This window comes from Sorghum bicolor, chromosome 1 (assembly GCF_000003195.3).
Source record: "Sorghum bicolor cultivar BTx623 chromosome 1, Sorghum_bicolor_NCBIv3, whole genome shotgun sequence".
Lineage (NCBI taxonomy): Eukaryota > Viridiplantae > Streptophyta > Magnoliopsida > Poales > Poaceae > Sorghum > Sorghum bicolor.
In genome coordinates, this window is record NC_012870.2 from 15,821,017 (window position 1) to 15,965,195 (window position 144,179).

Below are 144,179 nucleotides of genomic sequence, written 5' to 3' on the forward strand. Positions count from 1 at the left end.
TTTTTTCTATGGATAGAAGCTCACACCCATGCGAATTGTCACAAGCTACTCTGGTGGTGCATAACGACGATGAAAGCAAAGGAAGTAGAAGATGGGAGAAAAAAAATAAAAAAAGTTATTTGACTGACAAGTGGTTCCTAGAAAAGCAAAGGTTCTAATTTAGGGGTCATTGTTGTAGATGCGCTTAATTATACAAGTCTATATAAACCTCTGAGGTTTTTAGACTAAAGCTCTGAAGCTATGAGATGCCCAATTATCAAAACCGGCCATCTAAATAGTCTTAGATGATGTTAGAGGGAGGTTTGATTAATATGGAGATCACATAGACTTTGTCAGAGCCACTCCAAGAGTCTGGATAAATACATCCGGGAAACTATTTATAGCTATTCTGCCCTAAAAAATAGTCCAATAATTTGCGCATATATATTGTTTTTCTTTTTCCCAATTGAATATCCCAGCATTCTCGCTGCTGAGTTTTTCCTAGCGGGTCCTGCTTGCTATATGTGTAGGCTATCCAAACTATTCCCGCGTGCTAATTGGACACTTTTTTTTTTGAAAAATAAGCACTGTAATACTTTTATTTGAATGTGACAACTATATATTGTCCAATCATAGATTAAATAGGCTCAAAAGATTCATCTCGTAAATTATAAGTAAACTATATAACTAGTTATTTTTTATCTATATTTAATAATTTATATATGTGTCCTAAGATTTAATGTGACGGAGAATATAAAAAATTTTGTAAAATTTTAAAGAAGGCCCAAGTGTTGCGGCCAGCCTACCACTGACCAAAGCTGACCACCACTGCACCACAGTTCCTGCAGCTGGCTTGGGCGTTCCTGGCAGCAGCACGTATATGCTAGGGGACGGGCGGTGTTGGCCAAAGAAGAAGGAATGGACCTTCCTGGCAGTAACGCACGATGGTTGCCCGGCTGCCGCTGCGTATATGTGGCCATGCGGCCCATGGGCCGGCGACACGGTCCACGGTATGGCCTTTTGGCACGGCCCACAGGTGGCACGGCACGGTAGCGATGCTCCGTGTAGTGCATGGGCCGCCGGCCTGGCCCATGACATGGCACGGGCACGACACGGCCAAAAGGCCGGCACGGCGGCCGGCATGGCTCCTCGCCCACGCCCAGCCGGCCCAGCGCCCCAGCCCACTGCCCACACAGCCGGCTGGGAGTATATAAGCCCCCGCCCCATCCGGACGCGGCCACCCTAACTCTAATTCAATTCCAATCCTCCCACCCTGCCGTCGTAGTCGTAGTCGTAGCTCGCCTCGCTCGTCTTCGACTCTTCGTCTTCGTCTCGCTCTGATCCGATCCGCCGTCGTACTCCTCCGATCCCTCTCCTACCTCTCCTTTCACTAGTTCTCTTCCCTACTCCTCTGGTGTACCATGTGAGTCGTTGTCCTGTCTATTCTTCCGCCGCCGCTCGTCGTCGGTCTAACGGTGCTCTCTCGTTCGTTTTCTCGTACGCTCCTCCGGTGTACCATGCTCGCTCCCTATCCTCTTCTCCGGCACTGGGCTCCGGTGGCGTAGGTCAGTAAACCCAAACCCTAACGCTAAACCCTAACCCTAACCCTCTGATCTGACCCCTGCCTGTTCTTCTTCGCATTCACAGGTTGCCGTTGGTGGTGCCTGACGCTGCGTTGTCCTCCTCTGGAGGCGCCATGGCAAGGCCGCCAAAGCGCCCATGTTCACCGTCGAGGGACGGTGCTGGAGGTGCTGGTAGGGGGCGGATCCGGCCTTCCCTCAATCCATCGGGTCGTGGGCCGACACGGCACAACGCAATTGGTCATGGCCCATGGGCGGCACGGCACGAAAAAACAGTCCATGTGTCGTGCCGCGGGCCGCAGGCCGCAGGCCATAGCACGGCCAGGCACGGCACGGCCGGCACGGCAGCACGGCGCAGCACGAGTGCACGACGGAGTCCCGTGTCGGCACGGCACGACCGTGCCGCGTGCGGTGTCAGCACGACACGGTGGCCAACTATACCGCTGCGCGGCCACGCACGCAGTGGCACGCATTAGCTGCTAGCTGTCTCTTTGTGGATCTCCCTCTCAAAACTCTATCTAGCCGTGCGAAGTACTAGGCTTCAGGCGGTGGACGAAGGCACCGAAGTCAATCAGATCTTTATAAAAAAATCAAATGATGTGGCAGTTTTAAATATGGACAAAGAAAAGTTTACCTAGACTGTTGTAGAACTCTATTTTTTAGATAAATTTTTTATTTTACATAATGGCTAAATTCTACAATTTCGAATCTAACTTTACCTCGACTCTTGGAGTTGCTCTCATGACAGGTGGCAGTGGCAGCTATACTTGATGAATGACACACATGGGCATCATCCTCTGTATTGCTCGGTTTTCCTTGATGTGGTGATTATCATGATTAGGGGAGATAGAGAGATGAAGGGAGTAGAGAATAGAGGTATATGTAAATAGAAAGACGTTGCAGTTTTAGAGTGACGTGGCATTCCTATGTGGAAATGTTTATCCAATATAATGTCAGCATGCTATGGGATCAACAAGACAACAAACTTCCAAACAACTTTAGGGATTATTATTTAGATGGTTTTGATTACTTTTGGGTACTAAATATTTTGAGGTTATATAAGTAGACGAATTGAACTTGGACACTTGAAGGTTTTTCTGAACTTATTATTATTCCTTTTATGAAACAAAAATTCAAAGGAAAATCTACAGAAATCTTTTTTTTTTCAAATGGACAAGTTGGCAACAACACTTAAATACTGTCGGCATCGGTGACAGAATCTTATAGATTCTAACCCCCAGTCAGCTCTTACGTACAAAACAAACACATGACATATATAGCATGCAGGCGTGTGGATCTGATTGGGTCCTGTACAGTGTCAATCAGACGTCCCCATATATAGGCCGGCCACCACACCGCCTCTCTTCTACCCCGCGACAACCCGAAAACTACGGCGCCGCGCGCATCTAAGGTGACCTGTAGCACTTGTGGACATGGAAGACGACGAGCTGAAACCTTGGCTCCTCCTGCTGGCTGCTGCCATGACGAGGTGATGTACACCCGGCAACGGGCAGCCGACGAACTGGACAAGCGCGTGCATCGCTTTCAGATATCTGCCGATCGAGCCCCGGCTGGAACCCAGAAAGACCCTAGCTTCTTCGATGTTATCACCATCCTTGCCGCTTATACCTCGAACATCTTTGGATCGACATGGGCGCCATGACATATTTATAACCACTCGCAGCTCGTCACAGCAAAGCAGTTGTGCCAGCAAAGCTAGCTTGCTAGTTGCTACACACTTGCCACCCATTAGCTAGTAGGTACTGAAGATTGGCGTGCGTGTGTATGTGTCAACCGGCTGCGCGCGGCGGCCATGAGCAAGTCGCCACGGGAGCTGCAGGAGCTGATCACGGCAGTGGACGCCGCCGGCCATGGAGTCCACGTCAACGTCGACAGCGCGTCGTCGTGGGATAGTAGTAAGCGCCTGGGGCACCGCCGGCGCTCCACCTACAACAACGGCCGCGCGGTGGTGGAGGCCTCCACGGAGGCGAGCTTCGAGTTCAGCGCCGCCGTCGTCAGCTACAGCTCGGCGTCGCCGGCCAGCATGGTGTTCTCCGACGGCCAGCTCCGCGCGCACCAGTTCCCCGCCGTGCGCTCCTCCTCCGCCTCCGCGGGCAGCAGGCAGCTGGCGGCGGCGACGTCGCCGGTGCGGAGCTCGTCCACCGGAAGCTACAGCACCAAGCAGCAGGCAGGGCCAGGGGTGACCGGGAGCACGAAGCGCGTCAGCTTCGCGACGGACGGCCCGAACAAGGCCGGCGGAGGGCAGGGGAAGAAGATGAGCGGCGGCCTGCTGGGGTGCATGGGGTCGCCCTGCGGGCCGTCGTCGCGCAACGAAGCGGTGGTGGAGCCGGTCGCCAGGAACGATAACCGCAAGGTGGTGGCTTTTTGATTGATTGGTGAATTATTTGGATCTATTCGTCTATAGTGCATACTGCACAGTACTTACCATTCAATGAAAATTTCAGCTCATTAATTGTTTATTATATATCAGGCGTGTTTTCCATAGAAACTTTTTCTATGGAAGCTTTTATTGGTTTGAAAAGAATTACGTCAATATGTTACAACCAACTCGAGATCACTTTCGTAGATCTAGGTCAATCTTGTAGCTGTATTAATGCTGCACTATGCCAAAACACATCAAATAATTTAGTGACGTGGAAACAAAACATGTTTGTGATAAAGAAAACGAGCCGCGGGGGAATGACGTCCCCCACCGGTTTTCATTAAGAAAGTATTATGATGGCTGTAAGCTGGCTAAATACTGATGTGAAGAAGAGAAAAGGGAGGAGAGAGAGGAGAAGCAGACTGTAAGCTTACAGCCAGCTTAGACACAATAACCAAGAAATTTTGTGAGAGAGATAAGTGGACCATGTACTAATAGTGAATAGCTAACTATTGTATGGGTGGGCTGGGAGAAGCTTGTAAGAAACCTTATAGACAACAAATAGGATGTATTATTAAACTTGCTCTAAGAAGAACTTGTCACGCAGCTCGAAAAAACCTCCAAACTCCGGCCCCATCCATATACAGCGGCACCTGCATCCTCGTGAGACGGGACGGCCACAGACCTGTACTTTGGAGTGGGATAAGCGAGTAGATTTTTACTCTGAATCCTGGCCCCACCCATATACAGCGGCACCTGCATTCCCGTGAGACGGGACGTGGAGTGGGACAAGCGAGGGGATTTTTACCCCGAACCCCGGCTCCACCCATATATAGCGGCACCTACATCCCCGTAAGACGGGACGACCACAGACCTGTACTTTGGAGTGGGACAAGCGAGGGGTTTTTTATTACCCCAGGCCTGAAAATTCGCCCCCAAGGGAAACCGAACTCAGGACCTGAGAGGTGCCGACGGAATCCTCTAATCGTACAGACACATCTAGTCGAAATGCAATTGTCAGATGTGGATCAAGAAAACGCATTTGTGATAATGAATGAGATGCATCTGTGATATTGGTCTTATATCAGCGACACATATTTGTTGCATCCATTCTTTGTCTGTGTGTTTGTTACGGACCTGTTCGAAATAGATATGAAGCCTAATTAATTAGAATCTTGCGTCTGTCAGCCCCTCCGATCCTATCCACCTCCACATCCCCCGAGCAGTCGAGTCCCCATTCTCTAGTACTCTCATCTCTAGCTAGAGTAAGCCACTTTTGCCGTCGCCATTGCCATGACATCATCTTCTCCACACTCCTCACTCACTACCGGAGACACGGCCTATGCCGAGTGCCAAACGCTTTGCCTAGTGTTTTATATCGGGCACTCGGTAAAGAAGTAGTTTGCCGAGTGTCACCCTGGGTAAAGGGCTGCACACGGCAAATCTACGGTTTGCCTAGTGTCGACACTAGGCAAAACCGAACACTCGGCAAACTACCTCTTTGCCTAGTCTCAGACACTAGGCAAAACCGAACACTCGGCAAACTACCTCTTTGCCTAGTGTCCGGCACTAGGCAAAGTAAGACACTCAGTAAAGTTTCCGTGACGCCAGATGCCATCCAACCCACCGTTAGGCTTTGCCGAGTGTCTCGTTAAACACTCCGCAAAGTTTTGTTTTGCCTAGTGTCTGACGCTGACACTAGGCAAAGTTAATAGTTTGCCTAGTGTTTTATGCTGGTACTAGGCAAAGTTACTATTTTGCCTAGTGTTTTGCATGGACACTCGGCAAACGTTTTTGTTTTTTTTTTTTTAATTTCTAGCCTCCAAACTTTTTCTGCTAACTTCATTAGGTAACCTTAACTCTATGTGAAAGTCTCATACCATTTCTAATCTATTTGCCATATTTAATTAATTTACCTGATTTAATTGAATTTTCGGGGATAACTCAAATTTTAACTGTAGGTGGTTCAAATAATTGAAAAAATAAATGGAAAAATGGTATTCATGTTATTTAAATCAAGTAAAGTTCAAATATAAGAAGTTACATCAAATTTCAAACATGTTGCTCATGAAGCATGAGCAAGACGTTGTGGCCTAGTAATTTAAAAATTCTATAAAAACCAAACAAATTTTAAAAATCATGAGATTTTTCAAAATGTCATGATATCATATGTGGAGGCTGTGATAAAATTTTGACAAGATTTTACAAAAGTTGTCACGTACGATGTTTACAAATCGGAACATCTCCAAAGAAGTTGCATATAGTTTAGAAGAATCCGATAAGATCTGATGTCAACTTTAGTGTCTAGTTGAAGTTTCACTTTATAACTTTTTGTATAGTGAATACACGACAAAGATTGTGTCTTGTAAAAATTATGGTGCTAAAAAAATATTTTTATAAAAATGGTTTGCACTGGACACCTGGAGAAAATGGTTTGCCGAGTGTCTAGGCCAGGACACTAGGCAAACCTGATGGCTTTGCCGAGTGTCCAGGCTAGGACACTAGGCAAACCTGATGGCTTTGCCTAGTGTCGTGTCCAAGGCACTAGGCAAACTGGGTACTTTGCCTAGTGTCCTAAGAAAGACACTCGACAAACCAAAAAATTATTTTTTTTTTAAAAATGTCTTTGCCGAGTGTCAAACCGTGATCTTCCGTTAGGTTGGCCGTGACGGCTAGTTTTGTTTGCCGAGTGTCAAACGGGCACTCGGCAAAGCCTTTGCCGAGTGCCCGAAAAAGGACACTCGGCAAAGCCTGCTTTGCCGTTACTCTTTTTGCCGTCTCCGTTTTGCTGAGTGTGGCACTCGGCAAACTGTTTGCCGAGTGTGTTTGGCCGTTTGCCGAGTGTCCTGGACACTAGACAAAGCGTGCGATTCCAGTAGTAGTGACTGCACTCAATCAGCACACCTCCTTTAGCTCTTATTCGCCCCATGATGGCCTCCGATGGCAGGTACAATGAGGGACACGGGCGGATCCAGATTTACAAGCCACATGATGCGTCACATCTAGTTGTGCCCCATCCGTGGCATCTCCCTCAGTTGAATTGTGCCTCATATAGAATGAATTCAAACATGGATGAAACACTCGCTATCAATAGAAAGTTTCATTTTATAGTTTATAGACTTTTAATTTCATGACCCATGAAGATTTGATAATCGTGGCAAGAGAGTTACATCCCATGAAACTCGTTTCTTCTATCTTTGAAACTCGTTTCTTCTCTCTTTTCTTAAAAATATTGCCACACCATCGAAAATGCATATTTGGTAGCTTATTGATCACAAATAAAACTCTCATAAAACTCACACCGAGGACCTTACAGAAGAAATTTCTGAGGTAATTAAATATATATAAAAAATTATTTCATATGAATATTGTTTTTGCATTCAGTTAACTACTTATCACTAACATTTTGTGTATGTATGTATATATAGTAGCAAAGAGTAGTAGTAGTAGTATTATCACGTTTATATAGAAAAGCCTAAAATTTATTTTCTCTGGACATCTTCTGTATTGCTCAGTATACCTTGATTGTGGTGATTATTGGTGATTGAGAGATGGAGAGGTCAAGGGAGTAGAGAGAGAGAGAGAGATGTCAAGAGTCATCCCATGTGGAAATGTTTACCCGTGTGAGCATTGCCACATCAACGAGACAACAGTTTCGGACAACTTAAGAATTATTTTTAGACGGTTTTGAACAGCCTAGGGTACTAAATATTTGGTTTTAAGTAGACGAATTTCAATACTCAATGTGTTTTTCTGAACTTATTCCGCCTTCTATGAAATAATATTTCCAGGCATATCTACTGAAATCATTTTCAAATATCAAAAGTTCCTAAATTGAACATTGAAATGACGCAATCCAAACTAATTAATTAAACCATCACATGTCAACTGGAGGGGTGTATATATCATAGCACAGAGGTGGCTTAAGTTGTGAATAAGCATTCTAGAGGGGAAAAAACGTTGGCTTTGGTGACTATAAGCTTATTACAGCATTTCCACCAAATTGAGAATTAATAAGCGATACTCTTTCTCTATTACCAGAGATAATGAGGTTAAAGGTAAAAAAACAAGCTCCAATATATCTTCTTTCTAATTTTATTTTTCCATTTTTTTCTCAGGGGTGTTTACTTTCCCTTTCATGCCAAAAAAATTCTAGGTTTTAGGCTATCATTTTGTATAATGAAACTAAACATCATGTAAACTTTTTAGTAAAAAAGTGGTTGTTCTCCATTTTAAATTTTTCCCTTGAGAGGCCAAAAAAGCCTAAAAGAACCTGGGAGGTCGTGCCGCCCACCCCCACCTGCACCAGAAAAAAGACAGTGGCATTTTATATTTAATTATTCTAAAATACTTAGTATTTTGTATTTTGTATTTTCTATTTCATAGAAACTAAACACACTCTCAATTGAGAAAATCACTCAATCCCTCAAAGAAAAAGGAGCATCCAGGAGTTTTTTCGATCCCTTTTCTTCTTTCCTCTCCCAACTTTTTACTCGGTACATATCAAGTCCCACGTGCATTCTTCAGCACCTGTCCGATCGCGCCTGCTTTGTTGAGAGGGACATGGAGAGACAAGAAAGAAGAAAGAGATATTTTATTATTGATTTTTTTTGGATCGGGTATAATATTTTATTGTTGATGATATATGGATTCCACGTACTCATATATACACTATTTCCTCTTTTTCTAGAGTTATTTTAAGTGAAACTTTTTAAACTTTGATCGAATTTCTAGAAAAAACACTAAGATTTACAGTACCAAATTAGTACCATTAGATTTATCATAGAACATATTTTTATAATATACTCATTTTATGTCATAGATATTGATACTTTTTTCTATAAAGTTGATTAAACTTTAAAAAGTTTGAATGGCACAGATTCTAGGAATTAAAAGTGTAACACTCTGGTGTTAAACAAACTAAAACGTGACATATCATCATATGCACTGGCATTACATCTGAGTTGATAACCTGGATATGCATTCAATAAAAACAAGTTTAAATTTTTATGCTTGTGCTTAGTGGATAAGGTATGTTTAGGTTTAAAACCCTAGGGTGAAAGGTTTCCGAGAGCTTAAGGGGGAAACCCTGATTTTCAACCCAGTTTTTGCCCCCTTTTGTGCAATTCAAAAACCAAGCAAAATTTGAAGTTGTGTTCAAAAGCAAAGATGAAGATCTTGTCAAGATGTACAACTTTGGTGTTTTGAGTTTTTGAAGTTTCAATGCAAAATTCAAAGTAATTTTGAAAATGCAGTTTTCCAGAAAGTGTCCCCTTTTCTAACTTGAATCTCCAATTCAAAATCTGTTTGGAATTTTGAAAGATGGTCAACATGAAAGTTGTAGGGATCAAATAGTTGAACAACTTTCATGTTGGGATTTTTTCAAATTGTTATGCAAAATCAAAAGTAATTTTGGAAATTCTGATTTGCCCAAATTCAAAAATTTGAATTTCTTTGATTTGAGTTTGAATTTCAAAACTGTTTGGCCAAATTAGCTACTTTCCACTCAGAATCAGCTCTGGCCACCAAAAGATGGTTTGTAGCTTACAAATTTTTGCACCACTTTCTTTTTGGTGAAAATTTGGCTCCAGTTCAATTTTGGGCGAATTTCACATAAAACAAAGGAGAGGGGATAAGGGAGGGCTACAGTGATCCAATGGGGATCACGAGCTCGTCCACTGCGGCCGCAGGGCGGGCAGGCGCCGCTCTCACGCGTGCTGCCACGCACCCGGCCACGCAGCTGCTTGGCTGCGCGAGCCCGCCGTGAAGTGGACAAGGCCCCGACGTGCTCATCCATTCCCCTCGGTGATCCCCCTGAGCGGCCGCCTTGTTTTTCTCCTTTTCGCCCAACGCCGACGACCCCTCTACGCCACCAAATTCACCGTTGTCATAGCTTTTTAATCCCCGAGCTCTCGCTCCCAGCTCCGCCAGGAACCCCACAACCGTTTGCGCCTCTGAGTTCAAGCTCTACCCTGCTATAGCGCCCACCCGAGCCGTTCTTCTCCAACCCCGGCCGAAACGCCGCCATGGACGCTCCACCGTGACCAGCGTCACTCAGAGCCTCTCCACTACCGCTTCTTGCTCCATTGGAATCGCGGTGAGCCACCGATGCTTTTGCGCTGCTCAATTCGCGCTCTACTCAAGCGTAGTGGCCGGTGTTTGTCCGGCCGAGGCGGCCGTCCGCCGTGTCCGTGGTCGCGGGGGCTAGGGAAGGAGAAGGGGTGTGCAAAGGGTGTCCAGAGATGCGCCTTGGGATGGAGAACACGACCAGGGAATCGCGAGAGGCAGAGGTGGCGCGGATGGCTCGGTCGCGCCGTCGATTCGGCCGGCCGGAGCTTGAAGACGAAGCTGACAGCGGGGGCCCGCTGTCAGCGATGTCCTGAGAGGAGGCGAGGGCGCGGGCGCACGCAGCGCGGGTGCGGGCCGGAAGCGCGTGGGCCGGCCTGCGGCCCAATTTCCAGGCCGTCCACTGTGCAGTATCTTTTTCTTTTTCTTTTTGTGCAGTTTTTGTTGTATGTTTGACTTTGAATAGAAAATCTTGTACTGATCCAAAAATTATGAAAATTTTTGTGTAGGTTCTATAAATTTATTAGAACACCGGAAAAATATTAGATTTTATTTTCTGATAGTTTGCAGGTATATATAAATTGCCTCTGTTTATTAATAAATAAATTTTCCATGATTTTTAATAATTTATGGGTATATCCAAAAATCATGAAATTTGACATGTGAACTTGTGTTACTGTTATCTAGCTTCATGATTAATTTCAGATCGGTTTAATAAAGTATGATCTGTTTCATAATAATGGTTATTTAAAAATGATATATAAAATAAATAGAAAACCTAATCATTTTAGGTTTTGTTTGATCTTTGGGATTGATTGACAACCAGTGGTTACTTAGCATGATATGCTCCCTGGTTATGGATTATTTCATATAAATGATCTTTGTTGTCTGATAGCTACACAACCTTGCCTAATGAAGATGATAAAACTTGCTTAGTAGTAATCTATGTTTTGATAACTAAGTTAGTTTGTTTCTATACCGTGAAGGTAAGTTGTACTCGAGGTAGTTATGTTTGTTGTTATTATCCAAGAACATGTAACCTGTCTTTATCATGTCATGAGCATCTAATTGATCATGCATATGCACCTTTAGGTGTAGACTACGCTTCGGAGGAATCTAATCCTCAGTGGGTTGCTTCCGAGTTTGAGGATCCATCTGGTTTTGCTGAGTTGTCGGACTTCCCTTCCGGCCAAGGCAAGCCCCGGACATTAAACCCTATCCTTGTATTTTCATAAAGTTATTTATATCACTTGAGTTAATATGATGCATTAGGTGAATAGGAGTTGAGTGAATCCTATTTGCTGCATTATCTACCTTGATGATTTCCATATTAACCTTGATACTTGTTTTATGAAAATACTTAGTATGCTTAGCCCTGCTTATTAGATAGGTTTTCAAATGAGAAAGTTTGAAGGGTTGTTGTGGAATACTTTTATGGTCAATAATGTTTAAACTTGAGACCGGTCGGTGGACTTGCTTTAAGAATGGAGTCTTAAAGTAGTGTCTCCAACTGTGTCGATTAAGGACCGTTCCGTTGATGGCCTGCTGTGTTTGAGACCTTTGAGTACAGCCCACATGCGATGGTAAGCCTTACCTATAGCTATTCCGATACTTGAGAACGGCTAACCGCGTACTGGGAGTGGAGAGATGACGAGAGTAGCGTGTACCCACCTTACAGATCTGAGATGACCGGGAAACATCTAGATTGGCTGTAGGATGGTGGAGTACTGTACTTTCGGGTGACGTTGGACCCGTTCTTGTATGGGAGGATCTATAGAAAAGGTTGACATATGCAAGATTAAGTTCTACATATGTCGTGTGGTACTGAATCCCCAGCTGGGTTTAATCGATTCGAATCGCCGTGTTTCCTCGGATATGGAACCTCAATCCTCACCCCATCATCGTAGTAATAAACGGAACTTTGGTATAAGAAAGAGGTGGTATGCTTATGAAAGTTTGATAATAATTTTGGTTAGTTATAAATGATGATCTTAAGTTAAAACTTGAAAGTAGGTTTTACTCTTAGTAAGCTTTTATGCAAAAGAAATGTTTTGATCTTGCTAAAGCTTTACCTTGAATCCCTATAACATGCATACCTGAGTCTTCACCTCTTTTCTAGTCGGTTAAGTCTTGTTGAGTACTTTTGTACTCAGGGTTTATTTAACCCATGTTGCAGGTGAACCTTTTGATCAACCTTTTGATGGTCGTTGTTTCTTCACTCTTGTGGAGGAGAGTGATGATGATGAATCTGTTGTGTAACCTTGTGCAAGTAAAACTTGTTGTGTGGCTTATGGTTTATGTAATATAAAGTTCCGAACCTTTTATGTACTAAATACTTATGGTTTGTAACCGTTGGACTTAAGTTTCAATCTATATTATGTAACCTTTCCGCTTTTACTCTGATTTATCTTATCTATGAAAATGTTGTAATACTGTAATGCTTAATGAGGGAATTCTTAGAAAGAATGTAACGTGGATGATTCGGGTTTCCCGAGGACACCCGACAGACTCCTTGAGTCATTTGGGACTCGTGCACGCCGATCAGAAGTCTTTGAGACAATGATGGGTGCAGGTGGGCCACTTAACTCAGGAGGTTCTGCCACAAAAAGTTTCAAAGATAAAGGGAGTACTATAAAATGTATTTATAGCAGCATCTCATTTTTAAAGGCAATTCAATTAAACCGCCTTTAAAATAATGGTTCCTAGAACGAGCCGTCTCTAAAACTAGTTCTCTTCATTTGTAGAGATGATTGTATCTAGAGCCACCCTACAAATGGGGCCAAACATTAGAATTACATATTAATTTTTTTTTTCAAATAATCTCGGATGGAGACATGGCCAAAACGAAAGCTGTAGATCTCGAAAGGCTATAGAACTTCGTAGACGACAACTTCTTTATTTGAAATCATCTATCGATGGAAAATTATGTTTGAAGTTCCCACATTGAAAATTTGAATTCTTTAAATGACTTCAGATGAAGAAACGACAAAAATAAAAGTTGTAGATCTAAAATAGTTATAGAACTTTGTAGTTGACAACTTTTTTATTTGAAATCAGCTGTGTATGTAAAATAATGTTTGAAGTTTTCATATTTGAAATTTTATTTTTTCAAACGATCTTAGATGGAAAAACGACCAAAGCTTTGCAGATCTCAACCAGTTATACAACTTTGTAGTGAGAAATTTATTTCATTTGAAATCATCTATCAAAGAAAGATTATGCTCGAAGTTGAAACATTTTGAAATTCAAAATTTCAAATGACTTCAGATGGAGAAATTATTAAAATAAAAGTTATAGATCTCAAAAAGTTATACAACTTTATAGTTGACAACCTCTTCATCTGAATTCGTTTAGGAATCCTAACACATCAAAATCGAATTAGTATAAGGGCATAAGTGACTCCATGGTGGAGTGGAGATAATGTAATTTCTGAAAAATGATTTGTCGGAGCTAGCCGCCTCTACAGACCGTCCCCAACCACACGGAGCCTAGTGGTAGGTCCGCGGTTCAATCCCCAATAATTTGTGATTTCCAAAAAATGAATTGGGACAACACATGTGTTGAGACCACCCGGTGAGCTGAGGTCTTCTTTTTTTAAGGAAAGAAGGGACTTGCGCCCTTACTGAAATTTAGGCTCTGTTTGGTTTCTCCAATTAAATTTGAGCTAGCTAAACTTTAGTCACTTTAGTAGCTAAAGTTCCAAAATCATTGACTAAAAGGAGCTAAAATAGTTTAGTTTCATTAGTCATTTAAGAGTAACTAAAATAATTTTAGCTAGCTAAAATTTAGCAAGGGGAACTAAACAGGCTCTAAAAGGGAAGAAAAAAGTATACGAGAAGTTCAAAGCAAAAACAAACAGCTTACAGCTAACAAAGAGCAGAACAGGAAAAAAAACTAAGAAACAAAGAAAGAGACGAAGAAGATGAGCTCAATTACACAAATTGCTCTAACCATACAGAAATGAGAGGAAAGTATTTCTTCTTCACACAAAGCGTAACTAAGCCGAAGGTCTTCTTGAAGATAAGCTTGCATTTCTGAACTGAAGGTTCATCACCTTTGAAAATGAGATCATTTCTCACTATGCAAATGCTCCAACGCATGATAATGATGATTTCCATAAAATAAGGAGACATTGAGTTGGGCTTTGAAGGTTTCCAAGATTTGAAAGGGTCCTTGACTTCTTGTGTCCAGGACACTGAAAGACCAAGCAGGTTCCAGCGAGCTTTTGCAAATACACTGTACAGGAAAAGGTGTGGGGTCTTTCGTGAATTTAAAAAGGCATTTTTTATCAAATTTGTAATTTCTAAAAAACGATTTATATGGAGCCGCCTCGAGAAAGCCTCTCCGGCCTAGTGATAAGGGTGAGGTTTTCTTAATCTGCTGGAGTACCCTGGATATGGTTTTCTTAACCTGCTATACTTCTAAAAGTTTTTTAATTTCGATATCGTAGCACTCTCATTTTTATTTGACAAATATTATCTTGTTTTCATCTATATTTAATGCTTTATGTATGTGTCGTAAGATTCGATATGACGAAAAATCTTAAAAAGTTTTAAATTTTTGGGTAAAGGCCCAGATTTTAAGGAAAGGAAGATACGACGAAGATGCTCTAAGATTCTAACCAAGTCAACTTATTACACATTTACACTCAAAACAAAACACATGACATAGCTGGTGTGTCTAAGGACCCGGCCGCGACAAAAAAAAAAAAAAAAAAAAAAAAAAAAAACATAGCAGGCGTGTGGATCTGATTGCGTCCGGTACCCTCAATGTTAATCAGACGTCCGGCCACCACCGCCTCACCTCTTCTCCCCGCGCGCGACAACCCGGAAACTACGGCGCCGCGCATCCAAGGCGCGCGGCATGTAGCGCTTGTGTGGATATGGAAGACGACGAGCTGGAACCTTTGGCTGCCTGCTCCTGCTGCCGGGACGAGCGAGGTGATGTACACCCCTGCAGCGGGACAAGCGCGCGCATCGCTTTCGGATATGCCGATCCCATTCCCAGCCCCCGCCACCGGCCCAGACCTTCTTCGATGTTATCACCAAGCTTGCCGCTTATACCACGCACATCTTTGGATCTACATGGGCACCATGACATATATATTTATGACCACTGCAGTTGTGCAGCGAAGCTAGCTAGCTACACATCACTTGCCACTAGCTAGCTAGCAGCTAGGTGCTGAAGACGTGTCAAATTAACCATGAGTAAGTCGCCACGGGCGCTGCAGGAGTTGATGACGGCCGTGGACGCCGGCGGCCATGCTGTCGACGGCAACATGGACAGCGCGTCGTCGGATAGTAGTAAGCTGCTGGGGCTGGGGCCCCGCAGCCGCAGGCGCCACACCTACAACGGCCGCGGCGGCGCCCGGAGGAGCGCGCCGGCGGTGGCGGTGGTGGAGGCCTCTTCCACTGACGCGAGCTTCGAGTTCAGCACCGCCGTCGTCAGCTACAGCTCGGCGTCGCCAGCCAGCATGGTGTTCTCCGACGGCCAGCTCCGCGCGCACCAGTTCCCCGCCGTGCGGTCCGCGGGCAGCAGCCACAGCCAGGAGGCGACGACGTCGCCGGTGCGTGTGCGTAGCTCATCCGTTCGAAGCAGCTATAGTAGCACCAAGCAGCAGGCAGGGGTGACGACGGGGAGCAAGAAGCGCGTCAGCTTCGCGACGGAAGGCGCCGGCGGCGGGCTGGGGAAGAAGAGCGGCGGCCTGCTGGGGTGCATGGGGTCGGTCTGCGGGCCGTCGTCGCGCAACGAAGCGGTGGAGCCGGTCGCCAGGAACGATAACCTTAACCGCAAGGTCGTGGCATTTTGATCGGTGATGAATTATTTGGAATTTATTTAGTAGGGGATAAATAAATCTATATACCATGATGTGCACGCACGGTCGTCGATCATGCCAGGATCAAAGCATGCGTGCTTGTGTTGTTATATATTATTACTTCCTCATGTGCTATGGCGGACTATGGTGTGATTAATCACACATAGTATCATTTTACATCTTCTAAAACAAGTATGGTGTACTAGCCTTTTTATCCACTTTATCGATATAGGTGTTGGAGAGCTTGCCTGATTCGTTTATTATTTTTCTCTTTCTTCTTTTCTTTCCCAATATTTTTCACCATATACTCATAGAACCTGTGGCCTTCCTTATGACACACGTAGAGTTGCTCCCTCATCAAGCTTCTTGACTCCCTTAATCTCCCTTAATGGTGTTATCTTGACGAGGTTGGGCTTGCTCCGTCTTGCCTTTTGCATGAATCAGACGAGTCACTTTTTGCTTAAACTGCTCATTCTCTAATCTCTATTGTAATCTCTCGTGTGCATATTTCTACAATAATATTTTTTAAACAAACTTGATCTGTGATCTCTTATGTGCATATTTCTACAATAATATTTTAAAAACAAACTAGATTGTAAAGTGATGAGTCCAATTTAAATAAATCATTGCAAGAATTAGAGGTATCCTTTTTAGTAGTTTCAAAAAAATGACTTTTCATTTGTAAGTACCTCGAGGGTACTACTGATAGCTTCAAGTTTAGCAACATTTTTAGTTAGCTTATCAATATGTTTATAAAGGGTTTCCATTTTAGCAAGCAAACTTTCATAAGCTTCTTGTAAGCTAGCTAACTTTGCTTTTGCATAATTTATTATTTTAATTTGTCGTGCATCAGTACTGTTGTCACAATTCTTTGCATTTGATTTTAAGTTTGCATACTTAGTTTTAAGTTCACTTGAGCATTTTCTTGGTGCAAACTTCATTAAATAATTGAATGGATTGAACAAGTTCTTCATAGAAAGGTTTTTTTCATCATCATCACTATCAGCCCACTAGAGCTTGTGTCGATGTTACCTCGTGACATAAGGCACATGTGAGAAGAGCTTGATGATGAATGCTTGTGGCCACGCCTCTTGTGTTGAGCTTCATCTTCATTTGATAATCATCCCAGGTCTTGATTGTTATGAGGGCTTTGGCCTTACATGTCTTTTTTTTGTCCTTGGGTGTGGGCTTGGTTAGACATTCTTCCATAAAGTGCTCATTTTTACCATAACCATAGCAACCTTTCTTTCTTTGCTCTCTTCTTTGGTTGGTAAATAGGCAATCTTAAATTTGGATGGGCTCACCTCGGACATTCAACTTGCTTTTTTTCACCACCTTCTCTATTAATTTGATAGTTTCTTCATCAACATTGGAGGAGGAGGTGGAGGCTTGATCATCATCATCATCATCATCATCATCATCATCATCATCATCATCATCATCATCATCATCATCATCATCATCATCATCATTATCATCCTCATCGTCGTCGCCGTCGTCGTCGTCATCGTCATCACCATCGCCATCGTCATCGTCATCGTCATCGTCATCGTCGTCGTCATCGTCGTCGTCATCATCGTCATCATCATCGTCCTCACCATCGCCGTCATCATCGTCATCATCGTCGTCATCGTCATCGTCATTGAGGAGCTTGAGCTTATTTCTTCCTTTTTGTTACCCTTCATCCTCTTGAGCTCATCACACGTGAGAGCTATGTTTTTGCTTAATGAAGTGAGCTTGACTATGCTTTGAGAGCGTATTGAGCTTGTAAGTGACAATACTTATTCTTTTATATAATAATTTGTTGTTGACTCCAATTTTCTTACATTGCTTACAAGATGTACATCAAGAATCCCGAATCCAAAGGTTTGAGAAGTGATAAGAACAAGAAAAGGTATGGCAACAGAATAGTCATCAGGCTCAACTTCCTGGTACTTATAAAGTCTTATAAGGTATTATGTCGTGCATGCCCTCTATATGTTTTAATCAGTTGTGTATTATATTGTGCATGCTCTCTATCGCCTTGTTCGTTTGGGCTTATCAGCCGAATCTATCAGCCATTCAGCAATGTTTTTCTCTCACAATAAATTAGCCAACAGTTCTAGAGTTTAATTGATTGTGTATTATGTCATTCAGTGCGCCAAGCAACCTCGAGGGACACCATTGTGTGGATTCTACATTTCTTAGTACCTCAAATAGTCTTCTAAGAAATTCAACATCATTTATAAGATTTATGCTAGTGAATAATGAGGGAAACTGGGAAAGGAGAAATGTAGACTCAAGTCCATCACGAGAACCATAGGGGACATATGTGGATTCTTCATGCACCACCGCGTGCATCCAAAAGGAAAGTACTAGAACCACGACAACAGCTTCACATGGGATGTACAATAAGATTAGAAACTAGGAGTAGCTAGATTTAGGGAATCACAAGATGACTGAGGTTTTTGATGAATAGAAGTGATAATATATAACTTGTTGTTTGTGCTACGATGATAATGAGACACGAATATGATATGTATTTATATGTGCATTCTCTGCATGTATTTCTGGGTTCTCCATATATACTGTTTGTGTTTAAATCATGAAAACATAATTTCAAATTCAAATAAAATGGCAAAAAATTACTTTTTATTCTAGAAAAATGATTAACTAAGGCGGCCATATTAACGGAGATGGATATCTTAGCATAGCTACCACCGTGGGCGTCTTATAATGACCACCTTGTGTTAATATGATTAATGGAGGCGGCTAGAGCGCCCACCTCTATAAAACACCATTAACGTAGGTGCTGAATTGGAGGCGGATGCCTTGCCCCCTTGTGTAAACCCAAAGTGGTTGCATGTGAGAATTTAAGCAGTGCTAGTGGTAAGCTTAGAGCATTTCTACTAAACTAAGAATAAGTGGTTCTCTTTCCTTATTACCACGCATAAAGAGGATTGTTTATAAAAAAACAAGCTCTAGTAGATCTTCTTCCAATTGTAATTTTCTATTTTTCTCGATTGAGAAAATCACCCCCCTTAATCTCTCAAAGAAAGGGGAGTTTCCACAGTTTTTTCCCAATCCCCTTTCTTCTTTCCTTTTGCACTGACATATCAAGTCCTAGTCCATGCTTGCCACCATAGGAAGCATGCGGGCCAGTGAGCCACCGCGCCCCACTGCCCGGCAAGCCCTATCGCACGTGTGCAAACTTACAAGCTGTTGTGCCTCACTGTCGGGACCCGCAGGCCACTGTGCCCCACTAGTCGGCGAGCCTTGCCACGCCCCACATTGTGCACTACGCCAGGCAGCCGTGACCCATCCCATGTGGCCATGCCTACTTTGATGAGAGGGAGACAAGGAGAGAAAAAAAAGGAAGAGAGATTTTACTATTGGCATATGGACCCCATGTATGTAGGGGAGGAGGTTTTATTAGTCTGCTGGAGTAGACATCCCCTGTACACTGTAATTTGGTTTTCTCAATCTCCTATATTGTTCCTCATCTCAAATTATAAGATGTTTTTGCTCTTCTAGATATATAACTTCTGCTATGTATTTAGATATACATTATGTTTAGATACATATAGTAAAAACAATGTATTTAAAAAAGTCAAAACGTCTTTTAATACTCCCTCTGTACCCAAAATACTCGACTGGCGCCCGACTGAGTATTAATTGCACAACGCATGAAAACGTTCGTTCAGCTAGCCAACTGCCTGAGCATTAATTGCACAACGCATGCAAACACGAGCGCTTCAAAGTGGCTGCGGGAGCCCGAACCGTGGGCGTCCAGCCTCTGGCGTAGTGTGCTTGCCAATCTAGCTACGAAACATTGTTGTCTAGGTAACACCCTCACCTCTATTTAATAGGGGCAAGGATGGAAAAATAACCACTAATTAATTACTCCTTGGTTACCACAATCATGTCCTAAACATCAGGTATTTCGGGTATGGAGGGCGTATGGAATAGAGGGAGTAGATTTTAAGTGAAAAAGGAGAAAGAAAATCTGGTGGCGACGCTCTCAGATTCTAACAAGTCAGCTTATTTATACATTTACACTCAAAACAAACACATGGCATAGCACATAGCAGGCGCGTGTGGATCTGATTGGGTCCAGAACCCTCAATAATGTCAATCGACGTCCGCATAGACGATCAACGACCCGGAAACCACGGCGCCGAGGCGCGGCATGTAGCGCTTGTGGATATGGGAAAACGACGACCTGAAACCTTGGCTGCCCCTGCTGGCTGCTGCCGTGACCCCCGGCCGTGACGAGGACGAGGTGATGTACACCCGGCGCGGCCCACCAACTGGACAAGAGCCTGCATCGCTTTCGGATATGCCGATGGAGCCCCCGCCCCGCCCCGCCCGGCATGGCGCGCGGCACCCTGATCTTCTTTGATTTTATCACCACCCTTGGCGCTTTTATACCTCGCACACCTTTTTTAGTTAAGATTAAGGAACATCTTTGGATCTAGTACATAGGCGCCATGCCGTATTTATAACGTATTTATAACCACTCACATCTTTGCCACTAGGTACTGATCAAGGCGTGCGTAGTGACAACACCGGCTGCGTGCGACACCATGAGCAAGTCGCCATCGCCACGGGCGCTGCAGGAGCTGATGATGGCCGTGGACGCCGGCCATGCAGTCGACGACGTCAACGTCGACGACAGCGCGTCTTCGGATAGTCGAAAGCTCCTCGACCCCCGCCGCCGGCGCTCCACCTCCACCTACTACGGCCGGAAGAGCGCGCCGGCGGGGGCAGTGGTGGTGGAGGCGTCATCCGAAGCGAGCTTCGAGTTCAGCACCGCCGTCGTCAGCTACAGCTCGGCGTCGCCGGCCAGCATGGTGTTCTCCGACGGCCAGCTCCGCGCGCACCAGTTCCCCGCCGTGCGCTCCTCCGCCGCCTCCAGGGGCGGCAGCCGCAGCCAGGCGACGTCGCCGTTGCAGCAGAGCTCGTCCGTTAGAAGCCGCTATAATAATAGCACCAACAAGCAGCGGGCAGGGGTCACGGGGAGCAAGAAGCGCGTCAGCTTCGCGACGGACGGCGCGGACAGGGCGGCGGCGGCGGCGGCGGCGACGGGCAAGGCCGGCGGTGGGCTGGGAAAGAAGAGCGGCGGCCTGCTGGGGTGCATGGGGTCGGCCTGCCGGACGTCGTCGCGCAACGAAGCCGTGGAGCCGGTCGCCAGGAATAATAATAACCTCAAGGTGGTGGCGTTTTAATTTGATCACTGAATTATTTGGATTTGGTAGATATATTAGGGGATAAATATATATTACCATGATGTGTGCACTCACGATGGATCATGGGACGATCAGAGCATGCGTGCTTGTGTTGTTATATTACTTCATCATGTGCTATATGTGGCGGGTAAAGTTTATTTTGCTCTTGAGGGCATGTGCCCTTACTCTCCTACCCATTAGTACACACTTCTCAAAGCGAATCCAATGGATGAGAGAGTGAGGGCATATGCCCTTAAGGGCGGCCTATGTTGTGATTAATCATGCCTACTATTATAATTTCTTTTGGAATTGTTGTTTATGTTTTAACATCGCTTGAGATTATCTGTCAAATTTTTCAGTCATTTAGCAATATTTTTCTCTCATAACAAATTAAAGAATAGTACTTTTATCTATGGCTTATCAGTTAAGTAAATAGGCTAATTTTTTTTTTAAAAAAAAATGTCAGATATTTAACCGTTAGATTTTAAATCTATGGTCTATCGCCAATACATGACTCCTGAAGGGCAAAACCGTGGTTAGTGATGTTGTAGTCCAAAGAGCTGAGGCGGTGGCGCCACTGAAAGTATCGATCCCATCACCTCGTGAATTATCAATGTAGTCTACTAGTTTATCTTCTCGCATCTAACGCCAACGCAACGTCACGTCTGCCAAAACCGAGGTTGAAATTATTCATGGAGCAAAATCGGACAATTTCAAATGACATGAGTAGGAAATAAAAACAATCTCCGATTATTGGAGACGAATTGGACTTTTGATAAAAATCAAGAAGGTTAAATAAACTTTTTCCCCAAAAGATTTTATGCCGTTTGAGCTGCTGGGCCCGTTCAAAACTTCAAAGACAAGACAAGAAGCCAGCCCACTTACGGAACGGGTACATTCCTGCATTCAGATCTTTTCCGCCCACTGAACGAACGTCACGAATTCACGACACGAAGTATAACCTCCGTAATTTCAAAAAAAAAAAAAAAGTATAACCTCCGTTTACCTTTTCCCACTCACTCGTGAATCTCCGGTTGACCGAGTTTTTTTGCCAAAGATATATAGATACTTTTATCTATGAAAAATACAATTACAAACAATCATATGTATATCCTGCCCTTATAAACCGGTATATTTTGATATGGATGAAATCAACATGAGCATCTCGTTCTTAAGAGTTCGTAACTTACTCCCTGCAGATTGAGTTTTTTTTAACTTAACATTAAAAATAAAAAAAATAATTAGCTGGTAAAAAAGCTAAGGAATCCATCTAGGTCCCAAGTAAGAGACTTCCATTTATATGATCTGGTTTTATCACATCGAGTCTAACTAGCTAGTCAATCTATGTTTAATTTACAGCTTTGTAAATACTCATATTTGTTATATATTTATATTAGCAAATATACTCGTGTGTTTCTAAGGCTGAGGCATATCGATATCTTATAATGTGCAAATATTGCTAAACATGAGTTTGTTTTCCTTACAATTTAACTAACTAAACTCATTCTCAACTTTGGAATATTTTAATGATAAAAAAAATTAAAAAAACCAGAATTTTACTGTATTTTTCCTATTTTGTTTTTTAGTTCCTTTAAACAAATATATACCCTAAATAGTCGAATGCCCTTTCCCTCGTTTATAAAACTTGATTTAAAACCTTCCTCAACTTTTAAAACCGACCCTAAATGTTTTTTTTTTGAAATACCCTGAATGGTTTTGGATGGCAATTTTGTGTGATGTGGCGACATGCTAGCTGCATGAGAGTAAATCAGACTTTGTTGCTAGTTTAGGGTTTAAATTGAACTATAAATATTTTTAAAAATATGTAAAAATATTTTTTGTAAAAAAGTTGTGCAATTAAAAATTTTGAAATCTATTATAATCTTAGAAAAATCATAGAAAAATCCTACAGCTCACAAAACTATCAAACTAGTTTTAGAATTATTTTTCAAAATTATTTCAATATTCTACGGACTCTTTTTAAGTTTATTTTGCTAGCAGATCTTCTCATTACCTTTTTCTCCCTCCGCTCAGAAATATAAGGAATCTCGTTTTGTCCTAACTCCTAAGTCAAACTATAGTAATTTTGACCAAATCAATAGAGAAGAATATTAACAACTACCACATCAAATAGGTTGTTATAAAAATATATTATATAATGTATCTATTAGGATAATTTCAAGTCCTACATATTTAGCTTATTTTCTATAAACTTGATGAAAGTTACTATAGTTCACTTAAGACAAACTAAATTCCTTATATTTTAGGAAGGAAGGATTACAATTAGTTTCTGTTGACCAACAAAAGCAAGTATATAGCTAAGTGACACCAGCTACTCTCACCAGCATATGTTCCGAATCAAACTAGCTTATTTTAGCCATGCCTCCCCTCCATTTGTGCATCTTCTCAGGAAAGTGCTTCTTCCCCGTAGTATGATATGATTACATTATTACATGACACTTGGGTTGTCGCCAAAGTCGCTTGAACTTTTCATGGTCCAGATTATCAACGTAGACTAATTATAACAGATATGAGAGTATCTAGTAGCAAATAAAAAGCAAAGAGTCCACATAGAATACTCAAATAGTTTTAGTTTAGGAACCTAAGATAGAGCAAATTTTTACAAAAAACTATGCAACCGGTTTCATAATTTTCTCATCTAAAATGAACATTCTATGATTTTTTAAAATTAAATCAGATTTTAGGATTAATTCCAATCTTTTTGGGAAATATTGAAAATGATAGTTGTTATCTGATTGAATTCCATAAACTATAAAATAAGTCCAATTTATCCCTTTCATGGCCGATGTGGCACCATATTAGACAAAACTACCATCTAAAATCGCGCAGGGCTAGGGCTTGTTTGGATATTGAACTCAGTCTATGTATAGTGGAGGAGTTTGGTGTGGAATTCCAATACTCCCTCTATCCCAAAATGTTGGTCGTCATGTTTTACGTGCTAACAACTTTGACTCGATTTATAAAAAATACGTGCAATATTTTTATCTTTAAATAAATTTATTAAAAAACTAGATTTATATATTTTTTAATATATATTTAGTCAAAGTTATTTTTCAGAAAGTGAAAAACGACAGACATTTAGGGACGGAGGGAGTATGTGTTTAAGGGCTTAAAATCCAGCTTAATGAGAGGAGAGAACCAGACTATTACGATAGTTTTTACACAATACAACACAGATGCTTACAATACACGAACACTCAACTATATGAATGCATGCATGCAAACCTGATTTTTTTTATTTAGACTATTATTATAGGCCCATAGAACCAAGCACACGGGAGACGGAAGGAGATGTATGACAACGTGGGCTTGGGTCATGTAGTCGGCCCAACACTAGCACATGTCTAACACTAGGCTCTTCGGTGAGCACCAAAGACCACCGGCCGGAAGCCCTCTCTCTCTCAAAAAAAAAAAAAAAAAGAGAAGTTGACGGGTCTAATATTTTGCCGATTTTCCCCTTTCAATAACCTTCAAGCCTTCGACACATCCCTTTCTGGGGAGTCGTGCTCCACCAGACCACAACGCAGGATGATCCATGGTGCGAGCTGGGTGAGCGACATCGTGGGTTGGTGCCTTGGTGGTTCAGGCCTTGTTTAGTTCAAAAAAATTTCAAGATTCCCCGTCACATCGAATCTTATAACACATGCATGGAGTATTAAATTTAGACGAAAACCAAAACTAATTACACAGTTTATTTGTAAATCACGAGATGAATCTTTTGACTCTAATTAGTCTATGATTGGACAATATTTGACACAAACAAACGAAAGTGCTACAGTGCCCAAAACCAAAAATTTTTGCCAACTAAACAAGGCCTCGGTGTCTTCATCCTCCCCGAAAAGTGTGATGGACTCGCGCGTACATAACATTGCGTTTGAGAGCTTTCAAAAAAAAACATTGCATTTGGGAAAGTGGCGGGATCGAGGGACCGAAGAGCGCGAACACACCACAAAAGACTCACTGAACTCACATATCTTGACATTGATCAAGTCTCATCATTAAGTCCTAAAATAATCCAAGAAAACAGAGGTATTTGTGTTAACTCAAGAACTTAAATTTACATGGACAACTTCCACCACAAGTAACTTTATATTATTTTCTGAGTATCTTACTGACCTTAAATGACAACAACAAAACAAAACTAGGAATCTCTATATGATATAATTTTCATATACAAAATATCTTTATCCGACACCATAACAAAGATAATATTTTTTAGGTGACAAGCTCTAGTACACGATTAATATGTTGTAAAAATATTATATTCTTTTAGGAGCATCTTAATGACTTCAAATGACAAAACTCAAAACTATAAATTTGTAGATCTCATTGAGAGCTTTAGTTTTCATATACAAAGTATCTTTATTCAACACCATACAAGAAAATTATGATTTTTGTAAGACGATAAGTCTGAGTAAGCGATCAATATGTTATTGGAACTTTAGCATCTTATAACAATCTAAAATGAAAAAAAAATGATCTAGAAAGTTGTAAATCCTATCAAGAACTACAACTTTTATATAAAAAATCTTCTTCATATGAGATCATATAGAAAATATATGATTTCTTTAAAGTAGATCCTTGCTGCTGATATGTGGATCCCATATATCAGATCCATGCTATATAAGATAGCAGGTTGGGTAACATCTGTTTGGATCTAAATGAGACCCGTTACAACTTTAGAAAGCTAATAAAAATGAAGTTTGAGCTTTGGAGATCTAGATGACATGTCACGACAACTTTTGAGATCGCTGTTTATTTGACTTTTTTTACAATAAAACTATATTGATTAACAACAACTTGCTGTTAAAACCATTATAGAGTTAATGGTTATATTTTGGAGTGCCAAAACCAACGGACACTCTTGGTCATGAGCAAAATGACAGCAAGTACATTGAAAGTGCTTTGATTGTAAACTTATTCCCTAAGTGTCTGTCTAGCTTGCTGATCAGCCATTTGATTCTGATCTCTACTAATCTTGTGTGTGGCTATAGTTGCACCATGCATCTTGGAGCTGATAATTTGAGTGTAAGGTTTGATTCTCCAATCAGATGATGATCAAGCTGAGATCCATTCAAGAAGTGCACCAGCTATATAGTGGACTCAAACATGTGTAATGCTTCCAGCACCGTGGCTGCAAGAGCAAGTGCAAGTGATTCTGCCATCAGCACTGAAGAGGAGTCCTTCATTATTGCCACTTTGATGAATATGCTCTGAGGAGGGTGCTGTGTGTTGACGACGAACATGCCAAGTCCAGTGTCTCTGGGAGTAGAGACAGCTTGGTCCGCCTAAGTTGAAGCATCTATATAACATCGGGTCCCTTGAAGTAAGGTAGGAAAAGAGACCAGAAACCTGTTTGTTGTTGTTGTTGTGCAGTGTATGCTCTCCTGATATGTGGTTAGATTGGTATACCTACGTGTAAAGAACTCATACCTTGATTTGCAGCCGTGACACTTGCAAAATGAGTGGCTGTACCTTGGTCATTGGATCCAGGCTCCATGCGTGTAGCCTCAATGCTTCTCTGTCGTCATGCTGACAGAGTACTGTTCTAGAAGCCGCAGTGCAATATACTCCATTTGCATCTGTCCTCTATCAGATATCTACGTAAGGTGTGTGTGTGTGTGTGTGTGTATATATATATATATATATGAGTATGCCAGCCTGAGGTCACTGCGGGCGTCTTTGGTTTGGCAGCGTGCAGTGAGTGCACACTTGTTGAATTTTTCAACTGTTCATGTCCATAAAAACTTGGAGGAATGAGCTAATATATAGTACTAGCCTGATTCGCGTGCTCCGCTGCGTGCACGTAGAGGACGAAAAGATTGAACAACACCAAACAGCGGTCGAAGCCTGGTGGAGAAAATTTGCACAATTTTACCCCTCCAGATATTTATAGGTTGGGTATTTTATATAATGGCAACTTTGGGAAATAGCCAAGTGCCTATATATATTAAAGATGTCTGGTTCTGAGGACAAACCCGCACAGCTTGGAGTAATCCAAAGATCAATTTCTCGTACTTAATTTGTTCCCCTCTTCCAAATCTGAAAATTTCCCTTTTGGTGATTTTTGAGCCATTTCTTGTGTTTTTGGATCTACTGCTTTGGATGAGTTGTAGGATCAATTTTGGAGTATTTTGGGACCCAAACTTGTCCAAACCATGGCATGAAGCCCGGCTCTTATGGCCAAGTTTCAATCTCCAAAACTCTTGCTTTCAAGCCTCTTTTGATAATCTTGGGAAGATCTTTGTGATGATGTTTCTAGGACATACTTAAATGATCTTTAGGTGCTATGAGGGCTTGAGATACACATAGCCACTACCTTTGGCATTCCCTATGAGCACCTAAAAATACACATTTGGAGGAAAACTGACAAAACCCTATTTTGAGAGAGAGATTTTAAAATTCCTGTTCAGGATTTGACATTTTTTTACTTGATATATCAAGGATAGATTCTAAATAGGTTAGTCAAGATGTTTGCAAAGTTTCAAATTTTTTGGATCTTTGAATTGGTTTTATTTTTTTTTCTAGATAGAATTCCACTAAAACAGCAAAAATCAGCCCAATCCGATTTTTAAACTTGCTCCAATTGAGGTGTTTTTTGATGGAAATGTTCTCAGTGATGCTATAAACCCTCCACCAAATTTAACAAATTTTGAATGTAGTTCGACTAGATTTTGAAATTTATTCTTCCTATAGTCAAAATTTGAAAATCAGCCCATGCTAGTTTTCAAAACTAGCCCAGGTCAGTTCGAACCCAGCCAAAGACAATTTCAAAACTAGCTCAGGTCAGTTTTTGCTGAGGGTCTAATCTTAGACGTTTAATCCTCACTTGTTTCTGTATCTTTTTAATCTAGTAGTTTCTAAGGTCTGTGCATTCGTTATGACTAAGTAACTTTGACTAGTTGTATTTGAGGAGGTCATGGGTGGTACCAAAATATAGGTCTCTATCATTCTTATGAGGAAAATTTCAAGACTTTCGTTCATCTCCCCTCTAGTAGCGGTTTTGATGCTTCAGTTTACCATCTGCATTAGTGCGTGAGAGAACTTGAACCATGTAACAGTGTTTTTTTAGGGAAAACCACATAACAGTGTTATTTTAAACCATAATAAAGAGCTTGTTTTAGGTCTGTTTTCCTATCTTCTGTGATACATTATGGGTAAACTCTTGGTCCTTTCCGTTAAGGTCCCATTCCGATTGTTCGTGCGTTTTAAAAAAAAAACCTTTCCTCTGGTCACCGCCCGTACGGTACTGATGTTCCGTTCGTTCGTACTCCACTTCTGTTTTCTGCCCACGTTTTCTCCGTTTTCTTTTTGCTGGTCGCGCTCCGATTTCCCGTTCGATACGGTACTCCCTTCGGACGCGTACCTCCCAATTCTTTTTTATTTTTATATGCAATAAATGTTAAAAACAATAAATTGCAACGTTATGGGCCTTTGAAGTTTTGATCTGTCTTTATCTAGAAAAATAAAGATCTCACTTGGTGTAGTTTTCATCAGAAACAAAATTCATTTTTTATTAGAACAACACTGATGAGCTTATTATTGTCCAACTAATCAAACTATAAATTAAAATATTGAGTAGTTTGTTATCAAACCGGTTTAGATAAGTCCCAGTTTGACAGGGCTTCTCCAACAGGTTGAGGAGCCGTTTTTTGCCAAACGAGGTAAAATGGAATGGCTCCACCAATGAAGTCTCTAAAAATATGTTTTCACAGAGCTTTGAGGCGCGAAAGAGCCAAAATAGTGGCTTCTCTCGGCTTCACGTTATTCTAGTGGCGTTGTGTGAGAGCATATTTTAAGGAATGAACTGTTTTGCCAAACGATTTACCAAAACGGCTCTAACTCCACCGATAGAGTTCATGGAGCTGAAGCCCCCCAAAAACAGCTTCACTGGTGGAGTGGAGCCATGCTAAACAGGACCACTTATTCGTTTGTCTAAAAGTCATGGTTGAAAGAACTATTCGCTGATTTATTGTGAGAGAAAATACTACTGACTGACACAAAAAGAACGGATTATAAGACAAGCTAACAGATTCCTAAATGTGTCTTCAAGTTGTTCACGTGTACCAATTAGAGGTTTTCATCATTATTGTCCGCAACCAAATCAGTCCTCAACATGTCCATAACAAATACTTTTATCATAGATAGATTAAAATTACACCACTGAAATCTATATTAAATGTACACAACATATAAATAAAAAAATAAAGTTATGATATATTTTTGAGATACCCTAAATATTTCTATGCTTCACAGCAAGAAAAAAAATCTATGAAAGTTGTATTTTAATCCAATACAGGTTTAGTAGGACATCATCAAATTATTGCCAACTCTAACTTGCATTGTGGATGTAAAATAAACTATATGTTTTAAATTTTGTAAAAAAAAAGAAATGTACATAGAGTTGTACTCCTTGCATTTGAAATTATAAGACATTAGCTCTTCTAGATTCATAGCTTTTGTTATGTAGGAGTACTAAGATCTACTTTATTTGTGTCTAGATACATAGCAAAAATAGCACTATATTAAAGATATAGTTTAAATGGAGAAAATATATACCTAACAGATATAGGATCTATAAAATGAAACGTCTTTTAATATAGTTTTGGCTTCTAGACTATTGAAAAAAACAGATATTCCCATGTGTGCGTAACTTATGAATGTTGAGTGGTTTTTTCAAGCAGGATGAATCATTAACATATAGTTTTGGCTTCTAGATTGATCTCAATATTCAAGCAAGACAATAAACATATAGTTGGGCTTCTAGATTGATCTCAATATTCAAGCAAGATATATATAAATTGAAATATTGAGTAGTTTGTTTTTCAAACCAGTTTTAGTTTAACTAATAAGCCATGCTAGAAAGTATTGTTGGTTGATTTATTGTGAGAAAAAAATACTACTAAATAGTTGAGAGATTTACAATCCTCAACTGGCCTTTGTCATATTCGTCAGCGGACAGATGAATCATTGACATGTTGGGCAAGCTATATACCTAACAGATATGGATAGTAAATAAGGAACAATAAAGTGATTTCGATAATGACATTGTTTTCTATTATCAACATTGCCATCATATTATCGATATTACTTATAAAAATAGATTATAACTTTTAGCACGTACGTACGTCTTTGTTTTCATAATGGCAATGATCAAATGTCATTATTATTATGGTCGACGATGAATTCTAGAATTCCCTAGATCGTTGGAATATTTTTTTGCGTTTTCTTATCCAATCGTACAGTATGGTGTGGGGGGTAGAATGTTCTAGTCACAGTGGCACACGAGAGACGCATATATAGCAGGGGCGATAGATAAATTATCAGCCTCGCCCGCCCTTTGGAAGAATCGATCACAGACAGGCTTTGCCTGCCCGCCTTGGTTTGTTGGTTCCATCGTCCCAAGCAAGCAAGACGCCCGGCCGGCGACCCCGCGTACGTGGTGGCGCGGCGCGCTAGAGGTAGACACATAACCTAGGCTGCGGAGAGCATGGCCGGCGGCGACGAGGCGCACGGCGGCGCGTCGGGGCGGCTGGAGAGCATCCTGACGGCGGAGGCGGATGCGTCGTCCCCGTGGCCGTGGGCGCGGCGCGCGTGGGCGGCGGCGTCCATCGAGCTGCGGCTGCTGACGCGGCTGGCGGCGCCGGCGGTGGTGATGTACATGATCAACTACCTCATGTCCATGTCGACGCAGATCTTCTCGGGCCACCTCGGCAACCTGGAGCTCGCCGCGGCGTCGCTCGGCAACACCGGCATCCAGATCTTCGCCTACGGCCTCATGGTACGCACCGCACCGCACAATCTGCCTGTCCCCTCTCCACCAGTCCCGATTATCCGGCCGGCCGGTGCTCCCTCGAACCTCGATTAGACTGGTTCAGTTAGTTAGTTATACCGTCCATCGATTATCCGGGCGTGCATGCAGATGCAGATGCAGGGCATCAAGAGAGAGAGAGAGAATCGATTATCCGGTGTTATTAGTTAGTTTGGTAGATAGATAGGGATGATGGCGTTCCATCTCCATATACAACTGATCCGCCATTAATTAATTTACTCTTGACGAACCAATTGATGAACAGATATAGTAGTAAAAGAACAGTAAGATGGAACTCGTTTTCCTGAGTCGGGTTCATATGTCAGCGTTACGATGACAGTATAAATACTAGGATCAGGAGTAGAGTATATATATATCTACGTCGACGACCTGTGTGCGCGGCCACTGCCAGCTCTTGCGGCCAGCTAGTGCAGCAGACCCACATTAATTAGAATTGTAGGTAGGTTTTGACAAAAATCACTACAAGTTAAGTTAGTTGTGTACGTATTATAGTATGTTTAAAGTTGTTTTGAGGGATGTTTTAATATGGGAGCACGACACGACCGACCTGCACGAGGAGAGAGGGAGCTTCTTTGTCTATAGTCCATCTAGTCTAGGCCAGGGGCGAAAAGAACAAGATGGGCGAGAGGCTGGCAATGGCAAATTGGCAAGGCAATCCGGCCGGCTGGGGCACTCATCCTGAGCTCAGCAAGAGCGACCTTACGTCTCCGGGACGCTCGTGACGAAATTAAAGGAGACGAGCAACCCGCAAGCAAAGCCGACGAAAATCCAGCTGTTCGGCCGGCCGGCGATCGAGCCGCTGCTCATCAAGTGCTCATCGCCATCGATCTTTGGCCTTGTTAAAAATTTTCAAAATTTCTCGTCACATCAAATCTTACGATACATGCATAGAGCATTAATTATAGATAAAAAAATAATTAATTGTATAGTTTATCTCTAGTTTATGAGACGAAAGTGGCATAATAACTAAATTTAAAATTTTAAACGAACTAAACAGGGTCTTTATTCGTAACTCCTGCAGTGGTCGTCTCGTGTTTCTAGAAGGGTGTCCCCGGGCCGTTGGTTTTGCCTGCCTGATAGGAGTAGCTAGAAGGCCTCATCACGTCGGTCGGGGCACCTGTGTCATGACGAAGGCTTTGTTTAATTTTACATTTTTCGTCATATTAAATTTTATGGCAAATACATGGAGTAATTTATATATAATTTATAAAATAAATCTTTTAAATCTAATTAGTCTATAATTAAATAATATTTGTCAAATACAATAAAAATAATATAATATCTGAAATCGCAAAATTTTGCTAACTGGACAAGGCCGAAATTGACGATACATATAGATAGTACATACACGCATGGACAAAACGGTCGCTATCGATCGTGTCGATGCTTCCGGCTTTAATTTTGGTTTCTTGGTGGCCCTCGTAGTCTACAGAAGCTCCAAATGTTATAGCTTCTGGTCCTTTCCTTTTGACTCTTTCCAACATGCATAAATAAGCCAAACCGCAAGATCGATCGATGGCCAAATGGCCTGGGTAGATTATATCATTCACAGTGCCACACCCACCCCCGGATTTCGGTGGATTTTTTTTGTGTCTGTGGATCCAAAGTATTTCTAGATTAATGATTAGCTCACCCTGCACTTAGTTGCGTGGATAAAAAATCTTTTATACCGTTTTATATGTACATACGCTCTCTATTAGATCTGGTTATATGTTTCTGCTGAAACTATTATTTGACCTTTTTTAAGTAACAAACTGCAATTAAGTGTGCACGGTGCAGAAATCCTGACCACTGTTAAATTCTAGAATAAATCGAGAGCACCAATGTTAAAAAAATACTTAATTTTAGATGAACGTATTTTCCATAATAATAAACCTAACCAAGTAAGCTACGCTAAGTTTACATCGAATCATATAAACATGTGAAGACGTTCCATAAACTTAAGGTTTAATAATGCCACCTTAAATTAGTATGGCTGTCTTTTAGGCCTTTTACTTAATTTGATTGTATCTTGTGCTTAAACTTTAAGTTGTTGGTGATATATGACCGTCGCCACCATAATTCAAGAAGAGAGTGGCCCACATTTTAACAATTTGTTAAAAAAAACATATTGTCCATATGACCAAGAATACGGATACATCTGACCCTTTTTTTTTGTTAAAATTATGTACGTTAGTGCTGAATTATTTGAAAAACAATAATGCTCAAATATGTATTTTTATATCTGTAAATTTATATAGATTATTTCAACACCAATATGGCTGTACACAAAATAACGGTGCGCTCTATGTAAAGTTATAGATTTCATTCACCTCTACAGCTGTCACATAAATTTTGCCTTGAGTTGAGCTCATATAAAAGAGTGGTGATTTTTAAGATACTGCAATTTAGATAATGGAAAAAAATCGTCCAATATATGGAAATTTATTTGTCAGCCGGAGCAAGACGACGACATGAGCCTATACTTGCTAACCAGCGAATTATTTTTTTTACAAATAAAGTTTCTTTTAATAAGTTACGAAAACAAAAGATTTTTCGGGCCGTTGCAATGCATAGATAGGCCTTTTGCTCAGGTAAGCCGTTCGCCTATATGGGCCTTATTCGCAATATCCTGAAATCGGCCCAAGTCTGTTTAAATTAATTTGCTGCGATTCACGGTCCCGCCAAAATGAAGAACCATTTGATTGATTGGGTTGTTGCAGCTGGGCATGGGCAGCGCGGTGGAGACGCTCTGCGGGCAAGCCTACGGCGCCCAGAAGTACGACATGCTGGGCATCTACCTGCAACGCTCGGCGGTGCTCCTGTGCGCCACGGGGGTGCCGCTGGCCGTGGTCTACGCCTTCTCGGAGCCGATCCTGGTGTTCCTGGGGCAGTCGCCGGAGATCGCCCGCGCCGCCTCCATCTTCGTCTACGGCCTGATCCCGCAGATCTTCGCGTACGCCATCAACTTCCCGATCCAGAAGTTCATGCAGGCGCAGAGCATCGTGCTCCCGAGCGCCTACATCTCCACCGCCACGCTGGCGCTGCACCTGCTGCTCAGCTGGGTCGTCGTCTACAAGGCCGGCCTCGGCCTGCTGGGGGCCTCCCTCGTGCTCAGCCTCAGCTGGTGGCTCATCGTCGCCGCGCAGTTCGCCTACATCGTCGTCAGCCCCAAGTGCCGCCACACCTGGACGGGATTCACCTTCCAGGCCTTCTCCGGCCTGTGGGACTTCCTCAAGCTCTCCGCCGCGTCCGCCGTTATGCTCTGCCTTGAGACCTGGTACTTTCAGGTCCTGGTGCTCATTGCCGGCTTGCTCCCCAACCCTGAACTTGCATTGGATGCCCTGTCTGTATGGTGAGTGTTAGTACCATTATATTCATGCATCCTTCACTATCGTCTATCCCTAGCTACGGTCTATTTACACTGATATGCAGCTACAAAATCAGGAATATTAATCTTGTTCATGTTATCTGATCTGCAGCATGACTATTTCTGGGTGGGTGTTCATGATCTCAGTAGGGTTCAATGCTGCTGCCAGGTAGGTTCGCAACTCAGCTACAAACTACAGCTGCCAGGTTTAATTTTCTTACTGGTTTAATTTGTGCATTCTAACTGACTTCTGAATGATTGGTTTCCAGCGTGAGAGTGAGCAATGAGCTCGGTGCAGGCCACCCAAAATCTGCCTACTTCTCAGTGTGGGTAGTGACTGCGGTCTCTACACTGATATCTGTCATGCTTAGCATTGTGATCCTATGCCTGCGCAACTACATCAGCTACTTGTTCACAGAGGGTGAGGTGGTGTCGAACGCGGTGGCGGATCTCTGCCCACTGCTTGCCATCACGCTCATTCTCAACGGCATCCAACCTGTTCTGTCAGGTTAGATTTCAGAGACCTTCTCTCAATCTCTCGTGTGAATATACTATCAAATATTAGTAAACAGAGCATCCAAAACCTGCTTTATTTGCCAACTGTGTTTTTGTTACTCATTTAGAAGCGCCAAGCTTTTCTAGTCATACCTATTGAGCTGCATGCATTGAGTCATACTGCGACAATTAGGTCAGTAAGAATAATTTTATCCTCCAACTGACTGAGCAATCATTCAGTATGAGGAACTTTAGATGTTGCACTAAAATTGTTATTAGGTAATCAGTCGACTTACCAGTTACCACATACTAAAATTATATAATGGTTACCAATTCTCTGATGCAATGATGCAACATTGCAACCAATGAAAATGCCTATATGTCCTCTGGAAAATGAATGATCTGTTCACATTTTACACTATATATTAGCATATAATCAGACTCGGTAAGCACTCCGATCAACTTTGGTGTGTCATGTCAATACTCCATGCAGGACGGGCAATGATGATTCTCCTAAAAATCATGTGGTGGTGGACAAGTGCTTCCCATCTCTTTCCTTCTTATTTGAACTTTAAGTGCTGAATGGGGAGAGCACAGTAAACTTACATCATGATCAGAAAATAAATGGATGATAGCTCGACTGATTATTTCTGATCATGATGTGTACGAGTACTTCAATGTGTGATTTGAACATTTCTAACAAGCAGATATTTCACATAAATAGGTGTCGCTGTTGGGTGTGGGTGGCAACAATTCGTAGCCTACGTGAACATTGGCTGTTACTACATAGTTGGTGTTCCCCTCGGCGCCATCCTAGGGTTCGTCTTCAAGCTCGGTGTGAAGGTAATGAACTCAAATGTTCTTTTAATTTTTTTGAATACCGAGAATGATCAACTCTAATGACGTACTCATGTCTCTCCTGACAGGGTATTTGGGGTGGTATGATTGGAGGAACTTGCATGCAGACGGCTATTTTGTTGTGGGTCACCTTGAGAACTGATTGGAACAAAGAGGTAGGGATAAATTCCTAAAATTTGCAGAATAAAAGATAAAATTTTCAATTTTACTTTTGGATTTAGGTTCGATAAGATTCTGTATTGTACTGTAGCAATCATGAATGCTAAGCTCTGTCGCGCAGCTAGCTAGCTAACTGTGTTGTTGCTACTTGCTTACGGACATCCGTGTTTGGATAATTATGTTTCAGGTAGAGGAAGCACAGAAAAGGTTACACAAATGGGAGGATAAGAAGACGACGGAGCCCCTTCTTGCGGGGGTCGGCAATGGCAATTAATTAATTTACTGGATGGATGGTTATCCACGTCAATGTCCGGCCGGTTTCACCGCACCACCGTCACCATCAAGATATGGACCCTGGCCTGCAAGTGTTTCTCCAGAGTTTTTAGATTTTCTTTACCGTAACAGTAACAGTGATATCGATCAAGCCGTGGGGAAAATTTGTATACGTTGATTTGAGGCATCTCACGACGTTAGATGAATTGTATACTCGTTCGTATCTCACAAATTTTGCAAAACATAAAAGGAAGATTTTGGTTACAGAACTGACGTGTGTCTTCTTAGTTAGAGAATTCGGAGCATACACAAGTGGAGTATTTTGAACAATTTTTTTTTTTAAAAAAAAGTGGCTGCTTCACCGAGACCTGGGATTTCGCGTGATTTTCCACAGCCGAAGCCATCCAGAAACGCGAAAGGCCGTGTCGTCCGCCTCCGCGCTCCGCCATCAGCTCGCGGGGGTGAAATTTCGTTTGCATGTCTAAGCAACAAAGTCAGATATATAGGGGGTGTTTAGGACTGCTCTGCTCCACGTTTTTCAGCTCCGCTTCCACGCACTCAGTTCAAGAAAAAAGGATGGAGTTTTTTTAGAGCTGCTCTATGATAATGTTTATGGAGCAGAGTTTTTTTTTTGACAAAGTTTATGAAGCAGAGTTTACGGGGCAGTGCCAAACACTCCCATAATTTTGCTTTAATATGAGCAGAACAAACTAATTATGTGCCCTGCAAACATCAAAACATGGTTGCTATTTTTCTTAAAAAGACGCCAGGGTAAATATTTATAGTGGCGGTTCTTTAGAAGATGCTTGTGAAGTTTGTGATTTCAAATGACCTTTCACAGTGGCGGAAGCATGTAAAATAAAAATAGGTTTAGATGCCAATACTAATATTAATATTACGTATAGTAGCAAGTATACGCCGTCCATCCAAATATACAGCATGCAAAGGCTCTAAAAATAACAGAAATAAATATCCATCAAAATTAGCCCCAAGAACGATCAGCCCATGCGTTTTCTCAGAGCTTAGCTAAGGGGTGGTCGATGGTTTCCTGGAGCCTGGCTTAAGCCTCTAAACAAACAACCAAACAGCATGAAAGTGGCTTATTGAAGCCTGATTGGGACGACTTAGCCACCCAACCAAACAGAGCTATAGAGTTCAAGTTACTCCCTCCGTCTCAAAAAGAGTGTCGTTTTAGGTTTTTATGCCAAAAGTTTGACTCGATTTGTAGAAAATATATGCAATATTTATATCTCTAAATATATGCAATATTTATATCTCTAAATAAATTTGTTAAAAAACTAGACTTAAAGATCTTTCCAATGATACTAATTATGTACTATAAATACTAATATTTTTTACTATATATTTAGTTAAAGTTATTTCTCGAAAAACGAAAACGACACTTATTTTGGAACGGAGGGAGTATATATTGAATTGAAGATACAAAATATGACGATGCAGACTATGGCATATGCCACACCAACAGGTCTCTTATAATATTTCTTGTACATCCAGAGGTAGGCCCTAATCGTTGTAGGTAGAATGAGCGATGGGCCTAGGTACTGTCAATGGCCAGAGATAGCACGATGACAGGATGGCAGGCCCGTTATTAAGTCTATCTACCACAACGAAGTATGTCCTCTGTAAAAAAAAATACATATCTAGATCTGGTTAATTAAATTTTATAAACAATAATATCAACCATTATAATTATATATACTACGAAAGTATATTCCACAATAAAATCAACTAATATTTGTATGTTCTTTTGTAAAAAGTTGGTGAAATGAAGATTGTTTGACCTAAAAATACTGCTAAAGTGGTGCTAAAGAACAGTACATCACGTCCTCCGCCTAGGGCCCCTCTATTTCTTTCTATCTGGTGCATTTCCAGAGAGAAGAAGGGGAGGAGATGGACCCATCTTTTCCAATATCTTAGAGTTGAGTCCTAATAAATTTGCGGTGAAATCAGATGATTTTCGGTCATGGTTGTTGTCTTGAGATGACTTTGGTAGTTGTCACAATGAGATCATCATTGTAGGCATCGATTTCATTGGCAAACGACCAATTTGCGGGCCTTATCGACAAGGGGAGGGGTGCTTCAGGGAGCCCCTTATGAGGACAACGGCTCTCGGTCATTAATCTCATCGTCAATGGTCGTGGAGAGAAAATCAAGGTCTTGAGGTGATGAATCTTATCATATGTCATACCTAACAATGCAGTTGCCGATATTTTTTCAGCGATTTAGATGTGTTTTGGATTGGTTCTTGAGCGTTGGATCTTGTGGCATGTCCAATGTTTTGAGGTTGGTCATTGGATTCAGCATAAGGACTGCACTTTAGCTTTGGCGTTTAAGAAAATCCATTTGGGAAGAAGACGATGAAAGAAACTTAATAGATATTATATACTTGTTATTTCAGATTTTGTTTTTAGTGTAGTTTTGAGATGATACTATGCCAATATTTAATCTAAGTCCTTCCCTTAAAAAAAGAAGATTATATCATTGGACTTGAAAAATCTAGAATATGATTTGCATAAGAAAAATGAAGTGAACTAAGGACGTCCTAATAACTAGCTAGTATTTGGTTAGCTATTAAGACGTGGATAGAGAAAAAGTAGGAGAGAGAATAGTCACTAGCGACGAACAAATAGTTCATCTATTTTTACGTAGTTCAAGAATCTGTCATAGGAGTATATGGGTCTGAAGCGAGTCTCAGTGGAGGTTTCATGACTCAGTTTCCAAAACACTTGTATTAAACTATCTATGTTCCCATGAAACTGTCATCATCTCTCTCTCTTCATCAATATAGGATCACATCAGCATATTTAATGTGCATGAAACCTCTATTGAGACTGACCTAATAGTACATAAAAATAGTCTTTTATTTTGTCTCTCACCTCCACATAAGCTAACTACGTAGATAACACTATTTGTGGATGCCATAACAAGGAGCAGATCCTGATAAGACATAATAAATATTACTATTATTCATTATAAGGTAGTTGGACTTTGCACGGATTTTATAGTTATTATTTATTTATTTGTTTGTTTATTTGGTATGGAGTAGTTATGTGTGTGGTGGCTTGCTTTTCTGACTTCAGATTAACTGAAAACACCCAGGGATGTAGTATAATCTGCGGCAGGTCTTAGCCGCCGTGCTAGGCTGCTAGCTGGTCATCAGGCCGGTACTATATATACAATACAAAAAGAACGAGTGTGCGTGCGCGCAGGACATGGTATGCTATAAAAAAGGGCCATTACAAATTAAAAAGACTAAATATATGGAAACTATTTTGTGGGACGAATTTATTAAGCCTAATTAGTTTGTCATTGACACATGTTTACTATAGCCTTACATTATCAAATCATGAACTAACTAGGCTGAGGAGATTTGTCTCATAAATTAGCCTCATCCCTACAATTAGTTTTATAATTAGTCTATATTTAATATTCTAAATTAGTGTAAAAAAAGATGTTCATAGGGACTAAATTTTAGTCAGGGCTATCTAAACACCCCCTCATTCGCGGAGTACTACTGTATTTGACAGTGCACAGCACCAGAAAGAAATATATAAGGCAATTAAGGACGCGATTAGTGCAAAACATATGCATGTCGATCGATTTGATGCCCTGCCAAATGAATTGTATCCTGCATGCATGCATCAGCGGATGCTAGTCAAATAAGGATCTGGGATTCGACAGAAATACTCCGAATTTCAGCGAATTTTGTCCAATTCGGTTAGGTCCGAAACAAAATTTGTGATTCATTCCGAAAATTCACCGAATTGAGCCCGAAATTGGACCGAATTTTCCAAATGAATCCCAGAACAATCTCAATCAGGCTGCTCTCCATACACTCCATGTGTACAATAATAAGCCGATCGATGTGTCATCATCGTCGTCTGGCGTAAGATAGTAGGAGAGGAGGAGAAAACAATGGCAAACAGGCAAAGACTTTGCCATCTCCTGATGTCGATTTGTCGAGCATCGGATTGGGACGTCGCCCGGCTTCAATTTGAAGACGCGCCGTGCGCCGCCGGGCGGGTGCGCAATTGCAAGCAGCCTCCCCCCCTCATTGTCCGCAAGCGGCGGCCTAGCTCGTCGCCTGAATTCATCATCAGAAAAAGTTAAAAGCTAAAAAGCGTGCGGCGGGTAGAGGCGCGCGGCTGCGCTACGTATTATAAAAAAAATAAACAAACAAAAATTTGAAAACAACCCACACCCAGCTAGCGTAGCATGTATGATTGCCGGCAGGGGGCGGAGTGATGAACTGATGATCGCGAGTTATAGTACCCCCGGCCCACGTCGTAGTAGGCGCGGCGTGAATGCAGACTTCGACAGGCGGTAGGGCGTCTCTCTCTCTCCTTTTCTTTGCGTCATCACTGACGAAACCGGCCGGCCGCGCGCTCGGTTCTTCACTCCGATCCGGCTTCGTGTGTTCCTGACAGCTCAACATCGTGGTGGCGATCGACAGTGTAGAGTGTACGCCGTCGGGTCCAGGGTTCCAAACTTCCAACCTATCCGTCCCTTCTATAAGAGTTTCACTCTCACAAGGCGCTGCCGTTTCTGATCAATAGCGTAATATAATAGTTGTAGGAGAGAGTTTACTTGTATGGCCCTCAAAAAAATGTTTCTACCTTGTATAACCTCTTTTTTTAACTTTCTTCTATGGCTCTCAAACGAACTTTCATTTCTTCTATGACCTTTCGTCCGTTTTCTGGATGGTAAAAAGGCCATAATGCCCCTGTCATCAATTTTTTTTAAGTTTGGTTTGTTTCTTGTATATTTTGAGTAATATTAAACAAACAAATTGATAATTTAGACATTATAACAGTACATATTTGGATCACAATAAATCTTTGGACAACATCACAGTACAGTATAGTATGTGCTCAAAAATTTCATTTATAGAATAAACAAACCAAACTTTGTGAAAAAAAAAAATTCATGTTAGGGGTATTATGGTCTTTTTGCCCTTCACTTAACACCGTTGAGTGCTGAAAACAGACGCAAGGCCATAGAAGAAATAAAAATTCGTTTGAGGGCCATAGAAGGAGGTTAAAAAAAAAGAGGTCATACAAGGAAGAGACATTTTTTTAGGGCCACTCAAGTAAATCTCTCTAGTTGTATCCTTCTTTTTTTAAGGAGTCACAATTTAAAACTTGCCAGATAAGCTAAAATATAGTTCTTTATTTTTGGGGTGTTTGCCAATTTAAAATTTGATCAAAGTTATATAAAAATGCTAATGTTTACAATACAAAATAAGTATTATTAAATAAATTATGAAATATATTTTTTATACTAAATCTAGTTGGAGACATAAATACCATTTAAAGGACTGAGTAGGCAACCAGACGAGAGGGTGAGTGAGAAACACAATTCAAATTTCTTAACTAAAAACTAGCCTCCGTCCCTAACAATCCACAAAGTTCTCTCGAAAGCCTAGAATCATAAACCGAAGTCATGCAATCCAACTGGTGACTGGATGACTCCTAACTCACTAAAAAAAGATAGCAGAAAGGTACAACAAACAACATAGCAGAAGATGTAGTCAGAAGATTTTCCTAAACATGCCGGCATGGCTGGGTTTTCTGAACTGGCCTGGCCGGTTTTTCTACATAAACTGGCCTAGCTAGTTTCAAGAACCAGCCTATAGCCGGTTTTTCTATATCGCAACTCAAGACAATCTCCAAAAAGGTGATTCTTGCTCAAACCGACTCACAACAAAATTTGCACACAACTTTCTTAACGAGTTGTGAAACTATTCCCAAAATTCCAACTCCAAAAAACTTCACGAATAAAATTGGATCTAAAAAACTATCTCAGGAGTGCACTTTTCTCAATGTTCCTCAAAAACTCAGATCTTCGTCCTCATGAGGAATCTACCTAGACTAATGTCTAGAGACATTCCTTACATGTCTCTCCAGACGCTCAAGTGATTAGATGAAGATTTCACAAGAACCAACAAAACAGAGACAAAATAAGAAATGGAGCGGATCAATTCTCAAAAGACCAGTGGTCAACTCTATTAAATTTAGCAATAACAAGTTTACAAAGACACGGTCTATCCTCCTCCCTTCATCCTGTCCCTCTTATAGATTAGTGATTAGGCACTCAAGGCAGTCACCCCTCTCTACAACTAATTTCCTTTAAGCAGTGAAAAGTTGGCTAGCCTATGCTAATGACTTAGATGGGAGATATGCTTGACTTAGGCAGCCTTTATCCTTATTTATAGGGCTATTAAATATTCCATGTAGATATTTTCCCTAAAACAATTAACCATAGGGCGAAATGGTCCAAGTCAAGTTTTGCACATTGGGCGACCATGATTCCTTCATGAAGAAGGTTCGCCTTAACGACATCGAGCGCTCCGTGTTCCCTCTAGTCTGGCTCCCTGTTCCTAGCGGCTCAACATCATTTTATATTTAGGCCTTGTTTAGTTCGTAAAAATTTTCAATATTCTCCGTCACATCGAATCTTTAGTCGCATGCATGGAACATTAAATATAGATAAAAATAAAAACTAATTGTACAGTTTACCTGTAATTTGTGAGATGAATCTTTTGAGTCTAGTTACTCCATGTTTGGACAATGTTTGTCAAATAAAAATAAAAGTGCTACAGTAGCCAAAAACCAAAGTTTTTGCCAACTAAACAAGGCCTTATATTCGTGTCATGCTGATGGGGCCTATGCCACTGGTGGTGACAGTGTAGAGCGTACACCATCGCGACCAGCTCCGCAAGTGGAGTAGTGATCTTAGTCAAGTTTGGTAGTTTAGAAAATAAACTCCCTCACCTAATACTTGGCAGGGATTTGGAAATATGAAACGATGGTGGTAGGATTAGTTGGATCGGAGGCTTAGTTATATATGGTGGTGTAACGACCCCGCCTCCACGAGACCGGGCCCGCTTACATGTGGCAACTTTTTTTAAGACATAGACTGCCCTCATAGACCAACATCAGTGCACTTTGTCCTTACTCGTACGCACCCGAGAAGAACTTCCCAGTTGGTCACCCATTTCTGAATTTCTTTAGGTCAAGCACGTTTAACTTTAGAGTTCTTTGGAGATGGGCTTCCGGAAAAAAGTTACAACTTGTTGGTACGAGTATCCTATTAATCCTATTAAGCCCTCGACGGGGATGTTACAGGTGGTACTTAATTAGGTTCTATCATCTATTCTGTACCATTAGTAGTTGCATGTCCCTTATATGTTTAGATTGGTGTTGCATGTGTAGTGTTGGTGCGCTAGTGTAATGGTCCTCATTTGTTTATAGGTGTTGAAGTTAAGTTATGATATATTGACTTAGAATTATTGACATAGAATTAATGTAGATGGAGAGCTTAGTATGTTAGAGAATAATAAAAATATGGAAGGTCATAACAAGAGTCAAAGATAGCCTTAGCTAGTGAGCTTGGATGCCATGCAAGGGATAAGTTTCATAGTGAGTTTACTATTAAGGGGAGGTTTGATTTCGGGAAGGATAGAAAACGTTGTGTGTCGGTGAGCATGTCAACGGAGTGTCACACCCATATTTTAAGAACAAAATAGGATGCATAAAAGACTCATATGTGCCCCAGGAATAGTCGCACACATAAGTAGACAAATCTCAAATGTACCATTGCAGTGTTCATTACATAGCGAAACATAGAAATCACATAGTCTCATATAAAAATGATAGCATAAAGTAAACAACGCTCTCGACGGAAGCTCCACACAGGGACACTGTTGACTGGTTGACTCCAAACCTAGTACTCATTACGGTAATCCTCATTCCAGTCATCTTCAATATCATATCCTGAGGTGTTGGGAAATTGCAAGAGTGAGCACATAATATGATAATTTAGAGCATTAAAAAATTAGATTATGCTCATAGAAAAGTAGAAACGAGTTTCAGAAAAATGCTGAAATAATTTCCGGTAAGTTTTTAGAGCAAGGAGTTTGATCGTAGAAAAGAGAAAGATATGCCGAACAAGGAGTAAATTTCTTTTTCCTATATTTTCATGAGCACTCAAATACAAAACTAGATCAATTTTCATCTATTTTGAAAGGAGTAAATTTTAGGGTGTTACACGGAGACACATTGGAGGCAAATACAAAGACGTTTGTGAAAAGTGCTAGCTAATCGAGTTGTTTTGACGTGGTGGTACTGGTAGACACAAATGTTCTAGAAAAACCATGCATGTACAAACAACAAGTCCTGATTTGGAGTTGAAAGGCATGTGACGTGAGCCACAATTAATAATTGGAGAACCTAACTCATCAAGACGCTAACATGTTGGAGGACCCCAGCGAACTTTCAACTACTAGTCCTTAATCATGAAGATTTGACTATGTCTAATCATGAAGATTTGACTATGTCATGAGAAAAGGGCGGCATGGTAAAAAACTACACCCTCTCTCTCTATCCATTTCACTTGTCAAGGAGTTTCACTTGTCACGGAGCTAAAACGATATTAGTTACCCAAAAATTTTACAAAATTTTTCAGATTCTTCGTTACATCGAATCTTTAGACGTATGCATGAAGTATTAAATATAAATGAAAATAAAAACTAATTGTACAGTTTGGTCGGAATTGACGAGACGAATCTTTTGAGCCTAGTTAGTCCATAATTGGATAATATTTATCAAATACAAACGAAAGTGCTACTATTCATATTTTGCAAAAATTTTTGAAAGTAAACAAGGCCTGTACAAATTTGAAACGGACAGCGTACTCTGTGTGGCCTGTGTTGGTAGGTAGCGTGATTAGATTGGAGATATGGCCGAAACAAGAGGACGCTCATCATCATCAGTGACGCAAAGGCTCCTCCGTATAGCATTACGCCGTTTTATTTTATTTTATTTTATTTGTCCCACGTGCCGCTCGCGGCTACTCTACTCCTAGCGGGCAGCTGGCGCAGTATCGATGGGCTAGGCGGAGGGGCAGGCGAGCGTTACGTGTCGTGTAACAGCCGCTGCGAGATGCGGCTGTATTGTACTCCCTCCATCCCAATAATTAATTTACAAGTCATTCTAAAAATATTAACTCAGAGAATTAAAACATCTCAAGTTTAACTAATATTATACAAAAATTTTAAAAAAAAAATCTATGACATCAAATAGATATTAATATTGAAATAATAACTAATAAAGAACCCAATAATACTTAGTTGATATCATAAATGTTATTACGTTATCATATAAATTTAGTCAAATTTGAGATGTTTTAACTCTCCAAGATTCTTAAAATGATTTATAATTTAGGATGGAGAGAGTATGTAGCAGGGCCTTGTTTAGTTAAAAAAAAATTACAAAATAAACACTGTAATATTTTTATTTGTATTGAACAAATATTATCTAATTACGACCTAACTAGACTTAAAAAAATTATCTAGTAAATCATAAGTAAACTATACAATTAGTTACTTTTTAATATATATTTAATGCTCCATAAATATGCTATAAAATCTTATAAATTTAAAAGATTTTATAAAATTTCTCACGAACTAAACAGGGCACGGTTATTGATTGCTACTCCCTACAGCAGACGAATATCTCGTTCATGTGCTGCAGTGCACACACAGCGGTAGCTTGCTCAACCGATCACCACAACTACTCACACTCCCTATACTGTGCACCGATTGCATGTGTGTACACCTGTGCCTGCATTGACCGACGCTCAGATCGAGTGAGTGTGTGTGTGGTCCGTCGACAGTGTTTGGTTGGATGTATGGCTGAGCAGCCGCCAGCGCCAGCTGCCGCGTCGTGCCGCCGTGTGCGCGCACACACACCCCTGACACAAGACTCTCCCCACGCGTAACCCAACGGTGCATGCATTGCACGTTTCCGTTCCGTTCCGTTCCAGGAACCAAACCCGCTGCACCCCTACAGCTTCCATTTCCATGCAATCCAATTTGTGCTTCTTCTCCCCCGGCCCGCCCGTCCCCTTTATATAGAGATCGAGCCGCCCGCACACACACGCACGCGCACGCGTCACACGCCGCGATCCATCCAGCTGAGGACTCATCATCATCACCACCGTCATCCCAGCTACTACCTACTAGGCTACTAGCTCGCCGCCAGCACCACCGACGACGGCCAGCAGCAGCGGGATCGATACGACGACGATGGGGGAGAGCAAGCTGGAGAGCCCGCTGCTGGGTCTGTCGGCGGCGGCGTCGGGCGGGCCATCGCCGGGCAGCGGGCACGGGCACGGCGGCGAGGCGGCGAGCGGGCAGCTGGAGAGCATCCTGAGCGACACCTCCCTGCCGTGGGGCCGGCGGATGGCGGCGGCGTCGGTGGTGGAGATGCGCCTGCTCGTGCGCCTCGCGGCCCCCGCCGTGCTCGTCTACATGATCAACTACCTCATGTCCATGTCCACGCAGATCTTCTCGGGACACCTCGGCACGCTCGAGCTCGCCGCCGCCTCACTCGGCAACACCGGCATCCAGGTCTTCGCTTACGGCCTCATGGTATGTACTACGCTCGCCACCCCCCGCCCGCCGCCGGTGGCGGCGCTTTTGTTTGTATTTTTGTGATGATTGCTTCATTTTATTTATTTACTAATACTCGTACTGCTATATATATATATATATATATATATATATATATATATATATATATATATATATATATATATATATATATATATATATATATATATATATATTCAACGGATGAACGGAGTAGTAGTGGTTTTGGTTTTGGTTTTTTGTTGTCGTCCTCTTCCGAACTGTGCATGCATGCCCTGCGTCGTCCTGTCCTGCTGCTGCTGCTGGTCTCCAGCATATTCATCAGTGATGGTAGTATCACATAGAAATGTTTGTAGCGATAATTGTTAATTAGATTAATCATAGAATAGTTCGAACGGAGTCCATGGATATATATGGAGTATCCAACTTGTCTTACCTGTCCGACCGGTTTTCCCCTTTCCACGCATATATATGCGAATCTAATCGATCGATCTGCTGCCTCCGATGCGTGCCCCATGGTCCATGGATCACTTTGTATTTTTTTTTTTTTTTTGAACACCTCATGGATCATTTGAGCGCCAAGTAGGCAGGCATGCATGGTAGCTGAGCTGGTAAAAATGAAAAATAATATAAGTTGTCATCGTTTTCCATGCTGTCCATGGCGGGGCCCGCCACAAGTTACATGGATGAAAAATGTGATTAGCTTTGTTTTCCCTTTGACAAACAAAGTCCTCATTACATGATGACGCGCACACAGAAGTTACTACTGTCTCTGAAAGTTATTGTTTATAAGCCATTGTTATGTACTGTATCGAACCGCCTTGCTTATTTGGTTTATAAGCTATAGCAGAAGCTAATGTTAGGTGATTTATTGGGAGGAAAAACCAGATTCGGCTGAAAGACTTGAGCCGATAAAGTCACGGTCCCACAGATGATGCCTGGCTTGTTTTTTCTTACACGTACCCTATATATGAAGTACTCCTACATACTTCTTCGATACAGTACATAACGAATCCAGAAAAAAAGAAACCAACTGTAGCGACCGATGCTAACCAATCACTGTGTCATATGACTAAGGCCTCGTTCAGTTGGTAATATTTTTTGGATTTTAGTATTGTAACACTTTCATTTATATTCGGTAATTATTGTCCAATTATAGACTAACTAGGCTCAAAAGATTTGTCTTGTAAATTACAGATAAACTATGTAATTAGTTTTTGTTTTCTTCTATATTTAATACTTCATGTATGTTCCAAAAGATTCGATGTGATGATAAATCTAGCTTAAAATTTTCATCTAGCTGTATAGATATATAGGTGTGTGGCCATTCATGACCACACACATACTCCTGCTAGCTTCTAGAGAGTAGAGACTACTACTATGTGTCTATGTCATCACGTCTGCGACCATCTCAAGACCAAAGGCTATATATATATATAGTACAGTATTTGTATATATTCGACGCACACTCCACAGGAATGGAATAGAATACTCATATGATGGGATTGGAGTAGATAGATAGATTCGATTCAATGCCCGGCCCGACACAGCCACATGTCGTTGTGAAGCTGGGAATTGTTCCCATTTCACAACCACACTTTTTCTTCACTGATAACTAGTCCTACGCGGAACGCCCGGTCGAAATGATATATGGTAGGCTGGTAGCTACCGCGCAACGTACGCCACCCACACGTCAATAGAGAGAGCAGCTGCATTGCACGTTGCACCTGGCGGGCGAACAAGATGGCCTTTGCTTCCTCATCCCTCCTCCTCCTCTTCCTTTCCTGCCCGCTACCGCTTTGCACATTTATACGTGTCATCACGGCGTCCGTTTCTCTGATGCCGACGTAGTCATGTACGAGTACACGAGTACGTACCTCGATAATCTTGGTTGCATGGACGACAACACTAGCTTTCATCATCTACGTAACGTGTTCGTATCAATCACTAGCTCTTCGTACGACCTGTGATCCATCAAACACCTACTACTAGTCCAATTTCTTTTATTAATAATAATAACATCTCAAAAGTGCCATTTTTCTCAATTTGGAATGACGAAATACTACTACAGTCATCGATCGAGAGGTAGCTAATAAGCTAGCTAGTTATTAACTGTGTTCAACTATACATATATAACTGCATTGAATTGAACGAACAAAGCAAACAACTGATCAGAACTGACGAGGTGCTCGTCGCCGGTGCGATGCAATTGCAATTTGCAAATGTGCACAGCTGGGCATGGGGAGCGCGGTGGAGACGCTCTGCGGGCAAGCCTACGGGGCGCACAAGTACGACATGCTGGGCATCTACCTGCAGCGCTCCACGATCCTCCTCATGGCGACCGGCGTCCCACTCGCCGTCATCTACGCCTTCTCCCGCCCGATCCTCGTCCTCCTCGGCGAGTCCCCGGCGATCGCGTCCGCCGCCGCCGTCTTCGTGTACGGCCTGATCCCGCAGATCTTCGCGTACGCGGCCAACTTCCCGATCCAGAAGTTCATGCAGGCGCAGAGCATCATGGCGCCCAGCGCCTACATCTCCGCCGCCACGCTCGCCGTCCACGTCGCGCTCAGCTACCTCGCCGTCTACCGGTGGGGGATGGGCCTGCTCGGGGCGTCGCTGATACTCAGCCTCAGCTGGTGGGTCATCGTCGTCGCGCAGTTCGTCTACATCGTCACCAGCGAGAGGTGCCGCCTCACGTGGACGGGCTTCTCGTGGGAGGCCTTCTCGGGCCTGCCTAGCTTCTTCAAGCTCTCGGTGGCGTCGGCTGTTATGCTCTGCCTTGAGACATGGTACTTTCAGATACTTGTGCTCATTGCTGGACTCCTCAAGGATCCTGAGCTTGCCTTGTCATCACTCTCTGTCTGGTACGCAATCACAATTAATACTTGCATTGTTGTGAACTGTTATAGAGATCGCCTATGTTATTAATTGCTGACAGTAACACTGACTGCTTGCATTGTTTTTTTTTTTTTTGATTCTCTGACTTGCAGCATGACAATTACAGGGTGGGTGTTCATGATATCAGTTGGGTTCAATGCAGCAGCCAGGTAATTAAACAAAATCATAAAACAAAGAGAGATCCCTTTTTCTATTCTGAATTTCTGATGAAAGGAAAAGAAAAAACCTTGCGTTTCCATTTCCAACAAGTGAACTGATGAATTTGTTGTATCTGTTTCTTCGTTCTTCAGTGTACGAGTGAGCAATGAGCTTGGTGCCGGCAACCCAAAGGCGGCGTCGTTCTCTGTGGTCGTAGTGACACTGCTCTCCTTCGTCCTGTCGGTGCTAATCTCCATCGTCATCCTGCTGTGCCGGGACTACATCAGCTACATCTTCACCGAGGGCGAGGACGTGTCGCGGGCGGTCTCCAAGCTCACTCCGCTGCTGGCGGTCACCCTCATCCTCAACGGCATCCAGCCCGTCCTCTCTGGTCAGTCACTACTCTGTACATATATACTCCAGTAGTATACAGCAGCACACTGACACTGCATTGCTCATAGCCATGACACTCAGTCATGGCACATTAATTTGGATGAGAGAAGCCTCCATTCTATATACGACTGTATATGTATGACACACTGATACAAGTAAATAAATCTTCTCTCTGAATATATATATAATACAGGGGTTGCTGTGGGGTGTGGATGGCAAGCGTTCGTCGCATACGTCAATGTTGGTTGCTACTACATCGTCGGCATCCCCCTTGGGTGTCTCCTAGGATTCTATTTTGACCTCGGAGCAGCGGTATGTACTCACAATACAAACTTTGTGCATGGTTCTTCATCACTTCATCTTGATGTAATGTAATGTAATGACGACTGCATATATGACTGCAGGGTATTTGGAGTGGTATGATCGGGGGCACCTTCATGCAGACCTTGATCCTGGTGTGGGTTACATACAGGACCAACTGGACCAAAGAGGTACAGATTGCAACTACTTAATCCAATTTGGTTTCGTGTGTATACTGTAAATTGAAGTTTGCAACATTATTTGTTCACCAATAACAATCTTCATAGCGAGATAACTATGTTAATGAAAGCCATTACAAATAGGAAGCACAATTTTGTAAGAAATGGCAATTCATCCAGTTTTTGAGTTCTTGCCTCGTATCCATTATTTCTACATGTATTGGCATGAATTCATTCCGAATTTCTCCTGGAATGCAGGTTCAAGAAGCACAGAAAAGATTAAACAAATGGAATGATGGCAAGGCTCCTCTATTGTCAGCCCAAGAATGAAATAAGTCTTCCATGTTGCCAAAAAGCCAAGAATGAGACATGCATGGATATGAGCTTTACTGATGCCCCTCGCTCGGCAGGCTCAGCTAGCAGAGGCGGAATTCGATGTCAAGTAGCAATTCCATATCCTGAAATGTGTAGAAGGAGATGGCTGAAATTATTCTTGCATCGCTCAATTTGATCAATTTTATGTTCCATTATCGTTCACTGATGCGACTGCATGGTAGTCGTCAGTGATAATTTTTGTTGGAACTCCTGAAACAAAAGTGGGTTGCTCTCTATTGATGACATTGGAAAATTCGCTAGTAGGACTATGTGTAGTTTTGTCCCCAAAGCTAGCATTACATTACATTGTCATGCACGAGTACGTTGAGATAGATATTCGAGACAATATTGATGCAATTCAAATTTGGAACAAAAACAAATTAGGTGACCGATCGGCAGGTACAAGTGCTAGAAGTCATCTATATCCAAGAACAGAGTAGGTGCTAAGAGCATACGACAATTCTATGGAGCAATACTATGAGGAAATGAATAAAAATGACAGACTTTTTCCTCTCTCTCAAGACATTCAAGATCACATCCAAGGCCAGTATGGACATTAATACATTATATATAGCTAATCTTTGTGAAGTTTAGACCTTAAAGCTTGAGGGGTTTGAGAGAATGGGATATCAAGCCCTTGTATCTTAGCCATCTGAAGTACTCCCTCCATCCCAGCACCGACACGAGGCCTCTAGCGAGAGCGAGGCTGCTGGCGCTAGGAGACGCCCTCATGCCAGGAGAGGCCACCGACGGGCAAAGCCCCCTGCCCCAGATCTGGATGGGTTGTACAGGAGACGGGAGAGGAGAGAGACTATAGGGGTATAAATGTTTTTCTTCCTGCTCCTTGATCGGCGTGCTGAAGGGTCGAGATGGCGGACTAGAGGGGGGTGAATAGTCCTTTCTAAAACTTATTGCGTCGGCTAACCGAAACAAATGCGGAATTAAAACTATCGGTCTAGCCAAGACTACAACCCTCTATCTAAGTTCTCTAGCACCTTGAAAAGATCCTAAACAAGCAAGCAAGGTGCTACCTTAGCAAGAGCTCACCTAACCAAAACTAGAGGCAAGGTCACACAAGCCTATGCAACTAGTACTTTGCAAACCGGGGGAGCTTCTACACAAACTAGTGAGGCAAAGCGCACAAAGCCTAAGCTCACTAGCAAGCTCAATAACAAGGCAACTAATGCCAAATTAGAGAGCGCAACTTACTTAGCTACACAAACTAAGTAATGTGACTAACAAGGTTACACAAACCAAATTAGTCACGCAAGGGAACTACTTCTAGCTACACAAGCAAGAAGGTAACTAGAAAGCTACACAAGCTAACTAATTACAAGAGCAACTACACAAGCACAATTATATGAATGTAAGAACAAGCTTATGTTAGGGATTTGCAAACCAACGGGAAGAACAAATGTTGACACGATGATTTTCTCCCGAGGTTCACTTGGTTGCGACCAAGCTACGTCCCCGTTGTGTCGACCAACACTTGGTGGTTCGGCGGCTAAGAGGTGTTACACGAACCTCGTCCCCACTAGGACACCACAAGAACCTACCCACAAGTGAGGTAGCTCAATGACACGCACGATCCAATAGAGTTGCTCTTCGCGATCCCCGCGGGGTGAGCACCATACCCCTCACAATCTCTTCTCCGGAGCACCGCACAATCTCCTTGCGTGCTTCGACGGAGTCACAAGCCACCAAGCCGTCTAGGAGGTGGCAACCTCCAAGAGTAACAAGCACCACCGGCTTGCAACACGAACACCTAGTGCCACTCGATGCAATCTCTCAATGCAACGCACTAGAATCACTCACTCGCTATTGATTCACACTCTTGCAAGCACAAGTGAGTTAGAGGCTTTTCTAGCACTCCCCAAGCATGGACACTAAGTCCCAAGGGTGCTCAGCACCAGCCAAGGCCGGCCACCACTCCTATTTATAGCCCCAAGGGCTAAACTAGCCGTTACCCCTTCATTGGGCAAAACACGTGGGCACCGGACGCTCACAGGGAGCCACCGGACGCTCAACTCCCAGCGTCCGGTGCTCAGGCGTCGGCCACGTGTCACTAGCCGTTTGAAAACGACCGTTGTGGCCAACGGCTACCTCGCGCTCGCGCCTGACACAGCACCACCGGACGCTCAACTAGTCCACACCGGACGCGTCCGGTGCACACCGGACTCGTGCGTAGAGAGCTCCGCAAACTCGCACGGTCACCGGACGCGAGCCACCGGACGCACCCTGAGCGTCCGGTGCTCACCGGACTCATGCGCAGAGAGGGTCGCCAAACCACGCGCACACCGGACGCTGAGCACCGGACTCTCTCCGGTGCGTCCGGTGCACTCTGCTGCACCCGACAGCACACCAGACGCTTAAGGCCAGCGTCCGGTGCCTCCACGCAGAGCGTCCGGTGAGTGTTTCCTACTGAGAAACACTCCCGCGACTTCTCCAAATTTCCCACCGGCGCAATAGAAAATATACACTTATTTTTCTCAAAAGCGCCGAATCCCGCCTCGCAAGCTCGGCGGGAGGGAGAGAGGAACCCACACGCTTCTCAACCCTAGGAACTCTACCTCCTTTGTAAGTGTGCCAACACCACCAAGTGTACACCACCATGTGCAAGTGTGTTAGCATTTTCACAAACAATTTTCCCAAAGGAGTTAGCCTCTCAACTTGCCACGCCACTCGATCCTAACACGTATGCAAAGTTAGATCGCTCAAGTGGCACTAGATGACCGATATGCAAACAAGTTTGCCCCTCTTGATAGTACGGGCATCTATCCTAAATCCGGTCATAAACTTCTCTACACACCTATGACCGGTGAAATGGAAATGCCCTAGGTTATACCTTTGCCTTGCGCTTTCCATTTCATCTCCTCCAATGTTGATGCAACACATGCACCAACCAATCACCAAATGATATGATCCACTTCATATCATCACGTGACCGTATTGGTTCATCGATCTTGACCTCACTTGCTCTTCACCGTTGCCTCGGTCCATCGGCGCCAAGTCTTGCTCAAGCTTCACCGTCACACGGGGTCCCTCGCTTCAAAGCCTCCGACTTGCCCTTCACTCTTGCAACCGGTCCATCAAGCCAAGCCTCATCTTGATCTTCTCCACCTTGGTCACATGACTCCATGTCATGTCTCATATGCAATGAGCTCCTCCATCATCACATCATCACCTGTGGACTAATCTCCTGTGTATCTCACATAAACACTATTAGTCCACCTAAGTTGTCACTCAATTACCAAAACCAAACAAGGACCTTTCACGTGCCTAGTTCTAAAACATTACTTTTAATAGGACAGAGAGAGTATACAAGAAGTTTACTTTAACATCTGTGCAAAAAAAAAGTTTTAGAGACAGTTGTGTTAGCACCAACTAGTAGGTAGGTCATCTTTGGTAATGGCTTTATCGGCTTAAACTTCTTCAGAAATGTACAATGTAGCGTCGTTGTTTTGTAATGATGCAAAAGCTATTTTTCTCTCTCCAGCCCAAACTACACTAGAATGATAAAACCGATGAAGCCAAGATTTGGGGGGCTTCACTAAATTCTGCTATAGTAGTACGCTATAGTGCAATCATAGTAGTGAAGCTAAAGCTGGTATGACTTAGCACTCGAGGACTCAGAAATTATTCTGGTTTGGGCGACTGCCCTACATCCTATTCAGATAGGGAGTTCATGTTCCTGAGCTCAAGTGCTTGAAGTTCATGGTAGGAGTTACAAATGAGGATTGTGAGAGCATCTGGAGTCTAGCTAGTTATGAGATGATTCCCGATCTTCATGGGAGACCAGGTTTAAAAAATGGGGCCCTCCTTTAGGTCAACTACTCTAGGTACCATCGTGGTTGTTGGCATCATTATCTATCCATCCCACTACATACTGTTGTGTGCGTACTTAGGGTGGAGAACATGCAGAGGCTGCCTCCCCACACCTGGCGTTGTCCATCATCAGCTAAGAGGGACAATCTCCCACAATGGCAGGTAAGACATGTCTCTATCTCCTATGTAGCATGGGGGTTAGGCTGTGCTATTTATAGGTACTATGCCCACACGTGTGTTTCACGTCTAGGTGACTATTTCTATAATAGAATTTGACTCTTCCGACGGAAAGAAACTTAGCTAAGTTGTCCTAGGTTCCTCTCGATAGGTGCCTAGAGGAGCTCCCGAGTGGTGTGGGTTCCTTCCCTTGATGATCACCATCCATTATTGGTTCGGACAGTCCTTATAGAATGAATTCTTTGCCGCCTTTATCTCTTTGAAATTCTCAAGCCACCTTGGGCTCCCAAACTAAAGGTTGTTGTTGTCGAGATGGTTAATTAATTGCTCAAAAAGCTCCTCATCCTTGGGGTCCACCAAGGCCGGTTCACCAAGATCCTCATCATTATCATTGTTACCCCCGCCGTTGACCATGTCTTGGACAAAGTCATCCATCATGATAAAATCAGCATTCTCGCTAGCAACGTCATGCCCGAACAATGATGATGAGGGTCCTCCTCCATGATCTACATTCACCATCGATGACGACGAGTTTCTTCCAGATGCACTACCACTCATATCTCCTTCACCATGAAACCTCCAGACCGTGTATCTCTCAACAAAACCCCATTTGGTCAAGTGAGATTGCACCTCGTCGCCTTCTAAGACACACTTGCTCTTGCAATGAGAACACAAACATTTGATTCCTTGCCATTCACACTTAGAGCATGCTTTCAAGGAGTGTCAACAAACTTTTTCACCTAATCTATGAAGGGCTATGATAGCCTCGATATCTAGTACATCCATTCTGACCTTTCCATGTCAGTTAACCTTGTACATGTAGCAAACAAAATATAAGTTTAGCAACATTACAAAGAAATTTAAGCAATTGAAGAACCAGATCTATCTTCTCTCTCACCCCACATATACATATGAAGTTTTAGATCTAGATCTAGATCACCGAAAACATGAAAAAGAGAGCAGAATAAGGGTGTGGGAGTGCATAGCAACTGCCTACAATGTCCTCCTTCAAACAATCTAAAGCAAAACTCCTTCCCGGAAAAATTATTTTATGACATTTTCGAAGTTCTAGAGCTCAAACCCTAAGCTTATGGAGGAATAAGATGGGGTTGGTGGGGGCTACCTTTATATGCAAGGATTAGCAAAGACAAACATATATCCTAAGGACGGCCACCTCCATTAATAGGTTATTAATGGAGATGGTCATCATAGAAGCATCACCTTTGTTAATCTATTAATCGAGACGGGTAGCTCCAACAAAGGCAGTTATCATAAGGTGTCTGACTCCATTAATGGAGTATTAACGGAGACGGTTGTCTTACGGTGACCGCCTGCATTAACGATTAACAGAGGTAGGCACTCAATTGTGGGGCCTGCTGGCGATTAACGGAGGCAGCACCTTATTGTGCTTGTCTCGGTTAATCCCGATCATTGTCTCATAAAATCATTTGTGTAGTGGTGGGGTATCCCTCTAGCATGGGTACTTATGAATGGATAGCAGAAGCCAATTCTCTATTGTAGTGGTGCTGCATTCTTTTTGTCGCGAGAATCATGACACACAATTGAGGAAGAAAAGAACTTCGTGCAAGAGAGCCATTAGTCTCTTCTTGTTCGAATTTCAGTTTCACCATTTCAATGCTAAACAAGCTAACTACTTATTAGTTTTCAATCATCAGCACCATGCATAACATATGCATTGACCGCGTGCACCATCCTTATAATTTTTCAATCTTCCGCCAAAAGGGGCTTCTTTTTGTCTTCCCATTTATTTAGCCTCATGCGCGCTTGTTCAACCTATAAAACAATATAAAGTTAAATGTGTACATGCAAAGTTAACAGTAAAATAGTCTTTCTTTCTCCGAATAACTCTAAATCATTGACTCGACCCATTAATATATATAAAAAACATATAGGTTAATTGTTAGCACACGATTGATGATACTAGATTCATCATGGAAAATCTTCTCAATATATGCTACATATATTCCAAAAAAAGTTGCAAGTCAAAGCCAGTTTCATACAGAAACGGGTTATGTGGCTAATGTATCAAATGACTTTATATTCGGAAATAAAAGGGTGTACAGAATATGTTCCATGCATGTCCTTTTAAAAGTAGATGCATAAGGTTATGGAAACTTTACAATACCTCTTTATTCCAATCGGTGCGAAGTGTGACCCAGATAAGAACAAGCGTCTGAACAATCAATCCACCTATCATTCCACCCCATATTCCCTGCATATATATATATATGTACATGTAGGTTGCCGTTATCTCCTTGAACAAAACACACACAGCCACACAGGATAATTAAAAGAGTGTGATTTCTAATAGAGGAAGTTAATCTATACCATGGCACCTAGATCAAAGTAGAATCCCAAAACACAGCCAAGCGGGATCCCGATGCCGTAGTAGCATGCGATGTTCACATATGCCACGAAGGCCTGCCAACCGCAGCCGACGGCCACACCTGCAAAGACAAAATAAATAAATGAAAGATCAGCGTGTCATCTTCTCAACCACTCAAAGCCACCAGCCGATTAAAGCTAGTAAAGACAAACCCAGCAGTACCAAGTACTAACTGCTAAAGAACACCCACCATGGAGAAAATGATTGACGATGTATGGTCCAATGGAGAAAATAAAGTTAAATACTTTCTTCGTTCCAAACTATAACTCATTTTTGGTTTTTTTCTAGATTTAGACTTCCTCTGGCCTCTATCTTATAATAGACTTACTTATAGCATTCAAATTTTATGACGATAGTTAACACTATATATAGCCTAACATGCAGGTTTCACCCAACCATATATCATTAGTCCATCCTTCTCGTTGTTGATTCCGGTCTAAGGTGAATAAACAAAAGGAAAAAGTTCTTGTGATGGGAGGAGCTTTCTATCTTCCATTGTGATTTCCTCGCACGCCATGATCGCACCCTCCATCACGATTTCTCCCCAACGCAAGGGTGGGAGGATCCACTTCCCTCCCATTCTATGTCACCCTCTTAGCAGCCAATGCAAAGGGGTCACGAATGCAAAGGGGTTGCACCCGCGATGCAAAGGGGTCACGAATGGGCTGGGGGTTATGATTCCTTTGTAGGAGCATTGAGATCTTTTGCCTTCGGCATTGCTTACTGTGACAGATTCTACAACATCATCTATTATGAAACGGAGTAGTAGTTTTTACTATGTATTATTATGATATAGTGTATATCTAGATACACAGCTATATATGTACCGAAAAGCCAAAATGATTCTCAATTGAGAAACGTAGTGGTAGGAGTATATATTGTGTACTACATACCAGATAGGACGGGCTGAATGCCGTTGAGCACGATGGTGACGGCGAGCAGCGGGGTCATGGTGGACACGGCGCGCGCGACGTCATCCCCTTTGGTGAACACGTAGCTGATGTAGTCGCGGAGGCACATGACGATGACAGCTATAATGGACGCCACCATCAGAGACAGCGTGGTCACGACCTTGACAGAGAAAGATGTCGCCATGGGATGCCCGGCTCCGAGCTCGTTGCTCACTCTCACGCTGCAAATTAACGTCGTCGTATACGTTCATATATACGATATCATATATACGATTTTGTTTAATTAGTTGTGCTCATTAATTCTCTGATCATCTAGTTGAGTGATGCTGTGTGAGCAGCATAGTGTGCGCTATACAGTTAGAGGTACGTACCTAGCAGCAGCGTTGAAGCCTACCGATACCATGAACACCCATCCTGATATGGACATGCTGATCAAGTCGACACATGACATTGTGAATGGAGCAATTAAAAGGTGTTAGCTCGTGTCCATCCAAGAAACAGAGTGAAGCACTGATCTGAAGCAGAACATACCAGACAGCAAGCGAATCAAGGGCGATCTCCGGGTCCTTGAGCAAGCCCGCTACAAGCACGGTGATCTGCGTGTACCACGTCTCGAGGCAAAGCATGACCGCCGACGCGAACGAGAGCTTGAGGAACTCCGGCAAGCCGGAGAACGCCCTGCAGGAGAATCCCGTCCACGTCCGGCGGCGGCACCTCTGGGACCTGACGATGTACACGAACTGGGCGACGACGATGACCCACCAGCTGAGGCTGAGGATCAGCGACGCGCCCAGCAGGCCCAGCCCCATCCTGTAGACGGCGAGCCAGCTGAGGACCAGGTGCCCGGCCAGCGCCGCCGTGGAGATGTAGGCGCTGGGCGCCACGATGCTCTGCGCCTGCAGGAACTTCTGGATCGGGAAGTTGAAGGCGTAGGCGAAGATCTGCGGGATGAGGCCCAGCACGAACACCCACGCCGCCTCCGCGATCCGCTCCGACTCCCCCAGGAGCAGCAGGATCTGCTTCGAGAACACGTAGACGACGGCGAGCGGGACGCCGGTGGCCGTGAGCAGGACGATGGAGCGCTGCATGTAGATGCCCAGCATGTCGTACTTGTGCGCGCCGTAGGCCTGCCCGCACAGCGTCTCCACCGCGCTGCCCATGCCCAGCTGCATGCAATGCAAAGTTGCAAACAACCAAATGTTCAGTAGCAAGAACATTTGCTGGCAGCCATGAATGGAGAAATCAAAAGGCAGGTCGTTATAGTACGTATATTACCATGAGGCCGTACGCGAAGACCTGGATGCCGACGTTGCCGAGGGAGGCGGCGGCGAGCTCGAGCGTGCCGAGCTGCCCGCAGAAGATCCTCGTGGACAGGGACATGGAGTAGTTGATCATGTAGACGGCCACGGCGGGGGCGGCCAGCGCCACGAGCAGGCGGAGCTCCACACGCGCCGCGCGCGCCAGCCGCCGCGCACGGGGCACCGACTCGTCGGCGAGGATACGCTCCAGCTGCGCGCTCACCCCGCCGTGCCCGCCACCGGCGCCGCCAGCTGCTTCGCCCGGCAGCACCGCCACGCCTTCGCCGTCATCGTTGCCGCCATCTGCCGGGAGGAGCGGCGTGTTCTGATCGCTCGCCGTGCCCATCGCTAGCTGGTGACACGCGCCGCGCCGGCGACGGAACAAGCTGTCGTCGAGTCTCTGTGCTTTGCATGCAGGATGCAGCTATCAGCTCAGCTTTGCAGAAATGCGTGTGATAGCTAGCTGTTGGTTGCTGTAGTTTATGCCATTCGTTCTGTCTGTGCATCTGATCCGTCCGCGGTGCATTGCGAACTGTGACCGCCTGTAGTGTACGCATACGCTTGACGTGAAATTAGCGAGAGGCTCTGTCTGTATCTGTAATTCTGTATAGAGATATTTTCCCGGTGTTGGAACTTGTGATTCTGATTTTTGTGCGATGGAGTAGGTCGTGCAGATGTAAATACTGTATATATACTAATCAGAGATAATATTTGAAGTAAGATAATAGAATTAAACAATATAAAATATGACGATGTAAATGAAATTATTTCACATCATATCATTGTGAAAAGTGAAGTGAAAATAATATATAAATATATAGCAATATATGAGGAACGGATAGTGGCTTTCGCAAACAGTCATGGGAAACCTATTGATGAAATAAACTCAAGAAAAATGAGTGACTTTGCAACAATTTGTTAGAAAATTCAATAAAGCGCTTTAAATATGGTATCTACATGATTGATCGAGTAAATATTTTGCACTTTGCGTGAAAGGCCATCTCCAAAAGAGAATTGCAACTGAACAAAGATATTATTATGGACTAATTCTTCGGCGCATAGGGGGTGCAATCCACAAAATGATTCTTCAACGATGTAGTCCAGTTGCACACATTGTTGTTTGATTCGCTAGCCTGCAACCACGTGTCCATTAGATTAGAGAGAAAAATAAGGAGTTGAAATTCAAGAATAGCACACACCAATTTAAAGAAGTAAGTGGTGGGAACGTATCTAAAAAAGCAAAACTACGATTGATTTAGTGATTAACAATATGATTTTGCCACATGCTCGCAAAAAAAATATACTATATGATTTTACCACAGCTGGTGTCTCTACAAATAATAAGAATGGAGACATATATAGGCACCAAGGGCCATTTAGCCAAACTGAGGTGTGTTTGGATCAGGGGGCTTTTTATTAATAAGGAAACCAAAGTTTCAACCTCTACCATTCTAAGGCCCCATTTGGTACTGCTCCACTTCACCAGTGAAGCTGTTTTAGCTCTATGAACAACTCTATTAGTGGAGTTGGAGCCATTTTGGTAAATCGTTTGGAAAAACAGCTTCTTCCTTAAAATGTGCTCTTCCAGACCGCCACGTAGGATGAGATGAAGCGGGGAGAAGCCACTATTTTTAGCTCCTTCGCAACCTAAAGCTCTGTGAGAGCATGTTTTTAGTGGCTTCATTGGTAGAGTCATTTCATTTTACCCTATTTAATAGAAAACGACTCCAAACGAAGCCGTTGGAGAAGCCCTGCCAAACGAGGCCTAAAATGGCACACAGCTGAATCAGGGAGCTAATAATTAGCTCCTCACGTTTAATAGGTGGAATGAAGCATACTCTGTATAGGATGCATGCTCGGACTGGACGTACTGAAGGCGGCAGGACAGGACGCAGCATGCAGTGGTGAGTGGATGGACTTGGAGCTCATGATCAGATGGTCTGAAACTGTCGTCGCCTGCAACACAAGCGGCGCGGCTGGCCATTTTCAGTGACGAGCTAGCGAGCTATAGACCACACTGACGAGTGACGAGCTCCAGCCGTCCAGGAGGACCAGGACAAGGGGGTCGCGTCATCCTTGCAGGCTTCGCAGTCCTGAGATCGATCGCCAACGCCAAAAGTGGTTGGTTAATTGTTGCCGCGGCAAGCAAAGAAGCGGTGGCGACTGGATGGTAGTGACGACGACTGACGAGGAGGTTGATTGCACCATACGGGGGGAGAGTAGGAGTAGCTGTGTGGGGCTCTGTTTGCAATTGCTGATGTATGATTATTGTTGGTGCCTTTGGCTTCCGATCCATTCTGTCCCTGGTGTAGGCGATGTGTGTTGTTTTAATTTCCTTCTGTAATTTTAGTTCCATTTAATAACTAGCACATATATAGGACACCGTGCGTGGGTTAGGATAAAACAAATAAAGGATTAATCCTATATACAAAAATTGAGATTGACTCGGCTGAAATGAGTGCCTGATGTGTGTACACATGCTGTGAGGTTGAGAAAGGAGGAGTTTGAGACACACACACACACAACCGTTGAATCGTGCTAAGTTACAACATACAAGCTCGGCCAGCCCCTTTCACCGTGCCTTCATGTAGATCCACTTTGCATAGAAGCCACGTGTCCCAAAAAGCCTATCACATGATTAGGAGAGGTTGGCTCAAGCTTAAACTTCGACGAGCCAACTTTGGTAGAACTCTTGGCAACTAAAAACTCTACCACCCTTGACCGTGTGATGACTTTTTGGGACACATGGCTTCCATCCAAAGTAGATCTCCACAGAGGCATAGTGTAGGGAGTTTGCACCTTTTTTTCTTCTAAAACCACCCCAAAAATGGAGCCACTTCTAAAAGTTGATTTATAGCTATGGTTTTTGTTTCCGATCACCTATAGAAATGTCCTATATTTTTAAAGGTGGTTCATAAAACCACCCACCCATTCTAGGAACATTTAGACCGTCTCTAAAAGTAGAGCCATTATTAACAGTGATCGAAAATACCAAGCATAACAAGCTAAAATTTGATCGATTTCGAGATGCTTTTGGTAATGTGACCAGTGTCTAAAAATAGGTGCATCACAAAAGTTTGCAAATGAAGTCGGATGAATACAAACTTTACATCAAATTTGTTAAGTTCGATGAGATCTAAAAACTTTGAAGTTAACAACTCCTCATTTGAAATTGTTTAGTGTCCCAAATATATATGTTTTAAGTTCTCAAATTTTAAAATTCGTGTTTTGAATTTTTTGAACGACCTTGGATGGAGACGTGTCCTATACCAATGTTGTAGGGCTTTACGAGATCTAAAACATTGCGGTTGAGATTTTTTTTTATTTGAAATCATTGAGGTACCAAAACAATCAATATAAGACTCGTAAAAGTTAATCCAAAAGAATAGCATCCTACTCTAGTTATAAGTGAGAGTGTGTGGTAAGTGGCCTTGTGTAATGCAAGATGTTAGCCGTTTGATTTGAATCCTAGGAAGCACATGCATGAGTATTTCGTGCGAAAATTCACATGACTTGTAACAAATGGCATCGATGCTTAGTTGGGTGGGCTTCTTCTAGCATTTTTAAAAAATATATATTTTCTATTTTTATGGCAGATTTTCAATTTCAAAAAACTTTCTAGAGTCAAGCCATATATGTTTTCAATCACCCCTTTATTTCTTGGGGCTTCTTAGAGTCTGTGCAGTGGTCATAAGGTTAGCTCGAATTTTGGGGGTTATATTCTGGGATGCAATGTTACACCCAATGCAAGACAAAGCAACTAATGCAGTGGCATCTGTGCATAAATGTGTTTCCAATTCCACGTTATAACTCCATCTCCATCAAGCAACACTCCCTGCCAGCAAGCCCCCCACCCCACCCCACCCACCCCCCGGGTCATAGTGTTTGGCTCAACATCAAGGCTCCTGCCAACCAAGGCAAGTGCCATAAGCCCAGCTATGGATGGCACCCTCCATCATCAACCATGCAAAAAACTTACTATTTGGCATGAGAATTTTGCATTCATCATTGGCCATGAGCCAACATTGTTAAGGAACCAAAATGTTGCGGCGTGAAATACATTCATCATTGGCAAATAACAAATAGAACAAAATGGAGGATAATCTAAGTTCACGAAGTAACACATACAAAAGGGCAAGAAGCCTACCACTGTCTTACCACACTTCGGACACATCTACTTGGAGAACTAGTCAACTACAAATCCTAATTCCACAAAATTAACATTATTTGTAAAATTATACTTCGCACCAAGATAATAATTACCACACTTGGGACGGAGACAGTACTTGTAGGCATGTAAATTATTCGTCGGGGATGACTGGTTGTTGCTATTGCTAGATAACTGCCCAGTGGAGCAGAGAGCTTTCATTCTGCTGTTGATGTGGAGAGCATGGTCTGTACATAATAACATCACGCACAACTCAGGTCATCCATCAGTAGAAGAATCGGTCGGCTTTCTTCTAAGTTATCGTGATAGCATCATGCACTGCAAGGATATTGATATTGAAGACCCGAAGGGGAAGAAGCCACTGACAATGAGCCGAAACCATGCAACAAAAGCAATCACTAGGCAAGCTAATCGAATATGGGAGCCCCCTCCACTAGGTTGGGTGAAGATAAACGTTGATGGTTCCTTCATCAAACAGTCTGGAGAGGCAGGTGCGGCAGCCGTGGCGAGGGACGACAGTGGGAAGGTAATCTTCGCAGCATGGCGTTCCTTCGAACATTGTGATAGCGCCCTAGGTATAGAAGCTCTCGCGAGCGTTGAGGGCCTGTGTTTGGCAATCCACTGGAGACTCTCAAAAGTCATCCTAGAGTTGGATGTGCTTAGGTGGCAGCAAGGATATGTAACCATGTGGTGGACAGATCAGAAGAAGGCCCGGTGATAGAGGAAATGAGAAGCCTGTCTTGTCTCGTAGAAGAGTTTAAGGTTTTCCAAGTAAAGAGAGAATGTAATCAAGTTGCAAATGTTATAGCTAGTTTAGCTAGACGCACGAAACATTCTGTGGCATGGTGGGGTCAGGCACCTGCGTGTGCCAAAGACCATCTAATTGCCGATTGTATTAACGCTGGTATCTAGCTAATAAAGCTCTCTCTTTATTCGCAAAAAAAACTACTAGATCTAGCCAATGGCAGTGGTTCCGAGCTACTCCACTGTCGGAATTTAGTTTCCAAAGAGATACTGGTCGAGAGTAGGCCAATCTCTGACGCACAACGCAGCAAGAGGACAATAATGGTACTAGTTTGAACTAATCACACCAGACTAAGCATATGCTGAAGGAAATATATAGAAAAACAATTTACAGATGACGGATTCACCATACCATCTCATCAAGCACAAAAAACAAAAACACGAAATAGTAAAATGCTCAGAGCTGATAATAAGTGTGTCCGTCGTGTGTCCTATATTCATTAGCTATAGCTATCTGTTGCGCTCTCGCTCTCTCTCTCTCTCTCTGTGTGTGTGTGTGTGTGTCCATTTATTTTGTGAGTGAGTTCTAGCTAGATAATATAAGCAGAAGAAATATGGCCGGCGGCGGCGATGGTCGTCAAGGCGGGACGTCGTCGTCGTCCTCCCATGAGCTGAGCGGGCAGCTGGAGGGCATCCTCGCCGACCGTGAGGCGCCATGGGCGCGCCGGGCGTCCAAGGCAGCCATGATCGAGCTCCGGCTGCTGGCGCCAATCGCGGCGCCGGCGGTGGTGGTGTACGTGCTCAACAACGTGCTGTCCATCTCGACGCAGATCTTCTCGGGGCACCTCGGCAACCTCGAGCTCGCTGCCTCGTCGCTCGGGAACAACGGCATCCAGGTCTTCGCCTACGGCCTCATGGTATGCATGTGTTCATCGATCTTTTCGGCACAGAATCATCTTCTCGACACATCTCATCACAAAGAAGCTGCATCATTTTCATACATTGCTCGTCCTTTATTTTATTTTATTTTTAAACACAGTACAACCACAAATGCTTTGCATCAAGGTATGTAATAAATTCATCCCTATAAATACATGCACACATATGTAATCTAATTAAAACTCTACGAACGCATTCAAGAGAGTGAAGTGACACATTTTAGAATTATGAAGCAAACATAGATGTCTCACTATCGATAGAAACTGTGCACCTATCATTTGGTTCATGGCTAGCAATCGGCCACGCATATATATGCACGTGGAATGAGTTTGAAAATTTGGAATACAACACGTATATGCTACAAAAGGAAAACGATTATTTATTTTATATCAAGTATTGGTCTGCATGCATATCCTATATCTAGGAGTATAGGCGTATAGCAAAAGCTATGTATCTAAAAAAGCTAAAGTGATGTATAAATTGGCTGGATTAATTATAAGCTGGTGAAACTGGCCAGTTGTGCGCTCGATCGGACATCGTACTGGACAACTGCACAAACTTTCCATGCGTTAGGTAGACACATTATTATCTTCTAATAAAGTGAAACTGATGTCCTAGTATCTCTGGTCCAGCTGAAATCTATATTACACAGGTTTTTATATTGAAGCGTTGGGTTTAAATATATATATGAGGTAATCTGAAAAGGATGTACGGAGTACCAGCTGCTGATCAATGTTGTTGGATGGATGTGATTGTTATAGAGATACTGTATATTTGTGAAACGTAAGTTATTTTGTTTTACTCGACCACGGTGATAGGGTTGTGTACACACCAAGACAATTTCTCGAAAACGATTGAGAGTAGATGGGGCATACTTTACTATCAAAATATTGCTGACATGCCTGAATAAGAATATTGAATAAAAAATTTGGCGGCGGAGTGAGTTCCTTGGTTTCCCACCTTTCCTTTTCTTTTGATAAATTCAATCTTCTTCACGTAGATATATTTGTGAAAGCTGAACAAAGATTCAGTAACTTTGCTTCGTCAAGTCTCACGGTCTCACCACGCGTAACTTTATGTCTACGATCCACCGGCTAGTGAAGATCGAACATATTCTAGGTCTGTAGCTTAATTTTTTGACAGAACACAGCTTGCTCTTTCTTTTACAGTAATGTTGTAACGCGTAACATGGGCATCTGTCTGTCCCGACGCAACCACAAGCGCTGGTGGAGGACGGGCCTGCGTGCCGCCGCAGCAGCCAATACCCAGCGGCCTTAGAAAGGGTGGGTCCCGGGGGCTCGGTGGCTAGAAGCTGGTGGCGAAGGTTCGACCGATGGCCAGCTTAGTGGCGGTGGCACCGCTGAGTGGGCAGACCGGACAACCGGTGTGCGGTGCCAGCAGCAGGGGACGGCAGCAGCTCACTGAGGCCTTGTTCGTTTTAGCCGGAACGGCCCGAAATCTGGCCCGTTTCACCCGGATTGAATAGGTTCGGTTCCAAGTCAGGCCAGATCAAGAATTGTTGTTCGGTTAGATTTGACCCGTATCGAAAACTGGTCAATCTGGACCATTTTCCTCTCAATTCGGTCCGGAATGAAATCGGAACCTCATAGGTCCGGAACAAAACCTGACCGACGGCCCGGTTCTAGTGGCCACTTAATCTGGGCCTGGATAGGATATGGGCCTGGCACCAATACAGGTGCTGCCGAACAAGGCCTAAGGGTTTAGGATTAGGAGGGACGGGGAAGGAGTGATAGGGGACAACCGGTGTGCGGTGCCAGCGGCTGGGGTGGCTAGCGGTGAGGTCGTCGGCAAGGTAGCCGGTGGCCAAGACAGGAGAGGAGGTGGCGGCAAGTAGAGAGGAGGAGGCAAGTCATCCGGATTGGGATTGGAAAGGGTGGAGAAGGACTAGCGGGGGTGGGCGGTCGGCGGTGAGGTCACCGGCAAGGTAGCTGCCGGGTAGGACAGGGTCGGAGGTGGCGGCAGGCAAGGATGAGAAAGATAAACAACGTCATGATGTTGCGTCCATCCAGACTCTCGAGCGCTAGCTGCAAATTTTTTTTTTTTAACATTTGTGGGAACGCTCTAGTATTGTGCAGGACGTTGCCGCAGTGCCGGATGACCCACACGCAGCATCAGCAATCCTGTGCACCACCTCACCTACTATTGTGCCACCACTCCGGTCATCTTTGCCCATCATCCCTAACACAAACAGGAGCCCAGGTCGTTGTGCATGCCAAGAACGCCACTAGGCACCTATATGTGACTATGTAAAGGCATCAATTATTATGCAGCAAGATGTGTGTGAATGGTGGTTCAGAGAAGATTTGAGTGGACTAAGACCAGTTTCGTAGGTATGAAATAAGCTAACATAGTATAATATAAATGAAGAAAAAAATTACACAAGGTTTTATGATAAAACGAGTTCTATGGAGGATGAAACTTATTTACACTATTTTCAACATACGAGAGTCTTAAAAATTGAGATATGGAACTCTCATTGAGACTAAGCTAAAAACGGAGTCTACTAGAAAGGTAGAGATGTGGACCTCAACTAGACATAGATGTATGCAAAGTTACCTAGAGATACGAAGCAAAGTCACCCAATTTTATGTCTGTGACAAGCGCCCATGGTGTCTATGCATAGAACTATTAACAAGAGTCTACATAGGGGTGTCTTAACTCCCTGGTTATGGGCATGACAGTCCGGTTACTGCTGCTCCCCTCATCGACTGATTTTCCAAAGGAGCTAGGGGCTCGGGGGCTACATCCTCATGTATGGTTGCGCGTACACTCTGAGCCATCTGCAATAAGTCCTAATCAAGGAGAGCCCTGCTCGAGCCAAGACCCCCATAGTCGTCCCCAACCTTGGCTCAGGGCGACCATTCGTCCTAGCGGAACCCGAAAGCTAGCTCCAGAATCTATCAAGCACGTAATTCCTAACTGATATAGAAGTACCACACTATCGTCCCGCTCCCACGAGGCATTGCCAACCACCCCCTTGGCAGGGTCATGGCCAGGCATGACGCGTCAAGACAAGGAACTCCCTAAGCCCACAAAGCAGGGGGCTTTGGGCCCACTTAGTAGCCCCTCCGTGCAGTGGGAGGAGCCTAGCACGCTAAAAGAAGCTAGGAGAAGGCTCGCCCAGGGAATGCGCCATTGCGGTAGACAACACCTAGCGGTCAGCACTAGGCTATAGCAGTGCGTCAGGGAGTATTTGTGGCTTTGTTAACTCCCAGCTACAAGACAAACAAGGACCCAACGACGCCAAGACAAAGAAGAAAACTAAAGCCCAAGGTGAGAAACCCTAGGACAAAGCATCCATTTTTGTATTCCCATCGCCCTCCTAGTATATAAGGTAATACATGGGCTCATAAAGAAAGAGGATCGAACCCAATAAGATGGGACCCGATCAAAATCCTAGATTAGCATAGCGCTTCATCCTACACCCTACTCTCGATTTACTCCTTTGTAAGAACTCACAATTGAGCATTCCTGACATATAGAACCTCATTATTGGACGTAAGACGTATAGGTGTGAACTGAGATAAATCTCTTGTGTTTTTAAATTTTTTGAGTGCTCGAGAACATAATGACACACACACAGTACATCGACCCACGTCGAACAATCTGATGACTGTTGTGGTTACGAACCCACGACAATTGTCCTTAAAGGTTTTTTTTCCTCTTTTTATCATCACTGTTGAAAATGTCAATCACAGTGCTCGCAAAACCATGTGAAAGTAGCAATTTTTAAGGATCCCTTCAACAAAAAGGTTTTCGAGATGCCACCTTTTATTTTCAGATGCGGTATAAAAGGGTCCCGCCCCTCTACTGCAGCCCCCTTCTTTAAAACATTTTCCTATTCCTTAGGTCACCAATGTGTCTAGTTTTCATGTAAACATGGCTTTTTTTTCCCTGAAATATAATACAACTGTGCAGCTTGGCATGGGGAGTGCCGTGGAAACCCTGTGCGGCCAAGCCTACGGCGCACACAGGTACGAAATGCTGGGCATCTACCTGCAGCGCTCGACCATCCTGCTCGTCGCCGTGGGCGTGCCGCTCAGTGTCATCTACGCCTTCTCCGAGCCCATCCTCGTCTTCCTCGGCGAGTCGCCGGAGATCGCCAAGGCCGCGGCCGTCTTCGTCTACGGCCTCATCCCGCAGGTCTTCGCGTACGCGGCCAACTTCCCGATCCAGAAGTTCCTTCAGGCGCAGAGCATCGTGTCGCCCAGCGCCTACATCTCCGCGGCGACGCTGGCCGTGCACCTGGTGCTGGGGTGGCTGGTGGTGTACAGGTTCGGCATGGGCCTCCTGGGCGCGTCGCTCGTGCTGAGCCTGAGCTGGTGGATCATCGTCGCCGCCCAGTTCCTGTACATCGTCACCAGCGAGCGGTGCCGGCGGACGTGGACGGGGCTCTCCTGCCGTGCCTTCTCGGGCTTGCCGGAGTTCCTCAAGCTGTCGACGGCGTCGGCTGTCATGCTGTGCCTTGAGACGTGGTACTTCCAGGTCCTCGTCCTCATCGCCGGCCTCCTCGACAACCCTCAGCTCGCCCTCGATTCTCTAACAGTCTGGTAAAATACACGGTGATCATAAAATTAAAATACACGGTGGAATGGAATCGATCAATTAATTGGCTTGATTTTGTTTTGCTGGGCGCAGCATGACGCTCGCCGGATGGGTGTTCATGATCTCCATTGGGTTCAACGCTGCTGCTAGTGTGAGAGTTGGGAATGAGCTGGGAGCCGGGCACCCGCGGGCGGCGGCGTTCTCTGTGGTGGTGGTGACGGCTCTGTCGTTCGTGATCACTCTGGCCATGGCGGTGGTGTTCCTCGTCTTCCGCGACTACCTCAGCTACATCTTCACGGAGGGGGAGACGGTGGCCCGCGCCGTCTCCGACCTCTGCCCTCTGCTCGCCGCCACGCTCATCCTCAACGGCATCCAGCCCGTCCTCTCAGGTAGATCGATCGATCGATGGGCGTCGGCGAGAAGAAGGTGTTGTTCTGCTCTGCGTCCGTCCAAATAAACTCTTTGGTCGTCTATGGTCACCAGGTGTGGCTGTCGGGTGGCAGAAACTGGTCGCGTATATAAATGTCGGTTGCTACTACTTCGTGGGCATCCCACTCGGAATTCTTCTCGGCTTCAAATTCCATCTTGGAGCAAAGGTGTCATACTTCAGTTTCTAGTGACTAACCATATGCATATGAGCATATCTACAGTATGATGCATTGCAAATTTACCTGCTCCGGTCCTTTGCAGGGAATATGGACTGGGATGCTCGGTGGTACATGCATGCAGACGCTTATCTTGTTCTGGATCACTTTTAGGACAGATTGGGACAAAGAGGTATGTATGTACATATATAAGCCTAAAATCCGAGAAATAAGGATAGCATATGCGCTCAAAACTATTCAAAACCTAACCTGGGCGATGGCAGTGCAGAGATACCGACGAGCAATACAGCTGATCAGTTTACCTCAAAAAAAAAAAAGAACTGGTCAGCATGAGGGAATTAGATAGACATCTTGTAGGTTTTTGTGTTCACGTCTTACGTTTTTTTTTATGCAGGTTGAGGAAGCCAGGAAGAGACTGAACCAATGGGAGGACAACAAGCAGCCTCTTCTGCTAGTTCCCTCGGATTAACCCACGAGAATCAATTGCTTGTGGTTTGTGTGTGAGAGGGTGGTGGTTATTGTAATGCAAACATTTCAATTGATTGATTTCGGCGGTCCGTACTCCCTCCCTACTCACAAAATAAGTCACTTTGGATAAGATTTGAGTCAAACATTCAGAATATAAATCATGAATAACTTTTATGTTGCTAATTTTGGAAATATGAAAATCATATGAAAAAAAGCTTTTATAAAAATATACATACTTTGTGATAAATATTTTTATAAAAACAAGAGTCAAAGTTAGGCTTTGGAGACCATGTCACTGTCCTAAACGACTTCCTTTGTGAATATAGAGGGAGTACAGAGTGCCAGTGATGTGCGAAAACAACACTGTGTTTTCTAAATCAGGCAATGGAATAGGTTTAAAGTTTTTTCCATAAAGGCCACCAGAACATTATGAAACAAGAATAAAGCATCTGTATAAAAGTTGCCTCCATAAAAGACCTCATAGAAGATTGTGTGATCTGCTGCATGCATAGTAAGCTCAGGTGGTTCTTGGCCCTTAAATGTAATACATTAGTCCACTCAGCCTACTATATAATACTTGGCCATGATACTCGTGTCGTTGCGTTGCGGTAATACCACATTGGAAGTTTTAGGACGGCGAAATCCAACTTATAATCCTTATTATTTCAAAGCACCTTCGAACTAACCATTTTGAGAATAAAAATATAATAAATTATATCTGATCTCAACGTGAGTTTGTTCCACGTAAAGATAAAGAATTGGGCTGTTCAGATCCTTCAGTTTCTATTTGTCTTTTGAATTTGAATTTGAATAGTACACCATGAGAGATATGTACGTAGGATTTTGTCCTATGTTTGAATCAGTTTTTTTTGTAAACTAGAATTCCGTGGGTGTGATTTGCATGATATTAAGGGCATGTTTGGCACAACTATGAGCTAATTTTTTTGGCCAAACACTGTTTTCTAAAATAGCTTTATAGGTGAAGCTATTTTTCTTCTCATCTCACAAAGACACGAGTTAGAATGAAGCTAAAAAATAGTTCATTCTAACTCTCTTTCCCATTTCTTTCTTTTATCCATGCGTAAAGCTACTGGTAATGAAGCTGTTTTGCCAAACAACTTTTTCAAAATAGCTCAACTTTACTTAAAAAATTGCTTATGAACCTCTTTTTCAAAAAAAAAACAACTTCAATTGTGAAGCTGAGCCAAACAAGGCCTAAATAGGTGTGGGAGTAAAGTCAGTCTCAGTGGGGATTTCACCATGATGTCATACACATTATTAGAGCGCCATGTCAGTAAAACTGCACTTTTTGCATGAAACAAATAAGAGAGAGAAGGAAGTAGTTTCACCATGGTGAGTGAAACCCCGCGGGCGTTGTTTCCCACGCGGTGAAACGGGATGAAATTCCCACTGGGGGCTAAATCGTTTCACCATCTTGCATGTGATCCAATCATTTTGCAGTAATTAAATGCTTTGCTTAGCCTTGGAAACAACAAAGTGAAATGCTTCATTGCTGGGGTTATTTCATAGATGGTTTCATTTCAATCTTGATGACGTATTGGTATGTGAAACCGTACAGTGATATTGTTCGTTGAGACTGGCCTAATGATACATGATTTTATTGTTGAGGGAGAAAAATCAAACAGGGAAGAAAAACTTGAGATAAAAAGACTTTCCTCTTGATTTTTTTAGGGAAAAGACTTTCCCCTTGGTACAATGCTTGTGGTCTGCGTGGGCCAGGGCTTCCGGTAAGAAGTGGGCCGAGGTTAGGTGCAGTTTGAAGGTGTGCCTGCGGCCGTCCAAATTATTAGTTTCTGGGTCTGAGGCTGCACTGGGCACTGCATGCATCATGTGCCTCTATGTAAAACAGTCCCCTCAAAAAAAACTGTGCAGCCTGCTTCTATCCAATTAGGCCTTGTTTAGTTTTCAAAAAAATTTATAAATTTTTTCAGATTATCCGTCACATCGAATTTTACGACACATGTATGAAGTATTAAATCTGTACTTAATGCTAAAGAGGCAAAATTATTTATATTGGCTCTATTTTTCATCCGGCCCTCCATATCCTTTCCGGAGGACATTTTGCTCATATTGCGAAACCGTGGCAGGCTCTGGTGTGTACCACCAACTCCAACTTAAAGGCTCATCATATGTAGAATCGTGGCCAAACTATCTCGCCAAGTCTAGGGATAGCCCAGCAACTAGCATGTCAAATTGGGCACTTCCGTTCCGTCCGACATCCGTGCACTACAAGAAACAGCTGCTTTGCCGAATGCCTGCGGCACTCGACAAAAGCACTATTGCACTCGGCAAAGACTTTGTTGAGTGCCGCATTCGGCAAAGGACCCTCGGCAAAATTTTCGTCGGTAAAGGGTTCTTTGCCGAGTGTCTTTTATCGGACGCTCGGCAAAGAAAAGTTACCGTGATGGCGTGTTTCTAACTAACAGTTGGCTTGCCGAGTGTCTCCAGGGGCCCGAGACATGTCGCGATGGGCAAAGGTGGGCCAAGGTCAGGCCATGGTGTCCCAGCCCCAATCAGGGTTGAAGATGGGCCAGCCCAACTTGGTGACTCAGCGGCCCAATGCCCGTCACTGTGCGTGTCCAACGCATGAAACTCTAGACCCTGGTAAAGTGACGTAGGTACACACAAAGGTAGTAGAGCATTCTTACATGAAGATGAGAGTACTTCATGTTTTGGGAAAAATCAACAGTACCTAAATGGAGCAGCAACAAAGTGTCAAGGAGATGCATTTCTACGATTCAAAACCATGACCTGTACAATCACGCAAGATTTTCTTACCAGTCAACTACAGGCTTCTTAGCGATTGAAGCATGAGAATATTCCCTTTATAGCTTTGATGCGACTGGGCCTACCTATAGGAAGTTGAAAAAAATGATTTTTTTCAAATAGAATTCACTAAGTCATATTTAGAACTGTCTCAAATAAAACATTGCCAACTACAATGTCGTATATTATGTGAAATAAATACAACTTAATTTGGTATAGATCATATGAACATTTGAGTTTCGTTGAAAATCTAGAGCATTCAATTTTCAAAATTTAAGAACTTAAAATGAAAACCCAAATCTCATATCAGAACGATGTGGAAGCGGGTGTGAAGACAACTGCTAGCATATAGTGGCACGGCACAAGTAACTTCTTTTTTTGGTTAGTCCTTCACCGAAGATTGAATACTAGGGCACTTCTCAGAAGAAAGAATATGCAGCTGCAAGATTACAGTTGTGTCCTCTGTGTTTGTGGTGTAGCTGTGTTTGTGGTGTAGATGAAGAAATCAGTCATCTGCTCTTTCATTGTCCCTTCTTGCTGGCTTGCTGGAACACTCTTCACGATACCTAATGCTTTGGATCCTCCGGCCATAGTAGAGAGCCTTAAAGTTCAGTTGTGATTACCTTTCTTCATGGAAATTATTATCACTATGTGTAGGTCTATCTGGATAATGAGAAATGATCTGATATTCCACAATATCTCACATACAGTGCAAAGATGCAAATCAGTTTTCAAGAAGCAATTTGCTCTAGTTATTCTACGAGCTAAAGCAAAATATCACCCACAGATTCATTTATGGCTGCAGAACTTTGTGTAACTTTTTCAATTTTCTTTGTTACTTTCTTTGTTTCGTGACTTTTAGTCTTGGCAATCTCTTTGTAATCTGTAAATATAATGTTAATAAAATTCCAGTAGGGGGTCAAACCCCTCCTGTTCCCTCAAAAACTTCTTTTCTTTGCTCCTCGTTGATCGGCTAAATATATAATAGTTTTCTTCGGTTGCAATGCACGGACATGTTTTGCTAGTATAGATAAAAGAAATAACTAATTGCACAGTTTACCTGTAATTTGCGAGATGAATCTTTTAAGCCTGGTTAATCTATGATTGGATAATATTTGCCAAATACAAACGAAAATGCTATAGTGTCCATTTTACAAAAAAATTTGGAACTAAACAGAGCCTTAGTTTGTGATTTATTTCATAATTCAAATGCACCTTCTAAATTTCTTTTTGTTCAATAAATTTGTTAATAAGTTGTCAAAAATGTTGTCGGTGTTGCTCATCGGTTTTATCACTTATAAATGTTACCCAAAAGAGATATATGTTGATCCGCTTTAGGAATAGAAGGAAATCCAACATAAATCTTGAAGATCCAGAAAATTCCTTGAATGTATAAATGAGATGTTTAGTGCACATGTGGATTAGGCTCAGTCTCAATGCATAGTTTAATAATATAGTTACCAAGACAATAAACTATATAACCGAGCCACATGAGTTTTATTGGGATGAAACTCATCTCTCATCTGATGAAACTCCTTCATTTAATGACTCTACCAAGTCAGCAATTTTACTTATGTGGCACCCTATTTAATGTGTATGACACTCTCATGAAACATGCATTGAGACTAGCCTTAGAAATATTAGGCTAGTCTCAGTGGGAGTTTCATTTGAGTTTCATTCACATTAAATAGGCTGTCACATAGACATTTTGGATGATATGACAGTGTATTTAAGAAGAGAGAGAAGAAATGAGTTTTATCTAGATGAAACTCTCTTGACACGATTACCAACTCTCTATGAGTCTTGAAATTAAATGCCTATGAAACTATGAAATGAAACTCTTCATTGAGAGTGAGTGTTTCATCCAAGTTTCATTTCATTTCACATGACATGACAACCTTGGAAACAACACTATGAAACTCTCCACTGAGACTGGCCTTAGTTACTCCCTCCATTTTTTATTACATGTCGTATTAGCTTTAATTTGTCTTAAGTCAAGCATTTATATCTTTCACCATTAATTTCAAAAAAAAAGTTATATATGTTTAAGTCATAATAGTTTTAGATCCATGGTATAAATACTTTCATAATATAATTCATATATTTTGAAATTATAAGAAAATTTCTAAATAGTTGGTCAATGATAATAATGTTTGGCTTGTTAGGACAATACTAATTTATTTGACATGTACAAATAGACGGAGTATCCGCATGCTATCAATTGATGAAAAAATAAACAAAAAATATCTTGTGAATGTGGCAATGTAAGATAATTTTCAAACGTAATATAAGCATCAAATTTTGGATCACATGCATTATCATTCTGCGTCAAAGGCGCTAGGTCCTGGCTAGAGAAAACAGCACTTCCGATCCACTTAATTTTCCACGTAGAGGTGTGCAGCCAAGCGTGGTTTAGCTTGCAAAACAAGGGGTGCTGCTAGTGCGAGGCTAGTAGGCGACTCCTGCAGACTGACAGTGCCAACACCTGGAGGATTGCTCCAACTGAATCCCTGCAAAAGCCTGGCAAACAAGAGCATTGTGAATTAAGGAGGTGCCAAGCGACACACCAGGGCAGCCTCTTTTCCCGGTGCCGAAGGTGACGAAGCGTAGGTCTGGTTCAGCGAGAACGACGACCCCAGCCCCATCGCTCAGATGGCGCTCAGGCCGGAACTCGAGCGGTTCTGGCCAGACTCTGGGGTTCTTGCCCAGCCCGATCCGGCTGACGATAACATGGCTGCCCTTTGGGATCAGGTAATAACCTGCGGCGACGGTGGTGCATGTCTTCCATGGCGACGCGGGGCGCGTTGATCGCATGGTAAGGGTGCAAGCGGAAGGCCTCTCGAATGCATGATTTCAGATAGTTGAGACTGCAGATGTCTGATTCCTGGACTAGCCTCTCTTTCCCGACCACTGTATCCAGTTCCTCCATTGCCTTCTGCATGACGCCTGGTTTGTTCATCATCTCAGCTACGGCCCACTCAACTGTGTTTGACGGATAGACCACTCATCCAAACATCAGTTCCTACATATATACAACATACTGATCAATTAGTTGTTTCATGATAAGATAATAATTCAATTAATCCTAATGATAAAACTCACCACTGTTTGTGCTTTAATCTCATCGATGGACAGCAGTGGCTGTCCATCTTCATCCTCAAGAGAAACCAGCACGTCAAGAATGTCTTCAGCGTCTTTCTTATCTCCAACTTTCCGGCGACGACGATGAGACCACTCACGTATCCTCTCATCTATGATGGGGCCATGGAGTCGGTCCAGTGTGCTCATCACGGCTCTGGCAACCTTCTCGTGGCCATCCAAGTCAAGGCCAACCAAGCCTGGGTAGTAATCCGACACGCAGAAGCTGTACACATAGTTGACAAGCGTGAAGAGTGCATCTATGTGCTCCTCCTCGATCGTCAGCTCCAGGGACCTCTTGCCAAAGACGAGCCTCCGGATGATGTTGCCACAGAAGTGCCGTGCTACGTGACGTACATTGACGACGCAGCTGCTGCCAGCTGCAGGTGCCATGTTTATCAGACTGAAGACATGCCTCACCAGGTGGTCAGCCTCCCGAGCACGCTGGCCATGGAGCTGCTGCTGCTGGTGCTCGAAAGCTGGGGAGAGGACTTCAGAAGTGAGGATCCTCTTCATCTTCCTCCACTGGTCTTCGAGCGTCGTCAAGCTCGCGGATTTGTACCCGTAGCTGAACAAAAGCTGGAGGCGAAGGTCGCCGGACGGGAGAAGAACACTGCCTCCTTGCGAAGGACCTCACGGGCTATCTCCATCACCACTACGACATGAACGGAAACGGATCCAAGCTTCAGGGACATGATGTCGGTGTCCATCTTGGTGAGCACGCGGTGGATCCATCGGAACACGGAAGACTTGTTCCAGATCAACTGGTGCATGTTGCCGATGAACGGCAACCTGGCTGGACCAGGGGGTAGCCGGCCTGCTGCTATCTCCCTTTTCTTGGAAGCTGCTGCTCTTCTCTTGTGATGGAGCAGCGGCACAAGGATCAGAGTGGTAGCCGTTATTGTCAACAACAATGGAACATGGATATATGGAGAAGACAGTATTTGTGACAGTGCTGTAGTTTCTATGCATCTGGTGGACATTGTTCGTCGTGATGAGCTAGCTACTACTGCTAGCAGGTATATATGTCAATATGTGTTATAACACTCCAAAATTTGAATTTCAAATTCAGTTTGAATCTGATTTAATTTTGGCTTAGTTTGAATTTTTTTTTTGGGAATTATTAAATAATTTATAAAAATAAATAAAATTAAATATAAGGTAGAAACATGCTTGTGTGCATTCATGTTGATGCATTGTTTTTGTTTGATTTATTTAATGATTGGTTGCGCTTGGTTTTTGTTTTGAAACAAGAAAGAAAAATAGGAAAAATCTGTTTTGAAATAAAAAAAAGAAAAGCTTTTCTCTCTCTTGAGCCGGCTTCCCCCTCGGCCCAGCCCCTCTTTCCTCTCTCCCGCTCCGCCTCCTGGGCCGCGCGGCCCAGCTCGCCCGCGGCAGCAGCGCCGCAGCGCGCCTCGCTCCCCTTCTGCCGCCAGCAGCCGCTGACAGTGGGTCCCACCCGTCAGGGGGGCGTCTCCAACCTCCCGTCCGAAACGGACGGGGCAGCCGCCGCCGCCGCCTCGGTTTCCAAGTCGCGCGCACCCCGAGGTTCGCCACGCCCTATAAGTAGCGCCGCAACTCGCCCGCACGCGTCCCTAGAAGCCCTAGTCGCCACTCCGAACCGCGCGAAACCCTAGCCCTGTTTCGTCGAGACTCGCGCCGCCGCCGAAAAACCCCGAGCGCCGCCGCCGTCGAGCTTCTCTTTGCCGTCGTCGTTTCGCGGAGGTAAGCCCGCCATCGCGCTTGTCGCGTCGAGCCGCGTCCACCCGTGCCTTTGGCACGCGATTCTGTGCACTGCAGCGCCGCCGCTGAGAGCTCGCCGCGGCCGGCCATGGCGCGCCGCCGCGGACCGGCCTGCCCCGCCGCGTGCGCCACCATGGACCGCGGCTCTGTCCCCGCACGACCAGGTCCACCATGGACCCGGCCCACGCCGCCCCGCGCCTCCCCCCGGTCCACCATGGACCGGTGGACCACCGCGCCCCCCCCCCGGTCCACAGCGCCGCCATGGACCGGGCCAGCCGCGAGCCGCCACGTGGCCAAGCCGGCCAGCTCCCACGCGTGCCCCTGCTGTTTTGCAAAAAGGCCCATGCGTTTTTCTAAAATTAACCTGCGGTTCTGCTCAGTTCAAAATAAATAGAAATATGCTCCTGGTTTTTGCAGAATAGCCCCTGCATCCGTTGGTTTTTATAGTTTTAATCCTAAATGCTTTTTTAATTCAGTTTTAATTAGTTTTAACTACGAAAAATAGTTTAGCTAATCTATAGAATTGCCATCCAACTTGTTTTAGTCATAACTTTTGCGTCGTAACTCCGATTTAGGTGATTCTGGTCGCTTTAGTTTCGTTTCGTCGAGTAGAATACAATAGTGCAGTTGCTTTCTGTTTTCACTTGATTTGGTGTACTGTTTCTGATTAAGCTTGTTTGCTTGCATGTATTGCTTCGTTTGTGTGATGATTGTCGCGTATAGCCAACGAGACGTTCGTGAAGGAAGAGGATCAGGATCCCGCTGAGTTCGAGCAACCCGACAATGATCAAGGCAAGTGCAGACACCGTTTGATCATTTTGAACCTACTCATTAATGTCATTTACTTTACATGCATGTGTCCAATGAATGCAAATCCTAAGGACATGACTAGCATTACTTACCATTCCTTGTTCACCTGGGGTTATGTATATGGGTAGTCTAGGCTATACTAGGTTTGCTTAGCTGCTCTACTCATCTTATACACATGCCTAAACAAGTAATAATCTCTACTCAACTCGATGCTTAAACTGTGCTGAACCTTTGGTCACTGCGGTGATAGCGATGTTGGATGCTTACGAGCATCGTGATGATGGTGGTGACAGGGGGAGCGGGTACTGTTGGTGGTCCGGTTTGCCGGGCGTACCCGTCTCTGCTCTCCGTAAGGACTTAGTCAGGGAGCGGCCCCCTGGAACATACAGTGCAGCTCCAAGCTATATGGCTCTGGCTTGACTAATTAGCAGGACCTCCACTAGTAGGGTGTTACTTTCCGGGTAGGCGTGAGGAAGTAACTTGGGTAATGAATATTAAGTTGTCGGTTGATCGGTATGCCATGGCTATGGGTATCGACTGCTGAGCGCCCCGGCAAAAACTTACGAGTGGCATCCTATTAGTTGGACCCTGTGAAAGGTCTCGTAGTGAGACCCTGCCTGCTCACCTTGGTAGTGTTTTGGGGAGTCGCGACCCTGGGCAAATGGGAATCACGACTTGGAGTGAAAGTGCACACCTCTGCAGAGTGTAAAACTGATATATCAGCCGTGCTCACGGTCACGAGCGGCCCAGACCCTCACTTGATGAGCAAATTGGATTCACTGGATACTTGGAGATGGAACTTGACGAGGTTGCTACCTCGTGTTTTTGGCGGAATGACTATTCCGTGTTGGCAGGATTGCTATCCTGTGTTAATAATTAGGGTTAATCCCTGGGCTACTACAATTATTAGGATAGTCATTTAAAAGATGCTAATTACTACTTACACTAATTAAGGGTTGGGTTTATGCCACTCATAATTAGAAATAGGTTGTTCTAATAATAGTTATAACTAAAAGTGATCAACTAAAATGCTATCGCAGTCAAACCAAGTCAGCTTTACCTTGTTTTAAGCCTTGCATGTCATTACTTTCCGTCTCTGCTTGCTGAGTTTGATATGAGCTCACCCTTGCTATAATCATTAAAGGTTGCTCGGACGATCAGGAGTACAATTGCGATTTCCCTGAGGACTACCCTGAGTCTCCTAGTTGTTAGGCTCGTGTGGTTCTGTCGTCGACCTTTCTGTGGCAAGGTGGTCCTGCTACGTCGGCGTCTAGTTTCCTCTTTTATTATAGAACAGTTTAGCTTATGCTTCCTATTCGCACTTTGATAAACATTTGGCTTGTAATAATGGTACTTTTACTCTCATTTATGTAATTCGTTTGAACACTGTGTTTTGTACCATTGATGATGTCGGTCCATGTGTGTGAATTTGAGATCCTGACGCACATGTGATTTGGCACCCGAATGCTCTTTTACATCCGGGTGTGACATGTGTGTAGAACAGCTCGAACTGTTTGTGCTTCAGGACATTGATTTGTGGGTATACTTATAGCAAGGAATCGGTGATTAACTCAAATAGTTAAATGTATCTTTGAAAAGTTCTAGAGGATGCGTGCATTGCGCATTGTCAACTATTGCCTATTGGATCAATATATCTTAAAAGATTACTAGTGGGTATTGAAGGCACCTGTCCTAGTAGTACTGGTATGTTTCACATTGTTGATGTAGACAGAATGAACATACTACTAGATGCACAATTATCATATGGGATGTAAGTTGTGGGCTTGTGTAAGCCATATGACATAAGCATTTGACGTAATACCTTAATAATTACAGTTTTACAGTACTTTATGACCCCCAAAAACCGTACAAAAGCAAAGCTAAGTCAAATAATTAGTGAATATGCAAGCATAACAACAAACCAGCTCTTGCCAATATAAACACGAAAACACGGAAGAGAACACGTGAATACGCGATATACATGACCTAGTATTTGATGGGTAAGTATGTCAGAAAAAATAATCACATCAAACTAATCATTTAATTTACCGAGACGAATCAAAGATCACATACAGCACTAGATACATCATGTGGTGATGTTTGTTGATGAAGCTAGCACAATCGAAATCGTTCTACATCCTATGGGTATCTATTGTAAAAGTGTGCAAGGTACGGAGTATGTCATGTTCCCATTCCCATCCTCGTTCCAGAACTTCCGTTCTCGTCCCCGTTCTAGGAACAGTAACTTGAGAATCATTTTATAACATAGGATAGAAACATTCAGGAACATAGGAATATAGGAACGGCAACGTGAGCCATGTTCCTATTCCTAGGCTGCTAAGGGAATGAACCAGCAGATGGCCAAGGAGAAGAATACCTGAGTTGTCGCTTTGGGTTGTAAGCCTGCTCGGTATTTGTTGGCTCATATTGTACAAAAACGCATTGGCCGGTGGCTAATTCGTGATTCCTGACCCACTCTGCCGATTCGCTCCGCATAAACTGAGAAAATCAGTTGATTGCTGGTTTTTAGGAAGGAGCTAGTCAAAGCTAGGTAAAACCTGGGCCCAAAAACTAGTGTATAGAAAACCTCAACCTAATTGAGCAAAATGATATCTGGAACTGTGTCTGGGTCCTAGCTTATTCTGCCTCAAAAGCTTATAGTACAACCGCCACCAGACCCAGATTCAAAACTCTTTCAAATGGCTCTAGAAATGTGCTTGCCAACCAAAACATAAAGTATTTTGCTGGCTTTTATTAGTCAACAGATTGAGTACAAGAGACATCCTTAGTAGAAGAGGCATGCCCCTAAATTCGACTTATTGTGTGCTCTGTCAGAGCTCTGACCTGGAAACTGCGACACACTTGTTCATAACCTGCCCTTTCTCAGCTCAGTGTTGGGGATCAGTTGGCATTACACTTCAAAATCAGCAAGATATTTTCCATGCGATTGAACTGATTAAGGATCAAACAAATACTCCTTTCTTCATGGAATTGGCAATCATTATGTGCTGGGCTATCTGGACAATCAGAAATGAGTGTATTTTTCAAGGAATTAGTCCGCTGGTGACTAGAGTGAAGGAAGTCTTTGATAAAGAATGCAGAATCCTTTCCCTAAGGCTTAAGGCGAAGTTCACTGCCGCGTTTGATTCATGGATCCAAAGTCTGTTGTAATAAGCCTGTTGTTCCTTATTTTTTGTCTCTTTTTTTGTTTTCTGAAGGGCTTTTCCCCTTTGCCTAGCTTTGCTTAGTTTTGTTTAGCTTCTTTCTTCTCTTCTCTTCTCTTCACCTCTGTTCTTCTTGTTGTCTTGTAAGCTTTTTGTTCCTGCTTTGATTAATAAATTCTCGTAGGGGCCTTTCGGCCCTTCTAGCCCTTTAAAAAAAACTAGTGTATGGTTCAAACCACAAACCTTTGGTCACGAGGAATTCCACCATTGGGCTGTACGTGTGTTGTTGATCCTGGTATAAATATCATTCTATTTGAACCGTACAATGTTGAGGATTATCATTCTATTTGAACCATGTTGAGCCGGCATTGAACCAATTGGACCAAGTAAACCGTGAACCGATGTGGTTCAATGTCCCGTCTGATCCTAATAACTATGATTAAATATAGAAGTTAGTTTCTCAAGTTGTAACTTAGGGTTTTGCTTAACTTGAAGACGGTTATGAATGACATAATCCTAAAACCACTTCTATTGAGTTGTCTTCTTTGGGTATATTATTTGGTAGAGCTTCCATGATTCTTAGCTCTAGCTCCTTAATTCTTTGCTGGAGTGGTTTTAGTTAATTTTGTTGAAGGAGTACGTGGGAATTGATTCTAGACTAGCTTTGATGATGGAGCAAGGATTTTTTTTACTTCAAACTATACGTGTAAATAAAGAAGTAATTCTTGTCAGCTCCCTACTGTTTGGTAGAGCGAGGGAGGTGATGCTTAAGGAGAATCTGCTCTGAGGTTGTTTGCCAAACTGCCCCTTCTTCTCAAAATCTCCCCAACTCATGTTTTTCCCTTGGCCTTCAATTCTCCGACAAAGTCCAATTATCTTAACTATCTCCACAACTAGCAAGCCAGCTTTTCGTTGCCATGTAATTTTTTTTCTAAGGACACCACCTTGCCCTGATCTGGATCAGGTGCCACCGCAGAAGCTAAATAAGTTTGAGGGTGTATTTGGTTTAACTATGACTGTGGCTTGTAAGCTGTGAAAAGTTGTTGTGAACTATGAGATGTGAAAAAGTTGATGCGAGTTATGCATTGTGACAAAGTTGTAAGTTGTTTGTTTAAAACAACTATGAGACTATTTTTCTTTATCTCCCTTGAAATAGTTGCAAAATGTCTCTTTATTTTTATCCATTTGAAAAAGTAGAAAGACAAAAACAGGGCCTAAGGTGCTGTGAAAAGTGTACTACTCAAAAATAGTTGCTTCTAGAAAAGCAACTTCTGATTCTATTTGTTTGGTTGGCATTTTGCTTTTTAGTAGCAGAAATACTTTCCAGAAGTTAAACCAAACACAGCCTCAAGCTCATATGGCGTCAAACATTGAGGGGCTAAGTGATAGTTTTCGTTGGATTTTAATCAGGTTTAATCTAATTTTATTAATTAAAATCAAATAAAATTTAAAAGCATGTACTAAATGTTATGCTATTTACAATTAGGGCTTGTCTGGATATCTTCAAAGACTTTGCTTCACAAACTCTATTGTGGAGCAGCCCCATAAAAAGTTAAAGTTTTTATAGCATCTTTTTCAGTGCTCCCATAACTCCATCTTTTTCCTAGAGTAGAGTAGAGTTGTACATGTTTAGCTGAAACACATGGAGCGAAGCAATCCCCAAAAGGCTCTTAGTCTCTCATATGAAAAATTGACTAGATGTTGACTTAGCTTAGGGCCTATTTGGTTGTAATGGCTAATTGCTAGCTAGCTAAAAATTAACTCTAGTGCATCCAAATGGGTGGGCTAATAGGTGAACTTTTTATGTCAAATCTTTAAAGTAGTCAACTAGCTAGCCAACCACAGCTAATTAGGACTAATTTTTAGTTTTAAAAAAGTAAGAGCAATTCTAATAATAGTCTAAAAATAGGCTCCCCTATTTTTGAGGACCTTGTTTTCTGGGTTGTATTCCAGCAATACCCTCAAAATAGAGCTCTCAAACTCACTCCATGGAAAATGATACTTGGGACCCACTGCTTATTGACTTCCTCAACCAAAACATTAGGAATTGGTTGCGGGAGAGTCGTATAGTTGATATCACACTGCTGCTAGAGCAATTGGGGTCGTCGTTGGAAGGGAGTCCGATCCTTGCCGCCGGAGGGAGTCCCGCTGCCATCGGAGTAGAGTTGCATAGTGGCACCGCCGCAGAGGAGTCGTGAGGTCATGCAGTCGCAAGGGAGTCCTGCACGAGCAGGAAAGAGGCGGGCAGAGAGAAGGCACACAAGGACCTGGCGACATTTGGAGGTTTGGCTTAGAGCCCCCAATAATGAGGGTCCGAGGATTTGGATATCCACCTAAATTTGAGCACCAGTAGGGAGCAACTCCAACAGTTTGCTAAAAGTACTTGGCATCCTACGATTTTTTGCTAAAACCATAAAAAATAGTCTCCAACAAGTTGGCAAAACTACTTGACAATTTTGTGATCTTGGCAAAATTTCCCCTTCACTTGGCAAATATGCCAAGTCCTCCATTGCTTGGCATCACCTGTATCTCAATTTGCCAACTTGTTGGAGGCTCAATTTTATGATTTTGCTAAAAATCCTAGGATGCCAAGTTCTTTTGCCAAGCCTAAATAGCAAACTGTTGGAGAAGGTCTCTTTTTTCACTTGGCATTTGGTTTTGAGACTTGGCAAAATTATAGATTCGCCAAGTGAGTTTAGCAAACTGTTAGAGTACTCTTATTGAAGCTGTGTTTTTTTGTCTGCATACTCATATTTAACTACAAGGACTCAAATAGAGATTTTGTTAGAGTTGTTCTAATAGCCGTGTGGATCAAACATGTCCTGATGAAAGTTGTTTGCACCTATTATGAAGTTGATAGAGATAAAAGACATGGCATGAGCGCCTTGTTGGGCATGGCCTGATAGGAACTTTTTGTGCTGATGTCCAGTTTCCATGGCTCATTCCAGCTTCGGCTCACATACTCTCTTGATCTTTTTCAACTGCCATTCTTACTTTTTAGAAAAGAAAAAAGTCTACATAAACCCCAAACTATTTAGGGTGAAATACTTCATCTTCCAAATTATAAAACCGGATATTCTACCCTCTGAACTTTTAAAACCGGTCAAATAACCCCTAGAGTGGTTTTAGATGGTGGTTTTGTCTTTTTCTTTTTTATTTATTTTTGCTGAATCTTTGAAAAATCATAATAAATCACAGAAAAATTATAAAATAAAAAACTCAATTTTGTTGGACTCCTGATGAGTAGATCTACACAATGAATATATAATATGGTATACTATAGTACAAAGTTTTTATTGTAGTTTTGAATCTATGTTTTTCTATAATTAATAAGAATAATTTATATATGTAGTTTCTATAGTTCAATTGTGGTAAAATTTTTATGCTAGGTTCATTATTGTATGCTTGAACTATGGTAAAAATTTCGTACCCATTGGATCACGTATAACTTAGTTATAGATTTATTTAGCTTTATTCTTGTTAAATCTATGCTTTATCTATAACTAAGTTATACGTGATTCAATGAGTATAAAATTTTTATCATAGTTCAAGCATACAATAATAAGTCCACCATAAAACTTTTACCACAATTGGACCATAGGAACTACATATATGAATTATTTGAATTAATTACAGAAAAACATAGATTTAAAGCTACAACAAAAATTTTGTACTAAATATACTATATTATATATTCACTATGTAGATCTACTTATCAGAAGTCCAACAAAATTGAATTTTTTATTTTATGATTTTTCTGTGATTTATTATGATTTTTCAAAGATTCAGCAAAAATAAATAAAAAAAAACCACCATCTAAAACCACTCTAGGGGTTATTTGACCTGTTTTAAAAGTTCAGAGGGTAGAATATCCAGTTTAATAATTTGGGGATGAAGTATTCCACCCTAGATAATTTAATTGGGAGGTTATGTAAACTTTTTCCTTTTAGAAAATCAAATATAATCAATTTTAATTAAATATAAAAAGTCAAAATTTATAGTATATAACTAATAGTATCATTAGATTTTCATAATAATATTATTTATTACAAATATAGTCAAACTTACTATAAAGATTGACCGCCTTACTATGCATGAACTAACTGCCTCTTACTCAGAGTACACTAGAAGAACATCCGATCGACTCACATTCTAACAGATACAGGTTATTCTGAGCTCAGGCAGCTAATAATAATAAGCTATATCCTCATCCTCCAAATCTAACTTCATTCCTTCTTATAGCTAGTCCTCTCATAAATTAGGGAAACAGTCGGGGACCACGTGTGCACGCTACTATCACTGGGTCTCACTCTCATACAGATTCGCCCGGCCGGCAGCCGTGGCGTCGCCTGCAGGACGAGCGGGTCGGCCAGCACAAGGCTCGCCGCGGTCTCCCCGGAGCTGGATCCTGTCCACGCCTGGCGGGTTGCTCCAGTGGAACCCCTGCCCCTGCAGGAGCCTCGCGAGCAGCATCACGGTGATGAGCGTGCCGAGCGACAGCCCCGGGCAACCCCGCCTGCCGGTGCTGAAGCTGAACGAGCGCCGGGAAGTAGTCGGAGACGCGGAAGGCGTCGAGGTAGTTGAGCGCGTCCACGTGCTCCGTCTCGTCGCGCCTGGGACCGCAGCCGGCTGGGGCCGCCTGCTCGCGAACGCGAAGTGGCGCCGCCTGCCCCAGAGTGAGCCTCCGGATGACGTTGCCGCAGAAGTGCCTGGCGACGTGGCGCACGTCGACGGCGCCGCCGCACAGTGCGCGGACGAGGTGGTCGGCCTCGGCCAGCCTTGCGGCACGGAGGCGGCGCTCGGTGGCCGGCGCGAGGACATCGGCGGTGAGCACGCGCCGCATCTTCCACCACTGGTCCCCGGCCGGGGCAATGCTGGCGCTGCGGTAGCCGACGCCGCTGAACGCGGCGGCGGCGAACGTGGCGGGGCGGTCCGCGAAGACGGCGTCGTTGCTGCGCAGCACCTCGCGGGCCATGGCGGGGCACGACACGACACGGCCACCACGTGGACGGGGCCGAGGCGCACGCACACGATGCCCCCGCCGCCGGGGCCGGCCGGACTCGGCCAGCAGGCGGTGCAGCCACCGGGAGACTGGCCGCCGGCTTGTTGGCCACGCCATCTGGTGATGTTGCCCAGCACCGGCAGCCCCCGCGGCCCCGGCGGTGGCAAGCCGCCCTTGGACGTCGTCGTCAGTCGTCACCACCTTGTTGCACCGTGACAACAACACCACCACCATCATCAACGTGACGACGAAGAAGAAGACGGCCGCCGCGGTTGAGCCTGCGTGCGCGGCGCTCGGTTGAACTGCGGAGGGAGACGGGCGTCGTTTAGTTCGACGGCGACAGGTGAGGTGATAGCAGCACAGAGGAACAGTGCAGCGCTACCTCTCCATGCATGTCCATGGACAGGCCATGGATCCACAGCATTACATGCAATGCGACGAATTGCAGTTCAACTCTGTCTGTCTGCCAACGAGGACAGATGTATGTGTAGTGTACACGTCTGTGATCGATCGGTAAAGTAAAAGTCCAGGCGTCAATGGAATTCGAAAATTTTTCAGTAGTGCATGGGTTTGTGAAGCACGTGGGAGCTTGTTGGACAGGTTTTTTTTTTTGACACAAAGCAACTTTATTATTGGCAGCAGGAAGCTGCAATTAGGAAAAAAAAGTTCCCAAGATACATGTCGTAGTGCCTCAAGCAGAGGGACAAGAGCTTTCATGAGTTAAATTGGGAGCAAGTGAAATACTCCAAAAGATTGCGAGGCTAGGAAATGAGCTGTATTATTTGAACTCCTATGAACCTTTGAGAACTCTGTAGCTTGAGTCACCCACTGCATTAAGAAATCTTTGTGTGGATGGCTTGATGTCTCAGTCACCGAGGGGGAGAGCATGAATCTGGGCCGTTGAAGAAACTTGCAAGGAGCTGATTGTCAGTGAGGAAGGAGATATTCCTGATATGGAGCATGGAGGTGCGCAAATACCAGCAGCTTCAGCCATGAGGACATAGTTTGCTTGGCTAATTTGAGCCTTGATGAAGAGTTGATCAAACTGGTTGGGTCTAAGATGAAAATTCCTAGCCCAGAGTTGTTAAAGCATCTATGTAGCATCTTGCACCAGGAAGTAGGCTTGGGAGTCTGCAAACATTTTGGTCGCTGGTGATTTTGGTTGATCCAATTTTCTTGTAAACCTGCAAGAGCATGTTTGTTTGCAGTGCATGAGCACTGAATGTTTTGAGCTTTGGACAGTTGTTGGACTGGGAGCGGCAAGGGACAGCGTCTTCAGAGGCTGTGACGCGGAGGATGGAGAATGTCGTGGTTTCAACTTTGAACCCGGAAACCTGGTACAGGTAGGCCCGGGCCCTGTGGGTTGAGCATGAGAACATGCTAAGATTCGAGTGGGCCGGCCGATCTAGGGATTCGGCGAAGGCGGTTTTTTTCCTTAAGGGCACGTGCACACTTTCTTACCCATTAGATTCGCTTTGAGAACTATGTAAATATACATCTCAAAACAGTTTTGTATTGAGATGTGTGTTTGCACACTTCTCAAAGTGAATTCAATGTGTGGGAGACTAAGAGCATATGCTCTCAAGGGCAAAATAAACTTTACCCGGATTGGGCCACAAGTTTCTATGTCGCAAGGTAACACAGTGCTTATTCAGCTGCATACTCCAAAAGAATCCCATACTACGACATGTTGGAGAAGGGGCACGGATCTAGGCCCTGGGCTGCAGCCCTAGGCGCAGCCTAGAAATCTCTTTAACAGTTTTTTTTGTCTAGCCTAAGATAATCGATAAAAATATAGATTTAGCCTTACCTGATGTGCTCTAAAAATATCTATGGTATTTTTAGCTAGAGATCCTCTTGGAAGCTTCTTCAATGGAAAAATATACAGATCGAGCAACAGTAGAGCGTGCAGGCCGGCAAGCTTGCATGCCACTACAAAGCCAAATGGAGTACGGAATAGTAGTTTAGAGATAAACTAAAGTTGCAATTTTTTTTTAAAGGAAGCTACAAGTTGTTTGTCTTTGGTTGAAGTGAGGAGAACTTTTCATATACATGCTTGTGCGGCATAAAAAGTACCAAATAATAAATTGTGATGCAATATAAATCAAACTAAAAATAAGAGAAACACATTGCATCATCACCAACTAGATTCTAAATGTACTAACAATAATGTGCTTACAAGTCATAGGATTTAAAGTTCGCATAAAATACTCCAAGTAGATAGATAAAGATAGGCAATAAAAATGACAACATAAGAACTTCTCAAGCACCAAAAAGGAAGAACCTCCAAGAGCCAGAGAAGTCGCTCATTATCCTTGGTCTCCTCACCATTATTGTCATCCTACTCATTGAATGGGTAGAGGGGGCTCAAATAGCCTCATTGAAATTTTCTAACAAAAGATAACACTAGACAAAAAGGTTAGAAGCAAAAGAAGGCCCTAATAAGAATACTAACTATATATTTGCAAGCCTGGGTGAGCAAATACTACACAAGTCTAGTGAGCAAGATTAACACTAACCTATTCACTAGGAAAGATAAAACTAACTCGATTAACTTCCTATGGTGACAAGGCCTATTTTTTTACACACTATGTAATGTATAAGGCACAATAAAAAGCACAACTTGTAGAATGATCAATACTACGAGATGGAGCAATAAGATTTGTCCATGTGGTTTGTGTTGACTTGTCGGTTACCTACGTCCACATTGAAGCAAGCACTTGGATCGCCACCTCTCTATCAAGTCTAAACCCCCGAAAGGTTGCCTCTTCCACTTGAGGGCTTGATCTTTAGCCCAGCTAAATCACAAAATACTCTTCAAGCCTCAATTTCCCTAGAGTTACTCTTCACCAATCTTTGTCAAGGACGAGCACAGGAGCCTTTTACGACAAATCAATCTCCAGAGCACCTTGCAATCTTCAATTTGAGTTCATAAATTGAGTCCACCAGCTTTGAGCCATCTAAGTGTAGATTTGGGCGCTTTTATTTTATAATTTGTTTGATTTGGTTTGGATTTCTATAGGTTGATGTTGATCTTGTGATTTTTTGTTGTATAGAAACATAAATGAAACTCCACTAAAACATGATTAATATAGGACATGGCTTATCTCTCATCTCATCATATTCATATCATAATCATAACTAAAAAGACTAAAGAATGGATATTATTTTGTTGCGACTTTCTCATGTAGATCTGTCGTCCTGCCTCCTGCGACCCCCATCCCTCACGCCTACGCCCCGCTCTTCGTCCTTGCGAAAAAGGAAGGGAAAGAAACCTGCCTCCTCTAATCCCGCAGATCCGAAACCCTCGCACCCCTCACTTGCGAAAAGAAACTGGGAGCGGCCCCCATCATCGACCTCACCGGCATCTGCGAGCGCGCCGCCACCGCGCGCGACTGCCCTGTGCACCACTTGCCCACGCACGCCCCGAGGCCACCTTCCCGGCAGCATAGCTGGCGTGGCATCCCATCGGCGGAGGTCACGCGGCGTCCTGGCGGCGCAGCATCTCGGCGGCCCCCTGCGCTAATGTCGAGCCTCGCCGCCATCTCTACGGCCCCATGCTGGCGCGCCCCCATCTCCGTCGCCCTGGTTCTAGCCGGCGTTGCGGTGGTCATATGACCAATTAGTGCAGCAATGTGCAAGGTATTATGTGCGGAATCTTGATTGTTGTTCATTTGAATCGCACGCCGCTATTTCCTAGACGGTAGTGGGGTTCCCCACTATGCCTGGCCGCCTCTGACTGAGTGTCTCCGTCCTACACGGTAGTGGCATGTACAGGGGCCATGCCATCTGTGAAAACGTCTATGATGGGGAAGCCGTCGCCTGCCATGAAGGGCGAGGAGTGCCGGCGACACCATCAGGTACCGAATCAAGCAGCAGGCACACCTCATCGTCGTGAATCCCCTTCCTGATGCCCCCTTGAATCCAAGGTCAATAAACAAATCGAGAGCACCTGAATCTGGTGGTGTTGTAGAGGTACTGATTTGAACACTAGCATAAACAATCTTCGATCTGCGTGATGAGAAATTCCCGGTTTTCTTACCCCCTAGATTTCTGCAAGGGCTCGTTAAAAAAAAATACTGTAGGCTGTTTTCCTTTGGCACACGCCAGCACTACGTAGAAGCCATCAGATGGATTGCTCTTGATAAAAAGTTATCTGAAATAATCTAGAATTTTTACCAAATTGTTTTAGTACTTGCAAATCTTTGCCAAATTGAAATGCCATGTGAATTGAAGAATGAGTTGCAGGCAGACTATTTTTGTGTTATGCAAAAAGGAGTAACCTGTTGAATAATAGCTTTACAATAACTAATAATTATTTTTAATTTGTTCTCGAATGGCTTCAATGTCTCAAATGCTGGGCGTGTTGGTTTTTTAATTCCTTTTCAGTATGTTGCAGAATTTCTCACCTCTACTTGGAATTGGAACCAACCAGTTACTGCACTTTAATGAGTATTGGGTAAAATTAGAGCGAAGTCTGGGCAATGACCTTGCTTCAACTCGTGGAGTTTGACATGACTCTATCGAGAAAAGGTTTAGCTTTTGCTCTGTGAAAATAAATATAACTTCGTATTCCCTAGCTACCCGCTGCCTTAAAATATATTATTATTCTTCCGGTGGGTTTAATTTGTTTTAGAAGTTTGATTGACGTACATTTCAGTGGAGACGAAATAGGGCATAAATATAAGGAAAGATCACTTTATAAGTGCTGTTATAACAAATGATTTGTTGGGTCTAGATAAGAGGCAAGCTTTTCTCAATCAAGCATTGGAACCCCTCTTCCTGCTATCGTAACCTGAAAACTTGCTAATGGTACTCTTGTTGGTGCTTACGAACCAGTCTTAAACAGTAGTTGAGATTTATGTGAATACTATCAATGTTTATCTTTTGACATGACAAATCTCATGAATATTGACAAGCATGCCTACCTCACCTTGAATACACAGCTTGTGCCACGCTTGAAGCAGCCTCTTGCTCTCACCTCGATTCACCTCCCATAGTTCCATGATTTTAGCATCATGCAGTCTCAGGAAAGTTAGAGAGCAGGCATATTTTTTTGTGCCTACCTCACCTCGATTGATGTTTGACCTATCCCCTTCAAGAAAAATGATGTCCGGCCATCTATGTTAATACTTGAATTTTTGAGACATTGCAAATTTTCCAAGTGGTGAGAGCAAGGGTGCTGATTTTGAACTCAAATTCTTCTGTCTGCTCTTTGTATTCAGATTGAGGATGTAAATTTATTTTTTGATTGAGGTCAAATACATGCCTGATGAAAGCGAATAATGCTTATACTGTCCCAAGTTTTGGAACAAATAGTTTAGTGGAAAATTATTTGAGTAGTTTACCTTCAATCTATGCAGTTTGGTAACAAATTACTATATTTGACTCATTGAGAAGGAGCAAAGAGGAAGAAAACATAGGTGGTGTGCTCTAATTGGTTGAGAGAAAAAGAGAGGACGACTGTATGAAGCTCTGGTTCGTCCAAGCTGCATGTCTCATGGATGTTCAGTGAAATGGCATGCCCGTGATATTTGTGCCACATGGATGGAACATGAAAGTGTTTACTACAATAGACACAATCTTAGATGAGTTCGTCAATCTTCAGTTCAGGTTATTTCTTCCATGAGAATGGACCATTCATTTTTTTATGATGATCACCAAATTGTATCTTTCATTTTCAGAAGTTATTGTTTTCATATTAGTTACATTCCATGTTGTCTTTAATATTGTGGTTTGTGCAAATTAGCTATCAAGCCGGACCATATCCATCGCAGTTATGTTTCCAAATGATGTTAAGAAGGCAATGATCTATGATGTCGGCCAGCTTGCTCCTCCATTGTGTGCAGAAAAAGCTTTGCTCAAATGGGGCTCAAGTGAGAGACAATATTTTTACTCATATTTGATTTACAAGGCAAGAAGTGGTTGTAGTTTGTTGCCACTGGATCGCTCAGAGTATATTCCATTAGAAGTAAAGGTTATAGTAATAAAACAAAACTATAAATGGGAGTTGTTCGTCTGTCTCGTGCCTCATTTTGATCTCAGATATATACTTGTCTGTTAGTAGCAGTTATATGATTTTACTTTAGCTCTGGTGCAAGAAGGATTTAAGTATCACCAGTCAACAGAGTTGTATATTATATTAATGTATTGGATCCCTAAAGAGTCCTATTTGTCGGTTCCAAGTGTTTATCACCTTGAAGTTGGACACTTTGTGATCAATGGTCATATATATATCACTCATTTGTCTGTGAATTTTCATTGATGTGTATTTCTTATTTTGATTTTGATGACATTTTTTTAGAAACTTGACATGGTTTGTCCAAGAGAGATATTTTACTTCAATATTGCTTGGTGCTTGAAAAAACGCCCAACATGATTCATTCATGCGTTAAGGATGTATTTACATAAAATTTAATTAATTCTATTTCACTATCACTGATCAACTTCTTGCTGTGTTTCATATGTCTTCTTGCATCCTATCAGTAACTGGAACAATAATATTGTAAATTTATGATCGTTTGCTGCTACGATAAGCTCTACGACAAGTAATATTAAAATTTGTTTGATGTTATGATAAATAATGGCAAGTAGGCGATCCTTTCATTTATTGAAGGTTAGAAATAAGTACCCATCTGTTAAGTGCCAAGTTTCTTGATAGTGCTTCGTTGATACATTCTTTCCAATTATGCATGTCATAACCTTGTTGCTTAATTTTTCTTTAAGAGTCTGTTCGCTTGTCTTATAGGTCGTACTTTTTCTGCCAGTCAACAATATTTTTTCTCTCATAATAAATCAATGAGCAGTATTTGATAATAATTGGTTGAATGGAATCATGGAGCACCTTGATATATTTCAGTAATTTGTAATCACAAAGCACCTTGGACAAATAATTAGTTTAGAAAAGGATTTTTTTTATGGTGTTAACCTTAGTCAATCTTAAGAATTTACTAAAAACATTGCATGGGAAACATATACACATGAACCATCATCTTGGTTTAGGGTTGGCAACTATCCTCCAATGGAACCAAGCATCTTGGAAGTTTTGTTGCTCGGATATGAAACAAGTAGATATTTATCTTATCCCACTATATGTAGAAACCAAATATTGGTGTTACACATGCTATCATAATTGTCTACTTGAGCCCCTATTTACCGTTTGTGTAATTTTCAAGGACATGGCCCGTACAGATAAGTCTGAAAATGATCAAAGTTATTAGTTGCTTTTTTAGAATAGATGTCATTTTAATGTTGATGTTTAATTTTATAATATTATTATATTATTGTGCGATCTATGTATTTTAATATAATTTTTTGTTGTCCCGTAGCAACACACGAGCATGATACTAGTGAAACCTAAAGCTTGTGACATTCACATGAAATTTGGAACTTGAAACAACCCCCCCCCCTCCCCTCCAAAAAAAATGATTTCTTCGCAAAATAATGTGACATTCACATGAAATTTGGAACTTGAAACAACCCCCCCCTCCCCTCCAAAAAAAAATGATTTCTTCGCAAAATAATGTTGTAACTATAGACTCCTATAAAGCTCTTTTAAAAACCTGGATGAGACTATCGGAGGCTCGGAGCTATAGAAAACTCTGGTCTTACATGAAACATCAATCAAATCAAATAAACACCAAAAAAGGAAAAATGAGCTCATCTGAAGCTGCCCAAAAACCGTGCTAAGTCCGTTCAGCAGGCTACCGTGTGGTTGCTTTCTTTAGCGAAACCGGTAGTCGCTTTCTTTCCCCAGATCCGGTAGGGCCGATCTGGGCCGTCCATCCTACATCAGACGGCTAAGGCAACCTCAGCCGCCGCAACTTTTATCCATCCGTTTGGCCCACGCGCTCCCTCCCCAGTCTCCTCTCTCTCCTCGCGTGGCTAGGGTTTTGACTCCTACACCAGCTCCGCCCCACGCCGCCATGATGCAGCCGCCGCCGCCACAGCAGCAGCAGCAATGGGCAATGGCGCCGCCGCCCCCGCCGCAGTACTACCAGGCGGGACACCCCCCGCCGCCGCCCCCGCAGTTCTACCAGGCGGGCCCTCCGCCTCCTGCTATGTGGGGCCAGCCGCCGCCGCAAGCGGCCCCGGCCCCGGCGCCGGCACCGTCCGGCGGTGGGGCGGGGGACGAGGCCAGGACCCTCTGGATCGGGGACCTGCAGTACTGGATGGACGAGAACTACCTCTACAGCTGCTTCTCCCAGGCCGGCGAGGTGATGCTCCGTTGCCGCCTCACTGCTGCTTGTAAATTTGTTATTTACCGTTAAGACTTCAGAGTTTGATGATATACTGCTAAAGTAGGAAAGTTGTGTGGACGTTATGTTACTGCTAAAGTAGGAAAGTTGTGAGTACGTGTGTAGTGAAGTTAGGTATTTCCTAATTTGCCTCCCCAATGAATTTGGCATCTGGATTTGCTAATTTTTAAGTGCAAAAATTATCGAGTGGCGGTTGATTGGGTGGTAATATTACATTTTTTTTAATTGAAGTGGCATGAGACAGTTCCCATCTCTGTTAATAGAAAGAAAGGTACAACCCTTAAGGGTAAAGCAAAAGCAAAAGCTAAAGCCGTTTACAACAACGGCTGAGATCACCTATATAGGTAGGCACGATATCAGACATTTTCTTTGCCTTTGCTAGTGCCCAAGTTCTAGCTTCATCCTTGAATTTTTTTCAAAGAGTGAAAGGGTTTAAGGGCTGACAACTCTTTGTGCTGGAAAACTCCTTGAATCCTTTCTTTCCATATCTACCAAATCACTTGGATAATGAGGGTAATCAAAGTTTTTTACTGCACATTTTGTGTGTGCGCCAGATTAGTCCACCAAACATGTACCTATCCACCGGCGGTACAGTTGGTGGCTGCAATATGGTGGAATGAGACCCAGTCCACTAACAAGTTCTACATCCTCTTTATATAGCAACATTTGACTAACAAGTGATGAGCCGTGTCATGTGTGTGTCAATCGACTTAGGGACAAAAGATGTTTTATATTAGTACTTTTAGGTCTGGTTGATTTTTGTTTTGTTCAGATTTTAAAGCGAAGCAGTTAAAGCCATAGTAGAAGCGACCATATATAGAACTGCGGTTTTAAATACCATTAATTGGTCAGCAAACAGCTGCATAATAGCTTCGCGTCTGCTGAGGAGGTGATCTAAATCATATGTGCTGTTTGTTTTATTGTTTGTTTGCTTTTTTTAGCCTTTTGTATTAACTGTGTGGTGCTTGTAATTTATTCTTTTTTCGTGTGTATTTTATTCATGTGCCTGTTGTAGCCCCTAGGAAAAATTCCACCGGACTACATCGAATGATGTCAGTAAATCTTTGAGGGATGTTGTGAGGTTTCATAATTTTTCCGTAGTTAACTAGGTAAAATAGTTCACATCTTCAGGAATGATAATTCCTTTCTCAGCTGCATCTGAATATTACTCTTTGGACAGCACCTAACAACTGGTGTTGTGGTAACCTCTTACCGAAAGGGGGCTTGGTTTTTCTTGCCGCTCTTAATATTAGCATATGTATTAGCCATGGGATAATGATTGAGCTGATAGATTACTCTGGCATTCTGGGGTGCACAATAGTTTATTTTTGTCAGTTCACAAAAGCTGTTGGTCTCTTTTACTTAATTTTGAAGTTTTTAAGTGTAGTTTGACAATTTTCTTGCTATGTGTTTCAATGGGAGTTTTTGCACCTTTAGTTTTGCCACTCTTCATATGGGATTAATTTCTTTTAAAACGATTTGCTGCTAACTTTCATGTATTTGCTAGATTTGAACTTAACAGTGCATTTATTAGATTTTGTAGTACATGATGCAAATTGTTCATATTTCATGTACTGCTAGCAAGTTATTTTGACTGCATTTAGGTTATTGATTCAATTGATTGGATAATTACAGATTGATACTAGGTACCTACAGTTTTGAGTTTTCAAAGTTTACATAGTTTTGTTTACACGATTCATATTATGTCATGCTACGTTGCAAGGTTCAGATGCTTCACATGATATTTGCGTTGCCAAGGTTTATAGGTTAATGATAGTTACGTAATCTAGCATCCTTTGCCTAGGAGGTGCCACCGGAGTGCCTAGAGCCCTAGACCAACTGATCTAGCATCCTTTGGCAACAGAAACCATGACAGTACTAGTATGACCCAGCTTGAAGGGAGATACTGAAATATTGAAAAAGGACTGATGGGACAAGTTTATTGTGCCTTCTTGGCCTCATAAGTTTCAAGGCTTGATGTTTATATGGTTGACTCTAATCTTGTCCCAATTCAGTATAAATGCACTTCCATAGTTGGTAAAGAATCCGGGTCTTTATATGTAGGTTTTTACTCTCAAACTGTTTGAAAAATGTCTTGGTGGCCTGGATTCTTTTGTACTTTGAGTTCAGATGAATCTAAAATCCTTATAGATGACTTTCTTGTCAAAATAACATTTCATAAACTAGTACCTATAAGAGGAAATACGCCAGTTTTGCTTTGTTATCCAAAGTAATTGCAAATTGCCTTCTATCTATCAGTTTGTTTCAGTTATTTTTTTTCAATATTGTTTTGGGTGACTTTCAGGATCATATTTTTCAAGTGGTTATTTTGTTTAGATTCATTAAGAGTTGGAGTCAGCCTTATAAAAGGCACATTATTGTAAGTTATGGGACTAGGCAAGAAGAACAAACTTATCTATGTTGTATAAAGTTACCCTTTTCATCTACTGTCTATTTCTCCCTATTCATCAAAGATGCACATGTTGTATAAATTTACCCCTTTCATCTACTGTCTATTTCTCCCTATTCATGAAAGATACACATGTTGACATGTTGTCTCTTGCTGCATAATTTTCTACTGAGTATAAGCAAAGATTATTACACCAGGATATAGTATTTTATTTTAGATCAGATATCTTATTCCTTGCCTTCTCATACTTACTGCATGAGGAACTCCATTGTAATGTATTGGCCTAATGTTTTATTTGCTTATATAATGTTCAGGTTATTTCTGTGAAGATAATTCGAAACAAGCAGACTGGGCAACCTGAGGGTTATGGTTTTATTGAATTCGGCAACCATGCTTTAGCTGAACAAGTTCTGCAGAATTATAATGGTCAAATGATGCCTAATGTTAATCAACCTTTCAAATTGAATTGGGCTACCAGTGGGGCTGGTGAGAAACGTGGAGATGATGGTTCAGATTATACTATATTTGTTGGGGACTTGGCCTCGGATGTTACAGATTTCATTCTACAAGATACATTCAAGAGTCGTTATCCATCAGTTAAGAGTGCAAAAGTTGTCTTCGACAGAACTACAGGCCGCTCGAAAGGCTATGGTTTTGTTAAGTTTGCAGATTTGGATGAACAGACACGGGCAATGACTGAAATGAATGGACAATACTGTTCTAGCAGGCCCATGCGCCTTGGACCAGCATCCAACAAGAAGAATACTGGTGGACAACCACAGCCATCGAGTAGTATGCATCCTTACTTCTTATCTAGGATTTTTTATTCTGTGAGTGGAATCTACCTTTGTACACCAAAATTCATTCCCTCCTTCAACCTTGTATCTTCAATCCTTTATTTACTTGGCATCGACTCACCTAGTCTCTTTATGAGAAGCCTTAAATATATATATATCCTACTCTGCTATTTTTGTGTGTGTGCCCTGCGTTACTATTTTTCTATGTCATAGATGTTGTGTCAGTAGCTTTGTTCCTTTGATTTGGTATATCTTCATTTTCCTATGAATTTATGTCCTTTTCATTTTTGAGTAATAAGCAATTTATGGTTTCTTAAGAAATGACCTTAGTTGACATATGAGGCAGGCAGATACCTTTTTACTCCAAAAATTCTGCCGTGATTGTCATTGGATCCTTCTTTCACTCAACATTGCATTCAACAAAAACTTTGCTAGGCCGTGACTGTCATTGGATCCTTCTTTCACTCTTCATTGCAATATTTTTATTTTGTACCTGGAATATTGTTGAATTATTCTAGTTTTGAATGCAATGTTTTGCATCTTGTGATTGGACAATTTAGTTCAAGACATTTTTGTTATCTGTTATGAACTTATGATCTGATCAGGTTGACACATGGCATACTTGTGTTGTTACCACCCATGAATGATTGTTGAAATTTCAAATGTTTGTGGATCACCATATAACTCTCGACATGTTCATGATTTGCTTATGAATCTGTGACTACAACCAAAATGTGTAGTGTCTTACTCTTTCCATTCTTCTGCAGCTATTTACCAGAATACCCAAGGAACTGATTCTGATAGTGATCCAAACAATACTACTGTGGGTATCTGTAAATAGTTCTCTTTTTCAAGTTGCATGATGGATGTTTATTTTCTAGACTGACTTCATTATTTGCAGGTATTTGTTGGTGGTCTTGATCCGAGTGTGACTGATGAGCTTCTCAAGCAAACCTTCAGTCCATACGGAGAGCTTCTCTATGTCAAAATACCTGTAGGAAAGCGTTGTGGATTTGTCCAATATTCTAACAGGTATGAAGAGTATCCTCTTTTGTGTTGTTATTCGATAGCCTCGTTATTTCGGTTTAGTGCTCATTAGTGATGCTGTCTTGAGTATCCCGTTACATTCTGAAACCTTTTTTGTGTCAATATTTTAGTGCCAAAATTAGCACCTAATTGGTTATAGTGATTCCATATTCCACATTAGCTGAGTGTACTGTGTAAATATAAACCATATGAAAAAGGATTTGAAATTTATAGTGGAAAATGCTTCTAAAGATTTTCTGAACCAGATACTACTATATGGATTTTATCTTGATTAAAAAAAACTATTTCCTCAGGGCTTCAGCTGAGGAGGCCATAAGGATGCTAAATGGAAGCCAGCTGGGAGGTCAGAGCATAAGGCTCTCATGGGGTCGTAGCCCTGCAAACAAGCAGGTAACTTTTTTTTTTAATCTAATTTGCGTGCCCTTTACTTAATGGTTTAGTTCACATTCCCTTTGCTGGATTTTTGTTCCAGCCTCAGCAAGAGCAGAACCAATGGAGTGGTGGTGGCTATTATGGGTATCCCCAAGGATATGATCCATATGGTTATGCTCGCCCCCCTCAAGATCCTGCCATGTACGCCTACACACCATATCCAGGGTATGGAAATTACCAGCAGCAGCCACCACAGCAGCCCCCACCACAACAGGTAAAACATGTTTCTAAGGCCCCAGCACTGCATTTGTTGATCAGTCATGCAATTGTGTGCCGCTAAGATGTACTGTTTTCCCCTTTGCAGTAAGAATGATGATGGCCCGAGAGGATCATTTACAAACTGGTCGCAAAGTAGTTGGGGAAACTTTGGTGCATTGGCATGAGAAATTTTGCGACGGTTGCTTGTGTTATATTGGCCCAACGCCCTTGTACACGTAGCCTGTGTTGTAACTTAATTTTGGCAAGGCCTAGAGTGACTAGTGTTTCAGCTGTAGTAACTGGATTGGACATTTTTCCACTGTTCGAGAAGTTTTGTCGCAAGGATTTTCTTCAAGCTCTTATTGCTGGAATCTTGGAGAAAGTTAATTTGTTACTGTCTGCATTTCATGTACCGTGGTCCATTTGCTACGCGCATTGCACATTCGAACTAGTATTCATCGTTAGGACCGGCAATTTCATGTTCACTTGACGGCAAACGGGACAATTTTGCTTGACTTAATAATTTTACAATTTTCTATGAAATACATTATTACCAATTTTGTTGTTCAGCAAAAAAAAGGTATTGCCACGCAATGCATGTAATTTTACACCAATATCGTGATTATGCACCACAATGCTTTATTATTGTTCAGCAAAAAAAAGAAAGTGAGCTTGGAGATTTATTCTAACCAAGATTATCTCTGATACCTCCACATCAACACTGCAATAGGGCACCGAAAGAAAATATGATCTCTGGTTTTTGTTTTTCCACAAAGCTTGCACAGGAGTACGCCATCCCAGTTTCTTTTTTCAACTCTTCGCATATAGATCTAACCACAAAAAAAACATTATCAACACATGTAAATTTTTAATTCAGTCACAAGATTATTTTTGTAATTTTTAATTCATACCAAAAGGATGGGCTACTTCGGTGTGGTCTGGGTGTCTAGCCAGCTACTCATGTATGTTGCACTATTGGACTTCCCGTACAAGTAAAAAAAAACATAAAAAGCGAAAATGGTTCAAAAACAGGAAAAATGAAAATGGTCGGCAAAACAGCCATATCCTATTTGTCCCGTGTTCAAATTTGCGACCATAAATACAAATTCAAGCAGGTTGAATATAGAAATCAGGACAGGAACAGGATTTATTCTTAAAATTTGACTAGTGAAATTTTGTTCTGACTGCTGAGCGTGCACTTTTCAAAATCCATGTGCTACTTTTTTCCTATTCCCAAGACATGATGGCTATTCCCATATAGGCATCACGGATGTTCTTTTTTAAAGACCGGCATTAAAACGAAGTGCGTCTAGAAAAATTACCCTGAAGTCCAAATTACATTAAATTTGTGAAAACTGTATGACATTATTTCAGTACAATTTCTAAAGCTTGTAGCATGGTACGCGGCAGCCATCAGCATGGTTTTGCTTTCTTTTAGGTCCATGGATCAACCTAATTCTCACTTTTTTAATTAACTACTAATTTGAATTTCAAAACAAAGAGAATGGAATAGAAAACTAACGACCGAGCATGCTCCTATGCCAAACAGATCAAACCTGATTGTGCTGGGCTGGGCTCAGCAACTGAATCACAGTCACAGTAGCCGAAACCACCAGGATTGCCAAAGATATCAACACCTCCAACCTTCCTTCTGGGCTGCTCAACTTTGTAACACAAATTAGGGCCAAGAGAGAAAGTAAGATGCTAGAATCAACAATTGACAAGCAGTAGTCAGATCAGATCACAGTGCTTTATTTTTTTTTATGGAAACAGGAAGGGCAAGCCCCCTACTGATTAATAAATTAAAGGGGGTAACAGTGCTTTAAAAGTAGGGATACTTGCAATTTGACATCCAATAATATTCCTGACTATTGCATAAACAGTGACGTTTGGACATGCTGCATGTAAGCAAAGACTAATTTTATCAGAATCCAGATCTTTCTACCATGTGAGGTCCATGGTATTATTGCAGAAGATAAGAAAATTCACAATTATATAAACAAAATAAACATTAAACTAGGCGAATATGATTTCAAACTACTCAGTTACAGGCTCACCCAGAGGCAGGGACAATCTTTCCGTTTCCTTTTTTTTTCAAGTCGTAGTATTCTCAAATGTTGTTTTCCCATAAAGAAAGGAACCCCGTACATAAATTCTGTGTACTATGTTCATCAGCTACTGAAATAACTGAAAAACTACTCTCATCAATTTTGATATGTCAGACTAAATCTTCTGATGTCTTTGTATTCTAGATATCTTCAAAAACTCCCCAATAAAAGGTACTGCCACTAATTAGGAATATGAGACAGTCTTTCATCCTGACTTTGTGTGTCCATCTATCAAAGCCTGTATTTAAACAGTGTGATACATCATACCTAACCACCACGGGTTGGGTGGAGGAGCAAAATAATGTGGATGACACCTTCAGGCTAATTAGAAACTAATCCTGATAACACCAGCACTTGCAAACAGTAACTAGTATCAGTTTATACTTCATACAATACCAAAATGCTTCATGAAGTGCTTTCTTAGAGCACCTTTGGAGCACAACTCAGTCAACATCTCTTGTGCCTCCTTTACAAATCCCTCACTTGCTAAGCCCCGAATAAGTATAGTGTAGGTCGATTCATTGGGCATGCATCCACTGGACACCATATATGCCAAAAACTCAATAGCACGGTCAGTCCCCCCTCTTTTGCAAAGCGAAGAAATAACCGCATTGTAGAGCACTGCATCGGACCTTATTGTGACATCTTGGATGTTATCAAACATCTGAATTACCCTGTTAATTCTACCTTCTTTGGAGAGAGCAGAAGCTATTGACGAATAAATGATTGTGTTTGGGCTCATCCCTTTGTTGACCATCACATTTAACAGCTCCAGTGCTTCATCTGTCTTGCCAGCCTTGCCAAGCCCATCAATCACTGTGCTGTAGCTAATCAGGTCGGGACTGCATCCATTCAGTAGCATCTGCTTAAGAAGTTCAATGGCCTGCTCAACCAGTCCCTTTTTACACAAGAAATTGATGACTGTGTTGAATGTGACAGGATTCGGAGAACAGCCTTGCTCGATCATTTGAGACATGAGGTCCTCAGCATCCACCCATCGTTCGGCGCTGCACAAACCCTTGAGCACAATGGTATAGCTTATGGTATTCGGCCTGCATCCACAGGCGGCCATACTTTTCAACAACATGACAGCTTCGTCGATAAGCCCTTCCTTGCAGAAGCCGTTGATGACCGTAGTGTATGTGATGACATCCGGCACGCATCCATGCTCCAGCATCTGCTCGAGCAGCTCGATCACCCGGTACACCAGCCCATTCTGGCAGAAGAAATCGACAAGTATGTTGAATGTGACATCATCAAGCGGGCAGTCATTGTCAAACATCTCAGCCAGCAACTCCTCGGCTTGCTCCCACCGCTCGGCGCTGCACAAGCCCTTGAGCACAGTATTGTAGCAAACCACATTGGGCTTGAGCCCGTAGGAAGGCATCCGATCCAAAATCTCATGCGCAACCTCGAGATGCCCTTCCTTGCAGACACCATCGAGGACAGTGGCATACATCCTGATGTCCGGCGTGCAACCATGGTCCACCATCTGCGCGAGCACCTGATGCACCCGCTCGAACAAGCCGTTCCGGCACAAGTACCCGATGAGGGTGTTGAAGGTGACGACGTTGGGCGGGCAGCCGACCCTGACCATCTCCTCCATGAGGTCCTGCACACGTCCCCAGCGCTTGGCCATGCAGAGGCCCTTGAGCACGGCGTTGTAGCTCACCACGTCCGGGTCGCAGCCGAAGGACGTGGGCAGGTCCCGCAGCAGGCGGAGCGCCTCGTCCACCGACCCGCCTTGGTCGCAGACGGCGTTGAGGACGAGGTTGCAGTTGCCGACGTCGAGCGCGCAGCCCCGGCCGTGGAGGTCCTGGAGCACCCTGACGGCGCTCCGGAACCCGCCGCCGCCGCCCCTGCTGCAGGCGGCCTCGAGGATGACGTGGTACATGGGCGGGATGGGCGCGCACCCGCGGCGGCGCATCTCGTCGAGCACGGACAGCGCGTCGGCGATCCGGCCCCGCGCGCAGAGCGCGCGCACGACGGGGAAGTAGGTGTAGGCGTTGGGCGGGACGGGCACCGACGCGGCGAGGCGGCGCGCGGAGGCCAGCTGCCCCGCGCGGCAGTAGCCGGAGACCATGGCGTTGTAGGCGACGACGCCCGCGCCGCCGCGCGCGGCCGCGGCTGACAGCGCCCGCGCGGCCTCCGCGGTGCGCCCCGCGGCGCAGAGCGAGCGGATGAGCGCGGAGAGGCGGCCGGCGCCGGCGCCCTCGCCGCCTCCGCCGGGCGGCGCATCGTCGGACGTCGCGGCGGGGGCTGGGGCGAGGGCGAGGGCGGTGGCGGAGGTGGAGGTGGAGAGCGCGGCAAGCCTGGTGGGCTTTGCGGTCTTGGGCGACGCCGACGCGGAGGAGAGTTTGGAGACGACCGGGACGGTGGGCGGCGGGAGCAACGAGGTGAGCATTGGCGATTGATTAGGCTGGCTCGCCGCCAGCGACATGCGGGGGCGGGGGCGGGGGCGAGGGTGCGGTGGAGAGTGGAGGTAGCAAGGAGCCAAGAGATAGTGGATTTCTTTGTTTTGGCCTGTCGTGGGGGATTGGCCCTGCCTTCCATCGCCATTTCTGGTTCTGCAATGTCCCTCTCTGGTACTGCTTTCCATTTCAACATTTTAGGCCTTATTTAGTTTCGAAAAGTGAAAAGTTTTCGGTACCGTAGCATTTTCGTTTGTTTGTGACAAATATTATTCAATTATGGACTAACTAGAATCAAAAGATTCATCTCGTGATTTACAGCTAAACTGTGTAATTAGTTTTTGTTTTCGTCTATATTTAATGTTTCATGCATGTACCATAAGATTCGATGTGACGGAAAATTTTGAAAACTTTTTTGTTTTCGAATTAAACAAGGCCGAGATATTTTGGAAAAACGTGCAAGGATTGGACGCCTAGATATTCACGAGTCAATCAATTCTAAAACATACAAAGGCCTTGTTAGGCTGGTTGAGTTCGAAAAAAAATGGATTTCGACACGGTAGTATTTTCGTTTTTATTTGACAAATATTATTCAATTATGGAATAACTAGGCTTAAAAGATTCATCTCGCGATTTACAGATAAACTATGTAATTAGTTTTTGTTTTCATGTATATTTAATGTATTATGTATGTGCCACAAGATTCGATGTGATAGGGAATTTTGAAAATTTTTAGGAACTAAACAAGGCCTTACCTCAAAAACGAAAAACTTTTCAAGATTCTCTGTCACATGAATCTTAAGGCACATGCATAAAACATTAAATATAAATAAAAACAAAAACTAATTGCATAGTTCGTTTATAAATCGCGAGACGAATCTTTTAAGTTCAGTTACTTTATGATTGGATAATGTTTATCAAGGCTTTGTTTAGTTCACCCAAAAAACAAAAACTTTTCAAGATTCTTCGTCACGTCAAATCTTGTGGCACATGTATGAAGCACTAAATATAGACAAAAATAAAAACTATTGCACAGTTTATCTGTAAATCGCGAGATGAATCTTTTGAATCTAGTTAGTCCATGATTGGACAATAATTATCAAATAAAAATGAAAATGTTACAGTACTGAAAACGAAAAAATAAAACTAAACAAGGTTCAAATAAAAACAAAAATACTACAATATTAAAATTAAAAAAATTTAAATCTAAACAAGGCCAAAAATATGTGTCGTATATTCTTGATATATAAATAAAGTGGGCTCGGCGTCATCGGCGTCTAAAGTCCACAACTTTGGCCCTCACCTGTTGTCAAAAAAAAAAAAACTTTGGCCCTCTCCTGCTCCAGGCAAGTGAACAACCCCATCACTGGACGAACTGGGTGCGCTACTGGTCCATCGACGATCAAAATGTGCCACACATTATTTATTGATGCAGATTGTTTATCATGTTATCAACGTATCACTCCACTCCATCATAGGCTCGTGCTTGCCAAGGGAGACTCGGGTCGTTTGGCTCGTGCCTTGGCGGTTTAACTTCTCGCACTGCACCAACCAAGGCATTAGGCTGCTATAGTGGCCTTTTCCCATGATGGGCTCATGCTCTGTCCAAGGCCTTGTTTATAGGTCAAACAAAAACCAAAAAATTTTCAAAATTTTCTGTTATATCAAATCTTGCTATGTATAAGAGCACTCACAATACAGACTCTATCATGGAGTCTAAAGTTATTTATTACCTCGAACAACGTGTACTTAGAGTCTAAATAAGACTTGAAGTCTTATTTTTTCTACCTTTTTATTCAATAAATATACTGCTACATCAGCAAAATACCATAAATAATATGTAATTAATTGCTTTGGACTCTGTGATAGAGTCTTACATTGTGAGTGCCCTAAAGCATTAAATATAGATAAAAATAAAAACTAATTACACAATTTATCTGTAAATCGTGAGACGAATCTTTTGATCCTAGTTAGTCTATGATTAGACAATATTTGCCACAAACAAACGAAAGTGCTACAGTATCGAAATCCAAAAAAATTCTGATGAGAACCAGACCTGATCTTCTGAGAGGTAATTGGTAAATTCGATTTGTGGAGAACTCGACGTTGGCGATCCGGCTTCAAATCAGCACGATTCGAACCCTGCAACCGTTACACCACTGCTCTGTTGGTTATCAACCAAACATAACTTGATTGACCTCGCCAAGAAGGCTATTCCTGAAAATGAATCAAAGAACACAAGCAAGAAGGGTATAAACACGCAATCTGAAATTGCAAATATGAATGATGCAATTATCAATGGAGGATTCGAGAACTCGGTTCCAAAGGACTAATCGACACAGTAGAAGACATCAAGAACGGGGGCTCTGGATCACTGTAAAAGGATTTGTCACCACAGTTACAATGAACGATTCAGTTTCTCGACGGAAAACTAAACTTTAATCAAAACCCGAGTCTAAACAGCGGCGGCTGCATGGAATATAAAAGAGAGGTGTCATAGGGTTGGAGGCGACCAGGGAGAGGCGCCCACAACTTGGGCTTAAGGCCCGACTCGATACATGGCCAAGTTGGTCCAAAAGAGGTGACGCAGCATTTTGTTGTGGTCATACAAATTAATCCACGAACGATCTAGAGCTGGAACTAGATCCAAAACGACGGCATCGTCGTCTCCTTTCCAACGAGTCCAAGATCACTCTATTTCGATGTCGTATGAAGAAGTTATAATCAAAACACTGACAACGTGTCTGCTGAATCCGAGAGTAACGTGGTAGCTGAGTTGAAGATGAATTGCAACTCGAGAAAGACAATGGTGTCGACATATCCAGCTTGGCGATGTCCTTATCAATTTCACATCTAAACAAGGCCTAAGCCAAATAGAAGAGCAAGAACGGTGCGATTTCGTCAGTGCTTGCGGTCTCTCTCTCTAGCATCTTCTCTATGGGACGACGATGACAACCTTCGGCATCATCGTCGTCTACATCGTGCTCAAGCAAACCGAGTGTGGCATGCTTCTCTCCTAGAAATTAGGACGCATATGTACCAATCAAAGTTGAAGTGTTTTTTCTTATCCTGCACCAAGGAAACACCAGCAGACCAAGAGCTTCTCCACCACCATAGCGAGCTTGAAACTCTCTTATTATGTCTTTTTTGCCTAACCACTAACGCGGACATCACCCACATGTTCTTCTCTTGAACCCGGATTCACGTATTCTAGGTTAGAGAACTATACAATCCCTACACATCTATCCTCTTGAAGTCTGGTGCCATCATCGGGGTCATGCTTGGGAACAACTCCACCATGTTTTGACATGACAACCGCTCAACCTTGGGCCACTGGCTCATGCCTTATCGGTTTTGTTCTCACGCCATATCGACCAAGGTATTAGCATTATAGTGGTCTTCTCCCTTGATGGGCTCATGCTGCCTCTTCATTACCGTCTAAGGCAAGCAACTGAGCAGGAACGGGGCAATCTTGCGAGAGTGTTTGCTATTCTTATAGCTCCCACACCCTCCTAAACTCTAGGCTTCCACTCTAAGGGGCAATGACAACCTTCACCACCAGCATCATCTATACCATGCTCAAGCAAACTGATTGTGGTGTACATCTCTTCTCGAAGAATTGGGATAACTATGCACAATCAAAGTTTGATTGTTCATATGGGTTCTATGACATGGTAACACCAAAACAAGGAGTTTCCTTCATTGCCATGGTGTGTTTGGCACTCCTTTATATTTTTTGCCCTAGCACTTATGAGGACTTCAACTACTTGTCCTTCACTCCTCCTAGATTCATGCATTTGGATTAGAGCACCACAATACCTAGACATAGACCTAGTGGCGAAGCTACATGTAGTGTCGTGAATGCAGATGCACCTACAAAATTTTTGAATATCAGTGAATAGGGTTAAATTATCATTATGGTTGTCGGAGTCTGGACTCGAGGTCTAGGTACCAACAAGTGATGAGTCTGCGTGCCCCCTTAACCTGAATGGTGATGCAAGAAAACACAGAGAGTTTATACTGGTTCGGGCCTTGAATGCCCTACGTCCAGTGAGAGAGGGATTTGTATTGCCTTGCACCCAAGAGTGCTTGTAGTAGGGGAATAGAAGTTGGTTGCGAGAGAGGGATGTGTCCTAGGTCTCAACTTTAGGAGTGAGTGGAGGGATGCTCAGTGTCCTGAGTCCTCTATCTCTACGTGAATGAAGTGGAATGTGTTTGTGTGTTGCCTGATGTGATGCACTTGTGCCTGTGTTCTAAAGGGTGCCCTACCTCCCCTTTTATAGTCACAAGGGGTGGTAGGGCTTTTACATTTGTAAGTCTGTAATTTGTCTTCAGTGTGTAGAGGAGCAACAATGCCGACCCTGTGGAGATTGACCGCCTCGTCCTTGTGGTGTGAGCAACGGCATGGTTGTCCCTGTTGGCCCTGTGGCTTGTCCTGCAATAGTAGAACAGTAACTGCCAAAGCATGGTTACAGTGACAGGGATTAGTCTCCTCTCATTCCTCCTACTGTCGGGCAACGCCTCATAGTGACAGAGGTAAGGCGCCACAGTGATGGGAGTTGTTGGAATAGTGGACGACGTGCCCTGCCGCATCGTGGGGAGCATGGCGTGTGTCGCATCAGTGGTACGACCACCGTGTGTTGGAAGCCTAGCACCGAGGTCGAGGCTCGAGCGAGGCGTCGATTACGCTCGAGACCGAGGCTCAGTCGAGGCAGAAATTGTGCCCGAGGCCAAGGGCTCGGGTGAGACAGAGATCGCGCCCGAGGCCAAGGGCTTAGGAGAGACGGAGATTGCGCTCGAGGCCAAGGGCTCGGGCGTCGCCTTTGTTCCTTTTTGCCGCTTTTTCCCTCTTAATTTGGGTATTCCGTTTTATGGTACCCAACAATGGTTATGACTCAAATCTATGCATCTACAAGGCAACCGCACCCCCTCGAATTTGCTCTAGCTTCGCCACAACATAGACCCTAAGTCTTGGAGATTGGTTCTTACACCTCCAAGATGCAGCAGTGGGGAGCGTCAGGGCTCTAGCCAGTAGCACTATTTTTCTTGTCGGGTTTGCGCAGAGAGAGGAGGGAGCGAGAAGAAGATAAGGGTCCATGTCCCACCATTTAGATCCCCTCAACCAAACTAAAGATAATTCCATCCCTTTCATAAAACAATGGATTGGAACCATCTCATCCTTAAAAACATGAATAGAAGGATATAATTGTCCCATGTGTCATGATAATATGGAAGAAACTACGATGCATCTTTCCTTTGAGTGTACATCGAGCGTTACATGATGGTTTGTGCTTGGTTGGCAGTGGTGAGTGTAGGGCAGTTTATTTCAAATGCTCAAGCAACAAAAGAGGCATGTTCAGTCGGCATTATTCATGCAAATATTCATAGTTGCAACATGGTGTTTGTGGAAGAAACGGAATGATTATGTCTTCAACACCAAGGTACCTTTAGTGCAAACCTAGGAGAGACCCTTTGCAGGTGAAGTTAAGCTTCACCTCTGCTGAATTCATGAAGATTTACATGTGCAAATTATGAACTGGTTAAATTCTTTGTAATTTTCTCTTATTGCTCTTTTCCCGTCTTTGAGGATTAGTTTTTTTTCTTTGTATAGGTAAGTCTTCTTTGGGTTAGCTCTTGGCTACCCTTCCCTTCTTCCTGTAGTCTTTTGTTGTTTTTCTTAATAACCTTTTTTCATGTAATCTTGTGTTGTTTTTCTTAATAAAAGCCCCGGGGAGCAAAGCTCCATATTTTTTGGTCAAAAAACATGAGTAGAACCATTTCGTCCTCTCTAGTTCGCAAACTAAATACCACCTTAGATTGAGGCCTGTTTAGTTGGGAAAACTTTTTGGTTTTAGGTACTATAGCATTTTCGTTTTTATTTGCTAATTATTGTCTAACTATAGACTAACTAGGCTCAAAAGATTCGTCTCGCAAATTACAGGTAAACTGTGCAATTAGTTATGTTTTTTTATCTATATTTAATGCTTCATGCATGTGCCGTAAGATTCGATGTGACAAAAAATCTTGAAAAGTTTTTGGGTTTTTGGGTTTTTTGTTGAAATAAAAGTCCTGATATAAATGAAGTTCAAGGGGTGAACTCTACCTATCGTTGCCTCAAGAGAAACATGTCTTAGAGCATCCTAACGTAGAGAGAAAAATTCAACCCTAAAACTGTTATCAGAAGAGTAATTCTACAAATCTGAGAGACCTCACCTCCAACAAAACAAGAAAATCTCACTATCCCCTCGGGTCTATTTGTTATTCAAATATAATCTTTTTTTATTCCACCATTTCTTTCTCTTTCTCTCCTGACTACGAGTGCCGCACCTACTCGCCCGCTACTCCTCTTCCCATCCCACTCCTCTAGACGACGCAAGTAGAGGTGCCAGGAGCCGCAGCAAGGCAGCACGAGAAGTTGCAACAAGGCGGCCAGAACATCTTGATTGCGGGTGTCTTCTTCCCCGTACCCGTCCCCATCCCCGTCCTTGGCGCCCGTGGCCACCATCTTGCCGCCGCCGTCCCCGTCTCCGTCCCTGCCGCCGGCAGTTAGAGCTCGTGCCAAAAAATCTTAGGTATTTGAGGAGGGGGTTTCCTCATCTTTGAGTGGTTGGAGGATGGATTTTGAGGGGCCGAGGAAAAAATTTCTCGTTGGGGGCTAGAATGGGATCTGCTATAGCTCTCATATGCCTCAAATTAGGGGTGGGAATTGGGGGACTGGTGGAGATGCTCTTATATATTGCTACGCCTACTTAGTGACTTTTTGGTCTTTCTTGAGTATGTATCACATTTGACAGTTTAATTAATTTTGACACAGACTCAGCAAACACAGATAACATGATTTTATTATACCTTATTCAATCGGGTTTCTTGGTGGCTTTTCAATATGGCGTTCTCGCATCCCAGTTGATAATATTAGGCTAGGTTAATCCTACTAAGGTTACGGTTTGGTTTGTCCGTAGCGAGCAGTGTTTGTGTTTTTCTTTTTTGAATGAAGATAGCAATATTTATCAAGGAAAACCATATAGCCAATATAAAGAAGAGATCGGGAGTCGAAGTAAGACATGTGTGTTTTTGTATTTGTATGCTATAATGGTATTTTGCTCATCAGCACATATTTGGGGCTTGGGATGGTGCTAGTTGGATTATAATGACTTCTTTCATTGGAAGGAATATAAATGTTTTGCACCCACCTAAAATGTACTCCACTTTCATGGCTATTCATTTATCCATGGCTAAGGAATAGTAATCCTCCACCATGTAGTGGCGGAGCCAAAAGTTTTATAAAGCCTGAGCGTAATGTCATAGTAATACTAACAAGAAAAACATGATGAAAGATTATAAAAGGGGTTAAGTGCTAAGAGAGCAGTGACTCGCTGTCTAAGTTTAAGCATGCTCAAGCATTCCTAATCACTTAAGAGTTCTGTGATGTAGTAGACATTACAATTTTGATCTTAAATTGAATAAATAAAGAAGAGAGTGGAGAGCAATTGAGAAAGAGCAAATGAATACATAATTTTTCTCTATCTCCCCTCTTTCCTTTATATAGGAAATATGTGAGGGAAAATTTTTATAATTTCCCCTAATAGGGTTTGTATTTTAAAAAATATTTTTAGAGAAATCATTATGTCACAATGTTATGTGATTGGGCCCTCGAAACATTAGTATCATCCCTAACATATACTATTTTAAATATATATATATATATTAATTATATAGGTGCTAATTTGTTAAAAGATGTTAGAAAAAAAATAAAAGTTGCTAAAAAAATAAAAAAGAAAAGAGAAAAAAAATTGTATAGGCTTTTATTTAGTGGGCCCATCAAACCCACGCCGCCGGCTCCTAGCGCAGCGCCGACGCTCATCTCCCTCGCAGCGCCGCTCAGGCTCCTCCCCACTCGCGCTCAGGCTCGGTGCCAAGGATCGGATCTTCCGCGCGTCGGCGGCTCCCCCTCGGCGGCGTCCAGCGACGGAGGGGCAGTCCCAGGCTCGGCGGCGGCGTCGGCGGCTCCCCCCACCTTCTGTCGCCAGTCGCCTCGCGCCCTCGCCTGCGTCCTCCGCGCACCGGCCGACGACCCTGCGTACGCACCTCCCTCTCCCCTCCCGCCTCTGCTGTTCCCGTGGGAGCCCGGCCAGCTGCCCAGGGTGGCCGGGCCTTGGCTCCGCCGGTGACCACGAGGATTTTTTCTTCCTAAGGAACTTGTTTTCAGGAGTGCTCACTTATCCATGTATCAAAACTAAATTCTGTTTATGTTACAAGTTATCACTTGTCTTTCTTCACATGCCAGCATGGTAAATCTGCTGATTTTTTGATCCATTAATCTATTAGGATGGACGAAGTCACACAAGCTGTTGAAAATCTGAAGAAAGAATGGAGCCAAGCAGTTTCACAGCTTGAGGAGAACATTACTGCAATCGAATCATGTGGAAAAACAGGGAAAGGAACAGAGGAAGCAAATTCTCTTCCGAGGTTGAATGGTTCTGCACAGGATGCTTTGCAGCTGCTCAAGTCACTGCAGTTCCGGCTTGATCTTCTAGCACAGCAGCTTCCCACTTTTGATGAAGTGCAGTCTGGCCAAGCAACCTTGAAGTCATGGGATGAACAATACAAGAAGTAAGATAGTCTTGGAGTTTGTTTACTTTTGTTATCCTTCTTAGCCTACTTTTTGTATAAATCTTGAACATTTTTGCAGGCTTCGTGTTAGCCTGAGGAATGCTAACTTACAAGCAAAAGATAACATTAGACAAGCTGCTCAAGAGGAGGTATGTGATTTTGCCTGGACTTTGATGATATTGATCCAAGTGATGAGCTGTCTGAGTGGTACATGCTTCTAGAGTGTCACCAATGCAATGTGAAAGATTAAGAATTCATTTTAATTTGTAAGGACCTATTCTTTATATGCAGTATCTCTTCTGAGAGGTTTTTATGTACTCATTTAAATGAAGCTATTGCTGTTTTAGTTTTTTGCAACTTCCCTCGCAAAATTTGCCAAAAAATTACCTGTAGGCACCCTACCACCTTTTTAGAGCATTGCAGGTGTCATTATAACTTGGCTATCGGTTTCTAATTGTCTTTTCTCTAGAGGGCACTTCTTCTGGGTGGTGGCGAAGAGTCTACCATCCGTAGGCGTAATCTCCAGTAAGTTGATTTCAATGAGGTCTTTTTCCTTTAAGCCAATATATATGAGATATTTAAGGACCTTTTATACTTGAGTCAGTTACATGGGTATCCGATCCATCTAGTTTCATCAAATCCAGGTTACTTGAAATTTGAAACAGATAATGGCTGTCACTTGTGAATTCTACTTTTCTATATTATACACTAAGAATTGTGGAATAACAATTAAGAGCTGATGTATTAATGCATTTCAGTATTTCACTAATGAAAAGGCCATCCTTGCATCCATGTTTAGATAAGTTCTCTTGTATTTGTATTACATCACAATAAATAATGAACCACCCTTCTACATTTTTAATCCAAGCATCAAGCAACATCTAGTTTTGTCATATAGTGTGATTTCTGACCTATTAAATGATTCAGGACAAAGGCTGGAATGACATCTGCTGCTGAAAGTATCACTGAGAGCCTCCGACGGTCTCGCCAGATGATGGTTCAGGTTTGCATGTCCACTTGTTCAATTGTTAGCTTGTATACTAATGTGTAATGGCTTATTGCTCATAAACTTGAAGCTAATTGACATAAAATTATAAATGCTTACAGGAAGTGGAAAGAAATGCTAGTACCTTGGCAACATTTGGTATGCATTTTAATTAAGCCGTTAATCTGTATATTATCTATAATTTTTATCATTCTAGAATGATGAGTTTTGTTGGTTCCTAAAATCGGTTTTGTACAATGTGCTTGATCTTAATTGTTATGTACTCCATCCATTCTAACTTATAAGACATGGCTTTTTTAGATTCATAGCTTTTGCTATGCACTTAGATATACACTATGTCTAGAGGGGAGTACATAGCAAAAGCAATGTATCGACAAAAGTCAAAATGTCTTAATTTGGAATGGAGGGAGCATTAATGTTCTTGTGATGCCTCAGTGATTTAAAATAAAACTGCTTGGTTGTAGTCATGTACTTGTTCTGTATATTTATATTTAATTTTGTCAAAATATTCCTTTTTATTTAACTATAGGATGGTCTTCTGTTATGGCTGAAAATATAGCATGTTCATGCACTTCATGGTGTATGAATAAAAAAAAAATTCTTATTTGCCTTCATTTTAATGATCATAATAGTCAAATTGTACCATGCAAACTAATTTATTAAATTATGCAGACGAATCAACAAGTGTTCTCCGGAAGGCTGAAGGTGAATATCAAGGACACCGCTCTTTGCTGATGCGTACCCGTGGTTTGCTCTCCACGATGCAACGGCAAGATGTTCTTGATAGGTAGGTACTCTCACTCTTTTGTACAGTTCTAAACTTGCTGCAGATCAGTGCATAATGTGGTCCGTGGTCATATAGCCTACATTCTTATTTTATACTCAAGCCATTTAACTAAAAGACATGTCTCTGTAGACACATTTTGCACAATGAGTAGTTGAGTACCTTCAAAATTGAACCACATCCCTGGCTCCTTTCATAGTGCTATATTGCCAGTACTGAACTATCATTTGTCAGGATTGTTTGAACCACTACTCTTTTTTTTCATATTAAACAACTGTATCCCGGCCTATCTTTTTTAGGAAATACATGACTCGTTACAGCTAATCAGGCAAAACATAGCAAAGAAAAGTGACTTGCAGAAAACATGCTGGCATTTGATTTCCATATAATCACAAGTTTCTTGTGTGAACTTACAAGTTTCTTAAAAGCCTTTACAAACGCTGGACTTATCTGTAACACCAAAGGATACACACATCAGACAGTCATTGAATAAACAGGTCTGGCAGCCTTCTCCTCTATGAGCTTTGGGCCTTAGTCCTTGGTGAACAATGCGGCCCTGCTTGTTAAAGAAAAGGCACAATCTTGTGGAATGCTTCAGTAGGGTCATGACTCACGAGTTGGCTTATGGAAACAGAAAATATCAGAAATGGAGCAAACTCCAATATGTGGTTCTAGTACTTGTCCTATGCATCCCCGAGAAGTATGTAATGAAACTAGTATGTATATTACATCCTTATTTGAAGGAAAATCAGTGCTGTGGCATTCTTTGTTCCTCATTCCCAGCAGTTCAGATCTCATGCCAAAATGCTTAGAATGAAGTAACTGTGCCTGGTGCTTGATATGCTATAAGCCTGTTATCCGTGAGACAATTTTTCTACCTGTAATAACAAACCTGTGTTTGTGTGTGTTGTAGCTGCTAACAAGATCTGTTTCCCAGGATCATCCTGACTATCGGTTTCATCATCTTCTCCTCGGCGGTTCTTTATGTCGTCTCAAGACGTATTGGCCTGTTGACGCTGCAAAGGAAACTGGCCAACGCCATCAGATCAGGTTCATTATCAGCTGAGGACATTGTAGCGAAAGCCCAACACGGACCTGTGGCCCTAGCAAATGCTCCTGCTCCTCCTCCCATTTACGATGAACTGTGAAGAATCACTTTTAGTCTCCGTTCTGTGGATGTGTATCCTAGAGCAATTGCTAAGGTAATAGTTTCACAAGTAAGCTACTATTGAGATTTGTATATGTAGCCTGTAGTGATGATGCACCGACCCGTTATGCATTTGAAATTTTCCAACTAGTTTTTGGTTGCAGTCAGAAGACGATGCTCTTCAGTCTCCACCGGTGAAATCAATTAGAATGCCCTGACGGCGAAGTCTCCTGGATGAAGCTTAGTGCTGCTGTCTTCGATGTTTAGAACATACGGAGTACTAGGAATATCCCCCTACAAATCAACATCCCTGTCAATCACCTCCAATCCTCTTGGGTTGAGGATGAGCCAGACAAGATCTTGTGCTGCCTACACTTAAACAGGCTCAGGTGGTTGTAACCGCTGATTGGAGTATCGTAGTAGGATCCTGCAGGACGATTTCAGAGTATAAAAGCTCGTTCAGATGTATAATTGTCCCAGCGGCCCTCTATTGAAGGTTAAAAAATAATTTTAAAAAAAAAACAGGCCCTATTCAAGTTGCATGAGGTAGCCTGGGTTCGTTTCATGCAAAATGAGCCTGTTTGTTTGAGTTCATCTACTTGCATGAGGTAGCCTTGGGTTCACTTTATGTAAAATGAGTCTGTTTGTTTGAGTTTATCTACTGAATCTATCAGTCATTAAGTAGTGTTTTTCTTACAATAAATCAACAAACATGGTTTTTCAGCCATGCGAACAGGCCTAGTATGGCTAGTTTTATGCCAAATTGAACCCAAATTTTGGGCATGACTATGATAACGATATGATGCGGGCAATATGCCACCCTATGACTATGATAATGATATGATGCAGTTCGTTTGAGAGTTGACACGTTGGCTACGGCCATGTCATGCGCACAAAGGGAGAGGAGGGTGACATGACATGCATGGTGGCCGTGTCAATCTGGCTCGGCAAGTTAAAAAAAAGCTTGAGCATCCCTTCACCGAGGCGAGGCCCATGTATCGTGCAGGTCAGGTGGATCCATGCGCGCCTACTCACCTAGCCTAGTGTCGAGGACATGGGTACCCGTATGAACATCCCAAAAAAAAATGAAGTTTTAACCAGCTCTGACAGAAGAAAAAACCCAGCGTACAAACCATTTTAGGCCGGCCTAAGAGCGGGCCTTGATATCCTAGACAAGCACGCAACAGCTATGCTCCCTACTCGACGTACTGTAAGTAAGACCAACGCACCGATCGACATAAGCCTCGATGACGGAAAACAGCTCGAGCGAGCGCCAAAGCCTCGAGTTCGCACGCCCCTCCATCACGGGATCTGGATCGAGCGAACCGCGTTGCCTCGAGCGCGAGACGCGCCTCAGCTACCTGCCGCTAGTACGGGATCTAGAGCATTAAATGTACGTTCCCACCTAACGCTATGGCGGCCGCCGCGCTAATGATGGGTCGTACCCTTGTCACGTCCCACTTCTCACAGGCCTTGTCTTGGAAATCAGGATGAGGTACACAACATTCCTGTGATGCCCAGCGTAACATCCCGTCAGGCGACCCATCGAGACGTAATAGTCAGCGCTTCTACGTACGGGTCCTGCCCAATCCGCCTGATCCTCGAGGCCATCGAGTACTTCCCTGAGAAGGGTCCGTCAGAGGAAGTCAGCGCTCCAACAACTCCCGACACGACGACTGCAGGGTCGTACGCACGTGCGCATATACGGGCCAATTACCGAGCAATATACAAGGATTCACGCAAGGGAATACACACGCCATCATCACCAAGTACACAATAACAAGACCTGTCAAGCCATGCCGGTATGGAGGCCTCAAGTTGACCTACGCCCACGCCCTTGTCGAAGCCTACTCTAGCCCCTGTACCGTGTAACCTTGTGCCTCTCCTTGACCTATAAAAGGGGACGCCAGGGCTTAGAACGGATATAGCGTCACACGTAGAAATCTGCACTCGCATGCACAACATCACCAACACCTTAGTCCCACGCTACTAAGCTTGGAATCCCACGATCATTCATACTTGTATCCACCCCTGTACAAGCACTTAGGTGTAAGATAATACAAGCTCCTCCCCCCGCTGGATGTAGGGCCTTCTCTTGCCCGAACCAGGATAAATCGTTGTGTTCACCTTGCATCACCATCTGGAAGAGGAAGCACGCAAATAAATTCACTCATTGGTGCTACCCCCGAGGTTAAAACACCGACAGTTGGTGTGCCAGGTAGGGGCCTTGCGTGTTTACTGACGATTTTCCACCTTGTTTCCGGATGGCCACTTCCGTTTCTCCACTTTCGCGCTCCACAGTGATTTGGTTTGAGAGCCTTGAGATGTCCACCAGCTTTGGCTACGACATGATCCTGCTCTCTACCAGAGGCCTGGGCGGAGCCCACATTATGCCCCCATGCTCAGGGAGGGCCACACGTCGACCTCATCACCACGCCTCCCCGCCCAAGAGGAGGCGTGATCAGCATCGCCATCATCGCTCCACGACTGCCGCACGATCACCACCTCGAGCAGACCACTTGGAACCCCTAGTTAGGGATCCGTCTGGCCTATGCTCGTGGATGGAGAGCGGGCTGGAAAACTGCCGTGACAACCGTGGCTTTGCCCTCTGTTGACACCGTTTTTGGACACGTATCAGGAAAGTTAATGGAGCTTGGATCGGCAGATGAAAAAGTAATAACTGGTTGACGAAGGAGTTTGTCACAGAACCGACCAAATTGTAAGAGTTCAAGTGTAGAAACGATCGACAAGCAATCAAGTTTCCAAACTTGAGCCCATATAATACCGGTAGTCAACTGAAATCACGAAGGACTTCGAACCAACTTGCAACAAGCCAAGATCGTAATAGTTCAACACAACACAGCGAATGTTACATAGTCATTCATTGCCGGCAAAGCGGCACCACATCGGAGTTACTTAGTTATTACAACACATGTTTGAAGTAGCGGAAGCAAAATAATTACACACACTTTCCAAAGTTCATTTCACAAGTTCTTGTTCAGCCAGGGTCTCATGCCACCCATCCAAAAGCAACAGGTACGAAATAGTTAGAGAACCTTGCCCAACGGTTAGTCCTCATCCCCAGCGGGATGTAGACAGGTCTTGCAGAAGCCATGATAAAATATATCATCTGCAACAGATGGGAATAAACCCTGAGTACGAGAATGTACTCAGTTAGACTTACCCGTCTAGTAAAACATAAAAGACACCAAGGATCATGCAAGGCTAATATCAAGTGGAGCTGGTTGACCCAACATTTGCCAAAAGCTTAAGTTATAGCTACAAGGTTGTGAGAGCATCATATTAATCATCATTAGCCTACCACTAGATTAGCACCTGTACTAAAACACATCACTTGATTATTGCAAACAATAATAACCATATCAAGTTCATCATGTACTCTTTCTTGCTATCATCATTATCATGAACCAAAGTTCTTTAGTGAATGCTACGTTTGTCGCTGCTCTGTCAAGTTCTCACTATTCGGGAGAGATGGCGATTCGAATCGATTCCTATTCAGTTGGAGGGTTATTCCTAGCACTCACCCAAGCATCCCCCGTCGGAGAGCCAGCGGGTCACCTTTGGTACGACTCAGGAATCGCGGCTCCGATCAGCGCCGCACTCCCAGGGCTACCACTCTGCCAGGGAGGTTAGGAATTTTAACTCACCTGCCTTTGGGCTTACGCCAATGGTCCCCCGCACACCGCACTTCCTCCGGTAGTGTGCACTTTATACTTGCCGGTCTTCCGGCCTGAGTCATACTACTAGGCTTCGCGGTCGGAACGAGTTATCCGGCCAACTAAGTGTTAGACATGCGTTCAACATGATAAGAGGACGTACAACGGTCGGTCCTTAGCTGCCACAGACGGAGTTACTACAACCTTGCAAAACTTCGCTCGGCTTAAGTCAATTTAATCAGGTTCCATCCACGATAGCACATATAGTCCATCGTGATCCGACATAACCCTATATCGCGCAGGTGACAGGATATCACCCGACTTCTACCGATTAAAGCATGGCTAAGCTGCTACTCGATCCTAACTCTATAAGCAGGTAGTGGTAAGATATCTGGACAAGGATTGAGTAAAATGCAGCAAAGGTTTCATCACAACTCCTATACTTAAATGCATCAATATATATAACATATTCAAGTAAACTTTCGAAAGTAAAGGGGAGACTTAGGATGCTCCGGGGCTTGCCTTTCACGAATGAGGATGGCTCGTGATTCGGGCACTCCACTTCCTCTTCGGGCTCCTCGAGTCCGGCTTGCTGGACCTCCGTTTCTGGGTTGCCCTCCTCGCCTTCGGGGTTCACTTGAAGCTCGAAAGAGGCTGTCACGTCCGATGCACCTATTGCATGCTCGATGAATAAGAAGGTGTGCATACTAAAGAATGAATGCTTGATAACATAATTAGACTCACTGGACACTCATTTATGGAATAACTATTATAACAAGTCCACACAAGATGATAAGTTAACTTAGCCAAAACTACCAAGTTAAACTATAAACAGCGAGTATCACATAACAGGATTAGCTCAGTAAACAGGTCATAACTATTGCTAAAAAGATCCAACAAACATGAGTGAGGACATTCTGGAAAGCTTATGAAATTGTCTACAAATCATCTTTAAACATCTCAACAAGATTCATAAGTTAAACAAGCCTTATAAACAAAGTTGCAGGTTCTGTCCCAGAAAAACAGAAAGCACCAATTTCTGGAACGTAACTTGGAAAAGCCATAGCTTCAAAACTACTGGACCAAATGATCCCAAATTAAAACCACAGCTAGTCCATAAAGTTTACAACAACTTTGATTTAGACAAGTCTTCCAGAAGACCAAGTTATTAATAAGCAAAGATTGAATTACTTCCTTGCTGTCCAGAATAGCTTTTAACCCTTTAATTAATTATTTAATGACATAGCCAAAATATAATCAGTATCAACCACATGGCTTATAAGCACAAACACATCATAATACAACCAGCACATCATATGATAACCCCTAAACACTTAATAATAAGACATTTATTAATTTAATTCTATAAATGAGAATAATTACAAGATACTAGCAAAAGTGCTCAGAAAAATCTACAAAAATTACAGAAGGACAAGCATAGCATCTGGACATCACCATAAAATGTTCAGGGCAATTGCACATGCCAAATTTAAGATAAGCATTTAACATATGACAAGGTACTTATTTCACAAATTACGAAACATGGCTTATATAGTGTCAAACAACATATTTCAGATTATTTACATGCTACTAATACCATAAGCAAGTTTGACACCAGAGTAGAGCACCAGCATAAGCACCAAATATTTACTGTGATTTAAATAAGAAAACAAGTCATAGAACTAGCATAAATTACATATCACAAATATATTACTCCAAAAATCATGAACTATTTATCATAACATCCTCATGCCACTTAGAGCCTAGCATAAAAATTTCATAGCAAGATGAGCAGTATATCAAGAGATATGAATTTACTCATGAATAACAAGATTAAATCCTTATAATTGTTTTTCCCAGAAAACATGGTTCATTTTATATTTTTACAAAACAATAACCATCTCAAAGAATCTCACAAAACTGGTTTCACAATTTTTGGATCTCAGAAACAAGAGATATGATTTTTGCAAGAAAGCCAAAAACCTGGATTTGAATAAAAGAAAAGGAGGGAAACGATGTGTCACTGACAGCGGGTCCTGCATGTCAGGGTCATCTTCCCCACAGCCGAGGCGACTCTCGCCGGCGATTTCTCTGCGACGGCGAGGTCTCCGGCCAAACCAAGGGCACCAACGTGACCCCCAGACCTTTGCGAACTGATTGACCCCCTTTTCCCTGCGGCGGAGCCACAAGAAATGGCTCGCTGTCGATCATGGCGGCTCGGCGGAGGTGCTCGGCGTTACGCCAGAGCTCTCAGGTCGGTAGAGCGCGACCTAGGGTTTCCTACAGCACCAGCGGACTACGGCGAAGCTTCCTAGGTATGCGACTTGGCTTGAAATGGCGCGGAATGAGCTGGCCACGAGAGAGCCCAACTCCGGCGGAAACACGGCGGCGCTGCGCGTCGTGTCCGGCAACGGTGAGCGCGGTAGAGCGTCCGCCAAGTGGCGCAAACGCTTTCTAAGGACCTAAGCTACCTCTAGGACCTAACCAGAGAAGACGAGAGGCTCCGAGGAGGTCGGCATTGAGTTCGCCGGAGAAGAAGGTCACGGCGACCCGATTTGGGGGAAAAAAGGAAATGTCGGCTCACCGGAGGATTCCACGGCGAGTTAGCGGGTGGAGGGTGAGGAGCGGTTCACGGCGGAGCTGTGAGCAAGTTTTGGTAAGCAGTGGTGCAGTGACAAGCGCGATTGATCTCGCCGGAGTGAGCTCGCGACGGTGAGCTCACTGCGGCCGCTTGTCTGGCGAGAGAGTGAGTGGAAGGAGAGAGTGGACGCGTCCACTGCGTCCGGGGCGTCGCTGTGGAGGTCATGCACGCGCTGGGAGCTGACGAGCGGGGCCAGGAGCGACGTACGGGCACCAAATGTCGCCGAGGTTCTGTCACCGGTCGGCCACGTCGACGAGCTCGACCTCGATTCAGTTAAGGTGATGACTGTCTGACAGAGCGACTTTGACGGTGATTAACTTCCAAACCAGAGCGAGTTAGGAGATGGTGTAGTTGACAAAGTTGAAGTACTAACTGAGTTCTACAACATTATCAACTAGAGCAAGGGCCAGATCGGCCTGTATTGAGAGATATAAAGTTTTCAAAATCAATCAAGCAAACTGCTGCGTCCCTAGACTTAGAAAATATTTCTAAGTATTGGAAACAGCCCCAAATCTGTCTTGTGGGTCACTTTTGAACTAGATGTGATCATTTTCATGAGATAGCCATAAAACAACTTTTGTTCCTTATAAAATTTGCTACAACTTTGACATGCAAACATTTTATGAAACACTTTTTAAAAGCCTAAGCAAAATAGGTTTCTAGGGCCTATTTGTGTAAGTATGACTTAAGTGATTATTTTGGAGAAGTGATCAACATGAACATTGTTCCTAAGGTTGAGTTAAGCATAGATAAGCTAATTACCAAGGCTTAACACACAAGCATGAGCATGGTTCACACAAACATAAGCATAGGAAGCATGATAAAACAAGTTAAGGCACACTTAAGCATAAAATGACATGGCTCAAGGTAGATGATGATCATGATATGCTTGAGTGGATGATGATGCTCATGTTATGCATGTAATTTATGCAACCATAACACTGGGGTGTTACAGCCCTCCCCCCTTACAAAAATCTCGTCTCGAGATTTGAAAGCTTACTGATTTTCGAAGAATGTTTTGTAAACTTCTTTTAAATAATCCTCTGTTTCCCAAGTGGCATCTTCCTCCCCATGGTTACTCCACAACACCTTGTATAATTTTACCACACAATTACGAGTCACCCTTTCCTTGCGGTCAAGAACCGCTATAGGTTTTTCTTCATACACCAAGTCAGATTTCAACTTGATATCCCAAACTTCCACTCGTTCCTCCGGAACACGAAGGCACTTCTTCAATTGTGATACGTGGAAGACAGGAAAAATAGCCCGAAGCTCAACTGGTAGTTGAACTTTGTACGCCACATCCCCTTTCCTTTCAAAAATCTAATAGGGTCCCACATAACGAGGTGCAAGCTTTCGCTTGACTCCAAACCTTTGTACGCCTTTCATCGGAGACACCTTGATATACAAATGGTCACCGACTGCGAACTCAATCGGTTTCCTTCTCTTGTCAGCATAACTTTTCTGACGAGCTTGAGCAGCTTCGAGATGTTGCTGGATGGTACGGACTTGCTGCTCCACTTCGTTCACGAAATCGATGCCATAATACCTTCGCTCCCCGGATTCTACCCAATTCAACGGGGTTCGACACTTTCGACCATACATGGCTTCAAATGGAGCTGATGAGGACATCCCAACCAAGCATGCTCCCTCTAATTCCACGCCAACCTCTACACCGACTACACTGGCACCAGCCCAAGCCATTGATGGAGCAATTACACGTAGCCGAGCCAAGAAGCTACAACAAGAGGTGAACGCGCTACTTTGTAAGAGTTCTATTAATGTTAATGAGAATATTATACTACCTAAGTGTTCTACTTTGGTTGTGCTTAGGTATACACATGAGGAGGGAGGTGACCTGGATCGCAAGGATTGGAACAACACGGTGCAGAACGGACCAGTTGAAAGAAGGGCAGATCGGACCAGTGCGGTGCAGAACGGACCAGTTGAAAGAAAAGATCATAACTTTCACTTTAGAGATGCTATGAAGGCCCATGAGCACTTGTTGGAAAGCTCTTCGAGTCTACTTTCCAATGAATCTAGTGGCGACCAGTTTGGATACTCCATATTGCCTGCAGAACAGAATTAGTACAGACTGCTCAGAAGGTCAACAGTCTGTCGTGACAGAATGTTGGTACAACTTGCCAAGTAAAACTGTACCAATCTACAGCGTTTCGTGGTGCATGGCATATATTACTAGAAAGCTCTTGGAGTCTAGTTTCACACCCAAGAAACGGATCATCATTTGGACTTCCCAATGAAAAGTTATGGTCAGTTTATTGGAAACTGCTCTGGAGGCCAACAGTCACGCGAAGCCACCTCGGAAATCCATTTCGAGGGGACCTTTCACATTGCCTTCTCTCAGAAACTCTATTTCGTTTTCATACCTATCTAGCAGGGCTGTTGCTAGTATAAATACCCCCTAAGACTCATTGTAATCAAAGACTTATGATATTGAGAATACAAACCACTTTGTTCAGCTGTGTGCTAACAAATTCAGAGAGAGATCTCTACCCCTTTGCTCTTGTGTTTTCCTTCGCGGAGATTACAGAAGCGGCCGCGTCATCGGCACCCAATCCGTGCTCCTGATCCTCGAGTTCAGGTTGCGTAGGTTGGTTCTTTGAGAGTGTGGTTGGGCGAATCCTTGGTTCAGGCTGCCGTATAGAGACGGTGGTTGGCTCCTTGTGCGTGTCGTCAGGTTGCACTAGTTATCCTCGCTGCTTGCAGCAAGTTATCGGCTGATCTTCAGCTAGTTATCCTACGTCGTGAAGATCGGGACAACGACCTCACCATCTGGTATCAAAGCTCAAGTTTCCACGGTAGGATTTTTTACCCTTAGCTACATATATATATCTTGTTCGTCCTATCCACCAAAAAGCCATAAAAAAATTGCATTAGCCCTTTGTTTCAATCTGTTTTTCTTGTGAGTTTGGTTAAGTTTCAGTCCATTAGAGTTTTGCTTAGTTGCTGATCATCATATCCTTTGTGTGTCCTTTGTGCCTCTTTTATATCTACAAATCCCTAAAGAAAATCTGAAACCGGTATCATCCTTCGCGTAAACTTTGAGCCTATCAAGTTAGAACGCTGACGGTTGTGTCTTGTTTCAAAAAAAAAGTGTGCGTAAGTGTTATATCTGCTCTTGTTCTTAGTTATAAAAAAACAGAGTATCAAAAAAAAAGAAAAGTGAAAAAAAAGAGTTGAGGAAGAGAAGTTGTGAAGAAAGAGTAGAAAATTCACTCTGTTTATGTGCTCAAGTTCTGAATTTTATATCAAGTCACACAATCAGTCATTATCTATCTTTGGTGCAAAATTTTGCTTGGGTTTGATTGCAACACTTGCATCCTAGGCATACTCCTTGTTTGCATCAAATCTGAATTATCTTTGCGCGTGTGTTTGATCTATTTACATCACTCATATCTTGTGGTCAGCACTAGGCATTGAACTTCTAGTTTGGATTGTGGTTTAACTTTACAATATCAAGAATTTAGACTGCATTCCTTGTGAAATATATCCCCACCAAGCTCCACAAATAACCCACCGTCATAGGAAAATACTGATCTTGGATTCTCCCAACCATCATTCTCGGTTACCACCTCGCATTGGCCGTTGTAATCTGCAGGGAACTCACATGAGCTTCGGTTGGTAAGAGAGGTGAGATTGTGAGATTCCACATATAATTCCCTATTCTACATATATTGTTGCTTTGCCTTCACTAATTTTTTACAGCAAGATGTCTGAGCATCCGGAGATTGATGATTGTGTCACCATGGCACAATTCGATGAGATGAAACAAAGCATGGAGACGCTAACAAACAATGTTCAAGCACTCATGAACCGGTTGCAAATCCATCCTCATGATAATGCAAATGGCAGTCACCATGAAGATGAAGATGAAGAAAGCGAAGGAGAAGCTGCTCGTCGTGCAAGGGAACGGCGTAGAGAGCGAGCTGCTGCCAATGCAAGAAGACCTCCTTTTCCACGACGTGATCATGGTGGTAGAGGTGCTGGTCATGGACATGGGAGAGGTATTGGATTGGAAGAAAGTGAAACTGAAGAAGAGGATGATTATGATGATCGTCGTCACCGAAGAAATCGTAGGCGTAATCAGCACAATGAAGAGAGATTTGGCAAGTTAAAATTCACCATGCCCCAGTTTGAAGGAGGATCTGATCCTGAAGCATATCTTACATGGGAGTTGAAGGTGGATAAAATTTTTCGTGTGCATAATTATTCTGAGAGAAAGAAGGTTGCACTAGTTATCTTCGCTGCTTGCAGCAAGTTATCGGCTGATCTTCAGCTAGTTATCCTACGTCGTGAAGATCGGGACAACGACCTCACCAGGAGCCATCTTGATACTCTCCTGATAACTATTGTTGTAAGAGAACTCAGCTAACGGCAACCACTTAACCCAAGAACCCTTTGAAGAGAGAGCACATGCCCTCAACATGTCTTCTAGGATTTGGTTGACCCGTTCAGTTTGGCCGGCCGTTTGGGGATGATAAGAAGAACTACGGACCAAGTGGGTACCATCTGCTCATGAAGACACTCCCAAAAACGGGCAGTGAACTGTGGTCCACGATCTGATATGATTGTTCGAGGCACACCATACTGACGAACAATGTGCTCGAAGTACAACTCCGCATATTGATGTGGACGATAGTTAGTTCGAACTGGAATAAAACGAGCAACCTTGGTCAAACGGTCTACAATCACCCAGATAGAGTCGTAACCCTTAACAGAAGTTGGAAGTCCAACGATGAAATCCATGCTGACTTCTTCCCATTTCCAACTAGGAATCGACAAGGGTTGAAGCAAACCGGCTTTCATGTGAACGGCCTTCACACGACAACAATTGTCACAACGAGCGACAAAGCAGCAATCTCCTTTTTCATCTTTGTCCACCAAAACAGAGGTTTCAAATCCTGATACATCTTGCTGCTACCAGGATGGATAGACAATTTGGATGAATGAGCTTCAGATAAGATCTGATTTCGTAGCTCACGGTCTTTTGGGACCACGAGTCGATCTTTGAACCAAAGAATTCCGTTCGCATCGACCCGGAAATGCTTGGTTTCTTCTTCCTTCATTCTCCTCTTTATATGGTGGATACCTACACCTGTTTGCTACAATTCGATGACTCAATTGCGCAGAGTAGTCTCCAGAGAAATCTGGTTGAGCACAAGTGGGTGCATAAGATGTGACAACAATGGGTCTTCCACCTGAACTGAGTGACAGTGCGCTTTCCGACTCAAGGCATCCGCAACCACGTTTGCCTTGCCCGGATGGTAGTGCACTTGCAGATTATAATCTTTAATCAACTCAAGCCACCTTCGCTGCCGCATGTTCAATTCAGGTTGAGTGAAGATGTACTTGAGACTCTTATGATCAGTGTAGATATTACACAGATTACCCAGCAAATATTGCCTCCATATTTTCAAAGCATGGACAACTGCAGCCAATTCTAAGTCATGAGTAGGGTAATTGACCTCATGCTTTCAAAGTTGGCGCGAGGCATACGCGATAACGTGACCTTCTTGCATCAACACACAGCCTAGACCAACACCCGACGCGTCACAAAAGACATCGAAGGGCTTCTCGATATCAGGTTGAGCTAGGACAGGAGCTGATGTCAGCAATGTCCTCAACTTGTAGAATGCCTCTTCACACTCAGGCATCCACACAAACTTCTCATCTTTCTGAAGTAAACGAGTCATAGGCTTGGATATTTTTGAGAATTCCAGAATAAATCGACAATAATACCTAGCCAAACCGAGAAAACTCCGAACCTCGTGCACCGAAGTTGGAACTTTCCAATCCAGCACTTCTTGCACCTTAGCCGGATCCACCGATATGCCTTCTTCAGATAAGACATGGCCCAAGAAATGTACTTTCTTTAGCCAAAACTCGCATTTCCTGAATTTTGCATAAAGCTGATGCTCACGCAAGCGCGACAACACCACACGCAGATGCTCTGCATGCTCCTCTTCATTGCAAGAATATACCAGGATATCATCAGTGAAGACCACCACAAACTTGTCCAATTCGGGCATGAATACCGATTTCATAAGGTACATGAAGTGAGCAGGTGCATTCGTAAGACCGAAAGACATGACGAGATACTCATACAACCCATACCTCGTCGAGAAAGCTGTCTTAGGTACATCTTCAGGACGGATCTTGATCTGATGGTACCCAGATCACAAATCAATCTTGGAGAATACCTTAGCTTTAGACAACTGATCAAACAAGATATCAGTGCGAGGAAGAGGGTATTTATTCTTGATGGTCACCGCATTCAGGGGACAATAGTCCACACACATGCGCAAGGATTGATCCTTCTTCTTCATAAAGATAGCCGGACAACCCCAAGGAGAAGAACTAGGACGGATAAGACCTTTCTTCAACAACTCATTCAACTGGGTCTTAAGCTCAGCTAGCTCATTTGGTGGCATTCTATAAGGTCTTCTAGAGATAGGAGCGGTACCCGGAATCAATTCAATTTTGAAGTCCACATCCCGATCTAGAGGAAGCCCGGGTAAATCATCAGGAAATACATCCGGGAACTCACACACCACCGGAATATCCTTGATAGCCCTAGATGTAACTGCACTCACAGTGCTACGGATATGAATATCTCGAGGAAGTTGCACTAAGAACGCCTCCTTGGTATTTGGGTCTCTCAACATCACTACACGAGTGGTGGTGTCGATAAGAACTCCGTTACCACTCATCCACTTCATTCCTAGAATTACATCTATACCCACACCAGGTAAGACAACCAGATCAGCAAGAAACTGACGGTCTCCAATTTCCAGAGTTGCCCCAAAAACCACTTGATTGGTAGAAATATCATTCCTAGCAGCACTAATGCAATAACTACCCTTATCAAGTGTAATTGCCTTGAGATTATGCTTAGACACAAAGTCTGAACTCACAAAAGAATGCGATGCCCCTGAATCAAAAAGCACAAGTGCATCACATTGGTTAACCAGAAACTTACCAGCCGTAACTACCTCACCAGCAGGGATTGCCTCCACAGTTGTGTAGTGAACACGCCCCTGGCGGACGTTTCCTTGGTTGACCTTCTTTGGCGGGTAAGGACAATTGCTCTGCCAGTGCCCGGTCTGATTGCAGTTCTAGCATGGACGGTTGGCAGGTGGAGTCTTGGCATAGCTGGGACCTGTGTTGCCCCTAGGAAGAGCAATAGAGTACCCCGTGCGGAAACCCGTCTTAGCCAGATTCTTCTTCACAGGAGGGCGATACCGCTGGTTAGGAGTTTGAGCACGGCACGGGGGCCTAGCTGCCACTGGAGCCTTGGATTGTGACGCCCCTGTCCCGACCTCAAAAGCCCTCTTGCGAGTCTTGGTCGCCGTGTACACAGTGTTATAGTTCTCTTGAGTGAGAGCATCACTAACAAACTCATTTAAAGTTGCACACTTAGAGCGGCCCATAGTCTTCAGCAACTTGGGGCCAAGACCCCGCTTGAAGCTAGCAATCTTCTTCGCCTCAGGGTTCACAAACTCAGGAGCATACCTTGATAGGTGATTGAAAGCATGCAAGTAGTCCTTCAGAGTTTTGTTGCCCTGAGTCAACTGCATAAACTCGGTATGCTTCATCTCCATGACACCAGGAGGAATGAAATGCCCCTTGAAAGCCTCACGAAAGAGGTTCCAGTCAACCATAGTATTGTCCGGGAGAGCCTCCCGATGCTGGTTCCACCATATGCCCGCCGGACCCTGTAGTTGGTGAGCAGCATACTCAGCCTTCAAACCCTCGGTCAACCGAAGCAAGCGGAATTTTTGTTCCACCGTGTTCAGCCATTGCTCAGCTTGAAGGGGTTCTTCAGCTTCTCTGAAAGGTGGGGGCTTAGTATCCATGAAATCCTTAAAGCTACTGTATTGATTAGGAGCTGGCCCTTCTTGTGCATGACGACCACCCTGATTTGCCATCCGATTGATGGTCTCAGTGAGCATCCTCTGATTTTCCACCATCATTTGCATCAGCTCAGCTGGATTTGGTGGTGGAGGAGGAGGGGGTGGGTTCATGTTTGCACGTTGTTCCGCTTCTCGAGTGCCACGAGACATCTGTAAAGACACAGTCACTGAGCATTGATGATGACAAGATTTGTCATAGAAGAACTTATACTTATGCCTGAAAGTATTCGAAAGAATAGCTTTACAGAAAAGGCACAATAATTCAATTCCACAAAACAACATCACCAATCCAACACATGACAGAGACAACTGTAATATGCACAATGCGGAAAACATCGTCATCACCGGTCAAACATGATACAGTTAACACATCGGGTCCATAAAGTTATTACACCATCACAGTACATGACGTGAGTCAAAGATCAAGGTTCTGGATTACAACAGGGTTACAAAAGCACTACTGCCAACTGCCTGACTACAAAAGATCCTCACATAACAACTACCCACTACTCACTACACTCCAGGCTCGTTGTCCGAGTCAGCGTCGAAGATCGCCTCTCCATCCTCGTCGCTAACTGGCTCAAGCTCCTCGTCCTCCATGTCCTCGTGCAAGGGTGGTGCAGCCGCTGCTGGTCCATCTACCTCCATACCATCATCATCGGCCACAATCACCTGAGGTCCCACCTCTGGATACACGGGCATAGGGCGAGGAATAGGGTGTAGCAAGTTGTTGAGACGGTGAATCTCCACAAGACCAGCCTCAATCTGATCCTGCAGATAGTTCTCCCGCTCAAGCGACTGAATCCGGTGCATCTCCCATGCCCGGCGTCTGTTCTCCGACACACGGAGCGCAGTATCCCTCTCACGAGTGACCTGCATCAAGCGCTCCTGCACTGTCTCCCTCTCTCTAGCCAACTGACTCATCTGATCCTGCTTATGATCTCTCTCCCTAATGGCATTCACCCACTGCTGCCTACGGTACTCCGCAATGTCTTTCCAGTCATTGCGGTCCTTCTGAGCTTGCTCTAGGAGTCTAGCTTGCTTGCGAAACTTGCGAGCATGCTTTTCAGCCTTCTGTTGCATCTCCTGGGCCTGGCGAACAGCCACCATCACCTGTGCATAAGTGTCCTCTCACTGACTGAACAGCTTGAGCACAGCCATCATAGCACTCATAGCAGGACTAGAACTCTCAGCTCGCTCTCCCCTGCCTCGGACCAACGCACAACCATCAGCCTGCTTCCACTCCGCTGCTGCTGGGTCAGCACGGGGAATGGAGGCCGCTGGTCCTCCTGTCAGCTCATCGCCAAACCTCTGACAGATGTTGAGCAGCATCGCATGGGCTGCAACCTGAGCTGCTTCCCAAGGAGTTTGCCCATCTGAGTTACAGGTCCACCCTGTCCATGCAGGCCTGCCCCCATGTGGAGGGACCACTCCCTGCACAGCAAACCACTGCAACTCTCCTATCATATCCACCTCCCACCAAGAATACTGAGGTGGCTCAGTATACCCCACAGACTGTAGCACCCTCCAGAGCAAGGTAGGAGTGCCAAACTCGCTCAGAAAGGTGTCACTGGGGTGAGGTGAAGCGGGCACGTCCATCTGTGGAAAGGAATAGGAATACCATGGGTAAGAGAAGATTAATTTTAAGCAACATTTATTTAATTAAAAGGTACGACATGGTAAGGGAAGGAGTAGACAGAATGTGTGTATGAATGCGACATGATGCATGCACGAACCGTACGTCCTCACAAACTTAGAAAATTAACATTCTAACGGATATACGGTGGCATACATTCGTCTCTCGATACGATAATTAACGAATTACACGTGCGCTGTTAGAGTACGTGCAGAAAACTTCATTGCAGCCCAACAGTTCCCAATATATCACTCAAGAAAGCAATAAACTAAGTGCACATTGCTTGGACATGCCCATCATGCACAAACAATGACACCATAGCTACCCGAGAAATTAAATGCTCCCCAATTAAGTTTCTTTCGTGGTTCCATGGTTTTGACATGTAACCACTCGAGAAAACCACCGTGAACACTCCCCTAGACCGCCATTTGGACGATCATGCTCTCACAGCTCACACTTACTAGAGCGTAGGTGCGACGTTGCATAATTTAAATATAGCGACATATGTGGCTAATTCACATATGAAGGCTACCTCTACCATTAGACCATAGGGTAGCATAGTGCGGTCATCACACATCCATACCTGAGTACTGCCGGAGATGCATAAATAAAACCCCCCCAAGTCAGTACTTAAATAGCCACCTATAGTCCTTATGTGGGCAAGCAGGATTCGACCACTGACATATCTTAAGTGTTGATTTACACCATTTTATTTAAAGACTCTTTTGTTTTTAAATACACAAAAGCTACATTTATAATGCTGAACTTGCTCCGATACCAGCTGTCACACAACCGATCAAATTATAAGAGTTCAAGTGTAGAAACGATCGACAAGCAATCAAGTTTCCAAACTTGAGCCCATATAATCCCGGTAGTCAACTGAAATCACGAAGGACTTCGAACCAACTTGCAACAAGCCAAGATCGTAATAGTTCAACACAACACAGCGAATGTTACATAGTCATTCATTGCTGGCGAAGTAGCACCACATCGGAGTTACTTAGTTATTACAACACATGTTTGAAGTAGCGGAAGCAAAATAATTACACACACTTTCCAAAGTTCATTTCACAAGTACTTGTTCAGCCAGGGTCTCATGCCACCCATCCAAAAGCAACAGGTACGAAGTAGTTAGAGAACCATGCCCAACGGTTAGTCCTCATACCCAACGGGATGGAGACAGGTCTTGCATAAGCCATCATAAAATATATCATCTGCAACAGATGGGAATAAATCCTGAGTACGAGAATGTACTCAGCTAGACTTACCCGTCTAGTAAAACATAAAAGACACGAAGGATCATGCAAGGCTAATATCAAGTGGAGCTGGTTGTTGGGTATTTTAAACGCAAACAGAAAAATCCGCAAGCGCACGGATACCGATGTAGCCTTCACCCGGGAGTATTCCAGAGTATCGATTTTCCACAGGGAACGTGAGTGTACTAATTAAGATCCAAGATCGCCCAAGGATAACTATATAACTATTTTTGGTGGGAAGAGAGGAAGTTTCCTGAGAGTTCTCTAGTTGATCTAAGAATCAAGAATTACTTCAAGATTATCTATTTCGGGACATCAGAACACTAACCACAGAAAGAGATGAGAAGGGGGCTAGGAAGCTCCGACTACGGTCCTACAAACACCGATCCGAACGAGGTGGAATACGTCGACCGTTAGGGCTGTCACTACCCTAGGGCTACCACAACAATCCGCAGGATTGGGTGCAATTCCAGGTAATTGCAAGACTAAACACCACGTCTAATCTATTAATTACTACTCTAATGTTTCAAAGATTAGAGCACTTGATGCAAGCGGGAATCCAATAAATAACTTGAATGTAAATAAAAGTAATTAGAGAACTCAGGAGTTATGAGTTGAAGAACCTGGAGAACGATGAAGAACGAACTAGATGCTGCAAAAGTACAATGTTGAGGAAGATCCGACAGATCTGGCTCCTCCTCCGCTCTCCTCTTCTCTCTCCCTATTTTCTAGATTACAACTAGAACTAACTAGAACTTGAACTAGAGAAACTAGAACTAGATGAACTAGAACTAGATCTAGATGAACTAGAGGTAGAACTAGAAGAACTAGAGGGATCCTCTCTACTTGGATGAAGAATTGAAACCCTAACTTTGATTATGTAGAAGAGGTATGATCTCCAGGGGCCAGGGGGCCTTTCTTATATAGTCTTTTCAGATGAATCTGGGCTGTCGGATCAAACCGACATTGATCGTGTGGTTTTCCTTGAAGTATTAGGTCGGTGGAGCTTGATCCCCGAACTTCACCCTGATTGGTCCAGGGGGGAGGGCGGGCGCCCAGTGCCCGGCTCCGTTACGTCTCCCGTTCGCTCCCGTGGCTTCTGGACTCTTCTAGATGGTAGATAATTGTGCGGCACGTTAGTATCTCTATGTAAACCCGACGTGTGGGCCTTTCTTCCGTATTTCCTGATAACCCCCTGTAGAAATAGACAAACACCAAAACTTGTGGAATTCTGTCAGATAAAACCCTAAGTCTAGGTGTTGGTTGCATTTGGATCCTTTTCTATGATTAGTTGATGGTTAATTGTGAGCATTAAGGACCGTCAACAAGCTCCTCCAAGCTCCTAAGGGTCTACACAGCTTGACCACACTCAATGCTCATAAGCAGTAAAAAGTAAATGTGTGGCTCAAAGTCTAGCAAACATGTATATCTGGCTGTGGTAGGAATTTAAACTCTCATCATACAGGAACTCATCATGCAACACTTTAAAGATTTTCAAAGATAAAATTCTCCAGAATTCTAGCATCTCTAAGAACAGATAAACAGCAGCTCAACCTTCCCATATCATATCCGTTAACGACTTAGACTTCAGATCAAGTACTCTTCCCACAAGTTCAGGTTTAGAGCAAATCTTAATTAATACCAGTCATGCCTAAACTTGAGAGAGATTTCAATTTTAAGAACTAGTCATGGTAGAGCAACTATTCATCATTTCCATTTGAGAGCTTATCATGAGGGTTCATAGCAAACTTTATTTATTTATTTATTTATTTAGCAAACTAAGCAAAGATATATGTATAAGCACAAAATTTTTATTTGGGTTCTTATGATTATGCATCTTTTTATTATTAGAGTAAAGTATAAACGTGAGTAGAATACTTAGCTGGATAAATGGGGTTGCTCTCCCCCAAGCTGGGTTTTGACGTAATTCCTTCTCATGTAGCTAGCAGGTGGCAGAGGTGTATTTGAATATTGGCAGCACTGTTGGGTATTCTTAACATCATTACCAAAAGTAGACTAAGTTCTCTAAATCTAGTAACGGTGCCAAAAATACCAAACCTATCCCTTACACCACTTAAGCCAAGTTGTCATGCCCAGCATGATATAAGACACGCGGTATTGAAATATGCAATTGCTCTTCTAAATAAATAATGAATGGGATCTGCAAGCGCACAGATTAATACCGATGCAGCATTTTAACCGGGAAGTATTCCAGGTATCGTTATTTATATTTTTACCACTGGGAAGGGATTAGCGATCATCACTATTGATTACAGAATAGAATATGAGATTGAGCATCTATCATTGCATGTATAATTGAGAACATTATATCTAACTCTTCATACAGGGATAAGTGTCACATAAAAGATATATGAAGTAATAATAGTGACAAGGATAACTAATCTGATCTAGCCACATAATAAATATGATAAGCACCTCAATTAGATACTCTAGAAAGTCATTAGCATGGTATTAGAACGAACTACAAGAATATTCCCTAAGTTATTCTCCACTATATAGTCTAGCATATCATAGTTAGTGCAAGCATACTTAGCAATCATTGCAAGACAAGACTACGCCCATGCATAGTGATATTAGCAAGGAATATGAGAAACATAGCAATCACTCCCCTGTAATAATGTTGCTCTGCCAGCCCAATACACGAGAGGGGGACTATATAAGAATCAATGAAGCTGTCACTATCACGAACTACCCCACGATCTGGCATATTGGGTACAATCGCAGATAAATACGGTATAAGCACCACGCCTACACAATATCTATCATTTACCCATGGATCCGATGGATAAACGCTATACGATCCTAAGCATGTATATAGATCGTATCTAACTAAGCCAAGTACATAACTATGATAAACTAAGAACAATATAATCTTGAATATAAGCAAATAGAGCAAAGTCATAAGCAATATAATGAAGTAGAACAAAGTCATATTCATAATATTGAAGAACAAAGATAATTAGAAAGTAATTAGAAGAACAATTAGAAGATTACCAAGAATCCTCTTGATAGATCCGGAAACCAATCGAAGATTGACTCCTTCTAGTTCTAATCCTATGTAGCTATGCTAATCTAGATATCTAATTGATGTGGTGGCTCTAATCTTGATCAGAGGCTTCTTCTCCCTTGATGGAACAATGAATTAGGGTTGAGAGGCTCTCTCCTCCAGGGGCCAGGGGGTCTGGTTTTATAGTCCCTTCAAGTGAATCTGGGCCCTTGGATCAAACCGACATAGATTGTATGGTTTAGATTCATCCTTTAGGTCGGTGGAGACTTCCCGCAAAGCAGAGTCCTGATTGGACTCCTGGAGAGGGCGGGCACCCAGGGGATCAGGGCGGGCGCCCTGCCTCTGGCCCCGTTTCGCCTCCGCTTCGGTCTCGTGGCTTCTGGAGTCTTCTAGATGTAAGATAATTGCGCAGCACGTTAATATCTTTACGTAATCCCGACATGTGGGCCTTTCTTCCATATTTCCTGATAACTCCCTGCAGAAATAGATAAACACCAAAACTCGTGGAATTCTGTCAGATAAAACCCTAAGTCTGGATCTTGTTTTCATTTGGATCCTTTTCTTTATTTATTTGATAATTAAATTTGATACTTAAGGACCGTCAACAAGCACCCTGATAGCAATTAGGATGTCCTCCATCTGCTAGCCTTCTTTGATCCTTGAATTCTGTGGAGCTCAAATAGACAACAAAGCTTTGTGGAACTCTTGGCAAGGCGTTCGGTGTTTTTAAGTCCTTCGAACGGGACGCTCTGCTTTCTCAGTCGTCCTGGGATTCGCTGGACGGCGTAGTCGGTGGTTCTGGCAGCGCCTGGTCTTCATGTATAACTATTGGTGAGGTCGTTGTCCCGATCTTCACGACGTAGGATGGATAACTAGCTGAAGATCAGCCAATAACTTGCTGCAAGCAGCGAGGATAACTAGTGCAACCTGACGACACGCACAAGGAGCCAACCACCGTCTCTATACGGCAGCCTGAACCAAGGATTCGCCCAACCACACTCTCAAAGAACCAACCTACGCAACCTGAACTCGAGGATCAGGAGCACGGATTGGGTGCCGATGACGCGGCCGCTTCTGTAATCTCTGCGAAGGAAAACACAAGAGCAAAGGGGTAGAGATCACTCTCTGAATTTGTTAGCACACAGCTGAACAAAGTGGTTCTGTATTTCAATTATCAAAGTCTTCGATTACAATGAGTCTTAGGGGGTATTTATACTAGCAACAGCCCTGCTAGATAGGTATGAAAACGAAATAGAGTTTCTGAGTGAAGGCAATGTGAAAGGTTCCCTCGAAATGGATTCCCGAAGTGGCTTCGCGTGACTGTTGGCCTCCAGAGCAGTTTCCAATAAACTGACCATAACTTTTTATTGGGAAGTCCAAATGATGAACTGTTTCTTGGATGTGAAACTAGACTCCAAGAGCTTTCCAGCAACGTATGCCATGCACCACGAAACGCTGTAGAGTGGTACAGTTTTACTTGGCAAGTTGTACCAACATTCTGTCACGACAGACTGTTGACCTTCTGAGCAGTCTGTACTAATTCTGGTCTGCAGGCAATATGGAGTATCCAAACTGGTCGCCACTTGATTCATTGGAAAGCAGACTCGAAGAGCTTTCCAACAAGTGCTCATGGGCCTTCATAGCATCTCGAAAGTGAAAGTTATGATCTTTTCTTTCAACTGGTCCGTTCTGCACCGCACTGGTCCGATCTGCCCTTCTTTCAACTGGTCCGTTCTGCACCGTGTTGTTCCAATCCTTGCGATCCAGGTCACCTCCCTCCTCATGTGTATACCTAAGCACAACCAAAGTAGAACACTTAGGTAGTATAATATTCTCATTAACATTAATAGAACTCTCACAAAGTAGCGCGTTCACCTCTTGTTGTAGCTTCTTGGTTCGGCTACGTGTAATTGCTCCATCAATGGCTTGGGCTGGTGCCGGTGTAGTCGGTGTAGAGGTTGGCGTGGAATTGGAGGGAGCATGCTTGGTTGGGATGTCCTCATCATCCTCCCCCTCTTGAAAAGGAGTCGACCTCGACTCTGATTCTTCTAATCCGAAGAATGGTGTCAAGTCAGCAACATTGAAGGTTGTGCTAACACCATAATCTTCAGGAAGCTCAATCTTGTAGGCATTATCATTGATCCTGGACAGCACTCTGAATGGACCATCTCCCCGTGGCATCAGCTTGGATTTACGCTTCTCAGGAAAGCGGTCTTTGCGAAGATGTACCCACACTAAATCTCCGGGCTCAAATATCACCTTCTTGCGATGTTTGTTTGCCCAATCAGCATAGTACTTGGACCTTTTTTCGATTGCTTCTTTGGTCTTCTCATGAATCTTCTTGACATATGATGCACGCTTGGATGCTTCCATGTTAATCCTTTCCTGCAATGGTAGAGGCAACAAATCGATCGGAGCAAGGGGTTTGAATCCATACACAACTTCAAAAGGACACATATTAGTTGTAGAATGTACTGCCCTGTTGTAAGCGAATTCCACATGTGGCAAGCACTCTTCCCACTCCTTCAGGTTCTTCTTGATCAAGGCTCGTAGCAGCATAGAAAGTGTTCTATTCACAACTTCAGTTTGTCCATCCGTTTGAGGATGACAAGTGGTGGAAAACAGCAGCCTTGTTCCAAGCTTTGCCCACAATGTCTTCCAAAAGTAGCTCAAGAACTTGGTGTCACGGTCTGAAACAATTGTTTTGGGCACGCTGTGTAATCTTACAATATCCCTGAAAAATAGAGAGGCTACATGGGAAGCATCATCGCTTTTATGACAAGGTATAAAATGTGCCATTTTAGAGAACCGATCAACAACAACAAAAATTGAATCCATTCCCCTCTTTGTCCTAGGTAAACCGAAAACAAAATCCATGCTAATATCTTCCCAAGGGGTACTAGGAACAGGCAAGGGAGTATATAATCCATGAGGGTTCAGTTTTGATTTAGCTTTGTGACATGTGATGCATCTTTGCACAAGTCGTTGGACGTCTCTTCTCATCTTTGGCCAGTAGAAGTGATCAGCTAGCATCTCATATGTCTTTCTCCATCCAAAGTGACCCATCAATCCACCTGCATGTGTTTCCTGTAGCAACAAAAGCCTAACAGAGCAGTGGGGTACACACAATTTGTTAGCTCGAAACAAAAATCCATCATGTATATGATATTTTTCCCACCCTTTTCTAGTTGTACAGTTTGCAAATGGTTCTGAAAATTCATGATCAGTAGGGTACAATTCTTTTATGCTTTCAAGTCCTGGAACCTTGACATCTAGTTGATTCAACAAAACATTTTTACGTGACAAAGCATCAGCAACAATGTTTTCTTTACCTTTCTTATATTTCACAACATATGGAAAAGTTTCAATGAATTCAACCCATTTGGCATGTCTACGATTCAGTTTTGCTTGCCCCTTTAAATATTTCAAAGCCTCATGATCTGAATGAATAACAAACTCTTTTGGCCATAAATAATGTTGCCAAGTCTCAAGAGCTCTTACCAAAGCATACAATTCTTTGTCATACACCGAGTAGTTCGGTTGCGCACCTCCTAACTTCTCACTGAAGTATGCAACCGGCTGTCCATTTTGCATTAGGACACCACCGATTCCGATCCCACTTGCATCACATTCAACCTCAAAGGTTTTAGTGAAATCCGGTAACACCAGCAAGGGGGCTTCGGATAGCCTCTTCTTCAATTCTTGGAATGCTCTCTCTTGTGGTTCACCCCATTGGAAGGCAACACCTTTCTTTGTTAACTCATTCAACGGAGCAGCTATGGTGCTGAAATCTCTCACAAATCTCCTGTAAAAACCAGCAAGTCCATGAAAACTTCTCACCTGACTCACATTTTCAGGAGTTGGCCAATCCTTGATTGCTTTCACCTTTGATTCATCAACCTGAATTCCTGAACCTGAAACAACAAAACCAAGAAACACAACCTGATCTGTATAAAAATGTGCACTTCTCAAGGTTAGCAAATAATTTTTCTTTTCTCAGCACATCCAAAACTTGCTTAATATGATCAACATGTTCCTCCAATGTCTTGCTGTAAATTAGAATATCATCAAAGTAAACAACAACAAACTTTCCAATGAATGCTCGCAAGACATGGTTCATTAATCTCATGAACGTACTAGGGGCATTGGTCAAACCAAAAGGCATAACTAACCATTCATACAGCCCAAACTTTGTTTTAAAAGCAGTTTTCCATTCATCTCCAATCTTCATTCTAATTTGATGGTAACCACTTCTCAAATCAATTTTAGAAAATATCATAGAACCACTCAATTCATCAAGCATATCATCTAGCCTAGGAATAGGATGACGATAACGAACGGTGATGTTGTTTATGGCTCTACAATCTACACACATCCTCCAAGAACCATCTTTCTTTGGCACTAAAATCACAGGAACAGCACAAGGACTTAAACTTTCTCGCACATATCCTTTATCTAAAAGTTCTTGTACTTGCCTTTGAATCTCCTTGGTTTCTTCCGGATTGGTGCGGTACGCCGGACGGTTTGGAAGTGCAGCTCCAGGGATGAGATCAATTTGATGTTCAATACCGCGCAAAGGAGGAAGTCCAGCAGGTGTTTTCTTTGGAAAAACATCGTCATAGTCCTGCAAAACACGTGCAACAACACTAGGGACAGATGTTAAGTCATTAGCTGAAAGCAATGTGTCCTTGCACACAAGTACAAATAGTACTTGATCTGGGTTTTTCCTCACATCTCTTAGTTCAGATTTGGTGGCTATCATCACGAAGTTCTCTCCCTCTCTTTTTTTGTCATCTCTCATGTTTGGCTTATGGCTCTCACTCACTGATTTGTGGAGGGCACTCAAATTATTTTTCTCTCCTTCTTTTGCACTCTCATTCCTCACTTCGGAGCTCTTTTGCAAGTGCTCAGCTAGGATTTGCTGCGGTGTCATGGGTTTAAGAATCAACTCCTTGTTCTTCCACTTGATGGTGTATTGATTGGTTCTACCACAATGTAGAGACAATCGATCATATTGCCATGGTCTTCCCAACAGCATGTGGCATACTGTCATAGGCACCACATCACACTCAACAGTGTCAATATATTCACCAATCTTGAATGGAACTTTCACTCTTTGTGCAATCTTAATAGAACCTGAATTATTAAGCCATTGCACATGATATGGATGGGGATGTTTCAGCAGCTTCAACCCAAGCTTTTCAACCATTTCTTTGCTTGCAAGATTGTGGCAACTGCCACCATCAATGATCACTTTCACAACCTTATCTTGCACTTTAGCTCTAGTCTGAAAAAGATTGTGCCGCTGTCCATTTTCAGCATCGCTCATTTGTACACTCAAAATCTGAGTTACAACAAGAGCAGCACCAGATTCAAATTCACAGATGTCCTTCTCAAGATTACTCTCACTTCCACTATCTTCTTGTTCTTTCTCACTAGCAGATTCATACTCCCCTTGATCATTCACAATGATGGTTCTAGCGTTTGGACACTCTCTTGCAACATGACCACGACCACCACACTTGAAGCACTGAATTCCACTACTCTTGCTGGAAGAACCCACTGAGTTTGCTGATTTGAATTTCTCATTTTGAGCAGCCAACTCTTTGCTACTAGAAGAACCAAGGTTGCTAGATCGTGCACCATCATTTGAGCTGGAAAATGTTCCTTTACTTCCACTTCCTTTGGGTGCAAATTTACTTCCACTTGCTGCACCTTTTGTGCTGAAAGATACTCCTCTAGTGGACTTCATATCCTGCTGCAATTGCCGCTCAGCTTTGCTAGCTTGATGCACCAATTCAACAAGATTACGATATTGCTGAAATTCAACAATGCGCTGAATATTCCGATGCAGCCCTGACATAAATCTTGCAATTGTTTGCTCTTCATCTTCAATTACATTGGCTCTAATCATCGCCTTCTCCATCTCTTTATAATACTCATCAACACTGAGGCTTCCTTGCTTCAGATTCTGTAGCTTGTCAAATAAATCACGACGATAATGTTTGGGGACAAATCTTGCTCTCAATTCTCTCTTCATTTCAGCCCATGAACGAACATCACCTTGACCAGCTTCTTCTCTTTCATTCAACATTTGCTCCCACCAGATTAGAGCATACCCATCGAACTCAAGAGCAGCCATGGCAACCTTCTTTCTCTCAGAATAATTATGCACACGAAAAACTTTATCCACCTTCAACTCCCATGTAAGATATGCTTCAGGATCAGATCCTCCTTCAAACTGGGGCATGGTGAATTTTAACTTGCCAAACCTCTCTTCATTGTGCTGATTAAGCCTACGATTTCTTCGGTGACGACGATCATCATAATGTGGCTGTTCATCCTCTTCTTCAGTTTCACTTTCTTCCAATCCAATACCTCTCCCATGTCCATGACCAGCACCTCTACCACCATGATCACGTCGTGGAAAAGGAGGTCTTCTTGCATTGGCAGCAGCTCGCTCTCTACGCCGTTCCCTTGCACGACGAGCAGCTTCTCCTTCGCTTTCTTCATCTTCATCTTCATGGTGACTGCCATTTGCATTATCATGAGGATGAATTTGCAACCGGTTCATGAGTGCTTGAACATTGTTTGTTAGCGTCTCCATGCTTTGTTTCATCTCATCGAATTGTGCCATGGTGACACAATCATCAATCTCCGGATGCTCAGCCATCTTGCTGTAAAAATTTAGTGAAGGCAAAGCAACAATATATGTAGAATAGGGAATTATATGTGGAATCTCACAATCTCACCTCTCTTACCAACCGAAGCTCATGTGAGTTCCCCGCAGATTACAATGCCCAATGCGAGATGGTAACCGAGAATGATGGTTGGGAGAATCCAAGATCCGTATTTTCCTATGACGGTGGGTTATTTGTGGAGCTTGGTGGGGATATATTTTACAAGGAATGCAGTCTGAATTCTTGATATTGTAAAGTTAAACCACAATCCAAACTAGAAGTTCAATGCCTAGTGCTGACCACAAGATATGAGTGATGTAAATAGATCAAACACACGCGCAAAGATAATTCAGATTTGATGCAAACAAGGAGTATGCCTAGGATGCAAGTGTTGCAATCAAACCCAAGCAAAATTTTGCACCAAAGATGGATAATGACTGATTGTGTGACTTGATATAAAATTCAGAACTTGAGCACATAAACAGAGTGAATTTTCTACTCTTTCTTCACAACTTTTCTTCCTCAACTCTCTTTTTTTTCACTTTCCTTTTTTTTGATACTTTTTTTTATAACTAAGAACAAGAGCAGATATAACACTTGCACACACTTTTTTT

The 144,179-nt window shown here is 43.1% G+C and overlaps 7 protein-coding genes, 2 long non-coding RNA genes and 2 pseudogenes across 15 annotated transcripts; 6 read left to right on the plus strand and 5 right to left on the minus strand.

The window, feature by feature from the left end:
- LOC8065644 (protein DETOXIFICATION 40) lies at positions 30,262–36,286 on the plus strand. The gene is made up of 7 exons (XM_002464276.2): positions 30,262–30,832; positions 33,586–34,217; positions 34,345–34,401; positions 34,502–34,740; positions 35,452–35,570; positions 35,654–35,740; positions 35,932–36,286. The coding sequence occupies exons 1-7, from the start codon at positions 30,542–30,544 to the stop codon at positions 36,016–36,018; spliced, it is 1,512 nt and encodes a 503-aa protein (XP_002464321.1). The 5' UTR covers positions 30,262–30,541; the 3' UTR covers positions 36,019–36,286.
- LOC110431886 lies at positions 39,614–40,693 on the minus strand. Its single transcript, XR_002449365.1, has 2 exons — positions 40,240–40,693; positions 39,614–40,122 (listed from the first exon to the last, which is right to left on the minus strand). It is a non-coding gene; the product is annotated as an uncharacterized LOC110431886 (long non-coding RNA).
- Positions 45,844–51,042, plus strand: LOC110434510 (protein DETOXIFICATION 40-like). The gene is made up of 7 exons (XM_021458653.1): positions 45,844–46,470; positions 48,703–49,334; positions 49,461–49,517; positions 49,659–49,897; positions 50,093–50,211; positions 50,304–50,390; positions 50,637–51,042. The coding sequence occupies exons 1-7, from the start codon at positions 46,126–46,128 to the stop codon at positions 50,706–50,708; spliced, it is 1,551 nt and encodes a 516-aa protein (XP_021314328.1). The 5' UTR covers positions 45,844–46,125; the 3' UTR covers positions 50,709–51,042.
- LOC8065645 (protein DETOXIFICATION 40) lies at positions 56,247–60,007 on the minus strand. The gene is made up of 7 exons (XM_002466853.2): positions 59,349–60,007; positions 58,605–59,239; positions 58,445–58,501; positions 58,056–58,294; positions 57,105–57,223; positions 56,902–56,988; positions 56,247–56,549 (listed from the first exon to the last, which is right to left on the minus strand). The coding sequence occupies exons 1-7, from the start codon at positions 59,715–59,717 to the stop codon at positions 56,481–56,483; spliced, it is 1,575 nt and encodes a 524-aa protein (XP_002466898.1). The 5' UTR covers positions 59,718–60,007; the 3' UTR covers positions 56,247–56,480.
- On the plus strand, positions 64,773–70,977 carry LOC8065646 (protein DETOXIFICATION 40). Its single transcript, XM_002464278.2, has 6 exons — positions 64,773–65,200; positions 69,162–69,793; positions 69,882–70,177; positions 70,272–70,384; positions 70,479–70,565; positions 70,788–70,977. The coding sequence occupies exons 1-6, from the start codon at positions 64,898–64,900 to the stop codon at positions 70,860–70,862; spliced, it is 1,506 nt and encodes a 501-aa protein (XP_002464323.1). The 5' UTR covers positions 64,773–64,897; the 3' UTR covers positions 70,863–70,977.
- LOC8065647 lies at positions 76,024–77,769 on the minus strand (annotated as a pseudogene).
- LOC8063031 lies at positions 86,800–88,884 on the minus strand (annotated as a pseudogene).
- Positions 90,719–93,766, plus strand: LOC110433159. 6 transcript variants are annotated; one of them, XR_002450556.1, is made up of 3 exons: positions 90,719–91,147; positions 91,271–92,038; positions 92,869–93,766. It is a non-coding gene; the product is annotated as an uncharacterized LOC110433159 (long non-coding RNA). The 6 variants fall into 6 exon arrangements; XR_002450561.1 differs by having other exon boundaries at positions 91,271–91,480; positions 91,895–93,766; XR_002450564.1 differs by having other exon boundaries at positions 91,271–91,480; positions 91,905–93,766.
- On the plus strand, positions 95,357–101,050 carry LOC8063033 (polyadenylate-binding protein RBP45). Its single transcript, XM_002464279.2, has 7 exons — positions 95,357–95,721; positions 98,488–98,965; positions 99,738–99,793; positions 99,872–100,002; positions 100,311–100,407; positions 100,490–100,663; positions 100,754–101,050. Exons 1-7 carry the CDS (start codon positions 95,431–95,433, stop codon positions 100,754–100,756), a joined length of 1,230 nt encoding a protein of 409 aa, XP_002464324.1. The 5' UTR covers positions 95,357–95,430; the 3' UTR covers positions 100,757–101,050.
- LOC8065648 (pentatricopeptide repeat-containing protein At1g09900) lies at positions 102,637–105,271 on the minus strand. Its single transcript, XM_021446785.1, has one exon. It carries the CDS (start codon positions 105,193–105,195, stop codon positions 103,141–103,143), a length of 2,055 nt encoding a protein of 684 aa, XP_021302460.1. The 5' UTR covers positions 105,196–105,271; the 3' UTR covers positions 102,637–103,140.
- On the plus strand, positions 113,493–117,397 carry LOC8063034. Of its 2 annotated transcripts, none has more exons than XM_021451456.1 (8): positions 113,493–113,776; positions 113,856–113,925; positions 114,246–114,301; positions 114,704–114,779; positions 114,884–114,920; positions 115,455–115,569; positions 116,504–116,768; positions 116,865–117,397. In XM_021451456.1, the coding sequence occupies exons 1-7, from the start codon at positions 113,493–113,495 to the stop codon at positions 116,712–116,714; spliced, it is 849 nt and encodes a 282-aa protein (XP_021307131.1). In that variant the 3' UTR covers positions 116,715–116,768; positions 116,865–117,397. The 2 variants fall into 2 exon arrangements, with proteins under 2 accessions (XP_021307131.1, XP_002464325.1); XM_002464280.2 differs by having other exon boundaries at positions 116,878–117,397.

Excerpts from the sequence above, each read along its gene's own strand:
- LOC8065644 (XM_002464276.2), top strand. The coding sequence starts at position 30,542 with ATGGCCGGCGGCGACGAGGCGCACGGCGGCGCGTCGGGGCGGCTGGAG. Across the intron at positions 34,402-34,501 it reads GGGTTCAATGCTGCTGCCAG|CGTGAGAGTGAGCAATGAGC; the intron begins GTAGGTTCGCAA and ends ATTGGTTTCCAG. Across the intron at positions 35,741-35,931 it reads GAACTGATTGGAACAAAGAG|GTAGAGGAAGCACAGAAAAG; the intron begins GTAGGGATAAAT and ends ATTATGTTTCAG.
- LOC110434510 (XM_021458653.1), top strand. The coding sequence starts at position 46,126 with ATGGGGGAGAGCAAGCTGGAGAGCCCGCTGCTGGGTCTGTCGGCGGCG. Across the intron at positions 49,335-49,460 it reads TTGTCATCACTCTCTGTCTG|CATGACAATTACAGGGTGGG; the intron begins GTACGCAATCAC and ends TCTGACTTGCAG. Across the intron at positions 49,518-49,658 it reads GGGTTCAATGCAGCAGCCAG|TGTACGAGTGAGCAATGAGC; the intron begins GTAATTAAACAA and ends TTCGTTCTTCAG.
- LOC8065645 (XM_002466853.2), bottom strand. The coding sequence starts at position 59,717 with ATGGGCACGGCGAGCGATCAGAACACGCCGCTCCTCCCGGCAGATGGC. Across the intron at positions 56,989-57,104 it reads ACTTTGATCTAGGTGCCATG|GGAATATGGGGTGGAATGAT; the intron begins GTATAGATTAAC and ends ATATATATGCAG. Across the intron at positions 56,550-56,901 it reads GCACCGATTGGAATAAAGAG|GTTGAACAAGCGCGCATGAG; the intron begins GTATTGTAAAGT and ends ATTGTTTTATAG.
- LOC8065646 (XM_002464278.2), top strand. The coding sequence starts at position 64,898 with ATGGCCGGCGGCGGCGATGGTCGTCAAGGCGGGACGTCGTCGTCGTCC. Across the intron at positions 70,385-70,478 it reads AATTCCATCTTGGAGCAAAG|GGAATATGGACTGGGATGCT; the intron begins GTGTCATACTTC and ends GGTCCTTTGCAG. Across the intron at positions 70,566-70,787 it reads GGACAGATTGGGACAAAGAG|GTTGAGGAAGCCAGGAAGAG; the intron begins GTATGTATGTAC and ends TTTTTTATGCAG.
- LOC8063033 (XM_002464279.2), top strand. The coding sequence starts at position 95,431 with ATGATGCAGCCGCCGCCGCCACAGCAGCAGCAGCAATGGGCAATGGCG. Across the intron at positions 98,966-99,737 it reads ACAACCACAGCCATCGAGTA|CTATTTACCAGAATACCCAA; the intron begins GTATGCATCCTT and ends ATTCTTCTGCAG. Across the intron at positions 100,003-100,310 it reads TTTGTCCAATATTCTAACAG|GGCTTCAGCTGAGGAGGCCA; the intron begins GTATGAAGAGTA and ends CTATTTCCTCAG.
- LOC8065648 (XM_021446785.1), bottom strand. The coding sequence starts at position 105,195 with ATGTCGCTGGCGGCGAGCCAGCCTAATCAATCGCCAATGCTCACCTCG.
- LOC8063034 (XM_021451456.1), top strand. The coding sequence starts at position 113,493 with ATGGACGAAGTCACACAAGCTGTTGAAAATCTGAAGAAAGAATGGAGC. Across the intron at positions 114,780-114,883 it reads CTCGCCAGATGATGGTTCAG|GAAGTGGAAAGAAATGCTAG; the intron begins GTTTGCATGTCC and ends AAATGCTTACAG. Across the intron at positions 115,570-116,503 it reads CGGCAAGATGTTCTTGATAG|GATCATCCTGACTATCGGTT; the intron begins GTAGGTACTCTC and ends TCTGTTTCCCAG.